Raw genomic sequence first — 123511 nt, 5'->3', positions numbered from 1 at the left:
CCAGTTCTTTCTTTCTGGAATGTTGCTTCCTGCACAGCATTGCCGTGCGAAAACAATGCCATTTCAATATTACAAAGGAGACACTGCAAGGCTATTAACAATCCTTGCCGGCGGGCCGTGGAACGCTAAGAGGTAAATTCAGATTTTCCATTTAACATTGTCTTGGTCCTTAAGCACATACCTCAACAATAAAACATTCTGCTCTGTATGGGAGACATCTGGAGTTACATCACATATTATCAAGTAATAGATTGCTTTCTCCCTTTCACTTACTATTTTTGTTGAAAATGTGATCGCCACATAGTTGTATGACTTAATTTTGGATTTCAGGGCTCAGTTAGTACTTTTTGTTTTTGACTATTTGTAAGTGCTCCTGTAAAAGTGGGTCATAATGTAACTAACTTAAGTGTGCCAAGAACATTTCCATTATGCACATTATCAATATTCTCAGTTCTCTACCGGATGAGAACGTTTCTAGATGCTTGGTGCAATGTCACATCCGAAACCCTGTCCAATATTGCTTTGTTTTTCTAAATTTCTGACTTGATTTGTCCCTTCAACTGACTGTCTATCACTGTTGCTTTCATTAAGAAATGTTGCAGATTCCATTTCCAGTAACAAAACTTGTGTGGCTTATGTGCCTCATGTTCTGGTAGTTTTCTGGACATTCTGTACCATTTTACTGCACGCATCTGATAGCTATCTTTACTATTTTAGGCACTTGCTGATGGTTTTGTTAGCTCATGTGAGAAAAGCAGACAAGGTGTGTACAATACAGTGCTGGGGGGCTTTTTTTATGCATATCATCAAATATAATTTATTTACAAATCAGGAATTAACATAATTGAGCAAACATAACTGTCCTTAGTTGGTAATAGTCTGGACGTTCAATTAGTAATCTACTCGACCACAGAGCCTTATCCATCGCTTACATTGGTCCAGTTGAATTTTTGGCTTTGGAAAAGGAGCAAATAAACGACTCCTCCCTCTAATCTTTCAGGGTACCTGGTGTCTGTATTACAGGTACCCCATGCATAGTGTTTCACAATCCGGTGTTACTACTTGTCCCTTGAGGGTCTGTTAGTACAATTAACCGAAGAACAAGCCATAATTAATTGGTGAACGAAAATGTAATTAAAACAAGCTAATGACTAGCAAAACTGGAAAATGCACAGACAAATAGCAACAATTATTGTTAGCAACAGTTATTGTTATTATAACAGAAGAAAACATGCGACTGAAGTTCACCGGGGAAAAGACGAGAAGACCAAATGGATTGTCAATAACTCCAGACTGGACCTGTCCCCAAATATACCGATCTTTGAGACCTAATATCTACTTAATTATAAAATTATTTTCAGATGGAGCAACCGGACATTGATAAGTAGAAGGGAATCTAGCTAATGACACCATAATGAATTGTGGAATTTTTTGGGGGACTTAGTATTTCATAAGAGAAGTTGGCAATTTTTGAATGGGAGTCAATTGGAGCCAGAGTTATTTGGAGCCAGCCCCAAGCTACCATCGGCGGTATTGCACTTCCATATTCATAGTTTTCAGTCACATGACACGCGCGGTGACCTGGAGGGCAGAACGCTGCTGGCGATAGCGGCTCACACCATTGACGCAGCAAAAGCAAAAAGGCAAATGTACCTTCCCACGTTTCTTTGGATCATCTCTCAGCTAAAGAAAAGGAAATATATGGACACAAACTGCAAGTGTTGCAGTGGCATCTAACACAACAACCCAACTATTTAGCTAACTAGCTAACTTTAACTCACTACGACCACTGCTGTTGGTCGCCTCGATACACAACAAACTATGTCTAACCGATTACAGGTGTGTTTTATGGCAAAAAATACAAGATTAGTGCATCCGATTGCACAACAACTATCCAGTATTTTGGCAACACAAAAGCAACAGACTCAAAGTAAATGTATGACTTTCTTATGGTTGGCGGGCAGCGGAAAGTCTTTTTTGCCCTCCAAAGGGCCATGTCCCTTGTAACGTGACGTCACGGGAAAACAATAGGTGCGTTCGACTTCATGCAGCGCCGGCGTCGTCTGCAGCCTCCTGCAGCCCGGCTGACTTGAAGCAGCCAATGGCATTCTCAGATTCAAGACAGCCGGCTGTCGGCGCCGCTGGCGCTGCATGAAGTCGAACACACCTTGTGAATTGGCTTCATTTTTCATCCCCGGAGGTTGCCTCTTGGTCACAGTGAGGGGGAAAGGGATGACCAGAGGACCAATCAGAGTGAAGGGGCTGGGACCAATCAGAGAAAAGGGGCTGGGATGAGTTCCCATGATGCTGGGGAGCCACATGAAAGATGGGGATTGTTTTTGGAAATGTTGATCCGAACGTCAATCTGCACTCTGTTGGATTATAAAAAGGACACCTGCAAAATATGAATTTATTCATAGAGTGCATATTCGCAGAGTGCCCAGTTCTCCAGATAATTGTAGGAAACTAAACACAGACACACGCACACAGAGATTCCTGGCATTAGTAGAGAGATGGCAACCCCAAGAACTGTATGGTCATCCTCATCCTTTTCACCAGGTTTCATGTCTCCTGTAGAAGCACTCTAGCGCCACCAACGGGTAAAAGTTGGATGTGTGTTTACATACGTAACTTTACGTAATGTCCAATTTAAAAAAATAAAGTACCGTTGGATTCCCCGGATCAAGACAAGTTTTTTTTTTATTGCATAACAAGTAGCATAGCTGTGCCACTGCATTTCCCAAAGGCAGCCATAGTGACGTTAGATAATTTGCTGTCTGCAGTTGTAATTTGATTGCTTTATTGCTGCAAGATGTGAATGTAACAGAGTTTAAAATGCACTTTGTTAATTTTTCATTCCAATTTGTATTTGTGAATTTTATTTCATGGAATGATTGCATTTACTATTATTTTTCATCATTTCTTTAACGCGCAAGTGTTCCGAACTGCACTCAGTCTCTTCTGCCTTTTAAGCTTCCGTAGGACTCCGTATCCCTCACTAATTTTGTAATGCTGAGGGTAAGCTGTGTGAAAAAGTGTTGCTGCACAAATGTCCTAATTTAGTCCGAAACTGATCTGTTTTGTTATAATTTTTAATGCATATCACTCTCTGATTATTTGTTATCTAGTTGCTTTGTTCTGACCATGAATATTTGTAACTTGTTAGCCGCCAAATGTATTATGCTAGCGAGCTGTGACATGTGGCTAACGTTAGTTCTCCACAGACTTTAGTATAAATATATTTTATTTGCGTGTGTAGGAAGCTGTGGTGCAAAGAAGAGAAGAAAAAGGCCATTTGTTGTTCCATTGTCTTTTGCAGGTACATGCGCTATCCTTTGTTTGTTGTATATAACTCTAGATATCTCTGTAATCGCTCACCTATGCACACTTTTCTAATTGGCCCTCTAGGTGGCACTGTTATCCCTTCTGGATATAGTTTTTCGTGTTAAAATGTATATATTTGCTAAATGTTATAGCTCTGGCTAGTAGTGTGCATTCAACACATTATGTAATGTACTTTGTATGTATTTTAAGAATGTGTAAGGCGCACACTAATTTTGTAATGCTGAGGGAAGCTGTGGTGCAAAGAAGAGAAGAAAAAGGCAATTTGTTGTTCCATTGTCTTTTGCAGGAGCGAATAAATGACAAAACCCATTGAGTTGTGCCTGTTCATGCCCTAAACACACATCCGTTACATGAAGATAATTTCAGCAACAAAAAATGCTTTAAAATAAATTTCCTACCCTGCCTTTAAGATGTAGAAATTCTACCTGACGTGTTAACGTGGCAATCTTTTATGGAACGCCAACTGTGCCAAAACGTCTGAATTGTCGTTCGTGTACAGACATTTTAATGTGTACAGACGTCAATTTTTGATGTCTGTACAAGGCCGTTTTTAACGTCTGTACACGGCCGTTTTTAACGTCTGTACATGTTTAAAATTGGGTGCTGCCACTTCATTTGTTTCTGAGGGGAAACCAGATAACGATCATTGCAAGAGAGAAAACCTGTCCACACTCAACCAATCTTGATTGAATTAAGGTTAAGAAATAGGCTAATATAAATTGGCAGTGACATTATCAATAACTGTAGGCTATTTTGTAAGCTACTGAAAAAATAATTAAGTTTGTATACTATATCATATTCAAATTTCGAAAAAGGTATACATTTTAAGTTTGTTAAAATGCCCACCTGATGGCAGTGTGAGTGCACAAATAGTAAGGGCAGAGCCTCTGGTCAATGTGATGGGTATACCCAAGGATAAATTGTGGCGCAACAGCAAGCAAAATAACATTACAATAAAACAGGTTGGGAATACACAGGGTTGAAGACAGCTGGACAGTACACAGAGTAGCCTTATTCAAGAAATAAAACACGTAATACCCATGGCAATATACAAGTAATATCCAACACAGGGAATGTACAAAATACTTTTAATGTAATTGAGAGTAAATGAAAATGTACAGGGTCTGGTTTTTTCCCCCAGGATAGGGATGGGAACCTATCAGTAGTAGTGGTTCCCAACCCTGGTCCTCAGGGCACCCCTGTCCTGCATGTTTGAGATGTTTCCCTGCTCCAACACACCTGATTCAAATGAATGGTTATAAGCAGGCTTCTGCAGAGATGGATAATGACCCATTCATTTGAATCAGGTGTGTTGGAGCAGGGAAACATCTCAAACATGCAGGACAGGTCTATAGAGGATAGAGACCTGTGTTATGCTGGATACACACAAAAATATTTTTTTAATCTTTTAAGATTTTTAAAATGTGAGAGACCACAAACATGAGGACAAGAAAATCCTAAATTGAACCTTTTTGATCCTATAGTGTGTGGTGTTTGTCCTCGGGGTTCCCCTCACACATCATGATTTCGGAGCGGCTCCGACGTTCTTCCGAGCAAATTCGGCCACTCTTAACACACCTCACATCAAGGGAAAATCTGATAAAATAATCTGTAGATAATCGGGACATAAACTAGGATTGTCGGGACATTACCTAGGATTGTCGGAAGGGGGAAATCGGCCCAAAATCAGCCCGATTATCTTGTGGTGTGTACCCAGCACTAGTCAGAGCATGTTTGAACGGAGTTGTAAATTATTGGAGCAAGGAACAGAGTGCCATTAATTAAACCTGAGCAAGGAGCGCACATTATTAATGGCCCAGTTTCCCAGACATGGATTAAACCTGTAGTCCTAGTCCAAAAGTAAGAGAAAAATGCCTAGGCTTAATCCATGTCTGGGAAACTGGGCCATATCAGCTGTAAGAACAAATACAGTATGTAACAAATGTGATCAGATTTAATCTCTATGCCGCTATGTTGCATTGCCTGAGCAGCAACTTTGGCTTGCATGCTCTGCGCTTGGAGTCATTATAGGCTATGGTTGCATTCATCCCTGTTCCCCAGTCGAGGTGCATCATTTTCGTAAAATGAATGACACTGAATAGTTTGCCATGAAATGCTTGTCTTGTTGACTAGAAAAACAAATTGTAGGCTTATGTGTAGGCTACAGAGTCACATATATTTATGCATAAAGTTCAACACGTTGTTTATGAAATGTCTAAAGTTGGCCAATTTAGATTATGTAGGCCTACTTTAATATTCTAACCCAAGGGGGTTAGTATATTATGCAGTGTACATAATACACTGTATATTTAAACATCAGTTCTCTGCTTCTTTTTTTTACTGTTGGAGGCCGAACACACCACAAAACACAGCAAAATATATTGACTTGACTAGGAATTAATTAGCCTACGCACTATAGATGCTTAATTGGGTGTGCTCACGCCTTCGGCGAGCACAACCATTGTTCTCTCACATATATATTTGTGAGAATGCTGTTAAGAATTCTCAAAATGCTTAACAGCATTCTCACTATTGTTTTCCTGTTTCTCTTTATTGTTGGAATGCTGCTCCAGCATTCCAAGTATTGTTCTTTGAATCTTTATTCAACTTCTTATTCTTCTTATTCTATTTCTTCCGTGGCACGTTTCAGCGCCTTCAAATCTTCAGCTATTAAAACCGTTCAGCTATCAAAAGATTCAGCAGTTTCAGGCCATTCCTGCTATGACTTTTCAGCTTTGTACCTCTTATGCTTGAATTAATATAAATCAATATTCATAATATTTTTAACATGGGTTTCCAATGGAGTTTTCTTTTAAATCCTCTCAAACTTCTTTAAACTTCTTCAACTTCCAAATCCTTCTTCTTCCTCAATATTTCAGCTAGAGCCACCATTTAAACTTTAAAATGTTGACAAAACCCTAAACTATTTTTTAATAATTCAGCTCTTGGATATCTATTAAACTTTTTTCAATATCACTGATGTTTCATGACTTTTTCGAGCCGTTTCTGAGATTTACATGGGTGTTTACGTGAAACCCTAGAGTGCAGACTGAAACGCTTAGAGTGGAGGGCAGCTTCGGATGTCGTTGAAAAAATATATATAGTTTGCCAGCATTGCCACAATTTTCGTGCTTCATTTTTGGATCAATAGATAGCTAATTTTGTGCTGGTCGTAGACAGTTGTCTGTTGAATCCAACAGACGTACACATTTGTTCAGAGCCCCACGAAAGCGAGACAAAGTCCAACTCTCGCCCCATAGAGACCAATGCAAATCTGGTGACAAAATCGTCAGAGAAAGCAAAAAGAACAAAATTTTGAAACTGCCGGTAGTCGTATTTCTGACCGCACAGAAATATAAAGGACATCTCTGGTTTCGGCAGTCTTGGGTCTCGGAAAATATCCGTATTTTTTGGATTGGACGTATAGTTTTGCGTCTAAGTTAACTTGTTTTCTGTTATTCTCTGCCCTCAGCGCGTTAGCAATCATAGCTGCACCATCACCGTGGCAACGACAGACACACACCACTCAGTCTCTCACACAGGTGATTTGTATTAGCTGATTAGTGGAGTCACAAGACAGAGCTATTCAGTCAACTCGTCTCATTAAAAGACTAAGAGCACTATAATTTCAGCTACTAAAACGAATATACTACTTCTACAGTTTAACAGTTCAGCTTTCAGCTTCTCCCGCATTGTAGGCTATTTAAGATCTTAGCTTTGTTAGATGATGCAGTTCAGCTTCCACACTGCCTCTTGAAATTCTACTATTTCTTCGATTGCTTCACAACGTTCAAACTTATTCTCCCGCATTGTATTTAAGCACTTAGCTTTGTTAGATGATGCAGTTTAGCTTCCACACTGCCTCTTTTGTGTGACTCACACATTTTTGAAATTCATTTCAGCTTGCGGGTATTTTCTAATTCTGTAGCCTATTTTCGGCAATTTAAAAACAAATAATTCATCTTTCAGCATTCCAACGCATTTTCAGCAGGAAATGCACTTTCTAGTTGTTGGAATGCTGCTTCAGCATTCCAAGTATGGTTCTTTGAATCTTTATTCAACTTCTTATTATAATAATAATAATAATAATGATGATAAACGTCCGTATTCGCGGTGTCATTACTCTGCTCTACAGTGGCATCTGGTGGTGTATGTGGAGGGAGGGGAGCCCCCCCCTCCCCCTTATCTAAACAAAATGTAACAAAAACTAAAGAGGGTACAATTTGTAGGGTGTGCTTGCTTGCGTCGGTTGCAGATGGGTCCATTTAATATGAAACAAGCTGAACTCCCTTTGAGACAAGCTATTCTAACAACGTTGTCACCGGCAGTATTTTTCAGATGGAATCGCGATTCAAACGGTACCATCTGCTAACTGAAAATATGTCCTCAAACGCGACTTTTTAGTCTCAGTCTAGAGCCCTGCGTGGAGAAGCTGAATTATGCTACGAGCAAGCTAGCCTAGCTGCTGTTGCTAGCCAAACTTCACTGAGGGGATTGTTTGAATGCGCCAGAAATTAAACGTTTCTTTTGACATAAAGTTTAGGCTGTGGAATTGAATACAGGGACGCACCACACAAGCTTGAGTTTATATACATAATTTATTGTGACATTACTTACTGTATATGCAAGTCTTGAATTGCTTAAATGTATAATGCTCCTATTACACCACGGCACGATACGATACTTGCTGTGCAACAGCAATGCACATTGTATCCATGCGTTGTTGCTAACGTGTGCTAACGTTGTGACGTAGGCTAGCACTGAGTTCCCTTCGTTGACACAAGGCACTTTTTGCCACAAAAACTGAATTTCAGCCTAAACCGTGCAACGGAATGTAAATAACAATTCAAGCAACTTGTGCGATTGTGCGATTAGCGTGTGGGGGGCCTCAAAAAATGAAAAATGAAGTCCATAGCCCAGGGGCCTCAAGTGCTATTAAGACGCCCCTGGCAGAGGCGGCTGTTGGAGTTTATCCGAAGCTTTCCATCAGCGTGGCTCTTCACAAAATCAATCCACCTATTTTTCCTTTCCTCATCAATAGGGAAATTAAATAGTGTTGCAGCGCAGCTGAAGTTTTTGCATCCAGGGAAGATGCAGTTGCGGGTGGTGGGAGACATCCTGAAGCTAGCTAGCTAGCTGATGTAGGCTACAATAACAGTACAGCAGGAAGAGCCATTCAGTGATCTGACGTAGATAGGGCGAAATGAGTAGATAGGGCATTTTTTGGCTCCGCCCATTAAAACCTGATCTTAAAACGGAAGAGAAACTGTTTTCACACTGCCTCTTTTGTGTGACTCACACATTTTTGACATTCATTTCAGCTTGCGGGTATTTTCCCATTTCTGTATTTTCTGCAATTTAAGAAAAATAATTTCATCTTTCAGCATTCCAAAGCATTTTCAGCAGGAAATGCCTTTCTAGTTCCAACTTCTTAGTTCTTCCATAGGTTTTTTGGCCTTTAACTAGTCCTGCATACTTTCACCGATTCCTACAATTTTTGTATCAAAACGTTCAGCTCCATCAGGAGATGTTGGCTATGACTTTTGGTATTTCTCACTTTTATACTTTTTAAGACATTAAGGTTTTTGTGCAAATTATTCTCCCATTAAAAGTAATGGTAAATCCTTTCAAATCATTAAAAAGCTTCCTCCTCTTTCAAACTACTTCAGCATACTTTCAGCTAGAGACACCATTCAACCTTTAAAATGTTCACAAGACATTCAGCTATTCCCAAATGATTCAGCTTTTCAAATATTCAGCCAATTTTGAATTATGACAGTTTGAAATACATTAAAATGTTTGCTCCTTCTTGATTTTTATGAATGAGCAGCAAGCAGAGTGGCACACTGCTGCTTGCTCTTGTTCTGATATTCAACTAAATTGTCAAACAAATTCCTCTAACTTTCATATAGTTTAACTTACAGAAACAAGTTATACCTTAAAATGTAGGAAAGATTATCCTCTTTCAGCCAATGTAACTACTAAAGAGCTCCCATTTACAGATGTTCAGCTATGAGCCTTGAAGCGAGAGCAGCCTTTCAAATTCTCTCACTAACTTCAATGGAGAGGTGGGTAAAATCCGTCAGAGAAAGCAAGAAGGAAGACGATTTCGAAACTGCCGGTAGAGTTGTATTTCTGACCGCACAGACATATAAAGGATATCTCTGGTCTTGGGTCTTGGGTCACGGAAAATATCATAATTTTTTGTATTGGACGTACAGTTTTGCGTCTAGGTTAACTTGTTTGAGGTGTGGATTCTAGCTACATTTCTGTTATTCTCTCTTATAATCGAGCTAGCGCGATCGCTCTTGATAACTAAAAACGTTTCGATTTATTTTACACAATCGACCAAATTGGCCAAACAAGGTATGTACATTGAGCTTAAAGTGTACATAATCTAGCTAGATCGTTTTTATTTTAGCAAGTTTCACAGAAATCTGCAAAAATCGAGGCTCAAGACTGTCATAGCTGACCGTCACGAACAGCCAAACCGGGGCTGGGGTTTGCTGCAGCTGGCGTTAATCCTACGAACAAACGCTTCGTAACTAGAAAGTTTTTACTTTTAATTGACGATATTGAACACAGATGTTAAGTAAATTGTCTTTACTCTAAATATCTTCTCCGTTTTCAATTTGAAGCAGTAAATCTAACACAGTAGGAATTCTCCCACGACATCCGCTCGCTCTGCTTTGACTAACAAATATGTTCTCAGTCCACCATACATTAGACAAGCTAATTTTCGAGCACTTTCGATACAAGATACATTTACATTAAATTTAGTCATTTAGCAGACGCTCTTATCCAGAGCGACTTACAGTAAGTACAGGGACATTCCCCCGAGGCAAGTAGGGTGAAGTGCCTTGCCCAAGGACACAACGTCAGTTTGCATGACCGGGAATCGAACTGGCAACCTTCGGATTACTAGCCCGATTCCCTCACCGGTCAGGCCATGTTAGAATTATATATATATATATATATATATATATATATATATATTAGAGGTGGGCATAGATTCATTTTTTTAATCTAGATTAATCTCACTGTAATCTTGGCGTTAATCTAGATTAATCTAGATTAAAATGGCTCATTTGAATTCCGCCGAAGGCATTCAGAATATGTGTGCTACCCAAATAATGACTAAAAGTAAGTCTTTGAGAACGGGTTTCTCAAGCCAGGTGGCGCATTAGACCAGGAGCTCATCTCCTGTTTCCAAAATGCATCACAAACTGCTTAAGAAAGCTGTTCTACTATGATAATTGGTGATGAAAATAAATTATGTTCAATAAAATGTACTTGTGTTTATTAACTGTTTATTAGATTAGTTAGCTTGGCTGATAGAGCTGTGCTGACGGGCTTGCCTCGGTTGCACTCAAACATTGTAGTTTGACGACGACTCTTCCCCTGCGCTACATCAGTGCTTGGCCCGGCATCTTCCGCATTATCTAAGGGATGCTTTGCGTTTCGGTGGTATTTGAGACTGGAAAAACTCCTACAGTAAACTAATTCCGCATAGCACAAGGTGCAAACAACCTTAGTCTTGTCGAGGTTTCCATTGGGAAGCTTCTTAAAAATAAATTTTCCCTGAAGCAAACCAGGCGGATTCATAGCTGCATCCATGTTAGCACGTCACGTTTGATGTGATAATTTCATACACAAGGCATACACACAGGTTCGAAGACTCGTTCTTGCCCCCTACAGTGCAATTCGGCTAGGTATACATCCGCGCTAAAATATCAAGGTGAAAGTCATCATAGCTTGCGTAGTATAGACCCAGCTCCCAACCGAACTTTGAGAATAGATTAACGGCGATATTTTTTTTATCGCCGTTAAGAGTCGCAGCGCGTTAATGCCGATAACTGCCCACCACTAATATATATATATATAATTGTGTGGCCAATGTAGAACAGCAGACAGATTTGAAATATGATCTTTTGTTATGGCCATTCTAGTGACACTACGACTGTCATCATACGGCGAAACCAGGTCACATAGCTAGCTACGTTTTTCCAGACATAATATTCGTTACCTAGCTACAAACAAATGCTTCGTAACTGAAGAGTATTTACTTTTTATTGGCGATATTGACAACATAGGTTAAGGAACTTGTCTTTAATCAAAAGATGATCTCCGTTTTCAATTTGAAGCAGTAGATATGGCTTACTGTAGAAAGTCTCCCATTGCATCCTCTCTCTAGCTTAGCTTCGGCTACAGATGGACGACAATCACGATGCATGCATTATTCACGCCTACGGTGTTAATACAGTCTGTAAAAATACCACTTTGACACACTTGCAAGATGATCCGCTGGTTAGATGTAGCATGATCTTATTTACTACCCACAATAGTTCAACTTTTTTTGTAGCAGCATTTTAATCAGTTAGCTCCAGGTCCTCTCTAAAATACATTTCAGTCCTTTTGAAACCTGAGCAAATGACTTTCTACTAAATTCTCAAATTCTTCTGAATTATTTCTCTTTTTGCATTGTTCCTCTCTTTTCTGTAGTTTTATGCCTTCGTCAAGGGCTGGATTAACAATTTTCTGTGCCCTGGGCAACAAGGCTCAAGCCCCCCCCCCCCCCCCCCCCCTGTGTTTGATGTGATGCTAGTTACGATTTAAAAAATTAAAATTAACGAATTTTTGGGGCCTTCGTACCTTGTGTTTCTTAGCCTGGTTTAGCCAAGGAGCTCTCCACCTTTATTACTCATTTAAAAACTATTTGATAAATTGGATATAAAAGCATCATAGAATGTAAAGTAACAGCTAGCTGGCATCAGTTACTTGTAAAATGCATAGATAATGTTTAACAGTAACATCTCAATTTAGCTTGCACCTAAGTTAAAACATATATGAGTGTGCTAACATTAACAATAACGTCAGCTAGTTTGAGGATTATGCATAGGCTAACCATTAAATTAGCAGCACATTTCCCGTATTTAACAATGATTAAACATGGGCTTACCTGAAAGTGATGCACGGGCATCATCTCGCAGTCTCGCAGTATTTTTATTGTTTATTTTCGCCCCCCTAAGAATCAGTCAATATTTGGACTACATAGACAACGTCGGTGTCAAAATGTTCGTCTTGGTCACGATTGCGTAGCTTCTATTGGGATTTACGTTCCATTGCACGATTTAGACTGAACTTAAGTTTTTGTGCCAAAAAGTGCCTTGTGTCAACAAAGGGTATCAGTGCTAGCCTACGTCACAACGTCAACACACGTTAGCAACGACGCATGGATACAACGTGCATAGATGTGATGTTGCACAGCGAGTATCGTGCCGTGGTGTACTAGCAGCATCATACATGTACATTTAAGCAAATCAAGACTTGCATGTACAGTAAGTAATGTAACATTAAATAATGTATTTAAACTCAAGCTTGTGTGGTGTGTCGCTGGCTTCAGTGCCACAGCCTAAACTTTATGTCAAAAGAAACATTCTCATTTCCGGCGCTTTAAAACAATCCCCTCACTCAGTGCAGTTTGGCTAGCCACCGCAACTAGCTTGCTCGTAGCAAACCTCTTTTGAATTAGCCAATTCTCCCTAAATAGATGTCAAGCTTATTTACGTTTTTAGGGGCATATTTTCAGTTAGCAGATGGTACTGTTTGAATCGCGATTCCATCTGAAATACTGCCGGTGACAACGTTGTTACAGTAGCTTGTTTCAAAGGGGGTTCTTAATGAATTACGCAATATGAGTAGGCTAAATGCTTGAAAAATGTCACTACAAGAGAAAAACTTAAGGGGACGGACCTACCTGCAACCGACGCAAGCAAGCACACCCTACAATTTCCACAGAAATTGTACCCTCTCTAGTTATTGTTTATTTTCGCCCCCCTAAGGATCAGTCAATATTTGGACTACATAGACAACACCTGTGTCAAAATGTTCGTCTTGGTCTCGATTGCGTTGCTTGTATTTTTATTTACGTTCCGTTGCACGGTTTAGGAGGTTACAAGGTTTTTGTGGCAAAAAGTGCCTTTAGTCAACGAAGGGTACTCAGTGCTAGCTACGTCAGCACACATTAGCAACGACGCATAGATTGATGTGCAGTTGCACAGCGAGTATCGTGCTGTGGTGTACTAGCAGCACATGTACATTTAAGCAAATCAAGACTTGCATGTACAGTAAGTAACGTCACATTAAATAATGTATTTAAACTCAAGCTTGTGTGGTGCGTCGCTGTCTTCAATGCCACAGCCTAAACTTTATGTAAAAAAAAACATTCTCATTTCTGGCGCTTTCAAACAATCCCCTCAGTGATGTTTGGCTAGCAACAGCAGCTAGCTTGCTCGTAGCAAACTTCTTTTGAATTAGCCATTTCCCCATGTCAAACTTGTTTACGTTTTTAGGGGCATATTTTCAGTTAGCAGACGGTACTGTTTGAATCGCGATTCCATCTGAAATACTGCCGGTGACAACGTTGTTACAGTAGCTTGTTTCAAAGGGGGTTCTTGAGTAGGCTAAATGCTTGAAAATATCACTAGATGGGAAAAACTTAAGAGGATGGACCCACCTGCAAGCGAGCACACCCTACAATTTCCCCAGAAATTGTACCCTCTCTAGTTATTATTATTATGATTATAACATGTACATATTTCCGGTACAGCCAGAGCTCGCCTTTCTCTACCCAGAACATGGACTGGCCAGGTTCCCAAAGGCAAACGTGCGCGCTGGTGCTATACTTACCTGTGGGCCAGACTTATGACAACTTAAAAAGGTGTAGCTTGGAATAGGTTAGAATAGGTTCTGCGGATCAGTTTGGGGAGGGCTAAATGTAGTCATAAATTAATTTTATTTTACATGAACACGTGTTTTATTCTGTTTAAATATATGGATTTCAAAGGCGTGATACTCATCTTAGAATTTGTTATGTATGTGATCTGATGATCCCTTGGGAGGGCTGAATATTGTTCGTCCTACATGTATCCTATTTTCAGTTACATAATGCAATAACATTAAACACACAAAATTGTATTTGGTCTGCTCATCTTTATTACATTGACGTGATTTAGACCGCTTACTCATTCCAAGGCCTATTGACAATGTGATTACAACAGTTAAATTATGTGTGTGCACTGTATTTAAGACAGGACATTGAGGACCTGGGGCCTGTACTACGAATCAAGATCAACATGCTCTGGATCACTTTCAGTTACCCGGCTACACGAAGCGTAACAATCGCAATCACGATAAGTGGTATCACGACGGCGGTTATCAACTCTCTAACTCAACCCAGATCTTTCCAATCTAGAGACGTGCGCGTTCACATAAAGGGGCAGTGTTTGCACCGTATGTCCAATCGCAAACATGGACAAAACAAGAGCCGCACATTTCACGCAGGAGGAGCCGAAAATAATCTTCCAAACTTTGTCTACTCCTCCTGCGTGAAATATTGTAATACAAACATATCAGGAATACAGACATATAATACAGACAAAAATCAACAAAGTCGCTGCTGCCAAGCTGGCAGAAAATAGCAGACGCTGTAAATGCGTAAGCTACATGACTTATTGATATCTTGTGCCGCAGGCACAAGATGTGACCATAATTACACGTGTGCATTCCATAACGTTAAACTTTTGTTGCTGTATTATTTTAGTTGCAACCCTGGCAGTGGCAAACGATCGTGGGAGCAAATAAAAAATAAATATATAACCATAATTCAAAACGGTAAGTAGCAGTAGGCAATACCTACTTGCACATATTTTAAGGCTAACAAGTACAAGGCTGAATTGCCTGAGTCAGTCCCTTTTGTAGGATATTGGTATAGCTACAAAGGGCCTATAAAACAATGAAATTGCTTGCAGCCAACAGGAAGAAAAATAAGGCATGAAAAATGGGGGGGGCCCTCCACCACAGGACTTCACTCCTGCTGAGGAGCTGGCCCTCTCCAGCTATCAGGGTCACCCCATGATGGAAGGAGTGGAAGGGGGCATTTCTTCAGACCCTGGTGGCAGCAGCTCGGAAACCCAAGCATATGTATGTTTCAAGTATGTGACTATCTATGTGGTCTATGTGACCATGTTCATTCAACAATTATTTATGAATATTGTAGGAGTGAAATGTATTACTGTTCTCTGCAGTGACAGGAAATAAAGTGGTGTTGCTGCCACCACCCATTGTTGTCCCACTGTGCCATACAGAGGTAACAGTGAAACTAATAGTCATACGCCAGTATGTATGCCATATGTGGTTGCTGAATATTGATCAAATATGCCATTTACTTTCTCAAGTCCTAGATGATCAGGAAACTGTGACTGCCTGCTCAGAGAGCATTTTGGGGGTACACTTTTGAGTTTTATTTACCACTTGCAACACAGATGGTGAGAGTGTGTGAACGTGTGGCTGTGATTGAAGTGTCTGTAATGACTTGCTAATGGTGGTGGTCTGAACATGAGACACAAGTCCTTACAGTGCTCATTTCAAATATGACTCAATTGATTAAATTGCGGTGTTAAAGGAACGTCTTCCTCCCCCTGAGCCTATATGCCTCCACTTCAAGGCCAAGACAAAGACACAAATTATAAGCAATGAACCTTGAAACACAGTAGTCAAATGGACACCTTCAACTTTCTCCAAGTGTGCCTTGCAAAGGGACAATGTTCTTTGTTTCAGGTTGGAGCAGACAATGTGAGGGCCCTGTATAAAAGAACCCTGGAGCTCGATATAGAGTATAAGAGGCTTTTAATAATAAAAAAACAAGGCTGGCGTTTCTGTGTTCCTAGGGAAGGGAGAACACATAAGGATGTATTTGTTAAACTTTGTTCTACATTTTGGTCTTTTTATACCTTTTTGTGGCTTTTTTTGTTGTGCATTTTGAGTCTTTTGTTTCATTCATTTCTTTCTTTCAATGTCCTAATTATTCTTTTTGAAAAATGCTATAAAAGTGAATGAAACATCCAAATTCAATGAAAGTAGTGAAATTATCATTTATTTAACTTGTGAAGAGCATTGTATGGTACCATACACATTGTTCTTTTTGGTTTGAAATGTTTTGGTTGAAAGAAACACATTTCTGATGTGGAAATGATTAGAAAAAGGCTCAAAGCAACCCAAGGACAACAGAATGGGTTAAGGGGAGACACCCCAGGGATAACATCAACATGAAACCTCCCCAGCTGATAACTAATATTAGGTCAAATATTGGTTTCATTACTAGTAAATGTATGTTTAAATGAGCAAATGATGCATTAAGTTGTAAAATATGATATCATTTGCATACATTTCCAGAACGGAAATCAGAACATTGCATGAAGACAGAATGAAAATCCTTGTTTCATTTTGTCAAGATATTAGAGTCCAAGTTTTTACAAAGGGCACTTTGGATCTCTTTTTCATCACTCCATTAATCAGAATATGGTGGCAACAGCCATTGAAGAAAATCCTTTGCAAATTGCGCGGCAGACCGTGTTCTTGCTCAGGTTCTCCGCAACACCCACACTATAAAAGTAGGTAGCGAAATAACGAAACGCTATATATAGTGGGACTGTGAGCGCACGGCTTCGATGTGTCGCATTGGCAACATACGGCTCAAGAAGCTGGCAAAGATACGTAATTCCCTCTGCTGAGAATCTATATCTTTCATAAAGATACTCATGAGGGAATGCGAAAGGGTTTTGTCGGTCTCTAAATGTTCTTACTCTTCTGAGCGCACCTCTCACTATCCGCACACCAAGCTCCACAGGATCTTCTATGAACGTTGACGGCATTATCCTCAAGAATGAGTTAGTGGGCGGGGCTTTTATATCGGTTGATCTCTGATCTCCAACTTAACCTGCTCCCGACCAGGTTAGCCGTTCAGCATGTGTTACCATGGCGACCTACCCCGGTAACAAGTGATCCACCGTCGTAGTACAGAAAACCCTGGGTTGAACCTGAAGTTACCTCGCTAATGGCAAATCTTGATTCGTAGTACAGGCCCCTGATCAGTTTCCAAACTGTCTATCTCCACCCAAACGATGTGTGTTGCCTGAGGTGTTCCAACTGTTCGTCACTTGGTTGAAATTGGTTTAGGGGAACCACAACTCTTTGTAGCCAGTCAAAGGCAAGTGCAGCCGCCCCCTGGTCGGCCACCCCCTGGAACTGGCTGCTCCAAATATACCTTGTATACCAGTCTGATGTTACAACTGTTGTGTCAAGACAACCTTGCACAAAAATTTGATATGGTGACATGTATCTGGCAGTCCTCAGGTCACGTTTTATACGAGGCAGGTAAACGAAGTGAAGAGCCCAAAGATGCCTTTCGTTGTTGGCAATAATGATTCCTTCATTTTCTATATAGATATGTAAACAAGGAGTGGTAGACATCTGTTTCAAGTCTTTTTGTCAGGTACACAGAATCAAATCAAATTTATTTGTATAGCCCTTTTTACACGCAAGCATGTCACAGAGGGCTTCACATATGCCCATAGAACTGCCCCTCAACCAACCTAAACCCTCAAGGAAGACAAGGAAAAACTCCCAAAAAACTCTCAACAGGAGAAAAATGGAAGAAACCTTGGGAGGAGCAATTCAGAGAGGGATCCCCTCCTCCAGAGACGGTTGGTGAGAGAGAGGAGCAGAACACAGGCTAAACATAGTCATACAGTGTCGGTGGGTTTTTAAAACACCAAAATCCATTGTTCAACTTTATAGATGTAGGACAGGACCGGGAGACTCGCGACCAGGTCCAGCGTTGGCTGACCGACGACCAGGCAGGTGCTGACAACTCAAACCCCCCACACCACAAGGGATGTGTGTGGGGGGGGACAGAGAGAGGAGAGCAGGGATTATTAGAGGATGCCAGGAGCAGATAACAGTTACAGTCATAATAGAATGAGATCCCCACCGGTCAAGTGTGGACTGGTGCAGCAATTTAACAGAGCAAAAAAGGGGAATTTGATGCAACCCCACACACCAAGACAGCGACAGCCCCCCCATTTGGAACATGAAATCTGTTCCAGGGGAAGAGAACTCTAAAATAAGTTATACTTATAGAATAAGGATGGAAGCAACCCGTCCCCCATTGCCTCCAACTAGTAACATACTTACCTTTAACAGTCGTAGAATTGACTAAACAATAACGTTTTTAACCTAATTTTAAATGTCGAAACAGTATCAGACTCCTTAATTGAGACGGGTAATTTGTTCCAGAGAAGAGGTGCTCTATATGAGAACGCCCTACCTCCAGCTGTTTTTTTCTTAACTTTGGGAACCACCAGATAGCCGGCATCTTGAGATCTAAGTGTCCTTGCGGGGCAATAGGGTGCAAGGAGACCGGAGAGGTACAGTGGTGCCAATCCATGCAGAGATTTGTATGTTAGTAGTAGAACTTTGAAGTCAGCTCTGGCTTGGATAGGGAGCCAGTACAGAACACGTCAGACTGGGCACTGACATTTTTGGGACAAGACAATGCAAAGCAACCTGGCATAACATATTAAGTACTTAGATTACATCTATGATAAGCCAAAAGAAAAATGATAATAACAAATTATAAACCTCCTAAATATACACAACAGTATACAATATATTAGACCTCTAATACAGATAATGACCTATACTAACCTTAGACCTATACTAACCTAAGACAAGTGGGGTACAGTTAGTGTAATATTGCTGATAGTGCAACCAGTAGCTGAAAGTGACAGTGTGTAAAGTGACTAGTGAGAAATGCATCAATGTAAGGTGGCTAGTGAGAAATGTCCATGTAAATGTTCATTCAGAAGCCTGCTGGCCCTTGGTTAGAAACTGTTGTTCAGAAGGCAGCGGGGTAGAGACTGAAAGATGGGTGGTAGCAGTCTTTTAGAATCCTGCCAGCTTTCCTGAGGCATCGTGTGTGGTAGGTGTCCTGTAGGGCTGGAAACTTCCTGTCGATGATAAACTCAACAGACCTGACCACACTACGTAGGACCTTGCGTTTTTTTTGTCACGCCTCTCCAGACATCGCCCCACAGTCTTTCAATGCGTTGATTATGAGTGCTCCCTCGGGTTGATCCTCGGAAGACATCCATGAAGAGACAAATGGCGTTGTTTTCCCCTCCATAGTCACATCTGACTCTGGATGGGACACCAAACTGGGCGACTGCTTCCGAAAACAGGTCCATTACAATGTCACTTCTGTTGTTGTTAGAAGCCTTCAGGAAAACGACCATTCGGCTGAACCCATCGATTCCTCCATGGATTACAATACTCCACCTAAGAGATGAAGGAAGGGAAAATAAAAGATTTCACTTGCACATCTTATTTTATAAATAACAAAAAAAATATGAATGCAACTAAAATGATTGTATACATTTCTGTGCAACATGTTGGGCGTTTAACAGAAAGAAAAGTCCTAACCTCTATTGCATTCATGTGAAGCTGAAAATCTTATTTTAAATTAAAAACTCATAAAATCAGCTTGTCATTTGCTAGGGACACAGTTAGGGCAAATTAACGAATCACAGTAAAACAAGCCACTTACTTTATGAGCTTGTGGTTGCCATCAAGATGCCACAGCGAATTTGACCCTGCCACTCGATATGTTCTCCTCCAAAGCCTGTGGGACATACTCCGAATAGCAGCACCTTCAGATCAAGTGCATCATCTGGTCTGTGTAGCGACCTCTAAAAGAGAAATTGTATGTACTGTCTATGGAAGACAATGTATACATATTACAACTTAGATAAATTTGTTACATTCATCCCTAATAGTAACTCTGAACAAAACAATGTGTTTAAGGAACAATGACAAGGCAGCTATGTGGTACATGCGGGTGACAGTTTTTTCTCCAAAGATATGGGATATGAAAGAGTTCTAGCTATCACAGTATATCAATTTATTTATGAAATGTATAGAACGGGTAATTCTGCAGTGTTTCATGTGCTTTGTAAAGAAAAACAAAATTGTGTATGACTCAGTGAGAAAGGGGTGACATTATTTAGATCTCTCCTGAACTAGTCCTTCAATTGACACATACCTTAACCGTCGGTTCACTGTTCTTCTTGAGACACCCAAGATCTCCGCAATCTGTTTAGCAGAGAAGTTAGGACAACAACATCTGCAACTGCTCTTGGGCGATTTGGTAAACCGGCCTTCCTTCAGTCTGTCCTCCCATTCGAGGTACGGTGAAACCAGGAGCAACTGCAGTTCAAGAGAAAAATGTTAGAGGCATTGTGTTTTAAATCTTGCTTCTTCAGATCATGTTTAAATATGACGAGTACATTACCACGTTGTTGTTGCTGATCGTTGGCTTCCCGAATTAACTCGCTGAGCAAAAGCATTTCATCAACCACTTCAGATTGAAGCAGTCGCCCTCTGCTCCAGCGAACGCTCGTCGCCATGATCTCCAACCTGTTAGCATGACAAAATATATTAGTGGTAGGCTAACTACAACAAAGCTTGTTAAACAACTCTGAGATGCTGGCTTCAGTAACATAACCGCATTCAGTAACGCAATATTCAAAGCCTTATAAGGTCTAGTTTAACGGCGTTAATTTCAGGAGTCAGGTGGCTGAGCGGTGAGGGAATCGGGCTAGTAATCCGAAGGTTGCCAGTTCGATTCCCGGTCAAGCCAACTGACGTTGTGTCCTTGGGCAAGGCACTTCACCCTACTTGCCTCGGGGGAATGTCCCTGTACTTACTGTAAGTCGCTCTGGATAAGAGCGTCTGCTAAATGACTAAATGTAAATGTAAATGTAATGTAAATGTTAATTTGAGCTCGCTCATTATTAAAGAGTTAGCACTACAAGTGTGATGACAAGTGGTAGGCTAACTACAACAAAACTTGTTAAACAACTGTTTAAGATTGCTGGCTTCAGTAACATAACTGTGATTGACTATTCAGTAACGCAATATTCAAAGTCTTATAAGGTCTAGTTTATGAGAAGTTGATGAGAAGTCAGGAGCCCAGGAGAACAGGACTAGCCAAACAACTATACAAAACAAGTAACTTGGCTTAACGTTGCTAATTGATAGCTTACCTGGTTAGAACAGTCTGTATAGAATCCTGGTCATCTGAAGACAAATGTCGGTACATGCTTCAAAAGTTCTGAAAGTTTGTGGTTTCATTTTCTGCTATTTGCCTCCACCAGAATTCGAAATCACACACAACGTGTTCGTCTTCTTCTTTGGTTCTTTTAATGGCGGTTAGCAAACAAGGTATAGGTGCATCATCGCCACCTAGCTACTGGACTGAAGTGTGATACATGATAAACCGCACAATTTTTCTTCCCCACACAAATGGACTGTCCCAAATACTAAATGATAGCTACGTAAGAGCCCACATGATCACAGTAGAACTACGTACAGCCTAGCGCAGACACTAGGTCAAAATGGGGGGTGGCTATGTTGGTACCAACCAACATAGTACAGACATCAAAAATTGACGTCTGTACACGTTAAAATGTAACGTCTGTACACGAACGAGAATTCAGACGTTTTGGCACAATCGGCGTTCCATAAAATGTCACGTCTGTACACGAACGACAATTCAGACGTTTTGGCACAGTTGGCGTTCCATAATCTTTGTAAGGTTAACGCTTAAAGATGATATGTGGTGACACCATAGCATAGACCTATTAGGTTAACACGACCAAACACTACTTTTTTTTTGTAAACACAAGTTCCATACATTCACACCATCGCCGAAGAAGAACGTCTGCAACGTGAAAAGGAAGTTGTCACACTCCACAGATCTAGTTGAAAAAACGAAAGCTGATTGTCAGCTGACCAAAGAAGGAACGTATTATTATTTAGCTAGCTAGCTACTGTAGCAGTGCTGGAAATGTCGTAGTTATTTCCCCTTACTAATAAGCACATTGAATATACTGCTATGTCGTCTGCTTCTGAACTATAGACACTATTGGGAATAATAACGTTAATTGGCCTTGAAATTAAGACTACAGCTAAGTGAACGGTAAGATGAATTTTGTGAAAGTTGAGGTCCCCTTCATGCGGGCACGATGTTGTTTATTTTGATTCACAACCTGTGAGCCATGTGAGTGGAATGCTTAACGTTAGTGATGATAATACAGAGTATGAACATGTAGCTTGTTGACAAAAATATAGTCGTTGCCGCATTATTTTGTTTTGGTTGCTACCGTACTGATCCTTGCCCTCACACTGACGGGGCATTTGCGAAATAGTAAATATAGCTACAGTACGTAGCTGGCTAACAACATGCTAGCAACTAGACTGTTGAACACTGTCGAAGCAAAGGACAACTAATTAGCTAGCTGTTGTGACTCAGTGCTAGCTACATTGTAAAATGTTGGTTCTGTTGTGTATAATACGACGATAACACGATTTATGTTAACGTTCCGGACAGATGCGCACTCAACTAAAACGTATCACATTAGGGTTGACAACTTTCTCACTACCAAACACGGGACAAGAGGTGGCGTGCCTGTGATGGTGCAGCGTGGGTAAGGTGTTGTGTGAATTTACAGTGAAAATTCATGCTCTCAGACAGGCAAGGCAAAAACGTTTCACCTTCCATTTTGTCTCTAGGTTGACTAAAACTGTCGTAATCGTTATGTAAGAATAGACCTCAAAATAAATGATCAGAGAAATCAACATTTGGACAGCAAAAAACAAACACCAAAAACATCTCAAATGCAAAATAGAAAAAGAGGGGCACGAGTTACCATCGATGCGTCCCAATACCCAACCATACTATAAAGTATACCTGAAAAATGTAGGATGTGTCTCAATACCCACATTACATACTATTCAAGCTATTGTCAGAAAATGATTTGTCCCAATTTGCTAAGTAAAGTATGTTGATGTGTTTAGAAATCTATTTAGCATTCTACCTATGCTAGATACAGGAGACGTTAGCATTGCTAATAACTGTTACAGTAGCGACAAAATCATACTGTAGCCAGAATCAGAATGGGATTTATTCGCCATGAAAGTTTGCACAGACACAGACAGGAATTTGCTTTGGCAGGAAGGTGCATACAATAAACATATAGGGACCTAAAATTTAAATATGTGGACTATCTATACTAAGGGTACATAAACTAGCAGTACTAAGTGGGATTAGAATAGAATTAAATATACAATAAAATAAAATATAAGTTGCCGTAAATTACAAATATTACAAAAAATACAAATGTACAAGATACAATTTTGTAATGCAGTGCAAAAAGCAGTGTGTTTTAAGTAAGCAGGAAGTCATTAGTCAGTGTGGTCCCTTGGCCTTGTTGAAGAGGCCAACAGCGGAAGGGAAAAAACTGTTTTTGTGGCGTGAGGTATTGGTCCTGATGGACCGCAGCCTTCTGCCGGAGGGGAGTGACTGAAACGGGGAGTGTCCAGGGTGGGAGGAGTCGGCCACCATCTTCCTCGCTCGCCTCAGGGTCCTCGAGGTGTGCAGGTCCTCGAGGGTAGGCAGATTGCAGCCAATCACCTTCTCAGCAGTGCGGATGATACGCTGCAGTCTGCTCTTGTCCTTGGCAGTGGCAGCAGCGTACCAGACGGTGATGGAGGAGGTGAGGATGGACTCAATGATGGCTGAGTAGAAGTGCACCATCATTGTCTTTGGCAGGTTGAACTTCTTCAGCTGCTGAAGGAAGTACATCCTCTGTTGTGCGTTCTTGATGAGGGAGCTGATGTTCAGTTCCCACTTGAGGTCCTGGGAGAGGATAGTGCCCAGGAAGCGGAAGGACTCCACAGTGTTGACTGGGGAGTCACACAGGGTGATGGGGGTGAGTGGGGCTGTGTTCCTCCTGAAGTCCACAACCATCTCCACTGTCTTAAGAGCATTGAGCTCTAAATTGTTCTGGCTGCACCAGGTCACCAGGTTGGCCGCTTCCCACCTATAATCAGACTCGTCTCCACCAGAGATGAGCCCAATAAGGGTGGTGTCGTCCGCAAACTTCAGGAGTTTGACAGACGGATGACTGGAGGTGCAACTGTTGGTGTACAGGGAGAAGAGCAGAGGAGAAAGGACGCAGCCCTGAGGTGATCCGGTGCTGATGGACCGGGAGTCAGAGACTTGTGTTCCCAGCTTAACGCACTGCTTCCTGTCAGACAGGAAGTCTGTGATCCACCTGCAGGTGGAATCAGGCATGTTCAGCTGGGAGAGCTTGTCCTGAAGCAGGGCGGGGATGATGAAGGCAGAGCTGAAGTCCACAAACAGGTTCCTGGCATAGGATGCTGGGGAGTCCAGGTGCTGTAGGGTGAAGTGGAGGGCCATGTTAACTGCATCGTCCACAGACCTGTTGTCTCTGTAGGCAAACTGCAGGGGGTCCAGTAGAGGGTCAGTGATGGATTTAAGGTGTGCCAGCACCAGGCGCTCGAAAGACTTCATTACCACAGAGGTCAGGGCGACGGGTCTGTAGTCATTATGTCCTGTTGGCCTTGGCTTTTTGGGCACAGGGATGATGGTGGAGGACTTGAGACAGGCTGGCACATGGCATGTCTCAAGGGAGGTGTTAAAGATGTAGGTAAACACCGGAGACAGCTGGTCAGCGCAGTGCTTGAGGGTGGCTGGAGAGACAGAGTCCGGCCCAGCTGCTTTGCGGGGGTTCTGCCTCTTGAAAAGTCTGTTAACTTCACCCTCCTGAATGGAGAGAGTCGTCACTGTAGAGGGGGGGAGGTGGGAGGCCTCCTGGGTGGGAAGGGGTAGTTCAAGACTGTCCAATTGTCTTTCAAATCTGCAGTAGAACTCATTCAGGTCGTTGGCCAGGCAGGAGTCGTTAGTGGAGTGGGGGGCTCTGGGCTTGTAGTTGGTAATTTGCCTGAGCCCTCTCCAGACAGAAGCAGAGTCGTTTGCAGAGAACTGGTGTTTTAGTCTCTCCGAGTACAGTCGTTTAGCCTCCCTCACCGCCTTGCTAAACCTGTTCTTCGACTCCTTGATACTGTCTTTGTCCCCACTCCTAAACGCGGCCTCTTTCTCTGACCTCAACCTTCTGAGTTTAGCTGTAAACCAGGGTTTGTCGTTGTTGTAGCCTACCCTGGTGCGTGTTGGTATACAGCAGTCCTCACAGAAGCTGATGTATGATGGCACAGCCTCTGTTAGCTCATCCAGACTATTGGTAGCAGTCGTGAACATGTCCCAGTCAGTACAGTCCGTGCACGCCCGCAGATCCTCCATAGCTTCACTGGTCCACTGTTTTGATGTCCTCACAGCAGGCTTACAGTGTTTTAGCTTCTGCCTGTATGCAGGAATCAGGTGGACCATGGCGTGGTCAGAGTGACCCAGTGCTGCTCGGGGGACCGCATGGTATGCTTTGCTGATTGTAGAGTAGCAGTGATCCAAGGTGTTTCCTTCTCTGGTAGGGCATTTGATGAATTGTCTATATTTTGGGAGTTCTTGAGTGAGATTGCCTTTGTTAAAGTCGCCTAGCACAATAACCACGGAATCCGGATTTTCATGCTCCACACTCAGTATCTGGCTGGCGAGCACACGTTGAGCCTTGTTGACGCTAGCCTGCGGAGGCATGTAGACGCCAACCAGAATGAATGATGCAAACTCTCGTGGCGAGTAAAAAGATCTACAGTTAATAAAAAATGATTCTAGATCAGGAGATCAGTGCTGCAGAATCAGAATTTCGTTTTGCCAGAGAGCACAGGGTCACGATCTGCTCTCAGCAGTTTGAAACCTGCTAGCTGTAGCGCAGAGTCTGGGATCAGTTCACTCAGCCATGTCTCCGTAAAGCACAAAACGGAAGATGAATGAAAGTCTCTGTTTTTCCACACCAGTAGCTGAAGTTCATCCAGTTTGTTGCTCAGTGAACGCACGTTGGAGAGAAATATCCCCGGTAACGCTGTGCGTGCCCCACGCCGACGGAGTCGCACCAGAGCACCGGCTCGTTTGCCTCTCCTACGACGCTTCGCTGCTAGGACAAAGCCGAGGGTGGCTTTGACTATAATTCCCACTAATTCTGCCGCTGGAAGCAGAAAAGTGGGAAATAAATCTACAGGAGTTGTAGTCCTGATGTTTAGAAGTACTTCTCTTGTTAGAGAACCCCGGAAATCTTGGCAGAACACTGAATTACATTTACATTTAGTCATTTAGCAGACGCTCTTATCCAGAGCGACTTACAGTAAGTACAGGGACATTCCCCCGAGGCAAGTAGGGTGAAGTGCCTTGTCCAAGGACACAACATCAGTCGGCATGACCGGGAATCGAACTGGCAACCTTCGGATTACTAGCCCGATTCCCTCACCGCTCAGCCACCTGACTGAGCGGTTTTTATTAACAGACAAAACAAGACAAAAAAGAGCGCACCTAACGACCGAGGCAGCCATCATCGGCGCCATCTTGGATCTAAGATGGCCTACTTACAGCTTGCGGTTGCGATGAGCGTACAGTCGGAACAGCACATCTTTTCAGGTCAACTTCTTAGCAAATCCTGCTTGAAATTGTCCAAGGTTGTCAAAACTGTCTTGGGTGAAATGTTCAGAGCAAATTAATAATTGTGGGTCGAACTAAGCCGGGATCTTCTCATAGACAAACAGCAGCCATGCCTGTCGAATGTTTGGCTCCTTGGGAAGACTATGAGTATTAGCCTTCCCTTTACAGCCTGGAACACAGCATTTACGACCGTGGTCCATTTTCTTCAATATCCTTGTTATACTTCAAAACGTATTCTTTGTAATTGCTTAGAAGTAGCCTACACAGAGCAGCGCGCAGCTAAACTAGCATCGGAGATCTACGCTACCTCGGACTGGGCAGGAACACCAGTGAGTGGGCTGGTCTGGATGTAAATTTTGGGGCGTGACAAAGATGCAGACCAGAGCCAAAAAGGGCGGTCCCCGGTCCTACGTCACTCCGGTGGCTTTGTTGAAAAGCTAGCGTTTTACAGCCACATTTTTTCATTTTGAGATTTGCATAGGAAAGAGGTGTCAATGGACTTTGATATTCACTGTGTGTTCATTTTACCCACCGAACTGTCGTTATTCAACTATGACAAGGTAAAATCGGTTTTGCAATCAATCGCCCCTTTAACCTTCGCAATTTGGGGGGTCTGAGACAGCCCGACGGTTAAAAGAAAATGCTTCACTTTGTTTTTGTATGCGGTAAAGTTGTCACAATACGACGGTGGGTCACAATGACTGATGGGTCAGAATGACCCGAAGATAACACAAGGGTTAAGCTTTTTAAAACCTTAAAACCTTTTTATCAATACCTTGGCGCAAACTCACACTTTCTGCAAGTTCCAACGAGTGATTTTGCTTCAGGTGGTAAAAAGGCTTGTCGTATTACCAGACTTGGTAGCCACCTGTTTGTTTACTACACAATTTGCACTGAACATTGCTCTGCTCTTTGTCGGATTTCAAAAAGCCAAACCACTTCCAAATAACTGAAGAAGACAAACCCTTTTTATCAATTATTTCTTCATTGGAAGTTGCTCCCTCGCCATGGCTATTTCTGGCACTGTTTTCGGCAATAAGACTCATTTTCCGCGGTTAACATTAGCTACTCCACTTGAGGTGCTCAGTATATTTTAGTGAGCGTAGGCTACCATTTCTCCGCAACTTCCTGCTGCATTACAGTAATTAAATGGACTGCTGTTCCTAATTATTCTCTATCGACATTATCAATATTATTGAAAATGAATTAATGTTAAGATAAGTTAATTGAGGGAAGTCATTACTTCGATAAATCGATTTAAAAAAAATATATCGCCCAGCCCTACCACAACGGACCGAAAATAGCTTTGCTTTCTCCGCCGCCATTACTGAACTACAACTCAAACTAGCGCACGACATCAACGTCATCGTTCTCAGCCACTCCCTCTGTTCGCTGATTGGACCTACAAAAACGTTGTTTCCAAAAACCGAAATCCCAGACCTAGTACAGAAGCAAAATGAAAATTGAGCGGAAGTACGTAGGAAGGCAGAGCCAGGCTAGGTCAAATGCAGTGTGTCAAAAATACAGTGCCCTCCACAATTATTGGCACCCCTGTTTAAGATGTGGTCGTGGACTTATAAAAATTCTCCTTTTTTTTTAAACAACATAGAACCCAAATGCAAAAAAAGAGAAAAATCCAACCTTTCATTTAAATACATTTGGTGGTTAATAAAAATCACACATTTAGAAAACAAGCAAACACTTGAAATCATGTGTCCCACAATTATTGGCACCCCTGATGTTAATACTTTGTACAACCCCCTTTTGCCAACAAGACAGCACTTAATCTCCTCCTATAACATTTCACAAGATTGGAGAACACAGAGAGAGGGATCTTTGACCATTCTTCTTTGCACAATCTTTCTAGATCATCCAGTGTCCTGCACTCTCCTCTTTAGCTCGCCCCACAGGATTTTAATTGGGTTGAGGTCTGGGGACTGAGATGGCCATGGGAGGACCTTGAGTTTGTGACTGCTGAACCATTTTTGTGTAGATTTTGCCACATTTTGGATCATGATCCTGCTGAAAGACCCAATGACGAACCATCTTCAGCTTTCTGGCAGAGGCCATCAGTTTTTATTTAAAATGTCCTGGTAGTTCAAAGCGTTCATAATGCCATGCACCCTAACAAGGTTCCCAGGGCCTTTGGAAGAGAAACAGGCCCACAGCATCACAGATCCTCCACCATACTTCACGGTGGGCATGAGGTGCTTTTCGGCATACTCATCTTTTGTTTTACGCCAGACCCACTTAGTGTTTGTTGCCAAAAAGCTCAATCTTAGTCTTATCTGACCAAAGCACACGATCCCAGTTGAAGTCCCAATGCCGCTTAGCAAACTACAGACGTTTACGTTTGTGAGTGTTAGTGAGAAAAGGCTTTTTCCTTGCATGCCTCCCAAACAGCTTGTTGGCATATAGAGAGCGTCTGATGGTTGTTTTGGAGACTTTGTGACCCCAAGATGCCACTCTTTGATGCAATTCTGTGACAGTGAGCTTAGGACTTTTTTTTACTTCTCTTACCATCCTCCTCACTGTGCGTTGTGGCAAGATAAACTTGTGACCTCTTCCAGCCTTGTTTGTCACTGTTCCAGTTGTTTTAAACTTCTTAATGATTCCTCTGACTGTAGATACGGGCAAGTAAAGGCGAGTGGCTATTTTCTTGTAGCCATTGCCTGACTTATGAAGGTCGACACACATCTGCCTTACTTGAATGGTGTGTTCTCTTGTATTTGCCATGTTAACAAATGGGTAAGAGAATTAGGCCTCTGTGTCAAGTCATATTTATACCCCAGGGAAACAGGAAGTCATGAATTACTAATTAAAAGTTCCTAGACACCCTGACCAACTTTAGCAACTACAGAAAAATATGTTTAAAAAAAAAATCAATTAAATTTGTCAGAGGAATTGTTAGGGGTGGCAATAATTGTGGGACACATGATTTCAAGTGTTTTTTTCTTCTTCTAAATGTGTGATTTTTTTTACCACCAAAGTAATGTACTTAAATGAAAGGTTGGATTTTTCTCTTTTTTTGCATTTGGGTTCTATGTTGTTTAAAAAAAAAAAAGGAAAATATTTAGAAGTCCACGACCACATCTTAAACAGGGGTGCCAATAATTGTGGAGGGCACTGTATGCTTTATAGTGGAAGATATCACATCAGTTGAAGTTCAGACATTACAAAGGAACAAAAGGAGAGACAAAATGTTGCACCAACCTTGTTTTTTTTCTACGATATTAAAGTTTTGTGTCACAAACTGACGGCTGGATGAGCAAGGTCAAAGTTCAAGGTGCAATGTTATGATAAAGTAGGTTGTCCCAGTTGAATTGCATGCAACAGTACATCATTTGTAAGGGCAGCTGAACAAAAATGTTATGTTGTTTTTGTGTGCGATTTGAGACACGGGTGACACCAACTCTAGTGTTAGGCAAGCAAGAAAAATATTGTTACCTAGCAAACTAACCTAAAATAAAGTACAATGGTCTTGAAATACATTTTAAATATTGCTATAGGTATACATAGGCATACAAGTTGCTACAAATTCAAAAAGGTAGTCTAGCCCTATTCGTCCATGAAGTGATTTTGTTCGGCTCATTTACGCTATACATACAACTGATGCGCATGAGGTGACCTGTGATCTGATGACAGATGATCTCATGGCGTGATCAACACATGTTCTGCTATTGCTGTTGTATCAGATCTACGATCTGTAAGAGTGCCCCACACAGTAAGAGTGCTGTGTGGGGATCAGAATAGACCGTAATCAACATACGGGAGAACGTAGACGACAAAACAATTCAGCCCAATATAGATGTCCTCGCTAATACGGAACAGTTGGCAACCCTGTATCACAAAGTATCACTTAAACGCAAAAATAATTTCAGTCGATAAAATCTGCCAATATATTGGTAATACTGTAAAATATTGGTCAACGTCTGTGAAAAGTCAACATGGCTGGAGTCAAAGTCCAACTGCATGTGGTATTCCAATAACACTGGCATAGTTTTCCAATCATGTGCATTTTTATCTCTAGCTGTTTATGCAGGAAGTACGTAATTTACCACCACAGAAGCATTTCCTGATGTTTACCGTTTTTGTATACTAGGCCCAGGTATTATGCTTGACACGGCGGTGACTGCGGTGGTAAGGTTTGCCAAGTACAACAGCAGTGTGTTCCCCACACCTGTGGACAACACTTCTGTATTTCCTACCTGGCAACCCAACTCAGAGGCCAACATCAGCAAACCTCACAAATGTCTACAAGTCCTTTACGAAGACATTGGGGACTCCAGGTAATTGTCCTTGGAAGTGTTTGTTCAAAAACTGACTTTTTTGTATCTGGCATTGGTAAAGTTTTTGTCTTCAGGTTTGAATCTCCAAACGGTGTTATCAATCCACAAGTGAGAGGTAGGGCTCGGCAATACAACAATCTTGATCATTTTCACACTAAAATCTCCCTAGATAACGATAATACATTTGAGATGTATTTTCTATAGTTGTTTTGAGTCAGATTTCCTCTACCAACAAAAACAGTACACGAATGGCCAATCAAACATGTGGTTGACGCATGTCAACGGGACGCCAACTCTAAACAGATTTTAGAGTAGAGATAATGTCTACATAATAGGTATATGGGTCAACACTGCTGATGTTACTGCTGCTAGCTAGCTAACTCTTACTACCAGAACACACACAGCTAGTTGGTTAACTCTTATGTAAACAAAAATCTATTGTTGATTTCTGACATTACAGAACATCAAAGCTGGAGGTGCCAGAACAGCACCCGTGCTTCTGGTATTGACAGGACTAGGCAACGCGTGAACAGCTAGTTAGCATGCTAGTGTTACCTATTTCACCACAAAAGCTTGGAATTCATTGTGCAACAGAACCTTCAACTAAACAATAGCAACGCAATCGGTAACTAGATGCACATTTTGACACCTTTCATGTCTACGTAGGCCATTTCAAAAACTGGGGGAGGAGTAGCGACGGCTGTTAAAGATGTATAAGAATAGTGTGTTTTTAGTTAACAAACAAACTAATTAATCTTCTGATCTCTTTAGGGTTCTGTTCTAAGGAGAATACTCTTAAAACCTTAAATTAAATTATATATTACTATATCGTGATCATTTCCGACATCGATCAATGTAAAAAAAATGTTGTAATAACATTTTTGACCAAGTGAGAATGTGAGGCATGTCTTAGCTAGCTAGGTTAGTCATATAAACAGTTGGCACTCTCCTTTGCAGTGACGGAACATTTATAGTAGGATAAGCGGAGGCAGTGCTGCAAACTCAAGTCCAATTTCTCAACCCTTACCCTTCAAAATGTCACCATTGTGAGATAAGGTTTGTGTCATGTGTCTGCTCTTAATCCTCTCCTAGAGTTCGGTTTTGGGATCTCTTGCTGCTGGTGCCCAATGTGGCGTTCTTTATATTCCTGATGTGGAAGCTTCCCTCCGCCAGGGCCAAGATCCGGCTAACCTCAAGCCCCATCTTCATCACCTTCTATATACTGGTATGCTGCATTATCTCCTCACATATAATGCCGGGTACACCCTATGCAATTTTTAATAGTTTTTTGCGACTGTTGCTTGTCAGACTTTATGAACATGATCCCAGCTGTAAGCCATGTCACACTGTAAGATCTCAGTAGTCATTCATATCGGACTGTACGACAGTAAAGATGCAAAAAAACTGACACTGAAGAAGACTGGTATGGAATTATACATCATGCCAAAATTGTACAGTGTGCAGCCGGCTTAACTTGAAAGCGAGAAACTGTTCAGATTGATCATGACTACCACAATATCAATGCACAATATGTATAAGATGACTTTCTAGACAATGTACATGTACATTTTGACACATGTATTTAAATGTAAATGTGCTTTTGTTGTCTATAGAAAGTCATCAAAATGTATCTCGTGTCGTGGTTTAAGTTTTCTGTGAATAGTTTTGTGAGCCCTAAGTTGTATGATAATATGTTGCTTCTAGAGCTGATATTGAGGTATTGTCTCTAAATAAGAGTGTCTGCTAAATGTAAATGTAAATAGCATTTGTCATGCCCCCTTTCTCATACTGTGTGTCCTCTGAGGTGTTTGTGGTTGCAGCAGTGGGAATCACCCGGGCGATAGTGTCCATGACCGTCAGTGCCTCCAGTGCTGCTACCATTATAGACAAGGTAAGGCAGCACACATAATGGTAACATTTATATAATATAATAAATATAGCTGAAAAAAGCTATTGTTCTTGCAAGGGATTGTTCCTGAAAGTTGCAGACAATTAGAAAATGTGCATGGTAGAGAGACATGTATCTCACACACCATTTTTCACAAATAATCACTTCAGGTAAAAAAAAAAAATATATATATATATATATATATACATGTGTATATATACATGTGTATATATACAGTCAGGTCCATAAGTATTTGGACATTGACACAATTTTCATCATTTTGGCTCTGTATACCACCACAATGGATTTGAAATGAAACAATCAAGATGTGCTTTAAGTGCAGACTTTCAGCTTTAATTTCAGGGTATTTACATCCAAATCAGGTGAACGGTGTAGGAATTACAATACATTTTATATGTGGCCCCCCCCTTTTTAAGGGACCAAAAGTAATTGGACAATTGGCTGCTCAGCTGTTCCATGGCCAGGTGTATGTTATTATCTCATAAAGGGAGTTTGTTATTTCATTGACAAGGAGCAGATAAAAGGTCTAGAGTTCATTTCAAGTATGGTATTTGTGTTTGGAATCTGTTGCTGTCAACTCTCAATATGAAGTCCAAAGAGCTGTCACCATCAGTGAAGCAAGCCATCGTTAGGTTTGTTTTGATTTTTCAGCCTATCAGAGAGATAGCAAAAACATTAGGTGTGGCCAAATCAACTGTTTGGTACATTCTTAAAAAGAAAGAACGCACTGGTGAGCTCAGCAACACCAAAAGACCCGGAAGACCACGGAAAACAACTGTGGTGGATGACAGAAGAATTCTTTCCCTGGTGAAGAAAAACCCCTTCACAACAGTTGGCCAGATCAAGAACACTCTCCAGGAGGTAGGCGTATCTGTGTCAAAGTCAACAATTAAGAGAAGACTTCACCAGAGTAAATGCAGAGGGTTCACCACAAGATGTAAACCATTGATGAGTCTCAAAAACAGGAAGACCAGATTAGAGTTTGCCAAAAAACATCTAAAAGAGCCTGTACAGTTCTGGAACAACATCCTATGGACAGATGAGACCAAGATCAACTTGTACCAGAATGATGGGAAGGGAAGAGTATGGAGAAGGGAAGGAACTGCTCATGATCCAAAGCATACCACCTCATCAGTGAAGCATGGTGGAGGTAGTGTTATGGCGTGGGCATGTATGGCTGCCAATGGAACTTGGTTCCCTTGTATTTATCGATGATGTGACTGCTGACAAAAGCAGTAGGATGAATTCTGAAGTGTTTCGGGCAATATTATCTGCTCAGATTCAGCCAAAAGCTTCGGAACTCATAGGACGGCGCTTCACAGTGCAGATGGACAATGACCCGAAGCATACTGCGAAAGCAACCAAAGAGTTTTTTAAGGCAAAGAAGTGGAATGTTCTGCAATGGCCAAGTCAATCACCTGACCTAAATCCAATTGAGCATGCATTTCACTTGCTAAAGACAAAACTGAAGGGAAAATGCCCCGAGAACAAGCAGGAACTGAAGACAGTTGCAGTAGAGGCCTGGCAGAGCATCACCAGGGACGAAACCCAGCGTCTGGTGATGTCTATGGGTTCCAGACTGCAGGCTGTCATTGACTGCAAAGGATTTGCAACCAAGTATTAAAAGTGACAATTAGATTTATGATTGTTAGTTTGTCCAATTATTTTTGGTCCCTTAAAAATGGGGGGGCCATGTATAAAATGTGTTGTAATTCCTACACCGTTCACCTGATTTGGATGTAAATACCCTGAAATTAAAGCTGAAAGTCTGCACTTAAAGCACCTCTTGATTGTTTCATTTCAAATCCATTGTGGTTGTATACAGAGCCATATGAAAATTGTGTCAATGTCCAAATACTTATGGACCTAACTGTATATATAATGTGGACATTGAGTTCTGGGGGGGGGGGGGGGGGTTGATACAAATGTATTGATCTATGAAGAACTCTGTGCCCTTGTAAACAGTTTTGTGCTCTTGCAAATAATTTGATCAAACACATTAGTCGTATATGAATGGTGATGACATGGAAAAGACACACCCACAAAACTAGGTAAATGAAACAGTTTATCGCAGTTCACAAATATGAGAGAGAGAGAGAGAGAGAGAGACTCTTCTGGAGAACAGTTGTCAGTTTGAAGAAGAAGAGTCAAGGTTCCGTTCGTCGTTGTAAAACGGTTAGAGCAAAGGAATCGTTCGTTCAAGTTCCTAGTGGTCCAGTGAGTTGCTGATTGAGAAGGATAGGTCAGATGTGTCGCGAACACTTCCGGTGAATCCTTGCGAAAAAGCCAGGATTGCTTGTGCGTCGAGGTTTTATAATCCTTGAGAAAGGGGTATCCTTTTGGAGGTGAACTCTTTGATTGGTGAGTTACTCCCACCTGGGCGTCCATCCTGAGATTGACGTATGGGTGTGAAGTGGTTGATAACTTGTCAGAGTTCAGCTATTTCAAATGTCCATGTATTGCTTATACTTCGAAATATAACAATACAACATTAATAAATGGTTTAGTTTGTAGATTAGAATCATTTTGATATCAAGATTGACTGATTTATCATAACAGGAAAGGAAGTTGCATTAACATAAAATTATATCAACACAGCATTAAAGGGAAAGCATACATTATAACACATCAACTACTGTCATTGAAATAGTGTCCCTGAGCCATGTAGTTCTTGAGAATATGTTTGTAAATCCAGAAAAGTTAGTTCTTCCTTAAAATCCTTTGTCTCCATACTGTAAGGCCATTTTGGTCTACCTTCTGACCCCATGCTGGGCCAGAAGCTTTGAAGCTCCTGCTCTGGAGATAAGGACAAGGGGGAAAACCCCCTTTCTCCTTGTCGGGGGTAGGGGAAAGGTGTGATGGTATGTGGTTTGTCTGTTGGCTCTGCTACAGCAGCATAGGCCCAAATATACAGTATTAATTAAAAGAAATTGCCCCTGGGCTTTGAAGCACGCTGCTTGTACTCTTATTGCAGAGTAGAAACATAGCCTACAGTTTAAATTACGAATGGCGCAAGGCTGTTCACACTAGACATGCATTTCTCCGCGCCAGACACCAAGCCTTTCACCTTCTCTGAGCTTTCCTTTTTCACATTGAAATCTGACATAAACATTGCATGGGCTTTATTTAGGCAACTTGCTGTTCCAACAGCCATCACAACAGCATCCCAACGCAATGTGGCAACATTGGTCTTTTTTGCTGTAGGCTAGTCTTTGTAAAATAGGCTACGTGCTGTGGGTTATACAACTCCATGTAGGCCTATGCTACTCAACTTCGATGATTAACTTTGCGTTGTCAATCTTTCTTCACTGGTTTGTGATGTAAGGTTCTGGTGTTTCTTCTGCTTGAGTGTATGCCAGCTCATCTATCTCACTCTGAAATACATTGTTTCATCAACGCCATCATCAATCAGGGTTTTTTATTTAAAAATGTTTTAATTTATCAGTTTTGACCGGGGTTGTTACCTGCGTAGTGAAGTTAGGTGTTAAGTGACAGGCTATGGCCTACAACTAACGTAGTAAAATTATAATAACATGTTTTTTTTATTCATGTATACCAATAACATGGTGTGTTTTATCATTGTCATCTTTTGTCAGGGTACTGAATCAGTGCCTATTTGGTAATTTTCGTCTGGGTTCCAGAAGGATTGTAACACTACTCATAGCCCTAATCCTAGTATATCCCCATGGTACATAGGGAGAACATGTGTGTGTTCACAATATCAAGGTTCAGGGAGGTGTCATGTCACTTCCTCTAGTGGCATTCAAATTACACTGCTCTGTTTTAATCCATGCATCACTAGTTATGAGGGAGCATAAAGGTCCATACATAATGTTCTTTTTATACTTCTCTAGCATAATTTTTAGTACCTTGCTTCAAACCAGTAAAAATATACCTGTTGATGCTATTTGCCTTATGAATGTGACACTGTCCAACTGCATGATTCTATTAACTTGTAGGCAAATTATTTCAGATGATTGTGTAATACCTGGCACTAGATGGGTTGTTGAATATAATACATTGTTAATATTATTCCTCCATTAGGTGCTGTGGGAGATCACTCGCTTCTTCTTGCTGACTATTGAGCTCAGCGTTATCATTCTGGGACTGGCATTTGGTAGGTGTTGTACATTAGTATTCTACAGATGAACACTTGTAACTACCTGTATTCTACCTGTATGTGCAGGAAGAAGGCTTTAAAAAGTTGTGCTACACGGGTCAAAAGCTAGTAACTGAACTAGAAGTAGTTCAGCTTAAGAATAATTGACCTTTCGCAAGCCCCGCCCACCATAGTTACTGTTGCGCTTGGCAGGCTAGTACCCGCTATCTTTGAATAGCAAGTACTACTGTAAAATGCCAAGCATGAAGGGGATAAGATGCATACTACCTGTCAGTGTAAGTGATTCTTTTTGAAGTAACACCTTCACAAAATCCTCCAGATTGAGGCAAAAGTGATTGCAATAATATGCATTGGAGGGATCTATTTAGAATATTAAAATCAAGGAAAGGGACATGACAATAATGTAAGCAAAAGCATACAGATCTGAACTACTACAAGGTTAATGATACTGTAGAGAGGGCTGTCCATTCACAAAATGCTACAACAATTAAAGAAAAATAAATTCATATTGGCCAGTTTATATGTTCAACCTTTATAATCTACGAACCATAGGCCATGTGAAGCCTTCAGCAACACTGAGACTCACTTTCTGGAACCCAACCTATAGTTAATGTTGTCTTGCTAAATTTTACAGTTGGTAACGTTAGTTTTTTGCTTATATATGATACTAGTTAGGTAATTATAGTTGTAATGATACTAGTAAATGGCAACCATCATTTTTTTTTATCTAGTTGGGTGTGCTCAAGCCTTCGGCGAGAGCACAACCTTTGTTCTCTCACATATATATTTATTTATTTATTTTCGCCCCCCTAAGGATCAGTCAATATTTGGACTACATACACAACGGCGGTGTCAAAAGGTTCGTCTTGGTAGCGATTGCGTTGGTTGTATTTTTATTTACGTTCCGTTGCATGGTTTAAGTAGAAATTGCGTTTTTGTGGTGAAAAGTGAAGCTAACGGTGGCTAATTTGCTAGCCACAGTCACTGACGTTACTAACGTCACAACGTCACTAACGTCACGAAAACACGCGTGACTACCTGTAGCAGAACATTCGTTTCACATCTGTTAACTTGGGGGATAGCTAGGCTAACTATAGCTTTACTGCAAGGCAGCTGCAGGAACGCCACAAGGAAAGAGGCCAGGGTGATAACTATTTACTCATTTTACTTTGTGATGTGAAACACAATTATGAAATGTAATGTACAATATTAGCTGATATTATTAAGGAAGTAGGCCCACATCTACTTTTGGAAACGGTAGTCTACTATTTCACTGAAGCATTAGCATCATGACATTAGCCTCTGTTGCCCGGGCAACACATACTACAGTGGTCTATGATGCATCTGTTTTCAATCTTTAAAATAAACATTCCTCACAAATACATTTTCGTTGTAGGATTTATAATGACATTACATTACAAGTAAACGATTTGTGGGTGAAATTATCATTACCTGTGGTTTCAAACCAGTGTTGCTCACTGAAATGCTGTAGCCTACGCGAGACACTACAAAAACATCTACACAGCTGTAGGAAGTCAAACGGCGACAGAACATGTTCGGCACTCCCCTTACTTAATCAAACGTCTATCTAACTACTAACCTGAACTTCATTGCCACAGCCTAAACGTTGCCAACCGTACAACGGAACGTTAAATCCAATTCAACCAACGCAATCACTACCAAGACGAACACAGCAGTAGTCTAGTACTGTACCGTAGTAGTACAATTTACCGGGGCAGCTTCTCCACACAGGGCTATATCGCATTTTGCGTTGTTACTGACAATGATCGCTACCAGTGAGCTTTTTATGAATGAGCGATTTTCCACTAAATAAATGTCAAGCTTATTTACGTTTTGGGGGGCATATTTTCAGTTAGCAGATGGGACTGTCTGAATCGCGATTCCATCTTCTACTGCCGGGTAACGTCGTAGAATAATCTTCAAAGGGGGTTCTTTATTAATGAATGAATGCAATGAGTAGGCTACATGCCTGAAAATATCACGAGAAGGGAAAAACTTAAAAGGACGTTTAAGTCATAGAGATTAGGTCCATTTTTACACCGGTCTGCCAAATTTATTCGTTTTGATTCAACGATGAGGCTGCCTCTTGCAGGGGAAGTGAGAAGACATCTATTTCATTCTACACTTCACTCGTATTTTCAGTTGTAAATGAGCAGCAAAAAAAAATGCCTTTAATTCTATTTAATCTTTATAAATAATAAGTATGCATTTTCATATAAAATATACAGAAATCAGTTGTAAAAATTTCATTCAAAAACGGACCCCTGTGCAACCAACGCAAGCAAGCACACCCTACAATTTCCCCAGAAATTGTACCCTCTCTAGTTATGCGAATGTTCTCTCACATCTAACATATCATCAGCTCGACAATGACAACAGATTAGTCCAATAGCTTAGTTGGAGCAGATAGAAGTATGTGTTCTGAATCTGTTGAAAACAGTGTTGTGTAGACACAATAGATTTATTTGTACGTTTTAATTTCACGTCTCCACCTTCGATGTTTCAGTGAGTGCTGTTAGCCGTGTTGCATCAACTTTGCTCCGCAGCTTCACTCGTTGTAAACCAACCAATCAGCGCGCAGCTCATCTATATATTCATGAGCACACCATAAAAGGGAGAAAACCTCTCGTTTTATTCCAGGGCTATTTCACAGGGTGCATTAGGGTACATAGAACAGCACCCGGGCCTTTTCAGCCCAACCAATGTCACATACCCTATTCGGAGACCTTAAGGAACAGTGTGAAATACCCTATAAAATCAGTAAATGACCCCTTTAAAAAAACACCACTTGTATCTATGCAAGAAAATGGGATGATTATTTTTGGCTATTCCAACAGGTCACTTGGAGAGCAAGTCCAGCATAAAGCGTGTACTTGCCATCACTGCTGTGCTAGCTCTGGGTTACTCCATTACACAGGTAAAGTGAATGATTCTGTTGAAAGTCTGAAAGAAGGCAAAATAATTGTGCCTTTTTATATAAGAGAAATTACAACATATTAAGTGATGGATTCTGAATAATTTCAGTAACAGTTTGTTTAATTGTCCATGATGGCTCTTTGGCCACTCAGGGTACATTGGAGATCCTATACCCTGACGAGCACCTATCCGCTGAGGACTTCAATATCTATGGCCATGGGGGACGACACTTCTGGTTGGCCAGCTCTTGCTTTTTCTTCCTGGTACGTGGCCTATTGCTGTGCTTTATAGTGTAGTATGGGAAACATGCATTATAGGCAATTACAAAGGCTTAAACCTAAATTTGACCTAATCTTTACTCATTAAGGTGTACTCTCTGATCTTCATCCTACCCAAAACCCAGATGAAGGAAAGGATATCTCTGCCCTGTAAGTTTGTAGTCTTTCTGTTGCCTAGTTTTATCCAGATTAAATTATACCCTCCTAAATACCCTCCTTCACCTTCTGGTGTCTTCACATAACATTCAGTTATTATAAAATAAAAAGTATCTTGTTGGATATTTATCTATAGTTGTCTAGTTGTGCCTCACCAAAGCTCTGTAAGTTACTTAAAGTAGATCTTCTGATGGAATGTTGGATGTTGACTGAGTTCGCTTTTTAAAGAGTAAACACTAACACCTCTCGAGTTAAACCCTTTATGGCTAATTCTCATGCACGTCTAAAAAGTATGTGGGCACTGCTCAGTACACAGACAATTGCTTGTTGATCCTATAATTCCAATATCATGGGGATTAATATGGAGCTGGTTCCTTCTCTGTTTCTATAACTGCCTTAACCTTTCTGGTAAGGCTTTCCAATGTAACATTGATGCATCTACAAGAACATTACGGAGGTTGGACACATGTTGGATAAGTAGACCTTGCTTGCAGATGGCGTAAGAACTTATCCCAAATGTGTGTGATGTCAATTATGTCAGGGATCTGTGCAGACCAACTAAGTCTTTCTACACTTCTACACCAACATTTCTGTATGGACCATGCTATTTTCATGGGAGCATTATCAAGCCAATTAACAATACAAATGCACCTATGCTCTTTTTTTTCAGTTCAGTTCCGATTCCAATATGTACATTTGGCTATCTGCTGATTTTCTTAAATATTAGGAAAAAACTTGAGTTGAAGTGGGTTTTCATAACATGTAATACGAGCATTATAATCACTGCATAATGTGTGTCCATGACAACAAGGGTCATTACCTGTAAGTGTTAATGACATGACATCATGATACACATTTCTAGCATAGCCTTGGCCCACCACATAGGTCCAACAGTGAAGAAGTGTTTAAGGAAAAATGGTGTGAGGCAGCAAATTGTATCCATGTACTTTTCTATCAACTGCAACAATAAAATAAGAAGACATTTTAAACATTTAGAAGAAGCAGTGTTTAGCTACTGTGCTAATTTTTCACAATGTTGTGTCACAACTTAACACTTTAGCTCTTAAAACTAGAAGTAAAACACTAAAATTGTATCTTTGCACTCGATCAAAATTCAGGACCCTGTTTTCTTGACTTTTCCTCCTATAGTACCCATTACCCTTCCTTTATCACCCAGTATTTTGAAATTTTCAAAGTCCCACCAGGAAAAGCTAATTTAAGACTATTTCACTCCTGCTTACTGTTAAATAGCTGCCAGATGCACGTTCTGCCATTTATTTTCTTGCATTCCAAGGCTGCGATTTCTCTTTTCTATCAGCAGATGTTGCAAGGGCTCCCGTATATGTTATTCAGACAAAGTTTAATATATAGGCCTAGTGTATAAATATACCTATAACGTGTTTGACATTCTTTAGCCAATAAATCACATTTTGCTGAATGATTGAAGGTCTAGAAAACAAACGCTCTAATGAAATAATCACAGACTAACAACACGGAAATAAATGACAGATTGCTGAAGACGTTTATTTTAAGACCGTGCCTTTGCTCCATGCAACAAGCGCCATCTAGCGATCATTACATGTCAGTAACAACGTCCCTGTCGGTAGACTCATGGGTCAATTTGACCCCTAACGGCAAAAAAAGACTCAGAACATGTCTAAAGATAGACATGTTCTATTTTCTAAAATAATTGCTATTTTTGGTCTATTGGTATTTCACATTTATAGACTACAGAGGGTACCATTTATGGGGAAATTGTGAGTTGTTTGCAGCTGGGGCAATTTATTTAACTACAGCACCACAAAACCTATTGTTTAAACTAATATCAAATGTCCAAATATTTGGAGAAAGACAACATGGCTTTTTCATGGGTGTACAGTACTTACATTTTATAACTAATATTTCTGAATCTTTTAAATAAGTGTACTATTATTTATGAAGATTGCATATATTTAAAAGCATACAACATAATTTATTTTGCTTATTGTTTACACTTCAAAATACTAAGTGTGAAAGTATAGAATGGAACAGGGTTCTCTTATATTCCTGAGTGTAATAGGTACCTCAGGCTAGAGGTGATGTGTAACTCACATAGTTGAAACAGTTCAGTCAAAACTAAGAAATTGGGCAATCGTGTAAAACAAAATACTAATCCTTTCCTTGAAATACAGTTTGACATATTCCTAATTGAACTGCCGTCTAGAAATTAATTAAGACAAGTTTGTTCATACCTAGGCACCTAGCGAGACTAGACTTTACTACTATGGGCTCGCGGTAAAGTTCTTTACCCTTAATACTTTGTTTGCATACACAAATTGATTCATTGTGTAAAGAGAATCCTACTCTATTGAGGTCACCAAAAATACACCTGTCTGATGGTTGAAAATGGTGGTTCTGATGGTTTTTTCAATAGACAATTACATCATCTGCCTTTTTGGAAACTTACTGTAGCTAACAAATATCTCCCGCTAACCATTTACTTCCTCCTTTCGTAGCTAAGAAGAGTTTCTATGTGTATGCAGCCATCCTGTCTTTGCTCAACTTGGTCCAGGGCCTGGGCAGTGCCTTGCTTTGTGCTGACATAATAGAGGGACTTTGGTGAGTATGTGTCTGTCTTGTCCTGAGATTGTCATTGTCTTAAAGGCCAAGTCATGGATATGGATGTAAAGCTGATGTTGTATATTTTATAGAATAACATGTCATTTGGATCTCATAAAATGTTCACCTGGTTACTAAAAATAAAACAGGCAGTAGTAAGTAACAGGTAATACAATGGATCTATGCATTTTAAGAGATAATTGAACATATTGAATGATATATAAACATTTTATATATATATATAAATATATATTAGGACTGGGAATCGATAAAATAAAAAAAACCTAATTAATCGCACAATATGCTGTGATTAATCGCATTTTCCCCAAGCTTGTTATCATCATGTAAAACATTACATTAAATCAATTAACACAAGTATATTTTAAATAGATCATTTGATGACATCTCGTGAACTGTAAACAGTCTCTCCTGGGAACTACAGAATAGTCATTCCCATCAAATATGTGCAGCAACTTTATAAACAACAAAGTGTTTAAGTGCACATGGAATATTTAAAGTTTAAACCCTGAAGGTTATGCTTTTTTTTATATATGTATATAGGCCTTAGTGGTCCCCTAATACTGTATCCAAAGTCTCTTTCCCGAAATTCAGCCTTGGTGCAGAATTACAGCCACTACGAGCAGTCCCACAATGAGCTTTCCTCAGAACAAGCTGTTTCGGTGTCTGTTGCTTTAAGGCCTGACACGGCAGGCAAAAATAGGAGTTTTTCATATACTGGTCATTTTTGACATTTTTTGCTATTTTGCTTCCTCACCATGTCTATTTTCAAACTAGTTGAAAGAAGTTCAAAGTTCAAACTATATCTTAAAGTGTTTATTTGACTGCACTTTGTCTTGTTATGCCTGTGGATTTCACAAAAATTCACCAAAAGTTAGCATTCTAACGTAACATACAGTACCGCGACCGTTTGCTTCACCATGACATCCGTGGTATCGTTGTAACGCTCTCCTTCTCCTGCACAATGTTATCCGATCCAAACATTCCTTTGTATCAGCAACCAATCGTGAAAATACAAACGGGGGGTTAGACCAAAATAAGAAATCCCATTGGCTGGAGTCGATTTCTGATAACTTGATTTGTTCAAATGCATCACGTGATGTGCGCTGATGCTTCCTGGTTTAGCTGTCAGTGGGACCTTTTAAATCTCAAAATGCCGAAAGAAGCGCGAACAAAAACGACTAAGAAAAGAAGACAACAATTGTCACTTTCCAGACAAAAGGCTAAACCATCTAATGGAGAAGACGATCAAGTCCCTTCACAAAGCGCATCCATGCAAAAATTATCGATGGGAAAACAGTTGGATAGCGGTGAACTAACGCGCCTCACAGCAGTGGCTGATGGTTCATGTGGCGCGTTTGAATGAACTGGTTAATGGATAAATTTGTCCTAATTGTGCAGGGACAGGGCTTAAAATTAATATTGATCTGCAAAATCAAGGCTTTTGTAGCAGTTTGCTTCTGGAGTGCAGTCTGTGTGAAAGAGATGGGTACCGCAAAAGTATATACACATACACGCGTCTTCAAGACGGAACGAGGAACGACGTTGCCTTTGACGTGAATGTGCGAATGGTGCTCTTAGCGCACGAGTTATGGTTGGGGGTATGCAGCGCTCAAGAAAATAAGTAAAGTGTTAGGGATACCTGATCTTCATTTGAAAACCTATCAGAAACACGACAAGAGAGTGACAGGTAGGCTATGGAAACAGGGCTGAGACTTAAAGTGGTAGGGGAAAAGGAATGCATCTCTCTCACTCTGGTGGAGTCAATTACTAATGAAAGGAGGCATTGTTGTATCCCCCCCACCAACCACACAGCTCCACTGTAGCCTTCATCAATTTGTTTTACGGATCAATAAAGTATTTAATTCATGTTATTTAGTCAGTTTTACAGTAAACCCCATAGCCTTTTCCTTTTAATATCAGAGTGGAAAATATTTAGATAATGTAGCTTACCAATACACATAATTTGTTTTACTTTAGTGGCAAAAACATAACTTTAACAATAAAACTTGGCCAAATGAACAGTAAGTAATACACTAAACATGTGATTTTAGTGGCAGAAATTGAAAGAGGGCAGGAGTCACTGCAAAGGACCAGGGAGCAGATCAGATGTTGACCCAGAAGTGGCAGAGTTTCTGAGGGAGGATGAAGATGCAGTCATTAACATCAGCGTGTCTTTTGATGGAACCTGGCAAAAAAAGAGGCTTCACCTCTCATTATGGCATTGGTGTTTGCGACCAGGTGCGGTAAACAGAGATGCTGTCAGATGGGGATAGTGCAGCATTTAGGGAGGTGTTTGCACTGAACCCATACCCTGGGCATGACATTGTTAAACTAGAATGTATAAATCACGCTCACAAGCGAATGGGGACAGCTCCAAGAAAGCTGAGTGCACAGGCAAAGTTAGGAGGAAAGGGTTTGGGAAAGCTAACTACAAATAAATGCAAAAGTTTGCAAAATTATTACAGGGGGGCAAGTATAAATAACCAGGGTTCAGTAGATGGGATGAATGCAGCAATATGGGCAAGTCTCCTCCATTGTATGTCCACAGATGATAACCCCTTGCACACCAGGTGTAATCCTTCCTGATGTTGGTTTAGAAAAGAAGAGGAGAACGGGGAATCACCTGGTAGCCACAAGCTGCATGCTGGAAACTATTTAACCCGTGAGGTGGGAAAGCAGCTTATACCAGTGTACCACCGGATGTCAAGTGACAGCCTGCTGCAGCGAATGCAGCATGGAGGCACTCAAAATGCAAACGAGTGCATCAACTCTGTTATATGGGTGCGGTGTCCCGAAACGTTTTTTTGTGGGGAAAAGCAGGGTTGAGGCAGCAGCCAGTATGGCCATCCACTTTTAATGAAGGTGCCTCTGCCATGCTAAGTGTAATGGAGAGGTTGTGGCTTCAGAGCACAGGTGTGACAGTTAACGTCATGAGGGAAACTGATCAGTTCCGAATATCCAAAGCTGAGGCTTACACCACCAGCATGAAGCAAAGGCGGAAGTGTCCACCTTTGGACCGCAAAAAAAATGAAAAGGCATCAACAAGAAAGGGATGAGGGTCAAACATATGAAGCAGGCATGGAAAACTAGGCTGCAAACATAAATGCTAACAAATAAATATAAATGCGACAACCACCAAACCAGGGTGGCAGTTCTGGTCGCAGTGTGTGTTTGTGCGGGTGCGTGTGTTTGACTACAGTTCTGTTCAGTTAAAGGCCAATGCTGGTTCAGTTTTTAGTTTGAATGTGTTTGGGATGTTGTCTGTTCTGGTTGCTAAGGTCTTGATGAGATATTTTGTCTGTAAATAGTGCTTTCAAATACATTTGTATAACATTTTACAACACATGGCCGTTTTCTCAAAATGAGTTTTTTCTCATGTTCTGAGCGTGAAATCTCCACTTCTGTAGTACTTACATAAATCAAACTTTCTATTTATATTCCTATTTACTTTGTCTAGGAGTTTACAGAGGGGTTTGTTTATAAATATTTCATAGTGATAAAAAGAGATATAAAAACGTTATATTCAAAGTATCAACAAAAGGACACAAAGTGTTTACCTAGCTTTAACCAATGTTCAGATTTCAGTTCTGGAAAGGTGTGCATATTTAAGTATATTGTGCCTCATTTGCATATAATTTGCATATCTGCTTAACATATTCAGAAAACTTGTAATGCAAAAAAACATTGTCTTAATATAAGTAATCAACTTGGAAAGTTTAATGGGGATATCTATTAGTAAAAAAAATTACCATATTAACCTGTGGTGTCTGGCCTTAAATGCTATTGAGGAGGAGAGAGGGCGGCACCATGCACTAATGTTTACAGTGGATGTATCGCTATGGCTCGTAGCCCCGTTGCTGTAAAATGCCTCGAATTTGCCCATTCTCATCTGATCACCCTGGTTGGCAGAGGTGCACACTCATAGTAATTTCAATGAGGGGAAAGGCGATTAATCGTAATTAATCTAAAATTTTTATCTATTCTAAATGTCCCTTGATTTCTTTTTGTCCAATTATGTTTTTCTCATTTTAATGCTCTTATCAACATGGAAAAGTGGATTGGATTGCTTGGTGCAAATGTTTTTTTTTTTTTATTGAAAACAACATTGCAATCGCCTGGCTTTGACGAGGGGGCGGAGAATTCGCATCAGCTGTGTGCTTGGCCATCAAGTGGTATTTCAGACTGGACGTGCCGAGATGATAGCTCAGTTCACAACGACAAAACACACAGATCACTTTGGTCTTGTCAATGGAACCATTTGGCAACTTTTTTAAAGTAAACTTTCCATTCAGAATCTTATTGGCATCCATTTCGGCGTCTCGCGCTCGCCATCCACTCAAAACGTAACGTTAGCCTAATACTCTTTAGCCGGCTCGCAAGCCCAAACAAGTGTATGCGGCGTGCCTGTTGTTTTGTTTCCGGTCGAGATAGATCCGGTGTGGTGTTGTAGTTTTTCTAACGTCAGTAGTTGTTGCAACAGAATATGAAAAAAACTACAACGTTTGCTAGGCCAAAAAGAACGTTAATCGCGTGATAAAAAAAATTACGCCGTTAAAATGGGTTTGCGTTAACGCCGTTAATAACGCGTTAAACTGACAGCACTAATTCACACACATACTTGATGCTATCTACCTTTACATTAGTGACAGTAACTGAGCTGTTAGCTGCAGAGATAATTTTACAGCCACATTCTGACATGATGAAGGGTAGCAAGCTAGGTAACCATATACAGTAAAGCAACAAAATGCTAGTTGACTTACTTATCCAAGGTTTGTAGCCGGACCAAGGAGAGTTGGTACTGATCCAGAATTTAATTTTAGACGGTCAGCAAGGCCAGCTTTGTATTGGACCAAGTTGAGGAAACAGTCGTGGCTGAAATGTTTGGCGCAGACATACAAAACTGGGTAGTTGTGTCAGCGCATTTCCAGAGAAAATACAATTAAGACACTGGTTCTTCAGAGGCTCGGATGTAGGAACTGTAAAAATACTTTTGTTTTAATTTGTACATCCAAACACTGAGCAACTGTTATGCTTCGTTCGTTTGCAAGCCATGATGTCTCACGAGGAAAAAACTATATCGCACTCGCATGGTTGTATCTCAGATTCTCATGGGCGGGCCAGAGAAAGGGGATGTAACCTTCCTCCTTCTTACGTCACAAGGAGAGGATTTTCAAAACCGAACGTTTGAGCTTTAATTTTCTCAAAGGCGGAAAAGAATACCCAGGGCTTGGTTTACACCTATCAAAATTTCTAGCCACTTGGGGACCAAAGGCAGACAAGGGGAACTCATATTAATGTTAAATAACCTTCTAAAGTGAAGTTTTCATGTCATGGGACCCTTAAACATTTCATCATTATTAGACTATTGAATTAATTACCCAAATTGACCGGAAACAGGATTGGTTACTTATTTATTCATTACATATTAATTTTACTTTTTTGTATTCATTGTAACATTGTTTCAAACCTACTGGCTTGGCCAAGCTTTGTAGCATGGGAGTCTTGATCTTTTTCCAGCTGACAGCCAGTTTTCAGCACATTTAGAGGCATCAAACATTTCCAGGGAGGGCGCCTCTGTACTGATCCGAATGAGGTCCTCTGTGGTGGATGGTTTCAAACTACTCATTAATCGTAAATGTAGTTTCTATGTTGTATTCGCACTGGTGTTATTGTAGGGTCGCAACTGCGCCCTTGGTTTTCAGCATGGCTTGTGGTAGGACAGAAGGGGATTCAGTTGGGGGGTTAATTTTGTTGACGGAAGCATTGTTTAAGTTTCTATTGTTATTTTGATATGTGTCGTGTTGGACGTTAGTTTGCTTAGTTCTATTGTTCACACTGAGTGTGAAGGTTAGCTAGCTAGATCGCTAGCCAGGCTGTTACAGCGCAGGACAGATGCAGTAGGCTATCGCAGGTCACAGCCTATGAGGTTTATCCGAGTCACGATTATCAGTAGTTGAAATCTCTCAAAAAAAGAGGAATAAACGTTTCTTGTTGAAAATAATGGTTTGAGCATTTTCGGGTTCCATAGACGCAAAAATGGTCTTGCGTTAATTGCGCAAAATTATTTTTAACTCGTTAAACATTTCAAATTAATTGCTAAGATTAAGGCGTTAACTTTCCCAGCCCTAATATATATATATATAATATATATAGCTGGGCTAACAGTTACCCACTGCATACAAAAAATGTGGGCCCCTAGGACTGCTGGTAACTGAGTGACTCTGGAGAAGGAGTTGGTTCTCCAGAGTCACTGGAGAACACATTTTTTGTGGGCCCCACACAGTCACTCAGTTACCTGCAGTCTGCAGACATTTTTTGTATGCTGTGGGTAACTGTTAGCCCAGCTCTAATGACTAGCATCATCAGATTGTCCAGTTCTACAGTGCATCTGGACAGTATTCACAGCACTTCCATTTTTCCACATTTTGTTATGTTACAGCCTTATTCCAAAATTGATTCAATTATTTTTTTCCTCAAAATTCTACACACAATACCGCATAATGACAAAGTGAAAAACGTTTGTTCTTATATTTTTTTTAAATATTTGCAAAAATGATCTTGGCTGTGTGCTTCGGATCGTTGTCCGGTGGGAAGATTATCCTTCACCCCAGTCTGAGGTCCAGAGCGCTCTGGAGCAGGTTTTTATCAAGGATGTCTCTGTACATTACTGCATTCATCTTTCCCTCGATCTTGACTGGTATCTCAGTTCCTGACGCTGAAAAACATCCCCACAGCATGGGGGCCAATTCTAAGAAGAGTCCTGGGCTGCGTTTCCCGATAACGATGGATCGTAGCAACGTTCTAGCAAAATAACGAAAATTACGAATTTTCAAGAGACACTTAGCTACGGTGTCTTTGGGAACGGCCCGTAAAACTAATATTCGTTGTACGATGGATTCTACGATCAACTTAGGCTTACGAAGCTTTCGGGAAACGCAGCCCTGGTGGTTCCAAACTTCTTCCATTTACAGGTCACTGTGCTCATTGGACCTTCAATGCTGCAGACATTATTCTGTACCCTTCCCCAGATCTGTGCCTTGATACAATCCTTACTCTGAGGTCTACAGACAATTCCTTGGACTTCATGTGCTCTGACATGTACTGTCAACTGTGAGACCTTATATAGCAGCGTTTCCCATACATTGATGTGAAATAAATGTTTTTTGATGCACTCAGCCCCTTCTTGCCCTGCTCGCGTTCTCTCTCACTCACTTCAACGGACCCTTCTGTGAAAACGCTTTGAATCAATGCGTGGGACGAACGGTTAGTATTATAAATCTCTGCACAAATTTGTAAAAAACAGATACATTCAAGTTAAATCGAATAATATTCATGGTTAAATACATTCGGCAAATATAACAATATGAGTCTAATGTAAAGTTTATATTATGTAAAGTCCCAAAACGATTTATCACTCAAATTAATGCAAAAACAATTATTGCGCGCAACGCACGTTCACATTGATTGTTGAAGTCCCTATCTATACTCACATCTTACCGATACTAGAACATAAGTTTGGACTGAGGCCCACATTTTTACATTGTCTGGCTTCGCCCCTGCCTACCACCACAAATATAATCACATTATTTACATTTAGTCATTTTTTAGCAGACGCTCTTATCCAGAGCGACTTTATGTGGGAAACACTGTATAGACACATGTTTGCCTTCCTAAATTATGTCCAATCCACAGAATTTACCACAGGTGGACTCCAATCAAGTTGTAGAAACATCTCAAGAATGATCAGTGGAAACAGGATGCACCTGAGCTTAATTTAAAGTGTCATGGCAAAGGCTGTGAATACTTATGTACATGGGATTTTGTCATTTTAAATTTCACGTTATCATTATGGGGTATTGCGTATATAATTTTGAGGGAAAAAAATAATTTAATACATTTTGGAATACAGCTGTAACATAACATGTGTAAAAAGTGAAGCACTGTGAATATTTTCTGGATGCACTGTAACTGACCCTGATTGTCTCAGTGTTGTTTTTGTTACAGCTAACTGAGTGAGGTAACTAGTAAACCTCGCTGATGTGATTTATGTTGATTAAAACAGCTGCGTGGATGTCACCACCTTCCTCTACTTCTCAGTCTTCGCTCCGCTCATCTATGTCACATTTCTCAAGGGCTTCTTCGGGTATGTATGAAAAATGATACCATGTCTAACTGGATTCATGCTGTCCTTTGAATTGATGGTCATATAATCTATCTTGCTATAACACTCACTGTGTAGTGGGCCTATCTTTGGACTATTGTCTTTGATCTGGTCTTTGAACTTATTAGATTGGAATCTATCAATTACTTTTGGGAGTATTCTTATTATTCTCCTTATATCCCTAAAGTGCCCAATAACCCAAATGTAAAACGTTTGTCCATGAGTAACTCCCATACCACAACTGGCACACATGAACCCATAGGTGGCGCTACAGACCACTTCCAAAGTCTATGTGATTTTCCCCATAAGTATGAAATGCCTGAAAATTGGTATACCTGACTTATTTCTCGTGGGGAACAAAACAGCCATTGGGACCCATAACGGCTGCTATCTTTGATATTAATGTACATTAATGTGGCCAAAACGTCAATCTTCTCCTCTTGAACTGTAGGTCCGATTTATTCATTCATTCCGATTGACCTGAAATCTGGTTTCACGTGATTGAGATGCATATCTGACAATTGTATGTTTGTGAATAACAAACTATGTCCAATATGGTGGATTTATTTGCATATTTGAGAATTTACACCCTTTGCACATTTTTCATGTGTCCATCGATCAATGACACATTAACCTAGGGATTTCATCTGTACCACACACAAGGATGACAATAGAGTATGTTACCATGTGCAATGGCAATTTCATATCTCCACAAACAATGAAAGGGAAATAGGATTTCAACACTAAAATAATGCTTTACACATCCGCTGACTACAAATGTATACTTTGATTCCATCACCAATTCATATGAAGACTCATGACAATGTTTAGTAACAAATCTAACTAAATGGGTGAATGAAAGATTAAAAGTATTGTGAATATTTGAAATATGCATGCTTGGCTAAATGTTAGTGCAATCTTCTCAGTAAAGTGTCCTTCTCGCTACATTTGGCGTGCACGCTCCAAACTCTCACGGACACAAGCCGTTAAGAAGACATTCTGTGGCTAGTTTGGCCACAGCTACTGCTACTTCTAACAGAAACAGACGGTCTTCTCCTCCAGAACAATGAAGTTCAATCAACCAAACACAGCTTGGTCATTTTTGTATTCTTCTTTCACATACTGAAACAAATGACAAGACTTAACATGGGCCTGATCAGAGCATAGTTGGCACTACCGAACACTCCTCAAAGTTGTCACTTTCAAAATTATGGCATTTGGTGTGCTTGCCTTATTCCTCATGGGGAACAATACAAGTCAAATGAAGTGTGAACTTAAAAACAGCCATTGCTCCAATTGCCTTGAAATGTTGTGTACATGTGTGAAATACATGTCTCTGTCATGCCAACTTTGAAAGGGTCTGGAAACGTTGGGATTAATTCGCGATTGCTGCTTGCTTCTATATTTATATTGATATTTTTAGGTAAATGCAAGTTATTTCTTAACATTAACCATAATGTACTGTATCCCTCATCTGTAAATCTACTACTTCCCCAATACTCTGTATTTACATATTTTGTACTATTCTCTCCTTTTCTTTCTTCCACCCCAGCTCGGAGCCAAAGATCCTCTTCTCTTACAAGTCCCAGGTTGATGAGCCTGATGAGACGGACGTGCACCTGCCCCCCACCACCTCCTCAAGCCTTGGTCGCAAGGAGGTGGAGCAGGGTTCCTTTTACTCCAGCACCCAGATTGATGGGTCTGACACTGGGGCCTACCTGGACGACGTGGTATCGGGACCCTATGGGGCCGGTAGCATCAACAGCATTGACAGCGACCGCTGGAGGGCCATCAACGCTTAGCAGGAAGAGAAAAAAAGGAAAGAAGTGGAGCAATGGGAAGGATAAATTGAGTTGGACTGTGTAGGGAATGACCATGGTGGATAGGGAGGTAAATAATTGAAGCAAAAGAGCATGGAGAGTGCTTAAGTGGGAGCTCTGCTGGGGTATATTGAGACTAAATAGGAAGGCTAAGCCAGAAAGCCAGAGGAAATATTGCACGTGATGCCCCACCTCTTGTCAGGATACTAAGAATTGAGAGACTATGAGATTGCATCTGGTTAGCTTTCAAGCAGGTGACAAAGTCCATAACTGAAGAAATTGTACTCCATTTGGCCCATTGCATCCCCTCCATATCAGCTGTTGCTGCCTCATTCAGTCTGTTTAACACATTTTACAATACCTACTGTAGCCACAGCTACTGTGGATTAATACTTCCATGCTTTGTAAGTAAATCAGTGGTTTATCAAGATTAAAACAAATCAATGTTAAGTGTCCCAATTCTATTCTTCTATTCTGTTTGGGATTATTGGGAAATATCAATTTATACCTAATAATTGTGACTCCCTTTCAAGCTAAGCCTCAGTTGTCTCGCAAAAGGACCTTCCCTACAAATAGGGTAATGTGGTATTGTACCACATTGTAAATTCTTTAATTACTGAAATTTTGTTATTCATGTTTGAAAGGTTGTGTAAACTCATGTCTTCATAATTTTCTCCACTTAATTTATTAGTGTGAGTAGATGCACCCTTAGGACCAGCATACCGAGCAGTGCGTTTGGTACTGTGTGTGAGACTCACTGTTGGGTCCTGGTTGAGACCCAACATGGAAGCATTCCCAATGACAATATGTCATAGATACATGTAAGAATTTGCTGTTTTTATTTATGCAAGTTTGGTGATTCATTCCTTTTATGTTGGGGGTTATGGTGCACCATATTAATCATTCCTTGTATTAATCAGGATTAAATCTCATTCTCAGTCAATAAAGACCTTATCCAAGAAATGTATTAGAAGATATTGCACGTATAAGTGTTTTGATGACCCCTTTAAATTTGAAGATACAGAAAGTTAGTTTTCTATCCTGACAGTTTGCAATAAATCTCATTTTAAAGATGTGGGACTGCTTACCTCAAATAATTGACATAAGACAGAATTCATACTTAATTTGTGTAATTCTTGTACTATTGCTAAGGACCAGTAAATATTACACAGTATGTTTGGTGACCAACTACCTATATAATAAAATGAGGTATTAAAATGCTTAAGCTAAAATACCAAAAAGGTTTAATTGCTTGCCTCATTTTGTCTAAGCCTTAGACAAAATGAGGAGTATTTCTGTCGCCCACAACAGCTACCAGTGACATCATCATGCAATAAATCATACCTCTTCCACCACTTGTGTCTCCTGGAGGTCATGAAATTGACTATGGTAGGGGTGCAATTCAGCAGCCACAGGGAATGTATTTTGGAGCTTGAATTTAGACTCAATATTATGACGGAGAGTCTATATTTATTCAGTGTCTGTGTTTAACACTGATGTTATCAGGCATAACATAACAGATGTTTCCTTGAGTATTTCTAGAGTAGCATGTACATTTGATGCTATAAAAAGTATTATTGCTTAGAAAGGCATTTTCTAGGATGACATAGCTGACGAATAGACTTGACTCTTTACTGTCTAGGCATTATAACTAACTTATAGTAAAAAAAAAACAGGACAGTGACAAATGTTTCCAATCATTGAGTTAACCATTTTTGACCAAAGTGCTTCTTGCAGAGTTCCCCTGTTGCTGTGAAGTCTGTTTGCAAAGAAACAGGTCTTATCCTCTGGATTCCCATGGTAAAACCTGGAAAGTTAGCGGGGGGAAAAACATTGATCTGAAAAAGTCAGGGAAAAGTGTTAAAAATGTTTTGAACTTGGAACAGTCAAGAAAAAAAAACACTTTCCAAAATCAAACAAACAAAAAAACATCAGGTTCCCTGACAGGGCCTTGAAAATCTTTGAAAGTTTTGTGAAATCTAGAAAAGTTCAATAAGGCCTTGAATGTTTTTGAAAATTGAACATAAACCGTGAAAGTGCTTGAATCCATAGTTGAAATATAGCCTGGTCCTAACCAGACTCTTGTACATTTCATTTGTACACAGAGTCTGGGATCGCTCCATTGACAAGCGTTGACTTCCTTGTAGGCGGGTACTCTGTTGAAGTTTAAAACTATTGGATCTGCCCAGAGCCACTCTGGATCTGCCATAACCAATTGCTAGTGTTCGCCTTAGCCAACGCCTTCACCACTACTGTAACGGAGCTAGCTGCCGTAGCTGTGAAATCAAACTTCCCGAACCCCGTGGGGAGGAGGGCCACTATGGAGGATTATAGGGGCCAAAACTAAATAAATAATTGGATAAATAAATAATTATATAACACAAAGCTTAAATAAATGACTAATTATATAATGAAATGCCTAATTGACATACAAAATATATAAATTACAAATTAAACGAGACACTAAATATATAAATGTTAGATGTATTTGTGTGTATATACATATATATATATATATTTACGTTTTAAGGTGTTCACATTTATTTATTTATATTTACATTTATTTATTTATCCTTAAATTTATTTATTTATCCTTACATTTATCCACGGTGTAACTTGCTGCAGAAAAATAAATCCGTCGTCTACGTCACCAAGTCAGGGGGCGGGTTTAAGCCTCTGATTGGTGGTTCAACTTGAATCGACTGCTTTTGACTCATTCAAGATGGCAGCACCTATTGCGGATTCAATGAATGAAATATTGCATGCTACAGTGGTCGAAATGTTGTCGGTAGCTGAAGAGATGGAGGCAACTGCCAATTCACTTTTTTTACATCATATTGAGAGCTTCGCTGAAATTATAGCAATGATATCGGCCCTGACTGACACAGACATCAATGAAAATGTGTTCACGATCATCGGCGAGATGGTACAGCATAGGGGGTGGGCGAATCGATCTCTAGACCGATAGTATCGATACCAACGTTGGTATCAGTAGCCTATTGATTGATACTGGCGTGATAAGATCGATACTTAAGTTTCAATTTCTGTGCTCTACATTCAGTACACAATTCCCTTTTCATCATAGTGGTTGTAACTTGTGCAAACGCCGTCTAACTTCGCCCAAGCTCACTTTGCCCCTCCCCTGCTAGGCTGTGAGTTGTTGCCGGCGTGTACGTGCAGTAACACGACTCAGCGGCACACACTAAAAGTATTTTTGACAAAACTCTTTGTCCTGTGTTTCATTATGACCATAATCACGAACAAGTAATTAAAGGAAAAATCATTAAATGATCATGAAAATTCAAATTTTAAATTTTAATTCAAATTTTAATATTGATGTTGCATTCACTTCATAAATTATGAGGCATTGCGCCCTCGACACGAAGGTAGATAAACTGCTTTTCTAAGTAAAAAGTAATATTGCAAATCAGCAATATTGGTATTGGCATGGGCGCCGTATGGCCCTGTATTTACTCTTTGGTATCGGATCAATACCACATTTTACAGTATCGCACACACCTAGCAGCTGCAGAGTGAGGCGATAGAGGATCCCTCTAGATCAAAGAGAGCTTGATCGACTGGTTGAGCCTGCCTGGTGTGTAATACTGTTCATTCACCAATCAGAGGCTTAAACCCGCCCCCTGACTTGGTGACGTAGACGACGGATTTATTTTGCTGCAGCAAGTTACACCGTGGATAAATGTAAGGATAAATAAATAAATGCAAGGATAAATAAATAAATGTAAGTATAAATAAATAAATGTGAACACATTAAAACGTAATATATATATATATATATATATATATATATATATATATATACACACACAAATACATGTAACATTTATATATTTAGTGTCTCATTTAATTTGTAATTTATATATTTTGTATGTCAATTAGGCATTTCATTATATAATTAGTCATTTATTTAAGCTTTGTGTTATATAATTATTTATTTATCCAAGTATTTATTTATTTATTTTTGGCCCCTATAATCCTCCATAGGCCACAACATCATGTAGCCCTCCACCTGGCTATACCCAACGTTTATATCGGTTGTGGATCTAATTAAAAAAAACTTGTCATACATTTGTTGTCTGTCTTGATGTAAGTCATCAACTCATTAATTTTCATGGTGATATCTAACAGTGCATGTCCACTGCAGCGACGCGAATCGCTTGCCATCGCTCGCCTTCCCACAGTTCACCACGCTCAGGGGCGTTTCAAGCAGATTAATGTAGAATGTAGTTCTCTAAAATCACTGTTGTAGTTGTCATGGCCAAGTGTGCAGACTTGGGTTTACGTACTCGCAACATCGATCAAAATACAAAACAATTTAATAGACATACACGTTGACATGTGTAAAAAACGTTTTATTATATTACTCAAAGGCTCTGCTAATCTGTCGATACGATAGGGAGTTCCAGCCGGGCTAGCTAGCTAGTTACCACAGAACGAAGTTACGTAATGTGACTAGACTGAATTTGAAAGTACAAGCACCAACAACTTCGGCAACCTTGCGCCATGCATCGTTTTTTATTAACATCTCTGTACGAATACAGCTATGTATCGTACAGGACTGTGTAAGCAGCCACACAAACGATTAGTTTCTCCTCCACCTTGAAACCCAGAAAGCTAGAAAATCCCGGAGGGATCCAGGGTGGGGGTGTGCTCAGGAACAGGGGCATGGGTAGGATCAGTCCTGTGCCTGTTAAACAGTGGCATACAGACACCTCAAAGACAATGTTAGAGCCCTAACATATTCGGACAAATCTGTACCAGATTTTGGGAGGAGGGAGTTGGCGGTCTCCCTAAAATACTCTAGTGCGAGGAACATCCTGTTACTCTATTTACAGCGCTTCTCATTTGCAATAGTGCTAAGAGGAGACAAGTTGGCATGTCTCTTTGCAGCACTTAGCGAGTGTCGCCTTCAAAGTTGAATTTGCTCGCTCTACCATCCAAAATCAGTCCATGCCAGTGAAGTGAGTGTCATTGTCAGAATGCAAGGGTTAGGGTTTAGCAAAAGAAAAAGCATCAGCGTTTTTACAGGGCGCGGCCTCTATCTATCTTGTAAGCTCATCTATTATCACATCAACATTTTTTTTGTTTTTTTAGCCAAGTCTATGAAATCCATGCAATGATGTGTAAATGGACCTTTTGGTGGTGCTGCCTGGCCTGGTTTTACTTGAATACCCTTTTCCATATTGTGTCTTAAGCATATTGTACAGCTTCTCAGGTGGTTTTCACAGGCGGTCTCGACTGAAAGGGATAAACCATTCATCCATCGTCAACCGGTTATCTGGAGTCAGGTCCAGGGGCCAGCAGCTGCAGCAGAGGCCCCCAAACGTCCCTATCCAGAGCCACATTAACCAGCTCTGACTGGGGGACCCACAAGGTGTTCCCAGGCCAGTGAGGAGATATAGTCTCTCCACCTAGTCCTGGGTCTTTCCTGAGGCCTCCTCCCAGCTGGACGTACCTGGAACGTCCAGGGGGCATCCTTACCAGATGCAAAACCACATCAACTGGCTCCTTTCGACGCAAAGGAGCAGCGGCTCTACTCTCCTCATGGATGACTGAGCTTCTCACCTTATCTCTAAGGGAGAAGCCAGCCACCTTGCGGGGGAAACACATTTTGGCCGCTTGTACTTGCAACCTAGTTCTTTTGGTCATGACCCAGCCTTCATGACCAGAGGTGAGGGTAGGAACGAAAATTGACCGGTAGATTGACATTTTTGCCTTCCAGCTCAGCTCTCTTTTCGTAACAATAGTGCGATAGAGCGAATGCAATACCGCCCCCGCTGCCCCAATTCTCTAGCCAACCTCCAGCTCCATTGTCCCCTCACTCGTGAACAAGACCTCGACGTACTTGAACTCTTTCACTTGGGGTAAGAACTCTTTCCCTACCCGGAGTAAGCACTCCATTGGTTTCCTACTGAGAACCATGGCCTCAGATTTAGAGGTGCTAATCCTCATCCCAGCTGCTTCACACTTGACTGCGAAACGATCCAGTGACTGTTGAAAGTCACGGACCGATGATGACAGGAAGACCACATAATCTGCAAAAAGCAGCAATGAAATTCCCAGCCCACCGAACAGCACCCCTTCCCCACCCTGACTACGCCTCGATATCCTGTCCATGAATATCACAAACAGGATTGGTGACAAAGCGCAGCCCTAGCGGACGCCAACCACCACATGGAACAAACTCGACTTTGTGCCAAGGATCGGGACCCTGTACTCCTGCAGCACCTCCCACAGTATGTCCCAGGTGACCCGGTTATATACGCCTTCTCCAGATCCACAAAACACATGTAGACTGGATGGGCATACTCCCAGGCCCCCTCCAGGAACCTTGCCAGAGTGAAGAGCTGGTCTGTCGTTCCAGGGCCAGAACGGAACCTGCATTGTTCCTCTACAATCCGAGGTTCAACAATTGTCCGAACCCTCCTCTCCAGCACCTTAGAGTAAACATTACCAGGTAGACTGAGAAGTTTTATACCCCTATAGTTGGCACACACTCTCTGGTCCCCCTTTTTCAAATGGGGAACCACTACTACTACGGAGGTCAGATGGCTGAGCAGTTAGGGAATCGGGCTATTAATCAGATGGTTGTTGGTTCGATTCCCGGCTGCGTCAAATGACGTTGTGTCCTTGGGCAGGCACTTCACCCTACTTGCCTTGGGGGGAATGTCCCTGTACTTACTGTAAGTCGCTCTGGATAAGAGCATCTGCTAAATGACTAAATGTAAATGTCCCCTGTTCTGCCACTCCTTAGGCACTGTCCCAGACTTCCATGCAATGTTGAAGAGGCGGGTCATCCACCATACCCCCTCCAAGTCAAAAGCTTTCAGCATTTCTGGTCGTGGAGTTGTTTGACTACCTCAGTGACCTTCTCCAGGGAAATTGAATCTGAATCCCACCATCAGCCTCCGGCTCTGCCTCTATCATACAGGGCGTGGTGAGAGTTCTTTAAAGTGTTGCTTCCACTGCCCAATAACCTCTTTTCCAGAAGCGCCTCTTTTCCAGACTGTTTTCCAGAAGCGCCTTGGTGCAGACCGAAAGTCCTTCTCCATGGCTTCTCCGAACTTCTCCCACACCCACTGTTTTGCCTCTCTCACAGCAGAGGCTGCAGCCCTTCGGGCCTGTCGGTACCTTGCACCTGCCTCCGGAGACCTCCGGGACAATATCCCGAAAGGCCTCTTTCTTCAGTCGGACGGCTTCTCTGACCACCAGTCCATCAAGGTGTTCGGGGGTTACTGCACCTTGAGGCACCAAAGACCTTGAGGCTGCAGCTCTCCATCGCGGCTTCAGCAATCGAAGCTCTGAACATTGCCCTCTCCAGTTCAATGCTCCCAACATTGCCTGAAAAGTTGAAGATTTCGTGGACAGGGGCCTTGTGAACGTTTACAGTTCACCTGCAATACTCGCTTGGGCTTACCAGGTCTGTCCAGAGTCTTCCCCCCGTATGCGTAGGGAGGTGACCCTCTTGTCCACCGGGGTAAACTCCAACGTAGCGGCGATCAGCCAGGGGCTTGTGAGCATGGAGTATTCTCCAGAGGAGAATATAATCCATCCCCTATCCAGGAGTACGGATCCAGAGCCAAGAGGTAAGCCCCACAAGATCTAACTGGTAGCGCTCCACCTCCCGCACCAGTTCCGGCTCCTTCCCCCCCAGCGAGGTGACATTCCACGTCCCCAGAGCCAGCCTTTGCTGCCCGGGTCTGGTCCATTTAGACCCCTGGCCTTGGCAGCCCACCTGACTCCAACGGTTCCCCCCAAACAATGAGGAATAAACCAATTCATGTATTTTTTTTCTCAGTACCTCCATCTCCCCTCTTTTAGAGGCAAAGTTTACTAATCAAATCAGTCGGGCCACCACCGTTTTTGAGGGGTAGTGGTGCCAATCCTTAATAATAGTCAATTCTTGAAGAGGCCTTCTCAGCATAATCACAGACCAACATTCTACAATAAATTTGGCAAGATCCTTGAAACAACTAGAGTTTTTTAATGGAGTGTAATTTTGACATGTTTTGGGTAGCTGATAGCTTGTCTATGGTAATGTGCTTGGTGTTATGGCTAATCAACTGACCTAAGAACATTACCTAAATTAGCCAATCTTTGTATTGGCTAATTTATGTCATTTGTCAGGTAGGACTCTCAATAGGGCTAACGAGTCTGCTTGGCATGACTTATGGTTTTCAGAACAGATTTAACTTGTGCTGCCTTCGGGTCACATGACTCAAAGGTTCACAATGAACCATCATTGTGTTTACCCAATTTTACCCAATACAAAAACAAATAAATAGCATTTTCTTTTAACCTTCGCAATGTGGGGGGTCTGAGACAGCCCGACGGTTAAAAGAAAATGCTTCACTTTGTTTTTGTATGCGGTAAAGCTGTCGCAATACGACGGTGGGTCACAATGACTGATGGGTCAGAATGACCCGAAGATAACACAAGGGTTAAAGCTCATCAATGTACGTCATGAGAACAGAGTTGTTAGGCAACTCCAACCCTCTTAGATCCTGGAGAATACAGTTGAAAATGGAAGGTGAATCACAAAAACATTATGTTAATCTATAATTTTCCGTCATAAGTGAATGTGAGGTAATACTGTGATGCTTTTGCTAGTGGTATGACATCTATAAATCTATAACACATCCATAACTAGAGAGGGTACAATTTCTGGGGAAATTGTAGGGTGTGCTTGCCATGGGCGTAGATTTAGGGGGGGACGCTAGGTACTAGTCCCCACCAATATTTTAAGATGACAAAATTGTCCCCACCAATATTTTAGCGAACTCCTTTGTGCTGTAATTTGGATCGATTCCGAAAAAATATTTTGCACAATATATTTGCAAAACTCATTTGTATTGTTCGTCGCCCAGAAAAGTGAAAAATACATTTTCAAGTTATCCGATGCGCCCTCAAGCTTGCGAGACAAGATGATGTAATTTAATTGGCTGAAGTGGCAGTCAGAAACACGTGAATCTTGACTTGCAGAAAGAGAGCTGTCACGGTAAACTACTAAATACGCAGGAAATAATAAAGCCTCATATTAGTATTTCGTTTGGTCTCAGCATTAATATTTGTTACGCTTTTGTGCTTTGTAGCAAGGGTGTAGGTTTGGTCTCAGCTTTGGTAGGGACACTGAACGCCTCCATTTACAATTTTGAAAGACTTTAACAAGCTAACTTGTATTTACAACAATGAGTGACTTCAATATTTATTTTAACCTATTTGAAAAATGTTGGGTGCTCCACATCTGTAGCTTCAGAGTGCTGTTTTTCCTGCACAGTAATTCATCAATTTAATACAGACACTAACTATGCTTAGTTGACTGCTGACATTGGTCGAGATTACAGGGATAGCCATATTACTATCCAAGGGATTATATAGGCCTACTTATTACCAATTAATATCACTTTTAAATTGCTAGCCTGCTGGTACTAGGCTAAACTAGCACGGTCCCATTATGTGGGTAGGTTAGCTTTATCCTTCTGGCTTCAACAAGACCAGCTGCTGCTAACACACTGGTCGAAAGATTGCAGACGCTAGAGATAGATTTAATACAAGCAAAAGTTACATGCTCTACTACACTAACAACTTTCAAAACATGTTTCCATTGTAGAATGGGTGGCTATGTAAGGCTAGCAGGTTTGCACTGTGTGGGTAGTTTTCCTACTAGCTAACTAACAACGACCTTGCTAGCTACTTACTCTCTGGGTGGTGAAAAAACTTCTGATAAATCTTCTTTTTGGGTGATATTTTCCTATCTACAAAGCACAAAAGGGTCAAAAATATCAATGCTGAGACCAAACGATATATAATACTAATATGAGGCTTTATTATTTCCTGGCGTATTTAGTAGTTTACCGTGTCAGACTACTGACAGCTCTCTTTCTGCCAGTCAAGATTCACCTGTTTCTGACTGCCACTTCAGCCAATTAAATTACATCATCTTGTCTCGCAGGCTCGAGGGCGCATTGGATAACTTGAAAATGTATTTTTCACTTTTCTGGGCGACGAACAATACAAATGAGTTTTGCAAATATATTGTGCTAAATATTTTTTCGGAATCGATCCAAATTACAGCACAAAGGAGTTCGCTAAAATATTGGTGGGGACAATTTTGTCATCTTAAAATATTGGTGGGGACTAGTACCTAGCGTCCCCCCCTAAATCTACGCCCATGATTTAGGGTTCCTCCGGAGGAACCCTAAATCCGTACAAACCCTCTAGGTGGCTTCGCAGCTTGGCCCCTAATAATACTAACAAAAACAATATGTGCCTCGCAGCTTTGCTGCTTGGCCCCTAATAAGAATACATAGAAACCCTCTAGGTCGCTAGGTTTCGCAGCTTCGCTGCTTGGCCACCAAAAAGGTAGAAACACTTTAGGTGGCTACGCAGCTTTGCTGCTTGGCCACCAAATATAGCTGCAGGCAGCAATGGCGAAATTCTTCACAAATTGTCACTGTAGAGAAATATCCATGCTGCCGACATTATGGGTTCTTGAGACTTTTTTGTTCCCCATAAGCAATAAGGCATGCGTACCAACTTTTAGACATCTTGGCCTGACAGGGTGACACGTACGATGGTTCTCCTTACGAGCATGTTCGGGAAACGCACGTAAGAAATAATGATGGATCGTTATGATTTACGTTTGATCGTAGAGAACCCTCATAACAGCTACGATCCATCGTTATCGGGCTAGTTCAGAAGTATAAGTTACCTTGGTTACGTAGCTAGAACTAGAACAAGCCACCTAATGGAATGGAACTCTCGTCGAAGTAAGAGAGACTTGTCAAAATAAGTCTCGCTTTTCCTTAATCAACGTTTATGGAACACCCCCCTGGGTTGAGTTAAGGAGTTGATAAGCACCCTCCTGCTTAGCACGATTGCGGTTGTTAGGCTTAGTGAAGCAAGATAACTCCTTCACCACGGAGCTAGCTGCAGTAGCTGGAAGATCAAACTTTTCCCAAACCCCGTGGGGAGGAGGGCCACAACATCATGACCACCAACAAAACTCAGCAAGGATTGTTCTTGCTCCGGCTTTAACTTATAGATATTCGGCAGCGTTGCCACAACCGCAGAATAGCTTCGCTCGCATCTTTCTCCACCGCCATTACTGAACTACAACTCAAACTAGTGCACAACATCAACGTCATCGTTCTCAGCCACTCCCTCTGTTCGCTGATTGGACCTACAAAAAAATTGTTTCTGAAAACTGACTGATGCACTGAAATCCCAGACCTAGTACAGAAGCAAATCCAAATTGAGCGGAAGTACGTAGGAGGGCAGAGCCAGGCTAGGTATGCAGTACAAATAAACACCCTTTTGTATTTTTCAGGCAGAAATTAAGACAGTAAACAGAAGTGTGTCTCAGGTGCTTCAGTAGTTGAGAGTACTTTACCACTATGCAACATGTTGTAACTCATATAATATACTCATTCACGTATGACATAATATTTCTGCAGAATGCTATCAATAAAGATTTTTCAGGGTTAAAAATGGGAAGATGACTGTGGATGAAAGGTGAATTTTCAGCTTTGAACCACTAGATGACGGTATTTGAGTTTGTTTCATGTTTTGAGTACACAAAGCAGTAGGGATCCACAGACTGCAGAGTAACATGTGCTGTACGTTTCCCAGTTTATCCCTGTGTGTGTTTGCTGGTGTTTGTGTGAACCTGTCAAAATCTGTTTGGTGTGTGTGTCAGATTGAGAGAGTTAAAAACAATGATTAGAGATAAGCCAATGCACGGATTTTGACACTGTCGAAAAGAACAATGATGAAAACAAGCATGAAAGGCAAGTCATGGCGAGGAAGATCCCTGGTACGCACAACATATTAAACATTACATAAATGATCATTCTTAGATCCTGAAGTTATACCTGACCATGTGACCTGACCAAATACACAGGGCAGGTACTAGTTTGAGCTGCACAATACAGTCCCATGAAAGTCCCCACAAACATGGCAGCCTACACATTCAGTTAACTTTTTTTTCTTTTCTTTGCAATATCCAACACACTATTGTGCCAGACTTTTGTTTGTTTGTGTGTGAGAGTGGGTGTGTGTGGGTCTAATTATATACGTTGTGTATGTTTTAGGACATATAGATATTCGGCTTCAAAGACTTTAAACCTTTTCACGCCTTAAGAGAGGTGTGATTGTTTTGTGTTAATCATTAAAAGTGTTGAGCGCCGCTCATTTCACCGCAGTGAAGAAAAGAAAAAGAAAACAATATTTGCACTCAATCAAATTCCAGGCTCCTGCTTTCTTGACTTATCCTAGATATGTGTGTTTTAACACCCAGTATTTTTGTACTGACTACATTGCACTGTACCTGGCCTGAATATGGTTGAATTTATGTGTTAAGTTGTTGCTGCAAATTGCATCTTACGAAAACAGCCTGAAAGATGTATTCACGGTTTACCTGGTCAAACAAAGAACAATTCATCCTGTGCACAATGCAATGCCTATTCATTTCATTTAGTCCATGGATATAGACTAAAACGAACGTATGACAACAATTTTGCCGAACACACAAAAGACAGGCTTGAAAGTATTATTATTATATTTGTTTTTTTGCATAATGCCGCGGACGTTTGACCGTCCGTTCGGGAAATCTCCAGACCATCCCGACTCAACTGGAAGCTTCGGTAAACAAGAACAAATGATGAGTATTTGGAATACGTATTTAGTGATCCTAATCATGTTGTTTATTATATTGAGTGGCTTCTTCAACACTTTAACCTTTGTAATATGCACGAAAATTAAAACTGTAGAAAATAGAAATAACATTATTGGCTTCTAGCGGACAATACGGAATGCTTCCAAGAGCCCCTTTTCACTGGATCGTGTCACATGTCTTCACCACAGACAGGATTGTGTCTGTTGTAAGAATGTTCAAGTATATTTTGGATTGAAAGATTGTATTATCGCTGAGTCGAGCTTGTTAAAAAATATAAATAGGCCTATTAGTTTAATGGTCATGTGTCATGATATTGGTTAATGAACACTTGACAAAAAAAATCTTAATTCTTTCCAGATTTGGTGAGTTTGTTTGTAGGCTATGGCAAACCGATCCCATTTTTTGTTTATTGAGTGGTGCTACTTATTGATCTGTTTATGCCAGTCTTTAGTTTTTCAATTGTGGTTTTTAATGAAGTGCAGACAAGAAAATTACTTTTCTTCTTTCCATTCTATTTGTCTTTTCCAATCCTGCAATAATACATCAGTTTGTTGTCATTGTACACTGAACACACACTACCATATATTTTGAATAATGGTGTGACTAATGGTGACAAGACTTAGCCATTTTTATTAGTGATATGCTTTTATAGTTTTATTGAATTGTTTGATTTATTTTGTTGTAGTGTGTATACTTATAATTGGAAAAAGTATGTGTCTGTTTGTGTGTACGGTATACACGTCATGCATACACGAGTATGCATGCTACTTACAGTTAGGTCCATAAATATTTGGTTTCATAATTTTGGCTCTGTATACCACCACAATGGATTTGAAATGAAACAATCAAGATGTGCTTCAAGTGCAGACTTTCAGCTTTAATTTCAGGGTATTTACATCCAAATCAGGTGAACGGTGTAGGAATTACAACACATTTTATATGTGCCCCCCCCTTTTTAAGGGACCAAAAATAATTGGACAAACTAACATAATCATAAATCTAATTGTCACTTTTAATACTTGGTTGCAAATCCTTTGCAGTCAATGACAGCCTGAAGTCTGGAACCCATAGACATCACCAGACGCTGGGTTTCGTCGCTGGTGATGATCTGCCAGGCCTCTACTGCAACTGTCTTCAGTTCCTGCTTGTTCTTGGGGCATTTTCCCTTCAGTTTTGTCTTCATGCTCAATTGGATTTAGGTCAGGTGATTGACTTGGCCATTGCAGAACATTCCACTTCTTTGCCTTAAAAAACTATTTGGTTGCTTTCGCAGTATGCTTCGGGTCATTGTCCATCTGCACTGTGAAGCGCCGTCCTATGAGTTCTGAAGCATTTGGCTGAATCTGAGCAGATAATATTGCCCGAAACACTTCAGAATTCATCCTACTGCTTTTGTCAGCAGTCACATCATCGATAAATACAAGGGAACCAAGTTCCATTGGCAGCCATACATGCCCACGCCATAACACTACCTCCACCATGCTTCACTGATGAGGTGGTATGCTTTGGATCATGAGCAGTTCCTTCCCTTCTCCATACTCTTCTCTTCCCATCATTCTGGTACAAGTTGATCTTGGTCTCATCTGTCCATAGGATGTTGTTCCAGAACTGTACAGGCTCTTTTAGATGTTTTTTGGCAAACTCTAATCTGGTCTTCCTGTTTTTGAGACTCACCAATGGTTTACATCTTGTGGTGAACCCTCTGTATTTACTCTGGAGAGTGTTCTTGATCTGGCCAACTGATGTGAAGGGGTTTTTCTTCACCAGGGAAAGAATTCTTCTGTCATCCACCACAGTTGTTTTCCGTGGTCTTCCGGGTCTTTTGGTGTTGCTGAGCTCACCAGTGCGTTCTTTCTTTTTAAGAATGTACCAAACAGTTGATTTGGCCACACCTAATGTTTTTGCTATCTCTCTGATAGGTTTGTTTTTATTTTTCAGCCTAACGATGGCTTGCTTCACTGATGGTGACAGCTCTTTGGACTTCATATTGAGAGTTGACAGCAACAGATTCCAAACACAAATACCATACTTGAAATGAACTCTAGACCTTTTATCTGCTCTTTGTCAATGAAATAACGAACTCCCTTTATGAGGGAATAACATACACCTGGCCATGGAACAGCTGAGCAGCCAATTGTCCAATTACTTTTGGTCCCTTAAAAAGGGGGGGGGGGCACATATCAAATGTGTTGTAAGTCCTACACCGTTCACCTGATTTGGATGTAAATACCCTGAAATTAAAGCTGAAAGTCTGCACTTAAAGCACATCTTGATTGTTTCATTCCATTGTGGTGGTATACAGAGACAAAATGATGAAAATTGTGTCAATGTCCAAATACTTATGGACCTAACTGTATATTTTACATCCTAAAGCGCCTGAAACACCTGTGAAAGAATCTGAGTAAGGACTCCTATGGAGAACATCAAGCTGTGGTTTTCTTGGCATCTGCCAGAATGGAATGCGGAATATGAACAACACTAAGATAATGGAGGGAAGCCTCAGCTAATAATAAATTCAGACGTGCAGAAGTCAGGAGCTATGGCTTCAGGGTTTAGAGGCAGAGGAAGAAAGGAAAGACGCGAGAGGGGGAAAGTAGCTTGTCAAAGGGAATGTCAAAAAGAGAGGGAGAAAGAGAAAGAAAGGGGAAGCTTGTTAGAGGGAATGTATATGTGTGTGTCTGAAACAGAATTTAACAAGTGAGAGCGACTGAGAGCGGAAAAAGGATGGATAGGGAAAGAGTGTGAAAACTAGAGGGGAGAGAAACGAGAGATGGCGAGAGATGCATAAAGATAAAGACGACAAGGGTAAAAAAGAAACAAACACATGAGGCTTGAGAAAGAGAGGCTTCCTACTTTGTATAGCCTATGGGTGTTTTATCTGGGTATGTCCCTATAGGCAGAACTTGTCTCTTCTCCTCAATCCCAGAAGACTCTATTCCTCCAAACACACTGCATGATTATGTGTAACAGATGTGGTGGGGAGACCCCATCGGAGTTACACTTGGCCGACATTCGCCCACACCCGTGATCAAACCCACCACCTCCAACATCTCAAGCACGACCACTAACATCTATACTCCAACAATAATCTAGCGATTTGCTGGTGCGGGTAGCCTGTATACATACCTGAGGAGTGAGTTTAACCGATGTAGGCCAGTTACACTCACCCCTCTAAACTCACATGGGAGTCAGGGAGTCAGGTGGCTGAGCGGTTAGTAAATCGGGCTAGTAATCTGAACGTTGCCAGTTCGATTCCCGGCTGTGCCAAATGACGTTTGGGCAAGGCACTTCACCCTACTTGCCTCGGGAGAATGTCCCTCTACTTACTGTAAGTCGCTCTGGATAAGAGCGTCTGCTAAATGACAATGTAAATGATCTCACACCACAGCTACCCCAGCCAGTTGGCAATGGCTAACCTGGTGGATCCAGGTCACAGCCACAATGTAACAGACATGGCTGTGCCTTGACTCCCCAAACTTGATCACTACCATTTACACCAGTCCTGGTTGATTCTCCACCCTCTAGTGCAGGGGTGGCCAACCCTGGTCCTCGAGAGCCGCTGCCCTGCATGTTTTAGATGTTTCCCTGCTCCAGCACACAGGTAACGTGGAAACATCTAAAACATGCAGGACAGCGGCTCTCGAGGACCAGGGTTGGCCACCCCTGCTCTAGTGGGTTGGCCTGGGGTGGGATGCATGGATTGCTAAAATAGAGCACAGGTTTGCTTTTTTGGTCCAAAACGTGTTGAGGGTTCAACAATTACAGACATACAAAACGTAGTCAACTCATATTGAAATAGATGGACTCGAATGATGCCACGCAACAAAATAATCACGGATTTACAAATTGTTAATCTACACAGCCTAAATTTAAAGTATAGATTCAATACAGTACATTCAATCACCGACATATATCCGACCGTTACATGCAATCGCCTCAGATAAACAATGTGGATTCTGATATGCTAGCTAGCTAATAGTATATTCATGTTAGCAGGGCCGGTCCTTCCTACAGGCGACATAGGCAGCCGCCTAGCGCGGCATGAAGAGGGGGGCGGCATTTTCCCAAGAGCATCCATTAATTAACCCTCCCGCACAACCAGCAGAGGGCGCCAACCGCGCCACGTCACATCTCCGTGTTGCGTTTGGGGGGGGGGGGTACTGCATGTTAGCATTAGTTTTAAATGGAATCAAAGTGCAGTTTCGAACATTAGCAACAACTTTACCCAAACTAATTTATAAACACAATAACATCAATGTGTGCACTTGAACAATAAGCACAAAGATGCAAAGCTTCACTCTTAAAGCTTTACTGAAAATGAAGCATTGCGAAAAACGTCCCCAGTAGTGAGAAAAAGTAGATGGCTTGTATAGTGATGAAGGTTTAAAAAGGTTTTTAAATGGTTTCTGCAATAAACAGTGTGAGAGTATGTAAATTAGGTGAAAGTATGTAGGTGAGAAAAAGTGTTGCTATAAAAAACTAAATTGAGCATGCAGTGGGAAAGTATATCTGTCAATGTTTTGCATTGTGATATTTTCTTACTATTGAAAATGGATTATGAAAAGAGTACCTTAATTATGTTTATTAATTTTATAGAGTGAAAGTATAAAAAGATTGAGAAACAAAAAAAGTTGGAAAGTTGGAACAGTGTTTCTAGCTCTCTATTAAAAGAATTAGCAGATATAGTGATGAAAAGAGTATATTACATGACATCTATCAATGTGATAGCAGACAAAAGTATGTCAGCAATAACGTTGGAAAGGTGATTTTAGCTTAAACAGTCTGAGAGTATGTTAACAGTCTGAAAGTATGAAGGTGAAAAAAAGTGTTGCTTTAAAAACCAAATGGTGAAAAAAATGTATTAAAAGTATATATGTCATTGTTATGCATTGCAATATTTTCTTACTGTTGAAAGAGGAGAAAAAGGAGTGATATGAAAAAGAGTATCTTTTTTAATTTAATAGCCTACATTTTAAAGCGTTAAAAGTATTAGATTGAAAGATTGAGAAACCGAAAAAGTGTGAACATCTCTGGCTATATAGCGAGTTACGCTATCCGTGAGTGTGCGCCATTTGCGCTGTCACATTTATATTTGCACTGTCGGGAAAAGGCATCTGTAACAGATAACTGTATGGAAGACCCCTTTCCAGCTCTAGCTGCAGTTGTTGTCACAGGTTGAACAACTGGGTGGGATAGTTATATTTTAGGTGAGATGTTAGGTTAGTTGCCTCTTTTCGTTTCTACTGTTTTTAAACAAGGGTTAGGGTTAGACATACCGGCTCGTTTTAAGGACTTTGTATGCGCCCTTGGGGCCAGGGGTCACCTTGAAGTTTCGGGTGACAACAGGCGTTAAGGGGAGGTTTTCGGGGGATTGGGTCTCTCTTGAGTTGTAACTGTTGTGATGAACCTGTGTTCCGCTGTTATTAGCAACTGTTGTGTTAGCCTGTTCCCAGCAATTCTGACGAGTGGGGTTAGTTTAGGGCGTGGGCAGTAGCCTATAGCTGCCTGAGTTGACAATAAAGCCTAGTTGTTCAGATGGACCAACTGGCTGGTGGACCCAAATGCACAACTCCACAGAAGGCACGGTTGACTGGTTTATTGAATAAAAGGTCAAGGAGAACGAAGGAGATCCGGTGAGGCAGGCAGGTGTGGCAGGCAGGCAGATGAACAGGAGGATGTGGCACTGTCTGTAACAAGCAGAGAGAAAACAAAATGTCTAGGAGTGTACTAAGTTATTTTAACATAGCATATGAGCCGATACTAATTTAACAATGTGAATATGTAGTTAAATTACTGCATAATGTTGGGAGTTCACACCATCTACTGGCCTTTTATTGTAATTACCGGAGTAATGCAGCCGGCAGCAAAACTGGAATTCTGGGACGGTTACCACAGAATTGGGGAGAATGTCTGTCGGTAAATTGGGTGAAGAACTGTTGGATCAAATATGGTTTCAAAAGTGTATATATTGTTATTATTTACTGAAAAAAATGTTAGATTTATGCAATTGTTCCGATTTGGCATTGAATATAACTTTTTTTAGTTTGTTTGATCGATTAACCGTGTTTGATGCTAGCTATGTTATTCTTCTTAGGAAGAAACCGTTCTCAGTGAAACCCCGACACATGTGCATTATACCGTTGCAGGTAATTCACTGTTATCCTTTTCTTTTTTTTGTATTGTGTAATAAAAACCACTATACGATCACAGGGACGGTTACCACAGAATTGGGGAGAATGTCTGTCCGACACATGTGCATTATACCGTTGCAGAAATAAACTGTGGTTGAGTTGGAGGACGGAGGACAGTGGTCACACTAACACAAAAGAAGCGTTGAACTGGCGATGAGTGACTGGAAAACACGTTCTGAACCTGTGGACCCCATATCTTTGATCAGGCCACAACATAGAGTTAATATTACTAGAGGAAGCAACTTTTGTCTTCCAAGATGGCGTCCCCATTCATTTCTATGAAGTGCTCAGTGGCGCAGGGAGAGCACGAAACTGGACCGCGCCATCTTTCCACTTCCGACTCTTCCGGTCTAGCTTTAAACCAAGCCCTCGCCCCTTGGCTTGAAGCAACGGCCCCGGTAGATGTAGGTGGTATTGCATTTCTTGTTAGACTTCCGGCTCTTCCGGTCGTTTTTATTCTATTAACTCCAGTCAACATTTACAAAACTATCTCCCCCAATAATCTTTGTTCGATTCTCGAACCTGACTCATACTACTAGCTTTTTCATAGAATAATTTTTCCTGATTTTTGCTAAGTTTGAAACCAATCCGAAATGGGTAAACTAGCACCCCATGTATTTGCTTACGTCAATAAAAGTTGCCTGCAAATGTGCTCGTGGATGCTAACAGGGCATGAGCACAAAAGTTCACATTGGCCGATAGCCGATTTACCGATTTTAAGTTCTCGTTTTATATAAACTCCTCAAACAAAGTTCGGAAACGTTATTTCGGTCGATTATTCCTCCCCTTCAATAATACCAATTGGTATTGTATTTTATATCGTTGTAAAGCCTGATTACTCACCTTTACAACGAGGTACAACTTGTAAGGATCGTGCATTCGTGGAATGAGCAACACAGCTAACTGTGTGGGTAGCGGCCCAAAAAAATGCCCAAATCCTCTGCAATATTCTTCTGTTGGTATTCACTCTCGTTTTGAGTTGCTTGGTGGATTGGATGATTGCACTCTCCCACAGTAATAACGAAAAAACTATATATTGGCAATTTTTACACTTTATTAATTTTACACTGTCAGGGACCTCAGTAGCGTGTGGAAGATCCATACTCAGCCACAACAGCTTGGCACCTCCTCCTCATGCTGGTCACCAGCCTGGTCACACACTGCTGTGGGATGGCATCCCATTCCTCAACCAGGATTTTTCGCAAGTCAGCCAACATGTTTGTGTTGGTAACTCTGGCACGTACAACACGCCCAAGCTGATCCCACAAGTATTCAATTGGGTTGAGGTCTGGACTCACGGTAGGCCATTCCATCCTCTCCACTCCCAAATTCTGGAGGTACTCTATGATGATCCTGCCTCTGTGTGGGCGAGCGTTGTCATCCTAGAGGATGGAGTTAGGTCCCAGATTCTGGAGATATGGGATCGCCACTGGCTCCAGAATCTCATTCCGATATCTCACTGCATTGACATTGCCTTCAATGATGACAAGTTCTGTTTTGCCTGTGAGAGAGATACCACCCCATACCATGACACTGCCCCCATTGAAAGGTGTCACGCAATCTATGCAGCAATCTGCATAGCGTTCTCCACGCCGTCTCCATGCTTTGATCCTGCCATACAGCTTCCGCAGACAGAACCTTGATTCATCACTGAACATGACATTGCCCACATTCTTAGGTTCCACTGTTGGTGCTGTCGACACCAGCGCAAAAAGGGCCTGACGGTGAAGGGCAGTCATTGCAGGCTTCCTGGCAGCCTTTTAAGCACGAAGACCGGCCATGTGCAGTCTGTTCCTCACCGTCTGATCAGAGATCTGTCTGTGATACCGTTGAGCAAATCTTGCCTGTAAATCTCTGGAAGAAAGCCTACGGTTTCATAGTGAAGCAAGGGTGACGAAACGGTCTTCTTGGGGCGTTGTCTTCCTGGGACGGCCACTTAGCGGTCTGTCTTTGACTTCACCAGACTCACGGAACTTGGTCCTAAGGTTGGAAATGGTACCAGGGCTGACACCACATAATGCTGCGTACCGGAACACCAGCTTCCAGTTGCCCTATTGCACGGGCCTTATCCTGAAGGGACAAACGTGGCATGTTTATGCTTGGAGCACACACAAACTCAACAAAGTTGCAGGACCCATGCACTCAAGTGCTGTCAATTAGGTCAATTAATACACCTGTGGTCAATTAACACACCTGTGGTCAATTAACACATCTGTGACTGGCATACACCTGCCAGCGCTTGAAGCTCTAAACGAGAGTGAATACCAACAGAAGAATATTGCAGGGGATTTTGGCAAAAAGAATTGGGCCGCTACCCACACGGTTAGCTGTGTTTCTCATTCAACGAATGCACGATCCTTACAAGTTGTAAAGGTGACTAATCAGGCTTTCCAACGATATAAAATACAATACCAATTGGTATTATTGAAGGGGAGGAATAATCGACCGAAAAAACGTTTCCGAACTTTCTGTGAGGAGTTTACTTGGGTAAAAGGTTTCCCAGCAACTTTAACTGTTAGTAACATGTTAGTCGTGGTGTTATTAGGCATGAACAACTGTTGTGGAATGCAAAGTAAGGGATACGGCTCAGTAACATCCTGTTTAAGCTCACAATGCTTGCATTTGAGCCTAATCACTCACAATGCGTCACAATTAATCAGATAACCTGATTTGTATCTAATGGACACACGACTGACAAGATTTAAGCAGTAGATTCAGTTTTAGGGACTTAAGTTGTTTTTTTTTTTTTATCATGAGCTAAGACATTTTGAGCTATAACTTAGCTTTTAGGAGGCCAAACTATTAAAACTCAGAGTTTCATTAGTAGCAATGAATCACTGATACCATTAACATATTGTGCTCTATACCTCAATTTAATTTTTCTATGTACCTTATGAAACAAATTTCTAACTCCATTTCATATCCTTAAAAATGGTTAATTGTGTTCTATCAGTCTCTTTATCAGGTATCCCTCCCTGCTCATTCACTGTAATCCCTCTATTTTGCTCAATCACCATCCTTTGCCTTTGTCCCTCATCTCTTCCTCTCATTATTTCCCTCTCTCTCAACCAGCAGAAGTGGATGCTTAGGTAAGCAATAACAGCAAAAGGAACAGCAGCATACCTCTTAACTGTAAATCTTTCGCGTCTTTCTCTCCTCCATTGATCATGTTTTCACTGTACATTAAAGCAAGGCTCTGACCATCTGGCAGCCGCTATTTCTGCTAGGCATGCACGATATATCGGCTGCCATATCGGTTTTGGATGATAAATGTTTATTTTTAGTGTTATCGGTCCAATAAGAACATTTGGTCAATAAATTAAAGCTGATAAATTATGAATTATTTCTGTCAGGCAATAGATTTTATTTATATAAAATAAAGTCAGCCATAGGAATGTATAATTAATTGTAACATTTTAGAAATCTGTTAATTTTGGTAAAAGAAAGATCTAGATGTTTGATGCAGTTAAGCTTTTTAAAATAAAAGCAGTTGTCCACTGTATTTGTTTGCCTTTTGTTTTTGTAATCAGACTCAGGCTTTGTATTTATCGGCATATATCGGTTATCGGCTTCCAAATATAAAGAGTTATTGGTATTGGCCAAAATTTCCATATCGGTGCATCCCTAATTTCTGCAAACACTTTTGTAGGTATTCAGCTAGAAAATTGCACATCATCTGCGTTGCCGTGAGAGGATATGTAACCCCCTCCCACCTTCCATGCTTCCTCCCCTTCTCTCAGTTCACCACAACAGACCTTGGAAAATACATAGCATGGCATATGTTTGTGTGTGTATGTGTGTACTGTATTTTCTTTCTAGAAGATGTATTGTAAATGCAAGAGTATGTATATGTGTGTACTCAATGTATACAATGTGTGTGTTAAAGAAGTCTCTTTACCCTATTGCTGTGAAAGTACCAAGTCAATGAAGTCAGTTGCCAAATACAAGTTCAAGACAAAAATCTATGTATTTATTACATATATGTAAGTTGCATGTGTCAGATACACTCCAGCTGAGCATCTCAGAGGACTGGACAAAGAATACAGGAATGAAGGGCAGTTAAATAGTATCTCAATATGGGATGTTTTACTCTCACTAGAAACATCAGGGGGGTGACAATCAACATAGCCTTTGCAAGCACAGAAAGAAGTTCAAAGTTGCATGGCATTATACACTTGGTAACATTATGACCTCGGACCTACACTAGTGTCACAGACTTTTTCTAGTCACATCTTAGAAAGAACTAACTTATGGCTATGCGGGAATAAGCAAGCTTTAGCAGACAGCATAATGACAGTTTATCAATGCTACAAGCAACATAAATCATAGATTCACAGCAGGGTATATATCAAACATTGTTTATTATATTCAGAACTTTCAAAACAGTATAAAAGTAATAAAGTAATCATTAGTTGTAATCTTTAATTATTGTTAATTGATCAGTGGTTAATGACCGACCTCTTCAGTCCACAGTGTTCATAGGTGTGGGTATGTTAGGGGGGGGGGAGGGGGGTACAATAGGTTTGGATCATATTTGACTGAATGCTATTTAGATATGTATGCTGTGCAGATGTTTTGGATGTGATACAGTGTGTGTGTACTGTAATGTTCCAATCTTTTAAGTATGTGTGCTCATATGTGGCTAACCCTAACCTATAACAACTATGGGGTTGTGTTAACCTAAGTATCTAAATTCAAAAGCAACATGGATCATATCAATCCACCACAGTAAAACGCAATGTTCACGACCACGTGACTTCTTCCCGAAAGAACATTCTCTTTAATGAGAATCAGAATTGGGTTTATTCGACATGTAAATTCACACAAACAAGGAATTTACTGTGACAGGAAGGTGCATACAAGAAACATATACAGATCTTTAAAAAAAAGAAGAAATGTACAATAGTCTAACTAGTTCTAAACAACTAAGTAATACAAGCTTAATTGTTCATTTTCCGCTTTCTTTACTTCCTTTACATTGCTGCTTTTCAATACAGAGATACAAAAGAGTGATGTGTTATGACTTGTTAGTGGAATCCATGCAATGCACCCCGTCTGGAGTCCAGAAATAGTCCAGAAATATTGGAAAACGGTAAACTCACAAATACACTGCAGTTTCTATACACTCTGTTGACATTACTACTTTCCTCCCTCCCCGCCCTCTCTCCCCCCGCATTGGCAGGGGGACAATCAAGCGCTCTTATCGGAGCCACCACTCGGCCTCCTTAAGCGTCTGAGTAAACGTTTTTACATAGCCAAGCTAAATGGAGCTCAGGAAGTCAAGCACTGCGCACCTCCATGCTTGACGGAAGAGAGTGATTGGGAGAGGAGGATGCTCTATCTTCTCTACACATTTGCTGCAGTCGCTCTCCCTCCCCCATTCCCTCTCTTAGAGCTGACCTGCATGCGGATGAGGAGAATGTCTGAAGAGAGGAGAGGTGAGAAAGAGAGTGTGTGTGAGAGAGTGTCCATTTACTGTATAAATGGCATTAGGGGAGGCAATCTTATTTTCTACTGCAACTGGTCACTTCTTTTCTACTAGTTCTTCCATTCATTTTTTGGTCTTGTCCAACAGTCCCACCAAATGGTGTCCAAGTTTGTTTTTTCTTAGCACCTTTCTTGCTTCCCTCTTCTGACAGTTGCAAACTGAAGTCCACACTGCTAAAACACAATCGCCAAATATATATATTTTTTATTATTGAATTTCAGAATTAGGGTAAATTCAGAATTGAGCACATGCTCAGGAAGTAAAATTGCTAATCAGAAAGGCAGAATTTACATAATTCCAAACAATTCAAATAAATTCAACTTGTACAGTTGTGTTGTGTTTTGATCTGTTTTTGAGCATAATTTATAATAAATTAATATGCCGTAACTTTTCTAAATGATTTCTCACTTATCACAGTGCACAGTGCTAGTATAATTTTAAATGTCACCATAATTATCTCAAACCACCCACACAAATGAGTTTGAATTCAAATTTAGCATTTAGAATTCTGGAACTAAACAGGATTTAAACTATTATTAACCCTTGTGCTGCCTTCGGGTCACATGACCCAAAGGTTCATAACGAACCATCGTTGTGTTTACCCAATTTGACCCAATACAAAAACAAATAAAAATCATTTTCTTTCGCAATGTGGAGGGTCTGAGACAGCCCGACGGTTAAAAGAAAATGCTTCACTTTGTTTTTGTATGCGGTAAAGTTGTCGCAATACGACCGTGGGTCACAATGACTGATGGGTCAGAATGACCCGAAGAGAACACAAGGGTTAAACTGCAACCCAGCCCCTGCTTCTTCGATCATTTTCCATAGACTATGTAGCTTGGGCAGTTTATTCTCTACTGGATAGCCTTGATTCTCTACTAGAGAGCTCATTAAATAAAAGAGGCTTTTATAACTGATGATAATGACAGTCAGCATTGCTCGCTACAAACCTTTAGCAAGCAGAAAAGTCCTTTGTCCACATATGAATAAAGGTCAATACCTTAATTTTTCTGCAACTCCCTTCATAGACTCCTATTGATTTTACACAGGCATTCACACAATACAGTTGGACTGTGCAAACAGCCCCAAACAGACGTTGACATCTTGATTGACTTAGGCTGAGAAAGTAGAACTGAACCACACACAGATTAGAGGGAGAATCTACTGCTAATTGCTGTGTGATCTTCCTGAATCCACATTTAACTCTGGATTAACATCTGGGCTTTCTGATAGCGTGATATGTTGGCTGGGAGAGTGTGTGTATGTTCATTTGGTGTTTCAGTTTGCCAAAGGGATGAAAGGGGATAGAAGAGCCTGTGTGTTTGCACAAAGGCTCCAGGTCCTTTTTGTGGAGACCCCTGCCTTTAGATGCTGTGTATACAGTTTGTGTGTGGGTGTGTCATGCTTTTGTTTTAATCCAGTGTTGGACAACCCACAAAAGGGGTTTCTGTTTGATGCTTTTTCTATTAAAACAGACACAATTTAAGCACAAATGTGTTATTGATTCTAGGGATGGACGATATGTCATCACAATATGTGTTTTTATATTGATTGATGTAGATCGTTCTCAGGATAGGGCTTATATATTAAATTGTGATAATGATTAATTTACAATTTTAGAGTATTTTCCTTAGGACAGAACTTTGACGAAACCAGAAGGATAATTACTCTGCTTGCAACCAGCAAGGCACAAAACTTTTATCTCACATATATTCCTCCCACCGTTTTTGCAGTAGCCTAGGTAGACATGAAAGGTGTCAAAATATGTGTCTTGTTACCGATTGCGTTGCTATTGTTTTGTGGAAGGTTCTGTTACAGTTTATGAAAAATTATAGTGTTTGTGTCAAAATATGTAGGCTACCTCCAGCTTGCTAGCTAGCTTGCCCCTGCTGCAACAATAGCTGTGTTCACGCAATGCCTAGTCCTGTCGACTCCAGAAGTGCGGGTGCTTTGGCATCTCCAGCTTTGACGTTGTAAGCGGTAGCATCCTGGGAGGGGGGGAGGGGGAGGGGGGGAGGCATAGGTGGGGATATTTCAGATTGCTTACAATACAAAATTAAGGAATTGTTTATTTGTTTTAGTTTTTTGTGCCTCCCTCATTTTAAGATGGGACCCTCCCAAAAAAATATGTTCAGGATCCCTAGAGGCTATGATGCTAGTTTTAAGATGTAAAAAAGAAGTAAAATAATAAAATAATATTTATTAATAATAAATAATAATTGAGTCTTGAGGAACATAGGAGTTAGCTAGCCAGCTGTGTGTGGTCAGGTAAAGGGTGTTTACTAGCTAGCTGTGTGTGATGTGCGTTTGATATTAAGTGGGAGAGGATGGAAACATGCATGAAGCACATGCATTTGTTTCTCTGCTAAATAATTGGTTGTTTATGTAGTGTTTTTGTAGGTAGAAGAAAACTGATTCAAAAATAACGAGCAAAAACACATCACAAACTTATCATCATTATCGTCGAAGACATTTTTTATAGCTCAGCCCTAATTGTTTCCCAATGCTTGTGAGTTTGGAGTGTGTGTGTGCTCGTACATAAGCAAGCATAAGGAAGCAGATGTAATGTGTTGATATGTGTGCTGACAGGTCTGTTTACCTGCTTTCTCACTTCAGAAATAGCTAATTGTGATATAATGATAGGATTAAAAGTAGATCCTTTTTATTCCTTACGTACACACACATCACACCAAGAATCACTAGAAAATAATAATGTAGTAATAATGTGTGCTTGCCTTGCGTCCTTCACCCTACTTGTTCTCTGTCTGCATTGCTCCATTACTCTCACACTCCTCGTTTCTTGGTATGTATTTGACTGCTAATCTCTTCAAAATGTACAGGTGTAGTATATATTTTGAGAAGCTCACTGTTTGCCAACATACTTAATGACTCTGTACACAACTTTCCATTTAAATTCACCTCTTTAAATCCCTTTCCTTCCTTTCTTTGTCAAGTTCTTCCCAGGAAAATAATCCCAATCGTCCAACTGCAAAGCTGTAAAAAATCTTGGAAAAACATCGGCCCATCTCAGTCCATGTGTTGGAAGGGACACACACACACAGACATGTAGAGACATGTGCATACAGCCACAAGAATCCCATTCCCCATACGCACACACTACCACAAGCAAACCATTTTCAATCCCTTGAGCAAACCCCTTTACTCCCTTTCTCCCATTGAGGGTTATCGGCATGCTTCTTCCCTCTGCCTGTTTCTCTTTTGTCACCGCAGTAGCGAATGGTTGAGAAGAGCTTGGCGTGTGTGTAAGATAGCGCTGCCATCTTTGGTTCCTGGAGTAACTCTGTAGGGGTTGCTCACTAAGGAAGCAGGGATGTGTAGCCTAATTCCTTACCTCATTCATGTGTACACACACACACACACACAGGCACCAGCATTACCACCAAACCAAACAGTACCATCTAGCCCCCTCTGACATCTCCATTCTTAATCTCTCCATTCTCTCAAATGGGGTGATAAAACTGTGTATAATAAGACAGAAATAGGTGTTGTAAAAACTATATAAACTGTACATTTCTACGTTTCAAACCTTTCCATCCCAATAGATCGAGTTGAGGCCTTTGTGTTTGTGGAGGTGCCCATGTGTTGAACTAGCTAGCCAGATGTGGGATTAGCAGACTTCCAGTAAACCCTTTCGCCTTTCCGTCGATGCCAACACATTCACACAGACTCGCACACACTTCTGCCATATCTCAACCCTAGCCCTTCCATCAAACTTTCCTTAAGGGCAGACCTTTGGCAGACAGACAACCATAACCACTGGGAAGTCCAGTTCACCTTTAAACCAGCTGCTGCCCCTTTTTTCTCTCTTCTGTACCCACTCTGGGCCTTATAATCCAAGGGACCTACAGGCATAAACCCATCTGGGTCTTCTTTCATGTAGTCTCGTTCAATAGTCATCCCACAAGGTTCCCACTACCTTTCATGCCCACTACTTAGTCTATTGGTTGAGCTCCTGGCGTTAAGCAATGGTTAAGTCGCTAGCGCCATGCTTCAACCAAAGCCTTAGCTCATCCCCTCAGAGGCGGCATTAGCATGAGGCTAACTCTCACTTTTTCTGGATCTAGTTATTCTTATTTTTTTATTTGCCTTTGCATCTCTTAATGAGTATACATGTGAAGGTTTGAAGCAAAGGCAAAGGTTCCTGAAAGCAAAGGCAAACAGTGTTGCTGAATTAGGACTTTATTTTCACCAATTACATTTGTCAGTCAAGACAATTTGTTTGAGTTTCCAGTTGTTAGGATTTGCTAACTCCAATTATAATGTCCATAGGAAGTTTGCAAGACTAAATTTGTAAAATAGATTTTCCAATCTATTAAGAAACTTCAGAGGATCACCTAAATGAAAAACTCCAATGGTTTGACAATGCCAGCACCACACTAACTCCATCATGTAAACCATAAAACAAACAAAAACTTAATCATAACTCCCTCTTTTCCCCTTAGGGGTGCAAAGGCTTTGCCCCCCAGGAGGAGTGACATTTGAGCACAGTCCAGATGCACCGTCAGTGGGGAGATTTCGCAACAACACTGGCCTAATCCTTCACTGATTAATACAATACAATTCCCAACCTGGCAAGGATGTAGAACCCTGGGAAATGTGGTATTTCAGTGCTGTGAAGGTTAAGATATGACACTGGACAAAATGTAACCCTGACTTGTGATGAAATAAATGGTGTCTAAATGTAGATTCTGATTAAAAGTTTATAGTAGAAAATGGGCATCATAACATTTTAGCATTTTTGTGAAGACTTTGCTTGCACTCATTTACCTGTAGATGGAGAATAGTTGATCTCCTCAGAGGGAGAGACGCATTATATCTTTATGTCTTGTCTCAAGGTAGGATTGCTTTAAAGATGGGCATGATTTTTGTATGAATATGAAATTTGGATCGGAGTGTGAAATATAGATGTATGAAAATGGCTGTGCCAAACAAACAAATAAAAGAGGTGGGTTTGTGAAAGATGTTCATGTTCAAACCCATCTCTTTTCCTTCATTTAGCCTCTTTGCTATCTCTATATCCAGTGGAATATATGATTGATAATAAGGATTATTAGTGGCATGGTTATTAGTTAAAAATAATGATGACTACATGGAGTGAGGGAGTGAATGAGTGAGTAAGTGTGTGTCTGTGCATATGTGCATGTCTTTGGAAAAAGACACATATGTGTGAAAAGTCATAAAAATAGAATATGCACAGTAAACAAATTCTATTAAGCTATGGATTCTTCCCATCTCCCTTTACTACTCAAATAAAACAACATTAGCATTGAAAAAGCGTTCTTGAGCTAAAAAAACAAAACAACAAAAAACAGCATTTTGATTTGGAATTTGAAGTACAATATCACGTTAACAGACAATTTAACAGAGACAATAACATAAATTAAACAGACATAGCAGTACAGAACCCTTATTCAAAGAGGTCACAAAACATTGAAAGCATCCAGATCAGGGATACATTTTGAGCTGCATTCCAAACCCGTGTTATACCTAGGCTCTTTTGCAAAACTCCGTAGTTAACACTAAGAACACTGCTTGATGTGGCACTGCACTGAGTATGACTATGCCCCACAGGCTTGGTCTCCTAAACTGAAAGTTTATTTCACTCTCTGAATAAAACTTATGGAGTGCCACCAGGACACCATCAGCAATCAGATTTGTTACTGACACTGGTTTAAAGGTTGATAATTGAATGAATGTGTCTATTCAGATGGTGATTAGACACATTGGCTTACATGTTTATCCTCTCTGGCTTATTGTAGCTTGTGTTCAACTTCAGAAGTCAAAATACTCACAACTCTGGTGTATTGCTTAGATTTGCAAGACATTTTTTTTTTTTACTGATTTTACAGAAACATTATTAGTTATCATTCTTAGATGACAATAGTTAGTTGACATTCTCAAGGACATCACCTAGGTAGGTTAAAGTTTATCCATTGTTTTGATCCACTTTTAACCTCGTTCTCACTAAACCTCCTCTCCCCTCTCTCTCTCTCTCTCTCTCTCTCTCTCTCTCTCTCTCTCTCTCTCTCATATTATTACTTTCCAAATCTGGAGAACTACAAGAAGATGGTGGAGCTGTATGACTAGGCAGCAACTAAGGCTAAGATCACCTACGGTAAGTAACCTAACCTATAGAGGTAAGATAAGATGTTTACGAGTTGAGTTAAATTTTGACTGGGAGAAAAGATGACTTGTGCCACATAAAGGATCCCCCTCTTGTCAATATATTAGAGGTGGACATAAATACAATTTTGGAGTAGAAGACCACACCTCAACTCTTCCCTTCCTCCAATCATGTTCTGGAGTCTTCCATAGCCGAAGTACGGGAGTAGATGACCACAGTTCAACTCAAATAAAACAAAACATACAATGGGTCAGACGGAAAGAGCGGGAAGGGGGGAGGAGAAAGAATCAAGGCCTTTGTCTAATAACGGGAATGTCTAGTGCTAAACTAACGGGAGTTATTTTAAATGTAGTCTACTCAAAACACACACAATATCAATTACTTCATGGCAATGTTACAAGTAAGAAAAATATAGCTAGTTGCATTTACGTTCGCCGGTGAAAGTATTTCTTTTAATCTGCGGTGAGTTTGTTTATTTCACATTTACATTTATTCATTTAGCAGACGCTTTTATCCAAAGCGACTTCCAAGAGAGAGCTTTACAAAGTGCATATGTCACTGATCATAACAACAAGATAGCCACAAAAACATTGCGAGTAGCGAAAACATGAAGCACACATTGTGAACAACCAAAGTAAGTGCCAAAGGGAAGAACCATAAGAGCATGTAGTTAAACAAGTTACAATTAAACAACATGAACCGCTATAAGTGCAAGTGTACCTGTGGAAAAAACAAGCAACAATAATAAAAACAATATATCACAGCGAGTACAACATTTTTAAATCAGTTACCACTAACCACAAGAGCAACAAGTCTCTAAGCAAGAGTCATTGTGATCCTTGAGGAAACTAACATCGGGTGAAGCGAACCATTTCTAAGTACCGTTGTACTCCCGGAACAAGTGCGTCTTGAGCCTTTTCTTGAAGGTGGAGTGACAGTCAGTGTCTCTGATGGAGGTGGGGAGTTGATTCCACCACTGGGGGGCCAGACAGGAGAAGAGTTTGTGTTGGGACCGGGCGGTCTTGAGCGGTGGGACCACCAAGCGGTTGTCTGAAGAAGACCGTAGGTGACGGGTGGGGGTGTAAGGCTGCAGGAGAGACTTGATGTAGACGGGTGCAGTCCCGTTCACTGCTCGGAAGGTCAGTACCAGGGTCTTGAATCTGATATGGGCCATGATAGGTAGCCAGTGGAGAGAGATGAGGAGCGGGGTAACATGGGAGCGTCTGGGTAGTTTGTAGACGTAGGTGGCATTGTAGATTGTAGGTAGCAGCTGCCACCCCAATAAAAAATTCTGCCACCCCAATCTTTTTTTTTTAGTAGATGCTTTTATCCAAAGCGACTTCCAAGAGAGAGCTTTACAAAGGTGCATAGGTCACTGATCATAACAACGAGATAGCCCCAAACATTGCGGGTAGCCAAAACATGAAGCATACATTGTGAAAAAAAAGCCCAAAGGGAAGAACCATAAGAACATGTAGTGAAACAAGTTACAATTATAGCTGCAAGCAGCGATGCGGGTTCCTCCGCAAAATGGCAAAATATTATGAACATGTACACTGTTGAAGATGGAGAGTTGGACAACAAGAGAGTAAAACTACTTCATGTTTGGCCAACAACAATAGGCTGAATGGGGATTTGAACTCATGAGCATAAGGTCACAAGTCAGTCTCTCTATCCTCTCTGCTACACACCAACTGTTGAGATTGTATGAGTAGAAAGGGCAGACTATGAGCTTTGGTCAGCTTTGGGACAAAGGTTAAGAAATGGTTGACATTTCAAGGTAAAATTGCATAAAATTGCGCATGGTACATCAGAATGATCTCACCTTGAAGCCAATACGGTTTGAAAAACCATCAGTCAAAATTATATTTGATTTATTGACACAAAGATATTGAGGCAATGTGGACACTTACATAAATACACCCCTTTCAGACATTTTGTATTGCATTTCTCATTCCATTTCACCCTATATAAAGAAACATCTGCCCGCACACTATCCCCATCCATGCTGTTTCCCTCTCTCCCAGCGCAGGTCATGCCAAAGCAGAAATGCTGTAGCAGCCGCATAAGGTTTAGATGTAGTCCAAAAATTACCTCCCACAATCAATACATATCAACCGCAACATTGTTTTCAAACTTTCTCAAAGAAGACTTGAAAACCCTGGTTATTCACTTTCTTCTTGAGTAGATCTCAAGAATAGCCTCATAGGGAACTGGCTAGGGTACAGCCCACGTCCAGGTCCTTGCGAGTGTAGCCTCTGGTATTAAAGTAGCCGACTCTGTTCCCATTAAACTACACGACATGCACACTCAGGGTGACCAACAAGATTGTATTAACTAACAAACAATAACATTACAAACATCTAACTGAACGAACACAACAACTGAAATCTCTCGCATGGCCGTTGTAACCGAACTATTTTCCACAAGTCTTGCCGCACTGCATGCTGGGTACCAAGAGCGCTGACAGCTGATTATCTAGCTGTGCGCCGACTGCGTGATATGATGAGATGCTAGTGACATGCTAAGGTCTCTGAGTCTCCTGCATTAACAAGTTCTGCTCGATGAGCAAGCTATTTTTACTAATGTTTTGTTAGCTATTGAATGGTAATGCAAGATAGCTAAAAACAGCTTGGCTAAACTGGTTTTCATAGCAACAGAAATCAACAAATCAGATCAGTCGAACTTTATTCAGAAAGGGGGGGATCTGTATTTTTTACTCTACTCTTAACGCATGACTATGTTTAACTTAATGTCTGCACCTCTCTGTCACCAACTGTCTTTGGAGTGGAGGGTGGGGGCTTCATATCCAACAAATTACACCCCTGAACTTTTAAAACAGATCTAATGACATACTACAATTGTAAATATCCTATGGCTTCTTCTCCAATTGGGCCTCGATACAATGTCATCTAATATTTTCTGCCCATTCTGCACAGTTTTTGGGGACTTTCCACACCAGCACCCTTTACCCAGTCCCTCTATTCTGCCCTACTACATGTGTTTTCCAACACCAGTTACAATCAACCCTGGGCAGGGACGGCGCCAGAGGATTTTTAATACAGGTGCTGAGGAGGTGCTAGATCATTGACAGGGCAATTATATATACATAAATACTATTAATAAAGAAGCAGTACTTCTCTTGAGTGGTTTTTATTCAGATGAATAATCATTGGATTCAGGTCAAAAGTCTATCACTTGAACTGGTTTAATCACTTAAGACACTAAAAGTCAGCAGCTTGGCATACTGGGACATGGAAAGGATTAAACATTTAGACTTTCATCAAAGTAAAAAATGCTGGTTTGTCCTTTTTCTTCAATGTCCTCAAAAAAGCAGTCTGCAGAGCTACTATGTCTGTGGGGTGACTGTCTGTCTCTGGAGGGCAGGCAGGCAGGCGGGCAGGGCAGGGCAGGCCAGCTGAATGAAGCTGTCCAGCTAGAGAGGGATAGTCCAGCAAGGGGTCTGTGTTGCTCTCAGCATTCTCTGTTGTTGCTCTCAGCATCCTCTATTGAACTCTGTTGAGCAGGCCTCTGCATGACCCTCCAGACCTGTAAAAGTGAAGAAAGGATCCATGTCAGTTCAGTTGTGAAAAACGAAGCTTTTTCCATCTACACTTGACATAAACTACAGTTTTGACTGTGAAATGCAGTGGCATTACTTGAACTTGAATCCAAATGTGTTGACCTGATGGAGACCCATGCAAAGTCACTCAAAACACGGGTTCGATTCCAGGCTCTAGCAACAGTATTTAGCTCTAAACTGGTCAATATACACATCTGACCAAAGACCAGCTCGACCTTTGCCTGTAATCAGTGATTCTGACTGCCAGAGACCTTTAAATAGGCTGACCGAGTGAAACTAGCCTGGCTAACGTAGGTCACTTTCTCAGGCAAATGACAAAGGAAACAGGATTGCTTTGAAAAATCCTAGATACTGGCTATCTTCAGCAGGCTCTTGTCTACAAAAAGCAGTCCTCCCTGACGTTTTTGGAGTAGAATTAAGTGAAATACAGTCACTGCCAGTGAGCGAACCAAGTCTAACTCTGAGGCTAACGTCAAAACAATGCTCTGTCACTCAAATTGCAAGTTTTCCACAAATCACAAAAATAATCTGAGAATCTGGCTAAAAGCACAATTCCCAAATCTCTTGAGGCTGCCCTGCCCTTTTCGGGGGTAGAATTTACTGAACTGTAAATAAAATGAACATGATGCAACCAAAACATGGCTGCCGCCTAAGCCTATGCGGTCTCCTTGGCGTCCGAACTCACTCCAATTACAAAGACTTTCACGACCCAAATCAAAATTCTGAGCCTACAGGTCTGTGGGGAATCGCTTTTTCTCCAAAAGGCTGCCCTCCTTAACCTTTTGGGTGAAGAATTTGCAGAGATGCAAAATGATTCACTAATTATAAACACAAAGGGGAAAAGCTAGTTACTTTTCGAGTTCGGTTTTCCGTCACTTCAAACTCACGATCTAAAGGTCTAAAAGTGCTCAAACCTTCACCATAATTCAAGAGTAGTGTACTTTCACAAACCCAATCATTGATTCTATCTTAAAATGTGTAAAAATAGGACTTACCGAACGTGGCTGCCTCCAACACGGCTATCAGGCGACTCCAGTTGAAAACAACAATGGCCGCCGAAAAATAATTTATATTCGTAATGGCGAGCTGCGATTGGAAGCAAAATGAAACAGGAGCTAAAAACCGAGGGTGGGGGCTTGGTCAGCACACAATTATCAGAAAGTATGTGTGTGTGTATCGCCATGCTCGCTCGTGTGTCAAGGGGCAGGATGAGTGTGCGTGCGCTGTGGAGCCATTCAATTGAATTCAATCATATATTGACATATCAAGGTGAAATTACATATGGTACTTCAGAATGATGTCAACTTGAAGGCACTAACGTTTGAAAAACCATCAGTCAAAATTATATTTGATTTATTAACACAAAGATATTGTGGCAATGTGTACATTTACATAAATACACTTCTTTCAGCCATTTTGTATTGCATTCTTTATTCAATTTGACCATATAGAAAGACATGTATTCTACAAATCTGTAACAAATTTCATAATTCTTAATGAGGAGAAGTAATTAAACTAGGGCTGTCCCCACTCAGTCGACTAGTCGATTTTCTGGTCGATATGCTCTTGGTCGACTAAGATTTGTTTAGTCGAGCTGCTGTATGGCAGTGTGAGATCTGATTCCCGCTTGTGTCATCATTGCTGAATTAACGAAATGTTCTACAGAAATTGTAGATTATATTATTAAAGACAAATAAATAAACTCTAAAAATATATAATTTAAAAGAAAAGGTGGTACTGTTTTCCCTTTCGTTAATCTGCGCTTTGTTTTGGTTTGGTATTTTGCACACGGCACGAGCACAATTGGCTGCCGAACTACAAACTCTGCCATAGCCTATTTTGTCGGTGTTATTAGTCAAAATGGCAAAGAAATCTGTGGTATGGCAGCATTTCATTAAAGTACATTTACAAAGTACCGGGTGACTCTAAAAACGTTGAATGCAAACTCTGCCAACAACGGTTTATTTTTCATAGTTCGACGTTGAATATGATGTAGCCTACCACCTGAAAAACGTAAGTTGGCCTAGCCCATGCTTCGCTCATGCTAACGTGCTGGGTTGAAAAATGAATATGCCTATTATAAGAATCACATCCAAATCGAATGACATTATCTTCTCCGGCCAAGACAACAAAATCTTTCTCTGTTGCACCGTTCCCCACTCAGCTTCTACGTAAGTTCGCATGCTGCAAGTTTTCAGGCAGTGATAAGCGCGCTCTGATGATTTGCATGTTAAACAAACGATATATTTTATTTGTAGTACATTGTAAGAGATGCTAAATACCATCGGCATTCGGTTACAACAGGACTGGTGATACGAGTCTTATAGGCTATTAGCGGCTGAATCTGCAATGTCCAGCAGCCATTGAGTCAGATCGGGAAAATGTTTGTACGATTTTTGTGTGAAAAAAAGCGTTTCTAATTTCGATTAGTCGATTTTCAGACGTTTTAGTCGAGTCTTGGTCGACCAAAGAAAATCTTAGTCGGGGACAGCCCTAAATTAAACAACATGAACCTCAATCTTCCCATGGAATTATTATTTGTACATTACAGAACATTTCAATAAATAATATTAATGTTACTGTTTAATTTACACTACAATGTTATAGCCTATAGTATATATACTTTGGATTTTGGCACCCAACAACTTCCTTTTGCCACCCCATTGCCACCCCGAATGAAAATCTCTAGATCCGCCCCTGCTCTGAATAAAGGGGAAGTGTCTTGAGGCAGGTAAAACAGTTAATTGGTCAGGTCCTTGGCTTGGGTGTTGTCTAAACTGGTTCACAGATACTGGTTCTTCTAAGGCTTGAGCCCCGTATGTTTTCTCAAAAGCCCTGAATCTTTTCGGTTAAAATTTGGGTTGGAACTTTTGGCAAATATAACAATATGAGTCCCACATAATGTTTATATTACATAAAGCTCAAAAAACTATTTTGCACTCAAAATAATGCAAGAAAAAAAAAGCTGCGTTTACCAGTGTTTGGTAAACACCCCAACGGTTTAAACATTACCAGTGTAAGTTTCTATCTTGGCTCAAAACAAGACTACTCCTAACTTTTCGGCAAACCCTCAACCCACCAATAACAGCCAGGATGGGGGGACGAAATGAAAATGTGCTACAGCAAACCTTAATTGTTTTGCATAATTGGAACTTTGCTACATCTCTCTAATAATGCCAGGAATCTGTGTGTGTACAAATTAGAATGGATTTAGTTTCCCACAATCAGATCAAGAACCGGGCAATCTGTATTCTGCAATTGTCGTCTTTATAACCCAACGGAGTGCAGTGCTGCAATTGACGTTGTTTGGATAAGCGTTTCAACATCAAATAAAAAAAAACAGACAGTTTGGCTTTCTTTCTTTGTGTCCCAGCCACTTACATTTACATTTAGTCATTTAGCAGACGCTCTTATCCAGAGCGACTTACAGTAGGTACAGGGACATTCACCCGAGGCAAGTAGGGTGAAGTGCCTTGCCCAAGGACACAACGTCATTTCGTACAGCTGGGAATCGAACCGGCAACCTTCTGATTACTAGCCCGACTCCCTAACCACTCAGCCATCTGAGCCACTTCACTCTGATTGGTCCTCTGGTCTGCATCGAGTCTCGAGAACCGGTCACTCTGCAAGGTTAATATTTTGCAGGTGTCCTTTTTATAATTCAACGGAGTAGTAGGCTACCGCAATTGAACTTGTGCGATTAACAAAGGCATTCTCAATGAAATTAAACTAAGCGTAGTAAGGAAAATACGGAAATTCTGTTTCGTTATTTAGAAGCTAATTCACTTTTACAATCAGCTGCTTTCAAAGGGACTGGCTAGCAAACAGAACTACAATATAAAGTGGATATACTTTCAATATAGATCAGTGAATTTTGGTGAGTAAATTAATGTGTTTACTGATGTCATAACTTATGCACATTGCAAATGTGCAAGAGCTTTATGGTGAATTAGGCCTACAATTATGACAACTGGCTCAACTATTGTGCATGTAATGACTTCTGTTATGACCTAAATGTTTAGATGTTTGTGGTGGTAAGACAATTTAACAGAGAACCAATATAGTCAATTATAGTATTTTAATCAACATAACATAAGCAATTTATAACGTAGGAAACAGTAGACAGATGAAGGTTAGGCTACATAATCATTTGCATGAATGTAAGCTACCACAGCATTGGCAATTTGACTAGAATAGATGTGGAGAACGAACAAGATGACAGAGAATTTCAATTGTGATCTGAGAAATATAGGTACCAAAACCACTTAGAAGAACTGTCATCTGCAGCTGTATCACGGGCACTATGCGTTATCTATAGTTCAAGGAATCTGAATTTGTATGTTTCACTGACATCTTTATCACCAACTGCATCAAGGGCACTGCACTAGTAGCAACAATTGTAGCTAATAACCTTCCAGCTCTACTGAAATGAAGTATCCACTTTAAATATAGTATTTCTCTTAGTTAGCATTTCATCCATGAAGAAAAACCCTGCTCACCTGGCAGTATTGGCGTTCGAAATCTTTCACTTTCACTTGTCAGTTCAATTGTCTTTAATGAGTTTGTCACAGAAAGCGATGCACTTCATAGGGTTATTTCATTTGAACAAACACCTCATCAGAGCAATACACAGTGTTTCAACTTCACACAGTGTGCAGTGAGAACAGTTGTTAAAGCGCTTTGTGGAGCTCAGCTAAACGCTGTGTATGCATAGTGCCAGCTCATCATGGCTGAAAGGGATCCATCATGAAAATGGTGGTGAATTATTTTGGGGGGGATCTCAAAGTGCTCATCCAAGCAACGTTCACCGCATGTTCTTGGATCCTGAAACGGACACCGGCAAAATGTACAACTAAATGCACAGTGCTGTTCTCAAGATAATCATTGCCCTGAAATCCCACTATAAACCCACACACACACATATTCCTTGCATTATTAGATAGATTACATATCTAAAAGAATTAGATATATTTATCTGTACAAACATTTTACCAATAGTGGTACATATTTGGTTTGAATCCTTTCGAACTCAAGCTAAAATTGCTAGGTATGCAAAACTTACCGATCCTGTCTTTAAATGTATTTGAAATACAGTGGGAAAATGTGTCCAACCTTTGACTGGTACTGTTCATTATCAAGAATGATTAATGAAACCCTTTCCTTGATTGGAAACTGCTGGGAGACACTTTTTAATCTATGTTCTCTTTGTGCAGCTTGTCATTTTACATCAGAGGCACAAAACTGTCGCTGTCTGGAAAAAAATAGTGACCAGTCAAAGTCCTTTCCACAGAAATTGGCCACCAAGCAAACAAAGAATGGAAGATGTGGATCTAGACTTTCATGGATTTTTTTTGTGAGGACTAGAATGGCTGCAATTTGCCCCTTGGTAAAATAGCGGAATTTGAACGAACCAAAGCTGTAATTTTAGTGGTCTTCTAAGCACACCAGCTGTTGGAAAGCAGGTCAGTTAGATTCAGAGATTGCCCTCATGCTGGCATTGCCAATGTCTGTGCCAATTTATATACATCTCCCCATCCTCTACCCACTCTACCCATCAACACTATTATCATTTACTTTACATTTTGTTTACTGAAGTTCAACCTGGCCCTGAAAAGGTGTCATTTTCCTATGCAAGTGCAAAATGATTTGCTCTTAAATGTTGAAAGGCAGCTATTTGATTTGTTGCCTTGCTAAATATAAGCATATCAGCATTTTTAGGAGTCAACCTGTTCCTCTTCCCATCTAAAATATGTCCTGCTGTGCTGAAAAGTCGCTATCTACACTTGTACAAGGTGCGGAGAGGAAGACTCGTGCTGCTTGTGCGAGAACAGGAAAGAGGTATTTATTGTGAATACAAAGGCTGTGAATTTTACGTAAAAAATACATTAAAAAATCATGTCATCATTATGGGGTATTGTGTGTAGAATTTTGAGGAGAGAAATTAATTTAATACATTTTGTAATATGGCTGTAACATATCAACATGTGGAAAAGGTGAGTGCTGTGAATCTTTTTTTTCTTTACTAATGTTTATAATATGGAAAGGGGGGTCATTGTGGTTTGTGAAGTTAATCATTGTTATTAGTAAATGTTTGATTAAAGTCCCTTGGTTGAAATGATTCCTCAGCTGTATTATTTTTTTTTTATCTCTGCAACATTATTATTGGCCTAATTAATCGAACCTCTCCCATAGTGTTGAGTGTGGTCCTGATATCTGTTGCAAAATTTAAATAAATATTTTGAGGCATTGTCTTCGAATTGACACATTCGACCACGTGGAAAGAATATTCCTCATAGAACCACATTTGGTGAAATGGAGGGTGCCATAATTACATATAATTATATCTGTACCAAGGGTATGATAGTAAAAAATACTAATAATTGAACTATATATCTACAAACTTCATCAAAGATGCAGGAATGTTGAAAGACCCTATTTTGAAAGAGACGAGTTGTAAACCTCTTCTCTCTCTGAGGTGTTTGGAAGCATGTTATTGTGTTGTTCAGGTTGTCTATTGCAGCGTTTCCCAACCGGGGTGCCGTCTGACGAGAGCAGGGGTGCCGTGTAAAAGGTTTTTTTTTATGATAAAATGTGAATAAAACAATTAAGATATGATCAATATCTAATGTCTGAAATAACAAATAAGACAGACACACATAACTTTTGAAAAACAAAATCCGCCCCTCGCTGACCTGTCAGCACATCATCGTCTGTATGCGTGACGTATGTGAGTGTTTTATCCTTAAAGGGGTGATTGACTGTGTTTTTTGGGTATTTCACACTGTTCCTTAAGGTCTCCAAATAGGGTATGTAACATTGGTTGGGCTGAAAATGGCCCGGGTGCTGTTCTATGCCCCCTGATACATCCTCTGGAATTTTCCCAGGAAAAAACGCTAGGTTTTCTCCTTTTATGGTATGCTCATGAATATATAGATGAGCTGCGCGCTGATTGGTTGGTTTACAACGAGTGAAGCTGTGGAGCAAAGATGCAACACGGCCAACAGCACTCACTGAAACAACGAAGGTGGAGACTTGAAACAAAAACGTACAAATAAATCTATTGTGTCTACACAACACTGTTTAACAGGTTGACTAGATATCATTTGAAATGATTACGTTAGTTTTTTCCACTTCTGTTGTGGAAGCAAACTGGATCGACTTAGGTGGGTAGAACATTACAGCTTAGCAACCAAACTATATCGTGATTCAACTCAGCTTCAGTTAGCTAGATAAAAAATAACCTGACAAAGATCTGGACAAACATGCATCGTGAATTGTCGATTTACATGTACGGGTTATTTATTCGAATGAAACAGTCAGGAACATGAAATAACGCGTTAGCCCCATTGCCAATAAACTAAATCATCACACATTCTACCTATGCTCTTGCGTTAGCAAGCTAAGTTTACTAGTTTACATGCCTACAGTCTAGGTGTTTTCGCTATCTAGCTGTTCTTGCATTCCTTGCATATCAGCGTTAATAAAAAGCAGATGAGCTAGAGTCTAGCTAACATTGACTCGACGGGCATGGCTGATGTTTGTCTATACCGTAGCTCTAGCGTAGAAGATCCCTGTGCAAGCAAACAGGATCGACTTAGGTGGGTAATGTTAGCACTAGAGCTTAGTAAACAAACTATCGTGATTCAACTCAGCTTCAGTTAGCTCTAGCTATCTTGCTGAAAATTGATCTGGACAAACATGCATCTTGAACTGTAGATTTACATTACATCACGGGTTATTTATTTGAATGAAACACAGTCAGGACTGAACTGTCGTTATTCAACTGTGACAAGGTAAATTCGGTTCTGTTAACAATTAGCGTGTAGAATATTTTAGTCGACTGAAAATGCAACACGAAAAACAATAAGAAATGATAACGAAGAGTGCAAAAGTGTCTGAGAAAGCATTAAATAGACCCTCCAGGAATTTGCGATGTTGCGATCGCACCAATTCACGCAAATTCAACGGTTCCCCGCAAATTCAGCGCAACGTTGCAATTTTAACCAATCACCGCAATTTTCCCGCATCTTTGACCAATCATCGTCGTCTCCCACAACTCTCTCCAGTAGGGGTTAAATCCAGTGTTGCGCCTGAACGTGTTCATTGAACGAAAGTTCATGAACTCGTTGATAATTTTGGTGAACGTGAACTGAATGTACTGTATTACTGCCTGATGAACGATACTGTGAACGCGTTCATTCTGGTGTCTGTGAACTCTTTCACTCTTTTTAATTTCGTTCAATAAGGTGCCAGATTTCAAGAGACTTCCAGGTGAAAAACACACCGTTATCCTGTATCCAGGGTTGCCCAACCAGTCAATTGCTGCGTGTGCTTTCTTCTACTGTCTATGCCTGGCAAGCGTGAGAGCACCGATTTGCGTAGAAGCCGAGAGCGGTATTGCAGACAGATAGAGATTTCAATCTTTTTGTAAAAAAAAGGGAGATTCCTCCCTTCAATGCATGCAAATGTAAATCCTGGTTGGATAAGGATTAGAAATGGGATATGATGAAAATTGGCATGTTGGTAAGGTTATTTATGGGACCATTTCTCAATGGTTTTATTCTTTGATGAATGTTTGTTAATTACTTAATTTTCAACCAATAACTCAATTAAAATTACAAAGAGGGAAGTTCGCAACTTTTTATCGCAACTTTTACTTGCTCCCGCAATTTCATCGCAACAAACACCTAAAAACACCGCAACTTTCATCGCAACTTTTTGGAAAAGCTCCCGCGAAATCAGGAATTTTAGCAAAAAAGGCCTGCAAAATCCTGGGGGGACTGATTACAGGCAAGCTATCTTGTGGCTGAAATAGTAGCTAAGTCGAAAAAACCCCACAAGATCGCTGAGACAGTTATCTTGCCAGCATGCAAAGCCCTCGTTAACACCATGCTAGGCCCACAAGCAGCGAAAGAAATATCTAAGGTTCCCCTGTCAGATAATATAATTAGCAGGCGAATAGATGACATGTCTTCTGACATTGAAAGTGTGGTTTGGGAAAAAATCAGATCCAGCGGCAAATTTTCCTTGCAGCTGGACGAGTCAACTGACATAATTGGGCACGCACAGCTCCTGGCAAATGTTAGATTTGTAGATGGCGACAGTATCAGAGAAACTTTTTTATTATGTAAATCAATGCCCGACAAAACAACGGGAGAAGAAATATATCGTGTGGCAACGGAGTATCTTGAACAGGGGGGGTGAGTTGTAAGGACTGTCACAGTTTATGTCCCCGCTGCCATGACGGGGAACACGAAGGCCTTCATTAACAGAGAGTGCAAAACCCTCATGTGAAAGCCACTCACTGCTTTCTACATAGGGAGGCACTGGTAGCGAAGACGCTCCCGAAGGAACTCTCTGATGTACTGGACAGAGCAGTAGATGTAGTTAATTTCATAAGGGCACGCCCACTGAAGAGCCGTCTGTTTTCGATTTTGTGCGAGGAAATGGGAGCGGAACATCAGAGTTTGTTGCTACATACGGCCGTTCAATGGCTGTCACACGGCAAGGTTTTGGCACGATTCTATGAACTAAGGGAAGAGTTAAACACGTTCCTCAGTCAAGAGAAGTCAGAATATTTGAATACTCAAATATAGAGTTATTTGTAGACATGGAATGGTGTTCAAAACTTGCATATCTCGCCAATGTTTTTAAGCATCTCAATGACCTCAACACAAAAATGCAAGGCAAAGATGAAAATATTCTCACTTCTAGCGGGAAATTGCAAGGCTTTGTGTCCAAGCTCGCACTCTGGCGTTCTTTTGTTGAACAGGGCCAACTTGATATGTTTCCCTTGTACAATGCACACTCAAACAGCAAACTCCCTGGGCTTATCACCCAGCATCTGCAAGTCCTAGAAGAGAGGTTCAACTTTATTTTCCAGCTGAGACTTATGCTGAGTTTGACTGGGTCCTTGATCCTTGGAGTTCATCAGGACTGGAAAGTTCAAAAGGCATGCCACTGCAAGTACAACTCGCAGACCTAAGGGAAGATCGCAGTTTAAAAATGAGATTTCAAGACATGGCTTTAGACACTTTTTGGATAACTGTGAAGAAAGAATATCCAGCTGTTGCAAATAGTGCCGTTGAAGTTCTGATTCCCCTTTCCACAACCTATTTGTGCAAACTGAGTTTTTCTAGCCTGACATACATCAAGAATAAGCACAGAGAACGTCAATGTAAAAAACGTTCAATGTAAAAAAACAAAATGTTCTTATTTTAAATGTGTAATATTATCCTGAATAAATCAAGCGGAGCTGGTTCATGCAGGGGGACGCGAGACATAGCGCTCATTAGCAGCGCGTCACTAGCAGCGCGTCATATCACGCAGTAGGGGCACACCTTAGCAGGGCGGGCTATTTAATCAGGATATCGCTGCACTCTGCATTGCTTAGTGAGACACAGGATGCTCTGTTTAATCTGCTGCCTCCGCCTCCCCGGCCTCCACCCTTGGTTCTGTTTCTTGTCGTAGGGGGAATGCGTCGCTGCTCTGTGCTCGGAGGTCGAGGCAGTGTCTCCGTTGGGTGCGGCAGGGAGCCGATGCAAGCAGTACCATAATGCCAAATCAAGTGTTACAATCATGTGTTGTACCGTGTGAAATAAAGTAACAAGTAATACTATACTGAGTCCTCCTGCCTGAACCAGATATTTAGAAAAAAACAAATTGTAATTGTAAAAAGGGGGGGCCACAAAATTTAGAAACTTTTGTAAGGGTGCCATGAATGAAAAAAGGTTGGGAAACACTGGTCTATTGTAGGCCTGGGTTAAGTTTTCTGATGTGCATTTGTCAAACTGTAGTGTGATCAAAAAAATAATAATCTTCTCAGCAGCAGTATACAGCACATGCAGAAACATATGAGGGGCCGTGAGGGACATTATTCAGAATACCCTCTCACACACACAACTGAAATGCTCTCACACACACTACTGAAAAGCTCTCACACACACTACTGAAAAGCAATACGCTCACACACACAACTGAAATGCTCTCACACACACAACTGAAATGCTCTCACACACACTACTGAAAAGCTATACGCTCACACACACTACTGAAATGCTCTCACACACACTACTGAAAAGCTATACGCTCACACACACTACTGAAAAGTTTTCACACACACTACTGAAATGCTCTCACACACACTACTGAAAAGCTCTCACACACACTACTGAAAAGCTCTCACACACACTACTGAAAAGCTCTCACACACACATATGAAATGCTCTCAGAATCAGAATTTGGTTTATTCGCCATGTATGTTATACAAACACGGAATTTACTGTGGCAGGGAGGTGCAAAACACTAAACATATACAGATCTTAAATTAAGTAAAAGTACAAAAGTTTAACTATTTCTAAGAACTAAACAATCTAAGAATACAACAATTTAAATATAAAATATATATATTTTCTCACACACTCTCACACACACTACTGAAAAGCTCTCACACACACTACTGAAATGCTCTCACACACACTACTGAAAAGCTCTCACACACATATGAAAAGCTCTCTCACACACTACTGAAATGCTCTCACACACACTACTGAAAACCTCTCACACATACTAGTGAAATGTGCTCATATACACAACTGAAATGCTCTTGCATAATATTGTGGAATATAACAGTTCAGTGGTGAATACGAGGAAGTCCACACTAGGAAGTGTAATGGTTGTATTTATCGGTCATCTGAATTAAACCATGACCAGAGATTCCTTGGTGTGGCACCTGGCGCCAGCCACTTTATTTGCCGCCCTACACAATACTACTTCCCGACAACCACGGTAGCCTAGTAATGACATTCAGTACATGACAGGAAGTGCATGTGCTTTTACTGGATTTGAAGTAGTACTTCAACCACAATGCATGTTCACCTGATCCTCTTTTTTTTCACGTCCAAACTTTATTTTTTGAGGTGAGAGGCAATGAAGAGGATATAGTAAGTTTTTTTTACTAGTGCTCTGCAATGCATTGAGTCATTGCAAAGTGAGGAGTCCAACAATTTCAGTCAGGAGAGGCTTTATAGAGAGCTTGGTGATCATACACAACTCTATCTGCATTTCTTGCTGTGTCCAGATATGATCATGATGATAGTGATGTGAGTAATCTACTAGGATCATTGTATAGATGCTTGGCAACTTGCTTTATGAACATGAGGCCAGACAGGGATCCAGTGATGTGACCAATTTGATACCCCCAACAATCTTGACTGGCCATCCAGGTTGGCCCCGATACAGCATAGCCGCCATACATTAATTGTAGAATAAGGTGAACATTTGTAAAGTTGTAGACTTTATATATATTTTTTTATATTACTTTCATCTACGTACCCTAGCAACTTTACCAATATTCACCCTATATTAAACTTAACTACACAATGTTGGTAACGAACAGCCTTTACATGTGGTTACCCTGATGAAAACGAATGAAAATAAACGGATTGATCTGTTGAGCTGGCATGCCCGTAGTTGTTTTGTTTGTTTGAGAGAAACGAGTTGTCACGCGTTGCACACAACACACACGCGTTCAGACACAGCCTACCGAGAGAGAACCCCCAAGTCGATTTCTAAAATCAGCGAAAAATTCAAGGAGATGGACGACATCAAATTAATTCTCGAAGTTGAAAAGCATAGAGAGTCGTATGACCCCCAGCAACAATTTTGGACAACGTAGGCTAGATAAGGATCAATGCTGGGATATAGCCAATGCCATGTTTAAGTACCATGTCAGCGTAAAGGAAAGCTCAGAGTAGCTGAAAAGCTTGGTGACCGGTGCGGAGAAATGCGCGCTGGAGTGAACAGCTTTTGCTCAGTCGTAGCCGATCGTAGCGCGGCGCTTCCAGGCGCTTCGCAGCCAGTGTGTCCCAGGCGTTAGACAGCGTTCTGATTGTCTCTGCTGAGGCCAATATGTTGAGTAACGCCATTGCTTCGGCTAAATTGCTTGAAGGCTGTTGAGCACATGGTTGAGCTGACATCCTTGTGCACCTTACGTTTCATCTGAGACACCTTCCGTTTCAACTGAAACGCCTTCCGTTTCAACTGAAATACCTTCCGTTTCAACTGAAACACCTTCCGTTTTAACTGAAATTTTCATGTGTGTATGAGAGCTTTTCATGTGTGTGTGAGAGCTTTTCATACGTGTGTATGAGAGCTTTTCAGTAGTGTGTGTGAGAGCATTTCAGTAGTGTGTGTGAGAGCTTTTCAGTAGTGTGTGTGAGCGTATAGCTTTTCAGTAGTGTGTGTGAGAGCTTTTCAGTAGTGTGTGTGAGAGCATTTCAGTAGTGTGTGTGAGAGCTTTTCAGTAGTGTGTGTGAGCGTATAGCTTTTCAGTAGTGTGTGTGAGAGCTTTTCAGTAGTTATATTCAGTAGACACAGCTAGCCTGCTCTTTCAGATGGCGTCCCCATTCATTTCTATGAAAAGTGCTCAGTGAGGCAAGCGTAAGCGCGAAACGGACCGCGCCATCTTTCCAGACCGACTCGTCCGGTCTTGCGCAGAAGCTTGTTCCTAGCTTTGAAATTCGCAATACTAGCTGTATACGTCATACTTTGCGACATCTGAGCGTATGAGCTAAGGCATTTGCAGTAGTCAGAAAACTTGTAAAATGGGGTAAAAGTCCGATTAAGAGTCAGATCCATGATGCAAACTCAATCAAAATCAATGCTATCACTGTAAACAATAGTATTAGGTTCACTTGGTTTTTAGTAATATAAGCCTATTCTAGATGAAACATATGTTCCACATACCACTCAGACTCCCCTTACAAAAAAGAAGTATACTTCAAGTTTATTTTGTAAGTATACTTAGTATAAAAAGTATACTATTATGTTACATAAAGTATACTAGCAGTGTACTTATTTATATACTATTTTTGTACTTATTTCTATACAATTTTTGTACTAAGTAAACTGAATTGGCCCACTTTTTAGGTCACTTAGTACACTTTAAAGTACACTTATAGTGTATTTCAAGGTTTACTTTTGAATACTGTAAAGTAGCCTGTGTAGTGCACTTTCAGTTCATCAAGTATACTTCCTAAACAGCCTCAAAGTATACTTTGCAACACTTTTAAATGCACTTTCAATTAATGTAAGTACTTCAAGAAGTAAACTTAATAAATGTTACTATTACTTACTAATATATTATAATGTTTAGGAGCCCCTCAAACGCCTCAGATTATAAGTCACTTAGCGAGAACGGGGGCCCTTGCAAAGTTACACTACAGTTTCTTAGCTGAAAGAAGCTATTCACAGCACAAACGTTGACCTTAAGAATCCAGCTCTTCTTATGAATCGTAACAGTAATTTAACTCATGGTTACAATGGTAAACCACCACAACAATTACCACGCAACAAAACACTATATTCTAAGCAGACACATTTTAAAAAACGAAATCCATGAAGTTACATTTGTATTTCGAACAAATGGCAAACTTATCAGCAAATTTTAACACTATTTACCGCCTTGCATCATGGGAATTGACCAGCCAATGAGCCACGCTATCTTCATTTTTTCACGTCGTTATTTCGTTCTTCAGTCAGTTGGACAGTATAACCTTCAAATGCATAATGCAACCCTTCTGTCTGCTTCTTTCTCATGTAGCTTTTTCTTTTTTTCCATTAATACTCCAATTGATAATTATTAGTATAAGATTATAGGGCTTCAGAATGTTTTGGCAGTAATTAAGGTTACAGCTTCAGTACCAAAAAAGATTCAATGTGCAATGCATAATAGATTTTCATAGACATGAATAATTAGAATGAGATGGATCTAAAAAATGTAACCTGTAATGTACTTTAAAATTATTTTGACTGTTTTTGCTGTATAATAATAGAAAACGTACATTCTACTCCAGAAGAAATGTATACCATTTTCTGTTTCTAAGCATACTTCTTAAAAGTATGTCAAAAGTGAACTATTTTCAAAGCATACTTAAAGGTACATCAAAAGTGACCTATTTTCAAAGCATACTTAAAAGTATATCAAAAGTGAACTAAAAGTGTACTATCCATATTTTAGTATACTTATAGTATACTTTAATATACTTCTTTTTTGTAAGGGTCACCACATGTTATTCTTTTTGCTTCATGTTTTTAGTATGACTGCTTAAGTATTGTGTCGGATTAAAGAAACTGTAAACTTGAATATCTGGCTCCTTGTTCTAGCTCGGCAAAGAAAGCTAAGTTAAATAGGCACATTATGATGATGATGATGAGTGTTGTTTTACTATTGCTAGCTTACTGTTATTAATAATGCCTTGGTGACGTTAACTGACATAACGTTGCTTAACAATATTGTGGTTATCAGACATTATTTATTAATCTTCGTCTTTGCTCCAGAAGAACATGTCAATAATGTATAATGACGACTTAACGTGCCACGATATCACTATTTATATTAGGCTATAATTACGTTTGTCATGCCATGAACATAATAACGTTCATAACAAAATTGTTAAATCTACTTAGAAATAACGGAAATAAACTCTAGAAACAACTGTCATGTATGTGTGCAACCATTTGTAAAACTGTCTACAACAAGGCAGGCGAACTGTAGATTATCAAGACCTTTCTCCTTGTGCTCATTCAGCTCAGGTAAATCAGAAATCGGTTAATGTTCCCTTTTGTGCTTGTGCCCTGTTCGTATCCGCAAGCACATTTCCAGGCAACTTTTCTTGACGTAAGCAAATAAATGCTAGTTTACCCATTTCGGATTGGTTTTCAAATTTTGCAAAAATAAGGAAAAATTATTCTATTAAAAAGCTAGTACTATGAGCCAGGTTCAAAAATCAAACCAAAATTATTGGGGGAGATAGTTTTGGATATGTTAACTGGAGTTAATAGAATAAAAACGACCGGACGAGTCGGGTAGCAAATCGGAAATACAATAGCACCTACCTCCACCGGGGCCGTTGCCTCAAGCCGAGGGGTGGGGGTCTGGTCTGTGGGGTAATAAAGTCTGAAGTATGACTATGGAATTTTGCGACGTGGGATGCTGGGAGGGGGAACACTATTAACAATAAAAGTATTCTCTGAAATGTAATGTGTTATCATGTGTGTTGAGAGAGCCAGCAGCACCCAGCCCCAGCGGGGAAATTGCTGCGTTGCAGCTGGCTAGATTCTCATCTGGCTCTCAGGCTAACGCTAAGGCTGCCCTCTCCAGCAGGCTAACCCGCCCTCCCCTCCTGTTACCTCTACTATGTGCCTCACTGTTGACTAGGGGTGCAAAACCGAATCGCAAAAAAAAACGAATTTTTCAAACCATGGCTCGGTTTTTACTAGGGCTGTCCCCACTCAGTCGACTAGTCGATTGTTTGGTCGATATGCTCTTGGTCGACTAAGATTTGTTTTAGTCGAGCTGCCGGTGTTACCTTTTTCCCTTTCGTTAATCTGCGTTTTGTTTTTTTCTAATACTGTATCTGAAGTCTCTTTCCCGAAATTCAGCCTTGGTGCATAATTTCAGCCACTACGAGCAGTCCCACAATGAGCTTTCCTCAAAAGCACTGTTTCTGTGTCTGTAGCTTTAAATGCTAATGAGGAGGAGAGAGGCGGCACCATGCGCTAATGTTTACAATGGATGTATCGCAATGGCTCATAGCGCCATTGCTGTAAGATGCCTTGAATTTGCCCGTTCTCATCTGATCACCCTGGTTTGCAGAGGTGCACACTCAGTCATTTTAATGAGGGGAAAGGCGGATATCGCGCGCGCCATAACACCAACAGCGGAACAGTTATCCAAATAACAAAGAAGTGTACAACACTCGCGTTACAGCGTCTGTATTCACACACATACTAGCTATCTACCTTTACATTAGTGACAGTAACTCAGCTTTTAGCTGCAGAGCTAATTACAGCCACATTCTAAGGGTAGCAAGCTAGGAACCATATACAGTAAAGCAACAAAATGATATAGCGTTAGTTAACTTACTTGTCCGATGTTTGTAGCTGGACTTTAGAGAGTTAGTACTGATCCAGAATTTAATTTCAGCAAGACCAGTAGTGGCTGAAATGTTTGGTGCAAATATACAAAACTTGTGTCGACGCATTTCCAGAGAAAATAAAATGAAGACACTGGATCTTCAGCGGCTCGGATGAAGGAATAACTGTAAAAAGACTTTAGTTTTCCTTTGTACAATCCAAACTGAGCAAATGTAATGCTTCTACGTTTGCAAGCCATGATGTCTCTCGAGGATAAAAACACTTGCATGGTCGTAGCTCAGTTTCTTATGGGCGGGCCAGATTCTCTGGGCGGGCAAAGCAGAGAGAGGGGAGGTAACATTCCTCCTTGTGACGTCACAAGGAGCGGATTTCAAAACCGAACGTTTGAGCTTTCATTTTCTCAAAGGCGGAGAAGAATACCCAGGGCTTGGTTTACACCTATCGAAATTTCTAGCCACTGGGGGACCAAAGGCAGGCTATGGGAACTCATATTAATGTTAAATAACCTCCTAAAGTGAAGTTTTCATGTCATGTGACCTCTAAAACAGTGAGGTAAAACATTACACAAAATGGTTGGATGAAAAACATTGACATTTATTGAAGAAAACATTTCTAATTTAGATTAGTCGATTTTCAGAAGTGTTTTGTCGAGTCTTGGTCGACCAAAATCTTAGTCGGGGACAGCCCTAGTTTTTACATGTAAGCCGTGGTTTTTCGGATCTACGACAAAACACAACCTAACACCCTGTGTCCTTTCCCGGAGAGTACTAAGAAAGTTAAGTATTTAGAAAGATTATCTGTTATATGTTATTTTATTGTTAACGTTTGAAAGTTATTTTTGCAATTAACCTTTAGATGCGCGAGTTCAAAATATTTCCGACTGTCCCCACAGTGCAAGTAAGTTTCCCGAAACGGTAGTCTAGCTAGCTAGCTTTAGTTAGCTTCCGGGCTAAATTACCTAGCATAATACTCATAGGAATGCTACTACCATGCTAGTGTTACTTGTTAGCCTTCTCAGTAGTACATTTTGATGCCATACTAAAGCGTTTGTCGCATAGGTTTTGTCTATAGGAAAATATTCAATTGGAATGTTCGAAATCGCACATATGCGACGTTATGCTGTTAGACCCTCATTCGAACAATCACATATGTGCAACGCTACTCCTTAATGGAAGGAAAAACAGATATTGAAGAATTTTTATGTTTGCTTTAAGTAGCCTGAGTAACATTTGCTTTAGAAATAATGTTTATTGGGTGTGCTTTGCCTTCGGCAAGGGCACAACCTTTGTTCTCTCACATATATATTTATTTATTATTTATTTTCGCCCCCCTAAGGATCAGTCAATATTTGGACTACATACACAACGGCGGTGTCAAAAGGTTCGTCTTGGTAGCGATTGCGTTGGTTGTATTTTTATTTACGTTTCGTTGCATGGTTTAAGTAGAAATTGCGTTTTTGTGGTGAAAAGTGAAGCTAACGGTGGCTAATTTGCTAGCCACAGTCACTGACGTTACTAACGTCACTACGTCACCAACGTCACGAAAACACGCGTGACTACCTGTAGCAGAACATTCGTTTCACATCTGTTAACTTGGGGGATAGCTAGGCTAACTATAGCTTTACTGCAAGGCAGCTGCAGGAACGCCACAAGCAAAGAGGCCAGGGTGATAACTATTTACTCATTTTACTTTGTGATGTGAAACACAATTATGAAATGTAATGTACAATATTAGCTGATATAATTAAGGAAGTAGGCCCACATCTACTTTTGGAAACGGTAGTCTACTATTTCACTGAAGCATTAGCATCATGACATTAGCCTCTGTTGCCCGGGCAACACATACTACAGTGGTCTATGATGCATCTGTTTTCAATCTTTAAAATAAACATTCCTCACAAATACATTTTCGTTGTAGGATTTATTATGACATTACATTACAAGTAAACGATTTGTGGGTGAAATTATCATTACCTGTGGTTTCAAACCAGTGTTGCTCACTGCAACGCTGTAGCCTACGCGGGACACTACAAAAACATCTACACAGCTGTAGGAAGTCAAACGGCGACAGAACATGTTCGGCACTCCCCTTACTTAAATCAAAAGTCTATCTAACTGCTAATCTTAACTTCATTGCCACAGCCTAAACTTTGTCAATCTGTTCATGAAAATAATTAATTTCAGCCTAAACCGTACAACGGAACGAAATCCAATTCAACCAACGCAATCGCTACCAAGACGAACACAGCAGTAGTCTAGTACTGTACTGTAGTAGTACAATTTACCGGGGCAGCTTCTCCACACAGGGATAGCGCACTTTGCGTTGTTACTGTTGTTACTTAATGATCGCTACCAGTGAGCTTTTCATGAAAGCGATTTTCCACTAAATAAATGTCAAGCTTATTTATGTTTTTGGGGGCATATTTTCAGTTAGAAGATGGTACTGTTTGAATCGCGATTCAATCTTCTACTGCCGGTAACGTCGTAGAATAATCTTCAAAGGGGGTTCTTTATTCATGAATGAATGCAATGAGTAGGCTAAATGCATGAAAATATCACGAGAAGGGAAAAAAGGACGTTTACGTCATAGAGATTAGGTCAATTTTTACACCGGTCTGCCAAATGTATTCGTTTTGATTCAACGATGAGGATGCCTTTTGCAGGGGAAATGAGAAGATCTATTTCATTCTACACTTCACTCGTATTTTCAGTTGTAAATGAGCAGCAAAAAAAAATGCTTTTAAATCTATGTAATCTTTATAAATAATAAGTATGCATTTTTATATAAAATATACAGAAATATCAGTTTTAAAAATGTCATTCAAAAACGGACCCCTGTGCAACCGACGCAAGCAAGCACACGCTACAATTTCCCCAGAAATTGTACCCTCTCTAGTTCCATATGTTATCAAATCTCTGGATGTAAGACAATGTTATTCATGCTGAGAAAATACAGAGAGAACACTGAAATGGTTGTGTTTTTTCTTCACCCTAATGTGCTAAACAAACCGAAACTGTGACCCATAAACCGCAATACAAACCGAACCGTGGGCTTGTTGAAATGTTGCACCCCTACTATTGACCAGGTAAGAAGACAGCTGATGAGACTTCACTCTAACAAGTCTGCTGGCCGTGATAGCATCAGCCCTCGGGTGCTAATGGCATTGTATGAACCACCATATCCATGGTGAAATCTGGTTTGACCAAGACAGGGTGAAAGCAGTGTTTATTTTGGCCCAGGTCAGATCAGTCAGGGGAGCTGCCATAGACGCAAAGTTAGGAATGAAATGCTGGTAATAGCTGGCCTGGCCAAAAAGTATTTCACCTAGTTCTTGGACGAGAGCTGCGGCCAGTCTCATAAAGTGGCAAAATTCTTCTCCTGGGGTTTCACAGCACCATGACCGATCTGGTACCTGAGGTACTCCACTTCCTTGTAGCCCAGCCTGAACTTCCTTGGGTTGGCAGTGAGGCTCACTTCCTTCAGTGCTTCCAGGACGGCCTGCAGTCTGCAGAGATGGGAGTCCCAGCACTCAAAATGAATGACAATGTCTTCAAGATATGTAGCAGCATACTCACTGTGGGGCCGGAGCACTTGGCCCATCAACCACTGGAAAGTGGGCGGGGCTCCTTGTAACCCAGAGGGGAGGATATATCCCTCCCCTCTGGAATATAAAATGGAAATTGTCGTAGCGAAAGTCTGTCAAAAGTCACTGACACAACAGCTGCCTGGCTCCAAAGTGCATGTCTCCCCAAAATAGTAGAGTGCGTCTTTCGAAGTTATAATTTTGTGAGAAATGGCATACCCTGGAACCGCAATGTCACCTGTTTCAATAAAATGTGGCGCTTTTCAAATTTTCCTCTCTCAATCACAATTGGTAATTGCATGTTGAATCATTTCTAAAGAATTCTGTGTATATCAGTCATTTAGACAAACTGACTCGTTTTCTTGTGCAACAATCCTCAACCCCACACAAACACTGCCTAAGTTCTCAGTTTGTTGTGTGTAAAGATGCGGTCAGTTGTGAATTTGCAAAGAAAGTATCTAATTTACAGTTATGAGTTTCTAATCTGCCACATAATGTCAACTTTAGAATGGCATTATTATTATTATTCATAAGATCATAACATGATCATTGCATTCATAACAGTATAGGACAGGTAAAAAGATGATTGTGAAAATAGTTCAAACCCAAACTCCTTAATATCATTCTTAGTACACTACAGAAAATAAAATGACTACAGTATCATGTTTTAGCCAAGACAATACTTCTGGCATTTCCTTTCATCTCACCCTAGCCCAGGCACCTTTGATGTCATCTTGTCTTATTACGAGTCAGCATGATATTAAAAACCTCGCTGTTTTGGGGAATCCAAATCCTTGTCAGAGCACATTAATAACCTTCTCTCGTCTCATGCACTGAGAATAATAAAACGCAACACCTTTATTGTCTCTTTTCCCTTAATTCTTATTACTTTAGTCCCTATCCAAGCTGTGCAGTGGCCCATAACACATGATTTCTATATAAACCCAGGATTTATCCAAGAGGAGTCCAAATAATAGGAAACTTGAAAGATCTGAATCTCTTTCCACAATGTGCTTACTTAGGCAAACCATAACAGACAGGACCAGCTGACCACCCATCCCCCACCTAAAAGAAAGTTAGTTTGCAAAGTTAGTGGAGCTAATATCTTTCTAATAAGACCTTTCTTTTGAAAATAGTCAGAGAAGGACTTTGCAACAGATTGATTCATTTCACATCTATGTCAGAGACCCTGCTGTACTCTCCACACTTCTCAATCCTTGCGACTATATATCTGCCACCTGAACCTATAACATGAACCTATAGAAATAAAATATTGAAAAGAAAAAATAATTTCTCCTTCCAGAGTAGTTCCTTTTTATCCTAGAAACAACAAATATTAAATTCAACCGTCCTCAAATCTGGACGCTCTGTACACAAAAAAATTCTAAAGACTCAAATAAACACATAAGAGCTTGTGCTGTGCAGTTACCACTTAAACATAAGACTGTTGAATAGAATGACAGGGCCCCTAATATAACATGGACAGCTTTCGCTGAGTACTCCCATTTATACCCAATCTAAGGTCCATTAGAGAAGTCCATCAATAACGATGTGTGAATCAGGGAGGGAAGTGTGAGGTGGGGTACTCATAATGTGCTGCAATGGTCTGTATCCCAGCCTGTAAGCTGTTTGGCCAAGCATCACACAGCGCTAATATTCACATCTTGTCTACATGTGCTTCAAAAAAGGGTGTCACATGGTACATAGGCAATGTAGGGAGGATTTTTTTTTTTTGATGAACAGTTGCCAGGGTTACTGTTTGTCCACGGTGGGCTGCAAGGGTTATTTGTCATTGTTCCATACATCACTGTTGTTCCTGCTGTCTTTTCTCCTTGGTATTTGCCCCCCTCTCTCTCTTGTGGTTCTATTCACTTTCCTGATCATGAATATTCTTAGCACAGCACTAGTGATTTATTTAACACTGTCACTATCTGCAACACACTCCCTCCTTCACACACACCAAAGCATATTACATTTACATTTTACATTTAGTCATTTATCAGACGCGCTTATCCAGAGCGACTTACAGTAAGTACAGGGACATTCCCCCGAGGCAAGTAGGGTGAAGCGCCTTGCCCAAGGACACAACGTCATTTTTGCACGTCCGGGAATCAAACTGGCAACCTTCAGATTACTAGCCCAATCCCTAACCGCTCAGCCACCTGACTCCCATATAGAATATATAGAATATAGAACTCCGACCCCAATACTACACTCCCTTTATCTCATGCATGTATGGAGTACACTCACAAACATCCATTTAAACACTCCTACTCCATGATAGACACACAGACATATAACACAGACTACCAACACACAACAAAAAAATCACAGTCAGTGCGGTCAGGGACTACTGAGCTCATTCATATGTGAAGGATGCATGGTTCTGTAATTTCTGTGTGGAGTGGCAAGAGGGTACTGGTGATGTTGTTTGTGTGAATGGGTGTGTGTCTGTATAACTATGGGAAAAGGCTTTGTGTGTGTTTGTGCATGTGTATCAGCTGGTCAGTTAATCAGAATAGGCAGGCCTGCTCCCTAGTGTCAAATTAAGTTGTGTGTCTCCTTTTCAAATAGGCTAGTCAAACCCACCCCACCCCTCACACACATTAGGTACACTATTAGCAACTCTCTAGTATGGAAGGACTGGAGGTCCGCTCATTAAGATTTGTCCACAGTCCCAGACAGACTCAGAATCCTATGGACTTGAGGATTTTGTACTGAAAATAAATAAATAACACATATTGAGAAAAAGCTGATATTTTATTAAGGGTTTTATGAATAATAAGGTTTTTGAATGACTGTTTCAGTGTATCCTTATGTGCTGTAGAGTATCCAAGTTTGTGTATTTGTCTGACTGACACATTAGTAATTTGGAACTCTATAGTAATATGGTACAATAGTAACATTTTGTGTGTGTGTGTCTATGTTCCCCTCCTGGGAAAGCACTAGTGAGTTTTGTCACAACAGCAAATTACAGCAAGCTACAGAGCACTCAAGGATTACCCTTATGTAGGATTACCATACCTGTGTGTGTGTGTGTCTTTGTGTACAGAATGTGTCTATGTGTGTTTGAAAGAGATAAAGAGACAGAATTTGAATTTCAGTTCCAAGCTTCAGTAGTAAGCTTCTTTGTCAATGCACATTTGTCTCTATGCAGTATGGCTTTCAAAGTAACCTGATATGGTGTCCAATTGCAGTTATCTAAACAATTACAATGATACTCTTTTAATTGTGTTTAACGTTTTTGTCTTTTTCTACTAAAACACAGTCCTCAAAAAGACTGCACAAGACCTTGATAGATTTTGCAAAGATTATTCACAAAATAATGTCAAACTTCATTAAAGCAAAGCAATACAAAGCCCAGATGGGGAGAAGTGATGTGCCAGCCAAGATTAAAACCTTTTCCACTGAAAACTTCTTCTAGTAAAATCCTATGCAGCTCTCTCTCTCCAGGCCCACGGTGTCTATCTGTCCTTACCTGCAGGTAGGTGCTATAGTGCTACCGAGAGAAGAAAGTCCAGACCCTCCACTGATTAGGTCTGGCCCCTTGTACTCACTGCCAAGAGGGTATCAAACATGTTTGTGTGAGGGTGTGTGTCTGTACGGGTGTGTGTGTTTTGTAGCTTTGTTGTGGTGAGCGTTAGTGTGTGCATGATCAACTGTGGAATGGTATATTTGGTTTAATATTTGCCTGTAACATGTACTACTTCACAAAAAATAATAGAAAAAGCCCACCGCCTGAGTTAAATTGATTGGTTGAACAGAAGAATACTTGACTATTGTCCAAAGCTCAAAGGCATATGCTTAACTAAATAATGACAATACTTGCTTCATGAAAACAATTTCTACAGAATCTATAAACTTCTGAGACAAGTAATCTACTTTCTGACTTTCGTCAAATGGACAAACATTAATGGGCATTTTTTAAGTGCTTATTTTGACGTTGCCAACTGTGCAATGTGTTTGGGAAAATTTTGACACAGTTTTTCACACTGCTATTTCACACTTTTTACTGTTATGTTTCTAGCCAACACAACATAAGCAAACACTTAATATTTCTACAAAGTGATAATTTTATCGATGGTCACTCAAATGAAAATAAGTAATCAAACAATTTGAACATGATTATTACAACAAAGTACACAAATACACTTCCAGAAAAGAGAAAATAACCCCCCCCCCCCCCATTATGGATTTTTACATTTATTTTTTACCTAATGACAAAAGTAAATACATGCATACAAAAAAGATAATCAGTTTATCTTTCACCTTTTAACTGTTCAAATAAGTGATTCTGGGTATTGAGATTGGGTTCTGTGAAAAAGATGTGTGTGAATAAATAGTGTGTTAATCAGTATGAGTGTACATGTAAGATCATTATAACAGAATAGAAAGATAACTCCTTAACTCCTCTTTCCACATCTCTGATTACACTCTCTTCTCTTTTGCTTCTTGGAATGTAATTGATGTGTGCAATGGTGTTGTGTAATTAGGTGTGCTTGCCTTTGGTAAGAGCACAACCTATTGTAATCTCACATATATATTTATTTCTTGATTATTTTCCCACCCTTAAAACTCTGTACATTTTTGCACTACATAGACAAAGTCGGTGTCAAAATGTTTGTCTCGGTCACAATTGCGTTGCTTGTATTGGAATTTACGTTCCGTTGCACGGTTTAGGAGAATACAATGTTTTTGTGGCAAAGCTAGTTTGCTAGTCACTTCAGTGCTAGCCTAAACCAGAGCCATAGAAAAAGAGAGTTACGACACTCTTTGATCTCTCGGACACGCGATCACATGGTTCAAGTAGCTCGCTGTAGTTCCAAAAAACCCACTGCTGTCAACCTGCTTGAATGGTTTTCGACGGGACAGACAGCAGCACCATCTCGATTTGACATTTTCGGTATATTAACTAGGGGTGGGGGAAAAATCGATTCACATTGAATCGCGATTCAGTCTTCTTTCTTTGTAATGTAATTAAAATGTAAAAACAAATTTGGGGAGGGGGGATTAAAAATCGCTTTCGTCGATTCGTGACCCAAAGAATTGATTCGAATCGTGAGGTACCAAAAAGATTCCCACTCTTAATATTAACATATCAATTGGTTACTGGTGTGTTGTATCATGTATATCTGCTACTTTATTAACATTTATTACATTTACATTTATGCATTTAGCAGATGCTTTTATCCAAAGCGACTTCCAAGAGAGAGCTTTACAAAAGAGCATAGGTCACTGATCATAACAACGAGATAGCCCCAAACATTGCGAGCAGCCAAAACATGAAGCATACATTGTGGAAAACCAAATAAGTGCCAAAGGGAAGAACCATAAGAGCATGCAGTTAAACAAGTTACAATTGAACAACATGAAACTCCCCACAAGAGTGCAAGAGTGTACCTGTAGAAAAAACAATCAACAGTAAAATATTTCACAGCGAGTACAAGAATTTAAAACCGTTACAACTAACCAACAAGAGCAACAAGTCTCTCAATACGAGTCATTGTGATCCTGGAGGAAACTAACATCAGGTCCAGCCAAGCATTCCTAAGTGCCGTTGTACTCCCGGAACAAGTGCGTCTTGAGCCTTTTCTTGAAAGTGGGGAGACAGTCAGTGTCCCTGATGGAGGTGGGGAGTTGATTCCACCATTGGGGGGCCAGACAGGAGAAGAGCTTGTGTTGGGACCGGGCGCTCTTGAGCGGTGGGACCACCAGACGGTTGTCAGAAGAAGACCGTAGGTGGCGGGGGGGGGGGGGGGGGGGGGGTGTAAGGCTGGAGGAGAGACTTGATGTAGTCGGGTGCTCACCGCTCGGAAGGTCGGTACCAGAGTCTTGAATCTGATACGGGCCGTGATGGGAAGCCAGTGGAGGGAGATGAGGAGCGAGGTAACATGGGAGCGTCTGAGTAGATTGAAGACCAGACGGGCCGCCGCGTTCTGAATCCTCTGGAGAGGGCGGGTTGCGCATGCTGGGAGACCGGCGTGCAGCGAGTTGCAGTAGTCCAACTTTGAGAGGACAAGTGCTTGGACTAGCAGCTGGGTGGAATGCTCAGATAGGTATCTCCTGATCTTCCGGATGTTGTAGAGGGTGAATCTACACGACCGGGAGACCGCAGCAATGTGGGCTGTGAGGGAGAGCTCGTCATCCATGGTCACCCCGAGGTTCCTGGCAGAGGATGAGGGGTCACCGTCGCTGATCCCAGGGTGATTGAGAGATCGTGGGAGATGGAGGGTTTGGCCGGGATGATGAGGAGTTCTGTTTTGGCGAGGTTCAGCTGGAGGTGGTGCTCGGTCATCCAGGCGGAGATGTCTGTGAGGCAGGCCTCGATCCTAGCTGAGATCCCCGGATCAGTCGGGGGGAACGACAGGTACAGCTGCGTGTCGTCAGCATAGCAGTGGTAGGAGAAGCCATGGGAGGTGATGATTCGTCCAAGCGAGGTGGTGTAGAGGGAGAAGAGGAGGGGTCCAAGGACGGATCCCTATGGGACACCAGTGGAGAGCTGGCGGAGGCCTGACACTTTTCCTCCCCAGGAGACCTGGTATGATCTTCCCGACAGGTAGGATGAGATCCACTGAAGTGCAGTGCCAGTGATGCCCATCTCAGAAAGGTCTGCAGAAAGGTCCAGCAGAATGATGACGGATGACCTCGAAGCCGCTCTGGCAGACTGGAGGGCAGTGGTGACTGACAGGAGGGCAGTTTCTGTGGAGTGGCCAGTCTTGAAGCCCGATTGGTTGGGGTCAAGCAGGTTGTTCAGAGAGAGGAAGTTTGACAGTTGGTTAGATGCAGCGCGTTCAATTGTTTTAGAAAAGAAGGGTAGTAGTGATACCGGTCTGTAGTTCTGGAATTTGTAGTTTATGTATTACATTAACTTATAACAGTAGGCAGCAATATTGTGAAGCAGAGCTAGAAATGGCTATGCTAGCTACCGTACTATTGTTCTACTTAACATTTAATCTTCGACTGTTGAAGTAAATGGGACTTGTTAAACACGTTTTTTTTATTCATAAGCCCACTTACAATTTACCACATTAACAACACTTATATTTGTAGTACTTGATGCAAGTTTAATTTAATCTAGATAGCAATCACACAGCAACTCCTCAATTTAAGACAATAAAGGAGTTTGGTAAATAGAACAGAATATACAATGCAACCAATTGCATTCAATAAGACATTTCATTATGCAATATGTCCAGTGAGAGGGTCAAGTTTGTTTCCCCACCCATGTTCTTCCACTCCTGTTTGTAATGCTCCACCAGCCTGACAGTACCTTGTTGCTTTTTGGATCCAAGGTCTAAAGTTGTCCTCCCATGCTACACATGTCAGGTCTTCAAAAGAATAAGTACTTAAGACAGGGCAAGCAACAATACAACAGAATAACCATTAAAGTTATCATCTCCCTGCAGTTATACTTTCTTTTTTACTGCCATCATCCACTCTTGTGCTGATGATCTTATCACAAGGTCATTTATCCTTTTGATTGATGCAGTACAGCACCTAATATAACTGTGTAATGACTGAATTAACCAAGGAACAACCTTGCTAGATGCAAACTAGCCATGTTATCTAGTTGAGCTAGCTAGTGAGTGGACCTGAAATTCCTGACGAGCATTGAGAGCTATCTGAACAATAGGGGACCTCTTAATCTGCAATTCATTGTTGCTAGCTCTAATCAGATGTACTAGACCAACGAACACCAATATCTCGAACTAATTTGACAGACTATAAACCAACTGACTTCTGGTTATGATACACGTGCTCTCTAGCTAGCTAGCTACAGTAAAAATGTTGCTTACGTTAGATACTAGACCTATAGTCTAGCTCTAACTGCATTTAGAATCTTACAAGCTATAATCTTACGATAAACTTTAACTAAAGCTGGCTATTTAAAATACTACTAATAACAATTGATAAGAGGTCCATTAATGTGTTGAAATATGAAAAATGCATTAATTTGATACATTTACCAACTAACTGGCTACGGAAACACTGAAAATGAATGGGGTTGAACATTGGAAATATACAACGTTTGGATAGGTCGCACATTACACACTACGTAGCATTCTTCGATTACAATGGAAGTCTATGGTATGGAACGCAGAGTTAGTCACAATTAAATAAATAGATCGGTAAATAAATAGATAAATACATAAGTAAATATGGCTATGAAATAAACATAACATTGTGTTGGTGCTACATGTACTTTTTAAATGACCATAACTTGCTCAATTTTCAACCGATTTTGAAACGGTTTGGTTTGTTATCAACGTCAGAGATGTCGTTATGCCACTGCAGACTTGTGAATAATTATGTTTTGGGTTTTTTAAGAATAGAAGTATAGTGGCATAACGACATCTCTGACGTTGATAACAAACCAAACCGTTTCAAAATCGGTTGAAAATTGAGCAAGTTATGGTCATTTAAAAAGTACATGTAGCACCAACACAATGTTATGGGTGAGCGAGTTGACTGTAGAAAGATGGCCGCCATGTGCGGACGTTCTAGACTCCGCTGTAAGACATCTCGTCTTTATATATATCTATGCTTCTCTCCCTTCCTGACGCTTTTGGTAATCAGTCCCCCCAGGATTTCGCGGGCCTTTTTTGTGATAGTTGCGGGCAAAAATTCGTGATTTTGTGGGAGCTTTTCCAAAAAGTTGCAATGAAAGTTGCGGTGTTTTTTAGGTGTTTGTTGCAGGAGCAAGTGAAAGTTGCGATAAAAAGTTGCGAATTTCCTCTTTGTAATTTTAATTGAGTTATTGGTTGAAAATTATGTAATTAACAAACATTCATCAAAGAATAAAACCATTGAGAAATGGTCCCCTAAATAACCTTACCAATATGCCAATTTTCATCATATCCCATTTTTTATCCTTATCCAACCAGGAATTACATTCGCATGCATTGAAGGGAGGAATCTCCCTTTTTTAACAAAAAAGATTGAAATCTCTATCTGTCTGCAATACCGCTCTCGGCCTCTACGCAACTCGGCGCTCTCACGCTTGCCAGGCATAGACAGTAGAAGAAAGCACATGCCGCAATTGACTGGAGTGATGGGAAGTTCGGATCATTTTACTGATTCGGTTCTTTGAATCTCGTTCAGTAAAATGAACGAATCTTTTTTAGAGTCATTCGTTCATTTCAAGGGGGGGGGGGGGGGGGTATCTGTCCACTGCAAACACATATCATATTTTCATGTAGGTTAGTGCATGAAGTGCACCAGCAGATACTATTTTGAAAGACATTGCTGCATTAAAATAATGTATCATGACAGTTTGTATGATTTGGTCATTTATTATCACACTAGCATTTTATTATCACGGCAAACAATTACACTGCACTAAACTGTAAGTGTAAATGTAAAGTGAAAATAACAAAACCAGTCAGTATGGTGACTGGAGCGAATATCATTCACGTCTTACTAAAACAGTGGCCACACGAAAGGGAATGAGGAAACTGTTTCCTCTACTAAAAAATACAATGCGGGTCACGTGAAAAAAGGATCCAAAGACTCGTAGAAAGACAGAGTCGGGAAATGAACGAATCGTTCGTTTCCTCCAGTACAGAGCCTATGCAGGTCACGTGAAAAATGATCCAAAGACTCGTAGAAAGACCGAGTCGGGAAATGAACGAATCGTTCGTTTCCTCTAGCTACCACTACAGAGCCTATGCAGGTCACGTGAAAAATGATCCAAAGACTCGTAGAAAGACCGAGTCGGGAAATGAACGAATCGTTCCCTCTAGCGTTTCCTCTAGCTACCACTACAGAGCCTATGCAGGTCACGTGAAAAATGATCCAAATACTTGTACCTGAAGACCGAGTCGGGAAATGAACGAATCATTTATGTTTAGTTGGACGAGCCTATGCAACAGTCCCGATGCGCGGCCACGAGAGAATGAACGAATCACTCTTTGAGAGGACTCGTTACTCCTGAGTCCTTGTAAGGTAAAGAATATATTGTTCTTATTAAAGTTATGCACTGTGCTTATTAAAGTTATGAACTTAGAAGTGTGCTCAGGCTTAAACATTGGGTCTCACACTGGGTGTGGGAAGCAGGCTGTTCTTTGTGTCTCTATCTCTTCATTTTCAGAAACAACCTTGAAACCGGGTGGAGACGGCACCCGAGCAGGTGGGACGCGTAGGCAAGGACAACTCCCTGATGCACGAGAGAACAAGCTCAACCCTTTTTTAATACTTGTGTTTCAATTGCACTGTATAAATATATGCTGGGGAGGGACAGATAGCCAGTTGGACTTCGTGAACCAGCCCAAAACTCTGTTGCGGGTAGGGAAACTTAGACAACCCCAGAGCTCTGTACTTGTTGATTTCCAACTGCTGCATTAAAGCTGATATTATCGGACCTCTGCGACTCCAGACCACTCTTTCTAGAACACAGATTTGTGTCATTGAATACCATCATTACATATTGGAATAGACACACAGTATTTAAATCCTTCAAATGGTGACCCCGACGCTGAAAAGAGGGAGTCCAGAGGGTTCCGGCCCGACCGACAGATCGGGAGAGAGACTCATACACCGGTACGAGGTGGCAGACGTAATCGTCAGAGGCGCCTCAACATAAAAAAAAGGTAAGCAGACACCTGTTAATTCAAAGTACTGCTATTCGGAACTTTGAACCAAATTTAGACGATTACTATGTTTCATCGTACCTAGTCAAACCAACAGTGAAATCAACCGTTTTTGTGTTTTGTCTTTGTCCAAGGGGAGGTTAGAGTCCTCTCCAAGGGTTAGAGTCCCTGAACTCGTTGTCTTTGTCCAAGGGGAGGTTAGAGTCCTCTCCAGGGGTTAGAGTCCCTAAACTCGTTGTCTTTGTCCAAGGGGAGGTTAGAGTCCTCTCCAGGGGTTAGTGTCCCTAAACTCGTTGTCTTTGTCCAAGGGGAGGTTAGAGTCCTCTCGAGGGGTTAGAGTCCCTAAACTCGTTGTCTTTGTCCAAGGGGAGGTTAGAATCCTCTCCAGGGGTTAGAGTCCCTAAACTCGTTGTCTTTGTCCAAGGGGAGGTTAGAGTCCTCTCCAGGGGTTAGAGTCCCTAAACTCGTTGTCTTTGTCCAAGGGGAGGTTAGAGTCCTCTCCAGGGGTTAGAGTCCCTAAACTCGTTGTCTTTGTCCAAGGGGAGGTTAGAATCCTCTCCAGGGGTTAGAGTCCCTAAACTAGTTGTCTTTGTCCAAGGGGAGGTTAGAGTCCTCTCCAGGGGTTAGAGTCCCTAAACTCGTTGTCTTTGTCCAAGGGGAGGTTAGAGTCCTCTCCAGGGGTTAGAGTCCATAAACTCGTTGTCTTTGTCCAAGGGGAGGTTAGAGTCCTCTCCAGGGGTTAGAGTCCCTAAACTCGTTGTCTTTGTCCAAGGGGAGGTTAGAGTCCTCTCCAGGGGTTAGAGTCCCTAAACTCGTTGTCTTTGTCCAAGGGGAGGTTAGAGTCCTCTCCAGGGGTTAGAGTCCCTAAACTCGTTGTCTTTGTCCAAGGGGAGGTTAGAGTCCTCTCCAAGGGTTAGAGTCCCTGAACCCGTTGTCTTTGTCCAGAGGGAGGTTAGAGTCCTCTCCAAGGGTTAGAATCCCTGAACACTGTCTATTTGTGTGGAGTCAGATTGAGTTGAATAAAAATAGAGAGGAGTGTGGTGTGTTTTTTCCTTTGACCAAGAAGTTAAAGAAATCCTGAGGAGAGTTGGAGAAAGGTGGGGGCTAAAAGAGTCAGTTACGTTGAGATCTTACAAAGGTTATCCCAGAGGGTATACCCCTGGTTTATAAATTGGTTCTAATACAATTGGAAGAGTTATACTAGAGCAAAATTAAGTGAATAGACGGTAAACGCTAAACAGCTGTGTTGGTCAAAGAATGGTTTGAGGAAATGTATGTGAAAGATTATGAGGAAGCAATTGGAAAGTTACATAAAGGATTGGTTTAGAGAGGATCATGGAAGGTTATGAAATAAAATAAGAACGTTTTGTGGATGTGAAGAGATGATTGGTTTAAACACTGATGTTTTGAAGAGGAAACTATGAATATACTTTGAAGGTATATGGGATAACATTTTAAGTCAAAATAGTAAAATCTAGGGTTTTTAAGAGTTTTGATAAAGGTATTAGATGTAATTTGGTTAAAAATTAGAAAGAGAAAATAACTAAATGTACTTTTATTTGGAGTTTAATTATAATTTGGTTTTAAGTTTTATTTGAGAGTTTTATCAGAGCCTGGCATACTGTTTGGGATAAACAGGCTGGGATAATGTTGTATTATGAAGAGGGTTATTATAACATTCAGTTCTGAAATAATTTGGGAAGACTCATCAAGTCTGATAAATTGTGGTTATGATGGTTTGAGCTAATTGGCTCGTTTTGAACGGCAGCAAAACGAGTTATGAAGTTCTACCTATCTGACCTTTATAGAAAATATATTTGGGAAAAATGTTTGGTTAATAGCTACATTAAGAACAGGCATGACTAATAGGAGTTGAATATCAAATGATGATACTGTCTTATTAGATGCTGTTTCATGTGTTTGCTCAACAATAAGAAAACTGAAGGGTCAATACTGCCTGCTAATTATATAGATATGTTTACAGTGAATTGAAATATTTCCCAGTCCTGTACCAGATGCATTAACAACACTTGAATTGAATTATGGAAGATCATAATTCCACAACTTAAACCTAATGCTCACGAGAAAAGAGATGTCTTCTGCTAAATTCTGTTCCAGGTGAAGCAGTAAACCAAAGAGTGGAGGAGTCAAACGAGGAGATTGGGTATTGATTAAAGTTATCAATGAAAGGAGGGATCTTATGAAAACTTTAAAATATCCTGTCTAATTTCTGGTTTTTCTATTTGTTTCGAATTTAGTTTATTTTATTACAATTCTAAAAGCTTGGCTGAAGTTGTATGTATGTGGTGAAGGGGGCCTGTGAGCATGTCCAGGTCTGCCGTGGATACATGGATGTCGAATGTCCACTCTGGAGTGACGGTGGGTTTTCCCCTATAACATCATTAGGGTTTTCCCACTGTGTCCAGTGTGTCCACACCACTTGGCCATAACGCTGCATAGTCTCATCATTATTGTTGATTTGTATGTCAACATTGTGTAATCGGTAATGGGATATTTTTTTTATTTGGGTTTGTTGTCACACCTTACTGTTCGCATCTCATTTGACTCAGTTACTGCTTGATCATGGGAGATAAGGTGATGCTGGGACTGTAACTCTTTTCTGCTTCAGGACGAGTCAGACCGGCGGGTCTGACTACCTAACCCCTGTTCTAAGGCCCCATTCCCCTGGAGACCATGTCCCCCCCCTTTCTTACTGGATGATCTACCCCTTCCCCTTGGAGACCCTGCCCCATCTGCCCCTATGCCTCATCAGACCTAGGAGTGGTCTGCCCCCCCCTTCCCCTTGAAGACCCTGTCCCACCTGCCCCAATACATCATCAGATGTTCGGGGAAGCCTGTTGTATATTTATGGACAGGACCATTCAAGGTCATCGAGAGAACCTCGCACGCCCTAAGGCTGCTGGGGAAAGGAAGTACCACTGGAGCATATGTTGTGCTGCTCCAGAATACAGTCGTACGTTGCAGGAGTTGTTGGAGAAGGGCCAGTGAACCTTTTGCTATTGCTACGAATGTGAGAGTCCGGAAAAGAGGGTTACGACTAGGCCAAGGGTGATACTGCTTGACCACACTAGAATTGTACTGGACTAAGAAGGTTTCCGCTATTTTACTTAAGAGTGTGCTATATCAATATCAACATGACTGTTGCTGTATCCCATGTATCAGGTCCCTGTGTAACAGGATCATTGTCTCGGCTGAGGAGAACCCGACGAAGGGGTTCCAAATGCCATTGCTGGGGCTGGCTGACCAGGACGAGGAGACGGTGGTTGGTCCGGGCTGTGTTGATTGATCTCTGGTGTTTTCAGAGATCAAAAGAGGGATTAAAGAATATTTTGTGCTTATTAAAGTTATGCATTGTGCTTATTAAAGTTATGAACTTAGAAGTGTGCTCAGGCTTAAACATTGGGTCTCACACTGGGTGTGGGAAGCAGGCTGTTTTTTGTGTCTCTATCTCTTCATTTTCAGAAACAACCTTGAAACCGGGTGGAGACGGCACCCGAGCAGGTGGGACGCGTAGGCAAGAACAACTCCCTGATGCACGAGAGAACAAGCTCAACCCTTTTTTAATACTTGTGTTTCAATTGCACTGTATAAATATATGCTGGGGAGGGACAGATAGCCAGTTGGACTTCGTGAACCAGCCAAAACTCTGTTGCGGGTAGGGAAACTTAGACAACCCCAGAGCTCTGTACTTGTTGATTTCCAACTGCTGCATTAAAGCTGATATTATCGGACCTCTGCGACTCCAGACCACTCTTTCTAGAACACAGATTTGTGTCATTGAATACCATCATTACATATTGGAATAGACACAGTATTTAAATCCTTCAAAGGATTCGTTCAAAATGAACGAATCCTTTGAAGGATTCATTTGAAGGAGTCTAGCTAACATTGACTAGACGGGCATGGCTGATGTTTGTCCAGCGTAGAAGATCCCTGTGCAGTTCGACCCTCGACACATTTGCGCGAACCATTTCACCAAGGACGGTTTTGAAAACCTGGGACAATGTAAAGCAGGATTTGCTATGAAGCTGTTGCTGAAAAGAGTTGCGTTCCGACCTTATGTTCATCACAACTGCAAGCTGTAGTATGATTTTGTCGGTAACAGTTATTAGCAATGCTAACATATCCTGTATCTAGAACCTGCCTTTCTCCAGTTCTTTCAAATAGATAATCTAGACAGGCGTTAGCAATAGGCTAGACTGCTTTTGGTTTTCTGGCTATTTTTTCGGAACCTTCCCTTCTAATGCCGACTACAGCTAGTCTAGCTAGAGTCATTGGTTAAGTAAGGTATGTTGATGTGTTTAGAAACGTATTTAGCATTCTACCTATGCTAGATACAGGAGACGTTAGCATTGCTAATAGGCTAACTGTTAGCGACAAAATCATACTTACAGCTTGCGTTTGTGATGAGCATACGGTTGGAACAGCATCTCTTTTCAGCAACAGCGCCTTAGAAAATCCTTTTTTTAAATTGTCCAAGGTTTTCATTCAAAACTGTCTTTCGTGAAATGGTTTGAGCAAATGAATAAATGAGTCTCGAACTTCACAGGGATCTTCTCATAGAAAAACATCAGCCATGCCCGACGAGTGCCTGGTTCCTTGGGAAGATTATGAAAAGTGTCAGCATTCCCAGTACAGCCTGGAACACTGCATTTACATGGTCTGTATATAAATGTTGGGGCTTGACAAAGTCGATCGTTTTACAGCTGCAGTTTCAAGTTGTGAGATTTAGATAGGAAAGAGGTGTCAATGGACTTTGAGGTTCACTGTATGTCCATTTTACCTACCGAACTGTCGTTATTCAACTATGACAAGGTAAAATCGGTTTAGCAATCAATGACCCCTTTATGAAAAACATTACTTAATTCCTCAGCTCTCAAACTACTTCAGGCTAAACAGTGCCGAGCAAGAACGATAAATGCACAGAGACATTTAAAACTCCATCATCTGCAGGTGACAGTCTCTCTGCAACACTTATTTCAGGCACTTAACCTTCCCAACCTCTAACTCCTTTCACCCAACGTGAGTGTTTCTACCTTGTGAAGGCGCTGGTTTTTCTTGACAAAGTGCCACTCATTTTCTGTTGGATATGGTGAGAGAACGGTGGAGTGATACTGTTATGCAGCCCTGGAACAGGCCTTAAGCATTTGTGTGTGTGTATGACAAGGAACATTTTAAGATATACATTTTCGGCATGCTTTATAGGACAGTCTTTGAGTGAAGTGTGACAGGAAAGGCAGGGAGAGAGAGGGAAGACATGCAGCAAGGGGCCAAGGCTGGATTTTGAGGCAGCTTCTAAACCAGGTCACTGCGGTAAGT

General features: G+C 40.8%; 1 protein-coding gene and 1 long non-coding RNA gene across 4 annotated transcripts; one reads left to right on the top strand and one right to left on the bottom strand.

The window, feature by feature from the left end:
• Positions 1-18671: 18671 nt before the first annotated feature.
• On the bottom strand, positions 18672-21390 carry LOC136950010 (uncharacterized). Of its 2 annotated transcripts, none has more exons than XR_010877464.1 (5): positions 21288-21390; positions 20534-20658; positions 20285-20448; positions 19790-19956; positions 18672-19521 (listed from the first exon to the last, which is right to left on the bottom strand). It is a non-coding gene; the product is annotated as an uncharacterized lncRNA (long non-coding RNA). The 2 variants fall into 2 exon arrangements; XR_010877465.1 differs by having other exon boundaries at positions 19790-19931.
• A 596-nt stretch (positions 21391-21986) lies between these two features.
• On the top strand, positions 21987-54386 carry tpra1 (transmembrane protein, adipocyte asscociated 1). Of its 2 annotated transcripts, XM_067239157.1 has the most exons (11): positions 21991-22222; positions 30771-30957; positions 32050-32182; positions 32762-32848; positions 36911-36983; positions 39845-39924; positions 40076-40186; positions 40291-40351; positions 42853-42955; positions 51039-51119; positions 52690-54383. In XM_067239157.1, exons 2-11 carry the CDS (start codon positions 30782-30784, stop codon positions 52937-52939), a joined length of 1155 nt encoding a protein of 384 aa, XP_067095258.1. In that variant the 5' UTR covers positions 21991-22222; positions 30771-30781; the 3' UTR covers positions 52940-54383. The 2 variants fall into 2 exon arrangements, with proteins under 2 accessions (XP_067095341.1, XP_067095258.1); XM_067239240.1 differs by lacking the exon at positions 51039-51119 and having other exon boundaries at positions 21987-22222; positions 52690-54386.
• The last annotated feature ends 69125 nt before the right edge of the window (positions 54387-123511 follow it).

Source organism: Osmerus mordax, chromosome 1 (genome assembly GCF_038355195.1).
Source record: "Osmerus mordax isolate fOsmMor3 chromosome 1, fOsmMor3.pri, whole genome shotgun sequence".
NCBI classification, from domain to species: domain Eukaryota; kingdom Metazoa; phylum Chordata; class Actinopteri; order Osmeriformes; family Osmeridae; genus Osmerus; species Osmerus mordax.
The sequence above is the reverse complement of the archived record's forward strand: the minus strand, read 5'-3'. Positions and strand labels throughout refer to the sequence as shown.

What these genes read in the sequence shown, in the direction of transcription:
- tpra1 (XM_067239157.1), top strand. Translation starts at nt 30,782, where the DNA reads ATGCTTGACACGGCGGTGACTGCGGTGGTAAGGTTTGCCAAGTACAAC. An exon ending in CATTCTGGGACTGGCATTTG is followed by an intron (nt 36,984 to 39,844) that starts GTAGGTGTTGTA and finishes CTATTCCAACAG; the next exon opens with GTCACTTGGAGAGCAAGTCC. An exon ending in GCTCTTGCTTTTTCTTCCTG is followed by an intron (nt 40,187 to 40,290) that starts GTACGTGGCCTA and finishes TTACTCATTAAG; the next exon opens with GTGTACTCTCTGATCTTCAT.